Genomic DNA, 117,699 nt, shown 5'->3' with positions numbered 1-117,699 from the left:
CATCGTGTCATAGGGTGTGACTTTTATATTTCAATAAAAGTGTTACAAATATATTTATATGTATTTTGTTAAAATACCCTTATTCTCATTTATTACTCCGCCCCGTAAATTATCAGGTTTGGTAACTTTTACATATAGTGTAGTGTAGTTTGTTAAATATCGAGTTATAGTATATATTAACCTAAAACTAATACATCAGTGTTTTAAATTAACCAATCAACTTATTACTACTTTCACTTTTAAGTCAATAAATCTTCACGTACAACGCCATTTTTATACGGTGCTTTTCTATCCAATTTATGCAGCTACTTATTTAGAATACTGCAGGTAATTCATTTAATCCCGTTATTATAATCTGTTATCTTTGTATTGATTTATAGTGTTATAGGTTTTTGTATGTCGGGATATATTTACATTGTTTCAATGTATTGTTTAATTATCGCGACATTGTTTATCTGAAATTCTGTGTTCGAGTATTTGTACATGTTCTATGTTAGATTACTTTATTATATATGCATTGTTTAGGAGGATGACGATGACGTCGATGGTATAGGTACTATTAAAACGATTGGCACGAATTCACGTTTGTTCTGTTCCCCATCTACCGCCCAGTAGAGGTCAGAGGTGGCCCGGCAACAGTGGCGCCCAAGGAAAAGATCGTTTACGTCGACGCATATGGTATACAGCACGTGCAACTGGTAGTGATTGTCTATGCAAGAACGACCCATCTTCTGATGTGACCAGTGACAGAAGTAGTAAGTGAACTAGTGTAACCCGAGTTTTAAAAGAGTGGTTAGAAATGAGTGGTCAGTGAAAAGTGGTTAGAGAAGAGTGGTTTGAGAAAAGTGATTAGAGTGAATAAGGGGCCCCACCAATATTTGCTTTACTAGTTAACATAAATACGTTTTTATCCCACATTGTAAGCGCTTGGATTCTTCATCAACCATTGAGGACCGTTGAGGAAACTACACCAAAGTGACATTTATAGTGGATATATTAACTTAACTATATACATTAAATTCAATATTGCATTGATTTATGTTGTGTGATTTATGTTTCATTTTGTGTATGTATTGATTATGCATGTGATTTAGAGATACTTCTAATATATACTGTATATTTTTTTGAGATAGTTCCATTACTAGTTTTTTTATTTTTCAATAATCATCAATATATAGGTCAAATTTAGGTCAGCACTTTAACACCTGTTCAACTGTCAAATAATCAGTGACCCTTATAATAACATAACAAGGTGACATACAGTAGAGGTATACAATAGGATTATCAGTATAGCGTAGTCATGTAGATTTAGATCAATACCTGAGGAAGCTTTTGAATTTTTTTTACCTGCTCATTTGGTCCTTATGATTGAAACATTTGATGTTAAACACAAAACCCGTGTGTCAGTCTGCTAGAACACGATAAAGGAATATAGCAATTAAGAAATCCGAGTTTGTTTTCAATAATTTAGGAGTGATCAACCTAACTTATGGAGAACGACATTTGCGCGAACGATATAAACGCGTGTTTTTCCGAGTACGTTATACGCAACGTATACCGCTTACCGTTCTCGTACAAAACCGTTATTTTGGGAGTCAACCTCTGGTTAAGAGACTTTCTGACAAATAGGAGGATGCGAGTGGTAGTTGAAGGTGATTCGTCTGATTCTGTACCAGTAGACTCCGGCGTGCCACAGGGCACTGTCTTAGGCCCCCTAGCCTTCCTCTGCCACATAAACGATCTTCCAGACAGCGTCAGATCCACCGTTCGCCTGTTCGCTGACGATTGTCTCCTATACAGACATATCAAGTCTCAACATGACCACCTTCAACTACAGAAGGACCTACAAGCACTAGAAGTCTGGGCAGAAACGTGGGGTATGCGCTTTAATGCTAAAAAATGTTACATCATGAGCATAAATAATAAGTCATCAAATTTCTACCAACTCGACGGGCACATCTTACAACAAGTCGAGCAAAACCCTTATCTTGGTGTTATGATCACTGAAAACTTGATATTCTCAAACCACATAAACAACATCTGCAACAAGACCAGCTCCACCCTAGGGTTCATTAGACGAAATCTCAAACACTGCCCTCTATCATGCAGAAAGGCAGCATACGTATCCCTAGTTAGGTCTTCTTTGGAATACTGTTCTACTGTATGGGACCCTTTCCTCCAAAAGGATATCGACAAAATTGAACAGATACAGCGCCGATCTGCGAGATTTATAACCGGCGACTACTCTTCCCGAGATCCAGGCTGTGTGACGAACATGCTGAAGACCCTTGAGTTGCCACCACTACAAGATAGAAGACGAACGTCACGTTTGACCTTCCTCTACAAGATGACCGAGGGAAAGGTGCCAGCTATGCCAGCAAATGCCTATCTGACCCCCATTAGTGGCAAACGCCTGATTAAACCCAGAAATCTTAAAGACTTTGTATCAAACAACCTAGTGCAAAAAACACGCAATAAACCACTCAAAGTGTTACAAACATATAAACTGTAAAACTGAACAATTTAGGCAATCGTTCCTACCTAAGACTATCACCGAGTGGAATAACCTGGACCCTTCCAATGTGTGTGCTGATACAGTGAACTGCTTCAGAAGAGCAGTCCAACAGTCTTACTAAGTGTTCTCTCTCCCGCTGCGTACATGCTGAAAGGCTCTGCAGCGTATACATCCAGATCCAGATCCAGATCCAGGGAGTGTTAGTTGTATACCGCACGTGAAATTGGTATACTGATGACATTATCGGATTTGTCCCCGATGAATCGATGACTCTTGTTATATTGGTTATTTTGTCCCTAATGTGACAACTGTCTCAGTAGCTCAGTGGTGTAAGTGTCAGGAGTTAAATTTGTAGTGACCAGGCTGTCCGAGTTCAATTCCAGGTATCGTCAGAATAATTTTCAAAAGGAAATTATAAGTGTCTATGCATATTAGTTAGTGATGTGACTGTTAAAATGGTCTGATAATTGTAATTCGATGTTGAGCAAGAAAAAAATAAAATAAAAATAAATTCAATTCAGGAATAATAAATAAAGAATTTAATAATTGAATTTGTGACGGTACACTTGAATAAAATTGATGTAAAATAAATGTCAAGCCATTTATAAGGTTGAGCAGAGTCAAGGGAAGTTATCGGTACCATATATGTTTGAGGTTACATGTCACCATAATTTACTACTTAAGTTGAATAGATGTGGTGTTGTTTGAGTCTTATGATATAATTGATGACATGTTATATGCATAACATTGTATGTTTGAATAAGATTGTGTTCTTATGTTGTGAACTGTTTTGCCATTAATTTAATTTTGTGGTTTGCTATATCATTGTGTTTATGTGAATCTCATGTATTTGTGAAGTGGTTATGTTTAGTGAAATGTGACTTTGTGTATGGAATGAATTAATTCGTTATATTGTTAAGAGAAGTGCCAAGTAAACTGTTTATCGACATAAAATAAAGTGACTTTAATACAGTGCTGAGTAAGATTAGAGATGGCTCATTACATGTCTGATAGAGAGCTTAGAAAGATGAAGAGGGAAATTCAAAAGGAGGAAAAAGAAATAAAAGAAAGAGAAAGAAAGGAAGTAAGAGAAAATGAGAGACTTGAATTAGTCAGATTAAGAGATGAGAAAATTAAGCTGCAACAGTTGCAAAAGCTGAAGGAAAAAGAAAGAGTTGAGAGTGTAAAGGGGAAAAGAAAACAGTTAGAACAACAGTTGAAGAAGCTGTCATTTATTGATAAGGATTCTGATATTGAACATTTCGGATGAAGAAACTATGTCAGATGAATTTGAAAGTAAATATGTACATACAGAAGGACTGAAAGTGAAAAAGAATTTTAGTGAAGACGAATTAGATTACATTGAGTATGGTGAAGTTGATATTGATCACTTAAGCTCGATCAAAGATCAAGAACAGGGTCAGTTAGAGAAAGAGAAAACAGGAAAGGATACATTTGAAAAGGAAATGAGTTGGTTGCAAAAGAGGTACGATACACTAATGGAACAAAAGTCTGTGATTTCTGAGGACAGAAAGTCTAAGAAGGGGGAGAGTAAGATGGTGTTAAAGAAAGACGTATCAAAGATGAAAGATGAACCAATTAGTGATACATCAGAATCGGAGAGTGAAGAAGAAAGGAATTTAAGAGAAATGGTTGAGAAAATGAAACAAGAGGAGAGGAGATTAGATGATAATATAAAGAAGAGAGAGAGGTTAAGACTTTCAGTAATTAAAAAGCAAGAACGAGAAAAGAAAGATAAAGCTAAACAAGAGCGAGTCAAGAAACTCAAACCTGAGAAAGATAAACTTGAAACAAGTCTGTTTGAACGAGAGAGTAGGCTAAGCTCAATAGAAGATGACATTCAGAGTATAGCATGTACGTATGTAAAAGATAGACAGCGTAAACCTAAAGAACATGAGGAGAAACTTATCATGAAACCCTCTGTTCCCAAGTTTAGTGAAGAGCAATTTACAGAATGGAAAAATGAAATTGAGAGCATGATTGAGTCAAGAATATATCATAAAGATCTATTGAAACAAGCAGTGAGAAATGCAATTACCGGACGAGCAAGGAAAGTTCTAGCTACACTAACACATACAGCAACAATACGAGATATTTTAGACAAACTTGAAAGTAATTTTGGATATGTAAAATCGGAAGAAAGTTTGATTGAAGAGTTTTATACAGCAGTACAGGGAAGAGAAGAAGATGTTGCAAGTTGGGGTACACGATTAGAAAGTATTTTTCGAAGAGCTGTAGAAAAAGGACAAATAGATGAAGATAGAAAAGAGAGCATATTGAAGACAAGATTTTGGAGACATTTGAGAAATACTGAACTAAGAAATGCAACCAGAAATATAACTCTACATCCTAGGGAATCTAGAACAGTTACCGGTTTTCTGCGTAAGTCAAGAAATTTTGAAAGTGCTGTAACTGAACAATTAGATGACAATGGCCATAGCTCTATAGTATGTCCAAGAGTTGTTGAATGCCAGAACAAAGGTGTCAATGCACGTATACCAGTGAGACTCTGCAACATAACAGCAAGACCTATAAAAATAAGAGCAAAATCAGAATTATGCCAGCTGAAGGAAGTAACTGTGTTACGCCAAGAAGATCCTTCGAAACCCATGTCAGCAGCAATATCAGCATCACCTGAAAAAGAAAATAAAACAATAAGTGATCAAGAAGCAAAAACAAAGTATGGAGTTGAGTTAGATGAATCTGAATTGAACGAAATGCAAAAGAACAAGGTTTATAAGCTATTTGAAAAATGGGATTGTATCTTTCCGAAAAGTAAACTAGATCTTGGTCATACTTCAGAAATTAAACACAGCATAACCCTCAGCAACAATGAACCATTTAAAGATCCCGTTCGTAGAATACCACCTGCGGTTTACAATGAAGTGAAAGAGCATTTAAAAGAAATGGTGGAAATAGGCGCAATTAGGGAATCAAAAAGTCCATGGTCTTCAAATGTAGTTATTGTTAGGAAAAAAGACGGAAAGATCAGATTCTGCATAGATTTTAGGAAATTAAACCGACGAACTAAATGAGATAGTTATGCCATCCCAAGGATTGAAGATACATTGCAATTGTTGTCAGGATCCAAATACTTCAGTAAACTTGATTTAAAATCTGGATATTGGCAGGTTGAGTTAGCTGAAGAGGACAAGGAAAAGACAGCGTTTCAAGTTGCAGGATTAGGCTTTTATGAATGCAATCGTATGCCATTCGGTTTGTGCAATGCACCAGCAACATTTCAACGTCTACTCGAGAGATGCATGGGTGATTTGAATCTGAAAGACTGCCTAATATATTTGGACGACATAATCATTTACTCGCAAGACATTGATTCACACCTTGAAAAATTGGACTCTGTTTTCTCTCTACAATCTAAAACTACAACCTTCCAAATGTGAATTTTTCAAAATCAAGACAACTTACCTTGGACATGTTATATCTCGCGATGGAATTGAAACAGACCCGAAAAAATCAGAAGCTGTAAGAAAGTGGCCTGTACCAAAGACGGTCAAAGAGGTCAGACAATTTCTTGGATTTGTCGGCTATTACAGGCGGTTTGTAGAAGGGTTCGCGAATATCGCTCGTCCATTGAACAACTTGCTGATCGGACATCCGACGAAAAACACAAAGAAAACATCAACAGCAAGAAAGAAAGCACCGTTTGTTTGGGAACAGGCTCAGCAGGATGCGTTTGATGAATTAAAGACAAGGCTTGTCAATCCACCAATTCTGGCTTACGCCGATTACTCGAAGCCATTCAAACTGCACACTGATGCGTCCATCAAAGGTCTCGGCGCAGTCCTCTACCAACATCAAGATGGAAAAGACCGTGTAATAGCGTATGCAAGCCGATCCCTGAAACTAGGTGAGAAGAATTACCCGGCACATAAACTGGAATTTCTTGCGCTTAAATGGGCTGTTACGGAGAAATTTCACGACTACCTATACGGCACTGAATTCGAGGTTATCACCGACAATAACCCTCTGACGTACGTGACTACAACGGCAAAGCTCGACGCAACCGGTCAACGTTGGATAGCTGCATTAGCGAACTACAACTTTACTCCACGTTACCGAGCTGGACGTCACAACGCAGATGCCGACGGTTTGAGTAGTGTTCACATTGAAGTTGACACCATCGCAGCAGTTACCATTGCTACAACTTCATCACCAGAAACGACACCTTTTTGTCTTAGTACCGTAAATCCGGAGAGCTTACCGGAAGTTGCAAATGCTGAAAACATTGTGCCTGAAAAAGAACTTGATGCTTACTCATTGAGCACAAAAGATTGGAGGAAGGCTCAGATGAACGACGCTACCCTTTCAGTTGTCCACGAGTATATTCAGCGTGGTACTAGACCTCTTGCTCAGCAAAAGTCTGGAAACGTATCTACAGCTGTGATTAAGTACTCACGAGATTGGGATAACCTTATTCTGAAGGACGGTGTCTTGTATCGTCAAGGCAAGTACTTAGATGTGAAGTACGATCAGCTTGTGTTACCCTCTGCATTACGGGATATTGTGTTCAAGGCACTGCATGACGACTTAGGGCACCAGGGAAGAGACAGGACCACATCACTATTTAGACAGCGGTTCTATTGGCCTGGAATGGACACCTACATCAGAGAGAAGGTCAGCTGCTGTCCTCGGTGCATTTGCCGGAAAACGCCAATTCAGTCAGCGTCACTGGTTAACATTTCTTCGTCAGCGCCGATGGAGTTAGTGTGTATTGACTTCCTTGGTCTGGAAAAGTGTAAAGGTGGTTATGAGAACATCCTTGTCGTAACCGACCACTTTACAAAGTATGCTCAGGCGTTTCCAACAACCAACCAGACAGCTAAGACCACTGTGCGTATACTCTGGGAGAAGGTTTTCGTTCACTATGGATTTCCTGAGCGAATTCATAGCGACCAAGGTCCAAACTTTGTGTCCGATCTCATTGCCGAGTTATGTCGCATAGCAGGAATAGATCAATCAAAGACCACACCATATCATGCCATGGGTAATGGTATGGTTGAACGATACAATCAAACGCTTATCCAGATGTTAGGGACACTTGATGAAGAGAAAAAGTCCGACTGGAAGTCGTACGTTGCACCCTTTTGCCATGCATACAACGTGACGATACACGGCAGTACCGGATTTTCGCCATATTTCCTCATGTTTGGCCGCCAACCAAGGCTTGCATTGGATGCTCTTCTTGGACTGCACCCTGACGATATCAGTGCAAAGTACCAGAAGGAATATTCAAGGAAGCTCCAGGAAAGACTGCAACATGCATACAAGAAGGCGAGGGAAACTGCGATGTCTTCTGCTGCAAAACAAAAGAATCAGTACGATCTGAAAGCACATGCATCGAAACTTCAGCCTGGTGATCTGGTGCTCGTCAGAAACGTCACCCAGAGAGGCAAGAGAAAGATTGCTGATCGTTGGGAGGAACAACCGTTTGTAATACTCTCCAAGCCAAATGAAGACATACCTGTGTTTGATGTCAGGCGAGATGTACCGCACGCAAAGAAGATTCGTCGTCTTCATCGCAACTTATTGCTTCCGTTGCGCTTTTCACGGGACATAACAACTTTGCAAGATGTGTCCGAAGAAACGTCTCTGGAACCACCGCGGTACGTTATACCACAACGTCGACCTGGTTTCAACGACGACATGCTGTCCGACGATGACTTACCTGTTGTTCGACGTTCACAGCGAGTACGACGCCCACCAAGAAGATTAAACATCTGCAGATGATGATGATGATGATGATGATGACGATTATTGATGATGATGATGATGATGATGATGATGATGATGTATGCTCATGAATGCTGATTAAACTTTAGTGTGTTTTCATAATATAAAATCGTGTTTGATTTTGTTATAATTACTACGTTCATATATGACTTTTCTATATTTGTCATATGTCGGGACGACATTTTTTAACAGGGGGGGAATGTGTCATAGGGTGTGACTTTTATATTTCAATAAAAGTGTTACAAATATATTTATATGTATTTTGTTAAAATACCCTTATTCTCATTTATTACTCCGCCCCGTAAATTATCAGGTTTGGTAACTTTTACATATAGTGTAGTGTAGTTTGTTAAATATCGAGTTATAGTATATATTAACCTAAAACTAATACGTCAGTGTTTTAAATTAACCAATCAACTTATTACTACTTTCACTTTTAAGTCAATAAATCTTCACGTACAACGCCATTTTTATACGGTGCTTTTCTATCCAATTTATGCAGCTACTTATTTAGAATACTGCAGGTAATTCATTTAATCCCGTTATTATAATCTGTTATCTTTGTATTGATTTATAGTGTTATAGGTTTTTGTATGTCGGGATATATTTACATTGTTTCAATGTATTGTTTAATGATCGCGCCATTGTTTATCTGAAATTCTGTGTTCGAGTATTTGTACATGTTCTATGTTAGATTACTTTATTATATATGCATTGTTTAGGAGGATGACGATGACGTCGATGGTATAGGTACTATTAAAACGATTGGCACGAATTCACGTTTGTTCTGTTCCCCATCTACCGCCCAGTAGAGGTCAGAGGTGGCCCGGCAACAATCGCAGTGTTGGATATGTTACTTATGTACACATTAGCATTTTAATTTTCACAATAAATGACATATAAAATTCATTCTTTTGAACTGCGAACAACATCCTTAGTTTCATTTTCATTCTCAGTCATTGTGTTTACATAGATCTTCTTCATTGAGCAGGAAAATTGACTGTTTTTGAAATATAACCAAAATAAATGTCCAAAAACATGGTAGGTTATGTCAAGGAATCGACGTTACATAAGGGACTAGTATTGTTACTGCATGGAACTTTGAACAAACAATTTAAGTTTTAAATCTTTTATTTAACTTCATAACATCAGAAGTACAGCGTGAACATTTCAGTTACATCCGAAGAACAAGAAAATAAACTATTGACATAAGTTAACAAAACTTGGGTACATATTTTCCTTATTTCAGCAAATGTATCGTTACATGAAAGAAATAAACTGTTACATCAAAGAAATTTTATTCATGAATGTATGATTGATACTTTCACATTACAAAAGGGATCATACATAATGTTTTGTCAACATCAAAAGTACAGCGTAAACAATTCAGTAACATCCGATGAACAAGAAACATAAACTATTAACATAAGTTAACAAAACTTGGATACATGTTTTTCTTATTTCAATAAATGTATCGTTACATGAAAGAAATAAACTGTTACATCAAACAAATTCTGTACATCATGAATGTTGCATTACAATATGGATCATACAAAATGTTTTGTCAAGTAAAAGATGTTACAGTGTACTATCAGATGGCATTGCTACTGTTGAATGCTGCGACATTTATTCAACAATGAGATGAATACATTTGCCATGATTTTTCATCTAGTTGATACCTGTTTCTCTGTCCAGGAATATCGGAGCATTCAACAATAGCAATAACATCTGTAAGCTGATACCAATTTGTGTCTCTTATTTTTATTGGCCAGCAGAAACTGTTTTTATCTTTTTTACCATTTCGGCGCATACAGTCTACTAATACAGATGACAAGTTTGTCTCTTTCACAATACCAACATGTGCTTTTCCATTGAAATTCACAAGAACATGTTTCTCTTCATACATACATGTGTCAAAATTTGTGTCAATGTCACTGATCTTGTTCCCATGTTTCTCTCCCATACTTACACCTTCATGATCATTTAAATCGGTATTTACATGTTCTGTCTCATGTTGTTCCCGATCATCGTTTGCAACAGCATCTTTACTATAACTTTCTGTCCCACCATTTGAACCGTCTACCTTCGCATCAGCATCTTTACTATCACTATCTGTCCCTTCTTTTGCCCCATCGATCTTTGGATCATCATCTGTTTTATCACTATCTGTCCCACCATTTGAACCATCTACCTTTGCATCATCATCTGTTTTATCACCAGCTGTCCCACCATTTCCCCCATCTAACTTCTCATCAACATCTTTACTATCACAATCTGTCCCTACTTTTGCCCCATCTATCTTTGGATCATCACCTGTTCTATCACTATCTGTCCCACCATTCGAACCATCTACCTTCTCATCAGCATCTTTACTATCACTACCTGTCCCACCCTTTATCTTTGGATCATCATCTGTTTTATCACTGTCTGTAACACCATTTGAACCATTTACCTTCTCTTTAACATCTTTACTTTCACTATCTGTCCCTACTTTTGCACCATCTATCTTTGGATCATCATCTGTTCTATCACTATCTGTCCCACCATTTGAACCATCTACCTTCGCATCAACATCTTTACTATCACTATCTGTCCCACCATTTGACCCATTTACCTTTGAACTGGTATCTTTACTATCACTTTTTGTCCCATTATTTGCCCCGTCTACCTTACCCATTCCTATATTCAATCTATCGACACTGCTTTTCATGAATTCCTTGAATGTGCACTCCGTTCCATCAGCTTTTCTGATTTCATTGGCCGTTCCCATCTCTGCAGTCAAATCACACACATGAACTTTAGTAGCATTTGATATATCATGTGCAGAACTTTCAACTTCAATTGGTAATTCCATACGTGATTGTTTTGTTTGGTAATTGTCAGATACGCCCAAATCATTATTATTTTCATCATCTATTTTATACCATTCCGGAAGTTTCAACAATGGCACAAAGTGATTTGGCACCCAGTGTAACGGAGTCATACCATCCCTGTTTGATGTCCACATTACAAAAACTTGGGGTTCTTTATCGGTTCCTGAAACAGGTTTGATCAGTTTGTGCATGTCTTTCCTCACATTTCTATTGCCTAGCTCAGGGTATACTGATTGAATAGGGGTTTTGAGAATTGATGACAGTGCATGAACTTGCCAAATACCCATAAATGATTTGTCTTTTGTGATACTGAGAATCTCTTTTCTGTAAATTGATTTTATGTTTTCATTTGATTCTGACTCGCATTTCTTCTACATGTTCAGTGTCACTGTAAGCAAAAACACTTCCAGTTGATGGTAAACAGTTTCCGTCAGAATGAACTACACCTGGAAGAAGCTGATTGTCAAGTATATCAAACGGAATATAATCAGCTGCATTGATATCAACTTCTATACCCTCTTTCAGAATATGTACCTCATGTGGGTCAATGGTAAGTTCACCAATTTTATCATCGATCTGCTTGCATTCAGTCTCACAAAATGTTCTACACTTTGCCAGTTTTTGCAGGTATGTTATGAATTCTTTTTTCCTGTCATATGGATTCATTTGTTTATCATCGATCTGTCTTTTCTGTCTCTTTTCTGGTGTCACAGGTGAAGAAGGGGGTGTTAATATTCTTTCTTGTTCAGCCTTTCTTCTTTCTTTCAGTTTCCTTTTCTGCACTCGCCAAATCTTTCTTTGATGCCTTTTTTCTCTTTGTGTCATATCGGTAATCTGTTTTCTTTTCCCCAATGTTTTGTCCTTCTTGTACTTTTCTTTAGAGTCCTTCAAATACTTTCTTCTTCTTGTTTCATCCTCATCCCGTCTGGCACAAAACTTCCTTTGACGCTCTGCGTTTGACATCCCCATTCTAAAATATAATTAAGTGTTACTAGACAATAATGTCGTTACTCTACGCTTATTCCATCATTTAAGTTATTGATCACCATTATTTTGACCAATGACACTTTTGACGAAGGTCATTAAGTGCGACCTTGATCCTGAGTATATCATCCAGTCCAGCCGCTCGCACCACTATATACCAAAATCTTATACAAACTTTTGGAAAACCAATCTAATAAAACCTTTGGAAAACCTGGTTATTTGCATTTAGCACATACTCCATAACAAGTGCATTTTTGTACCGTCAAAGGTGTATCACATGTATAACAACTGTGTAAATATATATTTTTCAATAGATATTTTAAAAGACACTAAAATGCCATCTCAACTTTTATGAAGACAGGTGGGACCTTTTTGCAAGTGTGGAAAACTGAAGTACATCTAAGACTTCAAAACTTAATTACCTGGCCCTTTTGTTTCTTCTTTCTCTATTTATTTATTTCTGATATGCAGGCAGTTACTTGTATGTTTCTAAGCAACTGAAATGTACAAATATATCAAATTAATACCAAATACAGCATGATCACATGATTCAGATAATAAAAATGTTTTAGTTCCCTGCTGTACCACTTTTATTACTTGCTGTAACAGTTTCATCAACTTTATGCCACAACGTGTTAACAATGTTATATCAATCTCGTCCTAATACAGGTAAGCATTTAACAGTAACAGAATATAAATATGTACTGCAATTAGCTGTATGTTAGAAATGCTTTATTGTATTTACTATATTTAGTTCCTTGACATAACAATTTACATTCCTTGCTGTAACATCAAAATTGAAATTACGATATTTTTACTAAAACTAATTAAATTATTGAGCTCGTTGTTTTTCTCAGCATGTTGAAAATGCTTGATGATGTTAATATTTACACATATAAATGTCATAAACCTTTATTTTATCTTTTAAATAGTTGTACACTTGCCATTGTTCTTTGATATAACAAAACTACTCCCTGATATAACGAAATACAGTGTTACATCATAGAATGTTACAGGATGGATATACTCAACCTTTACTTCACTTGCACCATCATAATATGTATGTGGGGTTCTAAACAGACGGTGCAATGTTTTCCTTTCAGTTCAAGAAAATACAAGTGCAATGAATTAACTACTTGTTCATTTGCATAAATGAGACTATAGTGGTTACATCATAGAGAAAATTCAATTATATTTATTTACCTTAGCGCAGTGAAGGCTTAATTTTAATATTTTCATAAATCAGCTTCTTTTAGGCTCCTCCTTGGTCATCTGTATTGTCCTTTCCGATAACTTGGTTACTTCCCCTGATTTCTAAGGGAGGCTACTCCATTTCCTACTTCCGGGGAATACATTTTGCAAGATGGCCGACGTAGACAATGAGATCACTGGGGCGTGTATGAATAACAATGAGTTGACACCATTTAAGGTCGTCGATTTGAAAAGATACCTTGCGAACCGGAAATTGAATGTATCAGGTCTTAAATGCGAATTGATTGAGAGGATAAAAGGCGCATATAGACTTTCTATAACTGACAAACGCGTGCTGGAGGAGAGAGATCGAGAAGAAAGAGAGAGAAGAGCAACCGAACGCTTTATCCTCCCATGTGGCGAGGGTGTTCCACCGCCATCAACACTGAAGGCATGGAAGTCCACTATTGATCTGTTTCCTGCTGTAGAGGAAAAGGATATATACAACTACATTGTACTGAAAAGAGACTCGAAACGTCAATTGAAGGCGAGGACTTATTATGTGGACGGACATGTACAGAAAGTTGAGATATGTCAAATAGTGAGTTTATAATAAGTCTGAGGCTGTTTTTTCTGCCATGTTTACTTCATCTAGTTATATAATTAGCTCAAGGGGACTATTTTGACTTGGACATAAAAATAATTTGGTGTGAAAAATGTACTCAACATTTTTATGTAGGCGGGGCTAGCCACAATTAATGGGGGTGGGGTGGATGCAAGCACATGTATGTGTCGAACCACACTGACTATATACTTATCTTAATTTAAAAAAAAAAAAATGTATTTTGTACAATTTTCATATGTTCTATGATGTATGTTGTTTATTTATTGTCATTTAAATTAAAATATTATTTATAATTTATTCTTCAGGTCCATCTCATAAGCGAAGAGTGCAGCCACTGTTATGTTCAAGCTTCCGTGCTGCCATCATTTCCAACTGCAGACAAAAGAAAGTCACCAGAGTACCAACCCTGGATCCTTCTGTCGAAAGTGACTGGCTGCATACACTCTGCGTTCTGCAACTGTCCAGCTGGGTAAGTTGAATTAATTTGTGATAAATCGAAGTCTCTGATCTGCATTGATGAAAGGTGTCAAACCCACACACGCTAGGCTTTTTTGTCAGTATTATCAAATACTTAAAATTGGGGCATTCTTCAAACTATTTCATATCTTTTTATCAAACTTGGTACACTTGTTACAAGAGACAAAAAAGCACATGTTATAACTGTCATAATTTTGGCTTTCATGGTTAGCTGAGTTTTGCTATTTTTTTCTGAATGAAAGAACAGGCAAGCTTATGTATTGATTCAATGAACTCCCTTCACCGTGTTGGTGTTTACTTCTGGCACTGTTTGTGTTTTGTATGTTCATGGCCTACCAGGAAATACTAAGTGTAAAATACTGTATATTCACCTCCATTTTCAAACTTTAATGTTTTGGGATATACATGTAAGTATAACAAGTAAAAAGGCACACATGTAAATGAATTTTTTTTATTTTCATCTAGTGAAGGTGAATGCTGCAACCATATTGGTGCCCTGCTGTATGGACTTGAAGACCTGACGCGTAAAAAAAAACCTTGCTCCAACATCCAAACCCTGTGCCTGGAACAACTTCAGCATGCTGTCTGCACCACGGAAACGTAAGCTGTCGCCTAGGAAATCTGAAGATCTTATGTTCTCAAAGAAGAAACTGTACAACGTGTCAGTGCGTAAAGTTTCTGTAAACAAAAACCATGAACTGAACTCTATCAATGGATGCACTGTTAACATGGACAGATTTAGGCAGAAACTGGTTGGTTCGAAGTTGAATGTAGGCTGGTTAAAAAACTTTGAAATTGAAACAACTGAAAATGAACCAGATCTCCCTGTGTTACATTCTGTGCCATTCAACTACCATGATAGTGTAAACTTGAGGGACAGTTCTAGTAAGACAGTGTTTTTGGATCATTTTGACTCTTTGAAGCAAAGCGCTGAAGAAATTCAATTAACTGAAATCTTAACAAGGGGCCAAAAAAGTGGGAAATGGCAAGAGGCCAGAAAAGAACGCCTAAGAGCTTCAAACTTTGGCAGCATCTGTCGTAGGAAAGAATCAACTGAACCTGACGGACTCCTGCGGCAGATGTTGTATTCCAATTTCACAAGCAAGTACACAGAATATGGAATTAAACATGAGAAGGCTGCAAAGAGAATGTATGCGAAAGCAATGCAAACTGACCACAAAGGACTAGCAGTTAAAGACAGTGGTCTAGTTGTATGTGCCGACAGACCCTACCTTGGTGCCAGTCCAGATGGGCTTGTGTTCTGTTCACATTGTACAGAAAGTGTTGGTCTGGTTGAGATTAAGTGTCCTGCCTCTAAGAAATGGAGGATGCAAACGCCTGAGGAATGCTGTGAAGACAATGGCTACTCTTCAAAAAGAGGTAATTGTGTATCCATATACAAGGGAAATAACTAATATATTGGCTGACTTTTCCACAATGTTACATCATTGAACTCCAGATGAGGTACACACTTTACACATCAAGAAACATGTAAAATATAGTCATATTTAAGGGTTGTACATATTTAATCACTTAAACTAATGTGGTTTTACAAAATAATTACACAAATGACATTTGTCCTTATTTTATAATTCCTTTCTTTTGAATAATGTTTTAAATATACACTTTTGGGACAAAGAATTTATGGCATTTTTTATCAATTAATTATCGGTTTTACTAGTTTCTTTTCACTGCAGATAATTTCTTTTGTTGGACTATATACAAGGCAATGGTGTGTAATTCTTAAAACTAAATTTGTACTTTTATGCCAAAGTAGGACAATTTATTTTTGAAAGGACAAGAATTGTTGCCAAAAAAAATATTGACTCACCTATATGCAAATTAGCGGAAAAAACTTTCTCACTGAATTCCAGATAACACCTATTTAAAAATTACTGGGATTTGCGTGGTAGACAAACTCAGTAAATTTCGATTGGAAAAATACACAAAAATGTATAATGTTAAATAATGCGTCGTTATCGATGTGATACACAAGTTAGTAATATTGCGTTGTACACAACGATATCAATTTTAGTTTTTGACAATTTTCCCCTCTTTTTCTTGCAATGGTATCATCTGGTGTCTAGTCCCTTTAACACACGACGTTTCTGTGTCGATGTGTTACACAGACACCACAAGTATGTAGGCCATGGACAAAAATAAAGGCCGCGGACAACATACCTATTGCACAATCTATGCAAACCTATACACATCTCTACCTCGAATCCGTGACACGTTCAAAGCAAATCGTACATGAATCTCTCGTATGCATAAATCAATGGTATCTCAACCTCGCACGTCCAGCAGATTTAGAAAAAATGCAAAATTTGTTGCAAAGTGCTTAAAAAAACCCGAGCCAAGTTAATTACTTGGGTTGCGATCTCACTGGGTTTGTCAAAATTCTGCATGTCGGAGTTCTACTGTTTAATATGCAACCCCTCTCTCTCTCAAACCTACACCTCGGTACGTGCATTTTATCTAACCAGATTAGTTGATAATGAAAAAGTTTGTAGTACCGTCTGTGTGTTGTTAAACCCAGAGGTTATTTTTAAACACTTCTTCACTAGTAGAACGGGCCTACAAATCGTATTTGGTCTAGCTACGCCCCTGGCCACATCTGATCTTAAACCTGCCTACATATCAATGGTCCACATTGCATTATGCAGCTTTAAAAATTATTTCAATAAAAGATGTCTCAATGCATTTAACAAAAATATAATTGTAGGGTGTTTCAAATACATTACATATAAACGTCAACTACGCCCTGTCAGGACAGCTCTAACTCTTAATTCAAGTATCACAACAAAACTAAGGTGTTAAAATGCCATTGTATTCAAACAATGCCTTTAGCCCATTGACACGTCAACTTATAGGATTGAGCGATATTTTCTTCTTCTTCTTCTTCTTCTTCTTCTTCTTCTTCTTCTTCTTCTTCTTCTTCTTCTTCTTCTTCTTCTTCTTCCAATAAAATGCATCATCAAGTATTAGACAACAGCTACCTCCAGCCGTCGCGCACCTACTTATGTTACAAGGACGTTATTAATACTGCAGAAATGTTTGTTTCCTGTGCTTTCCTGACATTTTTCTCATACAAATGTATGGTATCGGCCTGATAAACAAGCAATACACTTTCTGTTGTCTAAGTGGGATAGATCACGAGTAGCCGTTTGATATGGAATTATCAACTCGCTACGCTCGCTGATAACCTATACATAGTTATCATTGCACTGTACGACCAGCCATGTACGTTAATTGGTCAGCCCTGCATGTATATTGTTCAATGGAAGGCGGGAGGCGAGACATGGACCTTTCTAAGTGACGCCATCAAACAAACTTACCTTATGCAGGTATGTTTTGTGTGTTTTCCATTCATTAGCCCGGCTGATATTAAAATGAAATGTTTTGTGGGATTATGCCGAAACGTTTCTATTGATTTTGCGTTTTTCTTGCAATGGCTGTGAGTAAATAAACCGTTCACATCGTCAGATCATTCTAAAAGGACATGCGGAGTAGTTAAGTACCGAGTCATCCACAATTATATATACGATCTCTATCAGTTGATTTCACTTATTATTTGCAAAGCTTATTTCTTAAGTTCACTAATGTTGGGGGGGGGGGGGGTGCCCTTGTCACCTGAAGTGACGCTCCACCCGTGGGCTGCCATGGTACGAAATAAACAAAAACAAGAGGAAAATAAACGGAAGGGAAATATCATTTATTGAAATAATTACACTCTTGCTTTAATATAATTGAAAAAACGCGAGAAATTTAAAAAAATAAATATGATTAAAACTTAATGATTAAAATTATAATACTAGTAATGATGATTAGAAATAGATGCTGAATAAGGTTTTGGTGGTGATGATGCAGTTGTTGTTATTTTAAAGGATATTCCCAGGATCACAGCTATCGTATGAGGCCATGGTATAGTCGCTGCTATCTCTTCCCCGACTACCTGACGTACTCCCACGCACCTGTATTTCTTCGCACCAACTGCCGTCGACAAAACAACAACCAAACATAAGTTCCATTTCGCTTACTTCTGTGCAAAAGAACGTATTTTAAGCAAAAATATATATTTTGTATTTTTAGTTTTAACGGATGTTGATGGTTTTGCACTATGAGGATGCACTTTTGTTCGAAAGCCTGTCTGGTTAAAACGATTTTTTTTTCTTTATAAATAAATACTTTAAATTTAAAAAAAAAAACACAAAAAAAAAACAATAACACATTTTAATCTCGTAAAACAGAAGTTTTAATTATCTAAACAATCCGAATTTAAGAAAGACACGAATATCGGCATTTTCTGTTGGTTTTAGAAATTTTACAGTGAGAGTGTAAAAGGTGCCTGCATTTTCCCCAAGATTTCTTTAACCAAACCCGGGTAGCAGAAAATGTTTATCTCATTTTCGTGTGTACTAATATAAAATATAATATATATAATATTGCACATTTGTGCAGACATTTTATGATAACGGTAGGTTGCTTCGTCTGTATTGGGATTAATCATAATATCTAGAATGGAAATAGTAAATTTCTTGACAAGAGGATAGTCTGATGAAATATGTAAGTACACGCATAGTTTACATGTTCCAGCGTCTATGGTACCGGAAGTGTCCCTCCATGCAACCGGAAGTGACTGAAGTGATGCTGCGCCAGTGAGCAGCTATGGTATAAATTTTACAACACATAGCTGGATTCAATAGCTGGAATATCATTGATGCAACAAAGATGTAAGATATAATTAAATTTGAAGTTGATTGATATTATAATTACGATGACGACACCTCACCGATGACGACACCTCACCGATAACGCAAGGGGAGATACCTAACCGATGACGCAATGGGCGACTTCTCACCGATGACGACACTTCACCGATGACGCTATGGGCGACGCCTCATCGATGACGCTATGGAAGATACCTCACCAATGACGCTATGGGTGATACCTCACCGATGATGCAATGGGTTATACCTAACCGATGAAGCTTTGGAAGGCACCTCACCGATGACGCAATGGGTGATATCTCATCGATGACGCAATGGACGACACCTCACTGATTACGCAATGGGCGACTTCTCACCGAGGAAGACACTTCACCGATGACGCTATGGGTGATACATCGCCGTTGACGCTATGGGTGACACCGCACCGTTGACGCTATGGGCGACACATCACCGTTGACGCTATGGGCGACACCTCACCGATGACGCTATGGGTGACACCTCACCGTTGACGCTATGGGCGACACCTCACCGTTGACTCTATGGGTGACACCTCACCGTTAACGCTATGGGCGACACCTCACCGTTGACGCTATGGGCGACACCTCACCGAAGCCGCAATGGGCGACTTCTCACCGAGTGAGACACCTCACCGATGACGCTATGGGTGATACATCCCCGTTGACGCTATGGATGACACCTCACCGTTGACGCTATGGGCGACACCTCACCGAAGACGCAATGCGCGACACTTCATCGATGACGATACCTCACCGATGAGGCTATGGGAGACACCTCGCCGATGACGCTATGGGCGACACATCAACGATGACGCTATGGGTGACACCTCAGCGATGACGCTATGTGTGATACCTCACCGATGACACTATGGGTGATACCTCACCGATGACGCAATAGGCGACACCTCATTGATGACGCTATTGGCGACACCTCAGCAAAACGCTATGGGGGATACATCACCGATGACTCTATGGGCGACACCTCACCGATGACATAATCGGCGACACCCCATTGATGACGCTTTGGGCGACACCTCACCGATGACGCTATGGGCGACACCTCACCGATGACGCTATGGGCGACGCTTCACTGATGACGACACCTCACCGATGACGCTTTTGGCGACCCCTCACCGATGACGCTATGGGTGACGCCTCACTGATGACGACACCTCACCGATGATGCTTTTGGCGACACCTCACCGATGACGCTATGTGCGACGCCTCACTGATGACGACACCTCGACGATGACGCTATGGGCGACACCTCACTGATGACGACACCTCGACGATGACGACACCTCGACGATGACGCTATGGGCGACGCCTCACTGATGACGACACCTCGACGATGACGCTATGGGCGACACCTCACCGATGACGTAATCGGCGACACCCCATTGATGACGCTTTGGGCGACACCTCACCGATGACGCTATGGGCGACGCCTCACTGATGGCGACACCTCGACGATGACGCTATGGGCGACACCTCACCGATGACGTAATCGGCGACACTCCATTGATGACGCTTTGGGCGACGCCTCAATGATGACGATACCTCGACGATGACGCTATGGGCGACGCCTCACTGATGACGACACCTCGACGATGACGCTATGGGCGACGCCTCACTGATGACGACACCTCGACGATGACGCTATGAGCGACGCCTCACTGATGACGACACCTCGACGATGACGCTATGGGCGACGCCTCACTGATGACGACACCTCGACGATGACGCTATGGACGATGACGCCTCACCGATGACGACACCTCGACGATGACGCTATGGGCGACGCCCCACCGATGACGATACCTCACCGATGACGCAATCTTGTTACTAGTAATTAATATTATCCATATATGCATTATCTAAGAAGTCGTTAAAGGTGTATCACTCAAGAATTATGCTTTTTATACACGTGTATGTATTGATATTAAATACGAGTGTCACTTAAATTTGTTTTCAATAAAAAAAAATGGTGAATTGCTATAAGTATACATTTATAGTGAACATGTTGATGTTTCTTATTTATAAAACGGTCAAATTTAAAGAATAAAATGATATGACTAAACTGTTTTATATTAAATGATAATAATTGACATGGAACAGTGTATAAGGTTCTTGAAGAACGTTGGCTGTGTCTGCAATTTGTGTGGTTTGACGCCAGGTCAATCGTAACAACTCGGACATCTCCGGCAAGCTACGAGATAGACCTCGTAAATAGTAGTAAGGTGATAGATATGCCCGCCTTCTGGTAGTAAAATGCTTTGGTAGTAGATGTGTCCGACAGTCACCAAAATATATGTTCATATAAATGCTATCAGATGCATTTCGGAGCCTGCTAAAATCTACAACCGTAAAGTGTGTATTTGTAGACAAAAAACACCTTTACTGACTTTTGCTTAAATTAGAAATACTTTGCCTTGCAGGATTATTTTGATATAACGTACTTCATGAGTGTGTTGTATAATTTTTACGTATCTTACTTCAAGATCAAGTCAACATTTATTATCCAGCCTTAAATTTGATATCTTAGTCATATACTATTAGCTTATCATCATCTTCATCATCATAATCATCATCATCATCATCATCATCATCATCATCATCATCATCATCATCATCATCCCACCACTACCATCACCATCACCAACAACACCACCACCATCATTATCATCGTCGTCGTTGTAATCGCCGTCGTCACCACCACCAGTATCATCATCATCAACACAACCACCACCAGCACCACCATCGCCGTCGTCATCATCATCATCATCATCACTATCACATCATCATCATTATCATCAGCGTCACAACCACCACCATAATCGCCATCATCACTGACGTCTACATCGTTGTCGTCGTCATTATCATCATCATCATCATCATCACCGACATCGTCGCCGTGGTTGTAGTCTTCATTGGCACCACCACCACCACCACCACCACCATTACCATCATCATCATTATCATCATCATACTCATCATTGATTCATTCTAACACATTTTCATCCTCGACATCATATTAAATACAAATCAAACAATTATTTCAACGTTTAATCATATCTTCTTCAATAATACTCCAATTGTGTGACATGTTAAATAATAGGTCATTGCATATTCTATTATTTAGGTAACTAAATGTGTTCATTGTTTGGGTATTTCTTTTGAAGCATTTGTTAATAATGCACCAGTCAATTATAACCACGCCTCTCCTCCAGGTCCGGGGAATAGCGGGGACTTGGACTTTCGTTCCTGTCAAGCCCGGGTAAAATCCCCGTCTTGCGGGGACAACTTGCTGGTAAGATCCCCTTTTACTGCCCTCGCACCCCAGAGACCTTAGGTAAAGCCAATTCCTCGCTATATTTGGCGCGAAGACAAAACCACCGCACTCACACGGCACTGCAGGGCCACCTGGAAGGTAAAAACACGGCCAATTTCCCCGCCTTTCCCCGGTATACCCCCGGACCTGAGGGCCGTGGCTACAATTGACTGGTGCATAAATGATATCATAGTTTTGTAAATAGCATTCTAATAATGTAAAATTTATGTAATAGATCATAAAAATTAAAAAAGTCAACGTGTTATTGATACATTTCTATAATACAGAATATAAAAAACAGCTGAGCTAGAATGCCATTATGAATAAAGAAATAAGTTAAATATTCCATATCAATTAATAATCTCTTAGCGAAGTAAGTACTTTACATTTATCAAATGATATCACATCAAACTAGGAAATTAGTTGATTTATTGAGGGATTCTTTTAAAAAAAATGTCCATCAAGATGAACCTACTATTGCACGTGTTGATTACGGACTGTTGTGTTATAATAAAAAAGAAAGTTGTCATCCAAGTTCGATATATTCAACAACACCAGCCACAACAACATTGCTGTGTCATCTGTCAAGATAAATCTATTTTTGGATGCATGTAAATACACAACATAAATCAAATTAACTTTGAATACACATAGAAAGTGGTTGATAATAATTAGTTCCTGGAAAAGTAACATATATTTCTATAAATAGAATGACACTTCCCCATTGATTGTTTCACTGTTTTTCATCAAATATGAATTCCCATAATCGATGCTAACACTTAACTTATTGTTCACATTTTGGTGAAATTGAAATCAAGCCCTCCCCGCGTATCGTCAAACTTGAGAACCTTGAATGACGGCGAACTGTTCATATGTTCTCGGATGTCTTTCATCTCACTGACAGGTTTCACCTTGCAGCCCCCCATGTCGCATGTAATGGTGTGTGGTATGTTCTTCATCGTCTCTATCAGACTCCGCACCGCCCCCGCTGTCATTGTCACCCACACAAGTGTAATATCGGTGATGGAAGCTGGAGGGAGGAGGTAGAGCTCACCTAGATCTGTCCACCCTATCTCAAGGCTTTGTAACGGAGGGAGACTTGGTAGTGTATCCACAAGTACCTGGACATTCTGAACGAACTCTAACACAACATGTTGTAGTTTACTCCACCTTTGATCGTGTTTAGATAATCTAAATATGTCCATTTCAACATTCGATGATACACTCAGTAAGTTACATCTTGTAATATTTGTTGGATCAACCTGCACACGTGTTGTATTGTCTCCCACTATACGCAGATGTTCCAGCCTGTGACACTGGGACAGGTCATACTGCCCATCACGGTACCACAGTTCCACTGCTTTGAGGGAGTCGGAGGAGGATGTGATCACCTCCTGCAGCTCTTCCCCATTAATTTGATCATTGCATTTATTGATGAATAGTGACTGAATACGTTCCTTGTTTATCATCATCAGCTTTTTTAACACTACGACATCCTCGTCACTATCAATCCAGAAGTGTGCGAGATAGAGCGGTATGTCACCATAGTTGTTCGCCCTGGCTTCACGGAGTCCGGAGAGAATCAGGCGCTGAAGTAGTCTAGCCTCTGTACTGTACATTGTTAGTTGGTATGGTGGTCTAGAATTATACACGTCTGGTACAAAACTATTGATCCATGAAGACACGTCTGGTACAGAACTATTGATCCATGAAGACATTTGTACACCGAGTTCGGGCTTCATTCCACATATGAAAATAAATGTCTGAGAAACATCTCCCAAGATATTTTCCTTATTATCTTGTTCGTACTTGTTTGATAGCTGACTGTAGTCGTTTTCATTCAAACATAAATGAAGAGCCGCTAAAAACTCTTGAAGTGTTTTATGAAAGAATGAAAAGTGAGATGATTCCTCGATTAATGAGTTGGATTTCTTCTCCGTGAGTAAGCCTGACTTCAATGCAAATTCAACCTGCTCCCCTCTTAACAAATCGTCGACTGTTGTGTTGCTGAAGACAACAGACGAATCTCTGCACTCTGAAAACAAAGTTGTGTATGCCAACTTTGCCAGCGCAAGATAAACCATGGGATTTTGCATGAAGCATTTATGTTTCTTTAATACAGATGGCAGTTCAATTTCCGGAATGTTATTCCCGCTTTGCTTACAACTATGTCTACGTGACAGCATGTTTATAACGCCAGCATAAATGTCACATTTTGAATCGGTTAACGATTTGCCCTCGAACCACAGGCACACGAGCTGGGTGATACTGATAGGTGCTGACAATAATCCTTCAAGACCCTTCTCTGACGCCATTTCCATGAAATCCTCTGGTGTTCGTTCATCCTTATTTCCCTCATTAAGAATGTTGATGATATTTTCCACGAGTTGCCTTGTGTCTGCTGCTCCTTCTATTTCAAGATATTTGTCGATCTTTGAATCCTGCACTCTAAACTGTGACATTCGCCAGGGACGCGTTGTCGTGAGGAGTGTGGCCTTGTGGCCGAATTACGGAAAGGGATGACTTTTTCCTCAGTTTTGCAGGTACAGTTTACGTTTTCCGGATGGGTCCATTCGTCGAGGCCGTCAGCTATGATTAAACATGTTTCACTTTCCAGCACCGTCTGTAAGAGCCGGTAGCCATCATCGGCATCCTTCTCGTGGTAGATTTTACGTATAAGTTGATCCTTGATCATTTCTGCTAGATCACACGTTTTACCTGAATCTCGTAGGGTGACATGAAACAAAAATGCAAACTCTTTGAAGAATTCATCATCATTATCATCAGCGTCACAACCACCACCATAATCGCCATCATCACTGACGTCTACATCGTTGTCGTCGTCATTATCATCATCATCATCATCATCACCGACATCGTCGCCGTGGTTGTAGTCTTCATTGGCACCACCACCACCACCACCACCACCACCATTACCATCATCATCATTATCATCATCATACTCATCATTGATTCATTCTAACACATTTTCATCCTCGACATCATATTAAATACAAATCAAACAATAATTTCAACGTTTAATCATATCTTCTTCAATAATACTCCAATTGTGTGACATGTTAAATAATAGGCCATTGTATATTCTATTATTTAGGTAACTAAATGTGTTCATTGTTTGGGTATTTCTTTTGAAGCATTTGTTAATAATGCACCAGTCAATTATAACCACGCCTCTCCTCCAGGTCCGGGGAATAGCGGGGACTTGGACTTTCGTTCCTGTCAAGCCCGGGTAAAATCCCCGTCTTGCGGGGACAAATTGCTGGTAAGATCCCCTTTTACTGCCCTCGCACCCCAGAGACCTTAGGTAAAGCCAATTCCTCGCTATATTTGGCGCGAAGACAAAACCACCGCACTCACACGGCACTGCAGGGCCACCTGGAAGGTAAAAACACGGCCAATTTCCCCGCCTTTCCCCGGTATACCCCCGGACCTGAGGGCCGTGGCTACAATTGACTGGTGCATAAATGATATCATAGTTTTGTAAATAGCATTATAATAATGTAAAATTTATGTAATAGATCATAAAAATTAAAAAAGTCAACGTGTTATTGATACATTTCTATAATACAGAATATAAAAAACAGCTGAGCTAGAATGCCATTGTGAATAAAGAAATAAGTTAAATATTCCATATCAATTAATAATCTCTTAGCGAAGTAAGTACTTTACATTTATCAAATGATATCACATCAAACTAGGAAATTAGTTGATTTATTGAGGGATTCTTTTAAAAAAAAATGTCCATCAAGTTGAACCTACTATTGCACGTGTTGATTACGGACTGTTGTGTTATAATAAAAAAAGAAAGTTGTCATCCAAGTTCGATATATTCAACAACACCAGCCACAACAACATTGCTGTGTCATCTGTCAAGATAAATCTATTTTTGGATGCATGTAAATACACAACATAAATCAAATTAACTTTGAATACACATAGAAAGTGGTTGATAATAATTAGTTCCTGGAAAAGTAACATATATTTCTATAATAGAATGACACTTCCCCATTGATTGTTTCACTGTTTTTCATCAAATATGAATTCCCATAATCGATGCTAACACTTAACTTATTGTTCACATTTTGGTGAATTTGAAATCAAGCCCTCCCCACGTATCGTCAAACTTGAGAACCTTGAATGACGGCGAACTGTTCATATGTTCTCGGATGTCTTTCATCTCACTGGCAGGTTCCACCGTGCAGCCCCGCATGTGGCATGTAATGGTGTGTGGTATGTTCTTCATCGTCTCTATCAGACTCCGCACCGCCCCCGCTGTCATTGTCACCCACACAAGTGTAATATCGGTGATGGAAGCTGGAGGGAGGAGGTAGAGCTCACCTAGATCTGTCCACCCTATCTCAAGGCTTTGTAACGGAGGGAGACTTGGTAGTGTATCCACAAGTACCTGGACATTCTGAACGAACTCTAACACAACATGTTGTAGTTTACTCCACCTTTGATCGTGTTTAGATAATCTAAATATGTCCATTTCAACATTCGATGATACACTCAGTAAGTTACATCTTGTAATATTTGTTGGATCAACCTGCACACGTGTTGTATTGTCTCCCACTATACGCAGATGTTCCAGCCTGTGACACTGGGACAGGTCATACTGCCCATCACGGTACCACAGTTCCACTGCTTTGAGGGAGTCGGAGGAGGATGTGATCACCTCCTGCAGCTCTTCCCCATTAATTTGATCATTGCATTTATTGATGAATAGTGACTGAATACGTTCCTTGTTTATCATCATCAGCTTTTTTAACACTACGACATCCTCGTCACTATCAATCCAGAAGTGTGCGAGATAGAGCGGTATGTCACCATAGTTGTTCGCCCTGGCTTCACGGAGTCCGGAGAGAATCAGGCGCTGAAGTAGTCTAGCCTCTGTACTGTACATTGTTAGTTGGTATGGTGGTCTAGAATTATACACGTCTGGTACAAAACTATTGATCCATGAAGACACGTCTGGTACAGAACTATTGATCCATGAAGACATTTGTACACCGAGTTCGGGCTTCATTCCACATATGAAAATAAATGTCTGAGAAACATCTCCCAAGATATTTTCCTTATTATCTTGTTCGTACTTGTTTGATAGCTGACTGTAGTCGTTTTCATTCAAACATAAATGAAGAGCCGCTAAAAACTCTTGAAGTGTTTTATGAAAGAATGAAAAGTGAGATGATTCCTCGATTAATGAGTTGGATTTCTTCTCCGTGAGTAAGCCTGACTTCAATGCAAATTCAACCTGCCCCCCTCTTAACAAATCGTCGACTGTTGTGTTGCTGAAGACAACAGACGAATCTCTGCACTCTGAAAACAAAGTTGTGTATGCCAACTTTGCCAGCGCAAGATAAACCATGGGATTTTGCATGAAGCATTTATGTTTCTTTAATACGGGTGGCAGATCGATTTCCGGAATGTTATTCCCGCTTTGCTTACAACTATGTCTACGTGACAGCATGTTTATAACGCCAGCATAAATGTCACATTTTGAATCGGTTAACGATTTGCCCTCGAACCACAGGCACACGAGCTGGGTGATACTGATAGGTGCTGACAATAATCCTTCAAGACCCTTCTCTGACGCCATTTCCATGAAATCCTCTGGTGTTCGTTCATCCTTATTTCCCTCATTAAGAATGTTGATGATATTTTCCACGAGTTGCCTTGTGTCTGCTGCTCCTTCTATTTCAAGATATTTGTCGATCTTTGAATCCTGCACTCTAAACTGTGACATTCGCCAGGGACGCGTTGTCGTGAGGAGTGTGGCCCAAACTCCAATTGTGTGACATGTTAAATAATAGGTCATTGCATATTCTATTATTTAGGTAACTAAATGTGTTCATTGTTTGGGTATTTCTTTTGAAGCATTTGTTAATAATGCACCAGTCAATTATAACCACGCCTCTCCTCCAGGTCCGGGGAATAGCGGGGACTTGGACTTTCGTTCCTGTCAAGCCCGGGTAAAATCCCCGTCTTGCGGGGACAAAATGCTGGTAAGATCCCCTTTTACTGCCCTCGCACCCCAGAGACCTTAGGTAAAGCCAATTCCTCGCTATATTTGGCGCGAAGACAAAACCACCGCACTCACACGGCACTGCAGGGCCACCTGGAAGGTAAAAACACGGCCAATTTCCCCGCCTTTCCCCGGTATACCCCCGGACCTGAGGGCCGTGGCTACAATTGACTGGTGCATAAATGATATCATAGTTTTGTAAATAGCATTATAATAATGTAAAATTTATGTAATAGATCGTAAAAATTAAAAAAGTCAACGTGTTATTGATACATTTCTATAATACAGAATATAAAAAACAGCTGAGCTAGAATGCCATTGTGAATAAAGAAATAAGTTAAATATTCCATATCAATTAATAATCTCTTAGCGAAGTAAGTACTTTACATTTATCAAATGATATCACATCAAACTAGGAAATTAGTTGATTTATTGAGGGATTCTTTTAAAAAAAATGTCCATCAAGTTGAACCTACTATTGCACGTGTTGATTACGGACTGTTGTGTTATAATAAAAAAAGAAAGTTGTCATCCAAGTTCGATATATTCAACAACACCAGCCACAACAACATTGCTGTGTCATCTGTCAAGATAAATCTATTTTTGGATGCATGTAAATACACAACATAAATCAAATTAACTTTGAATACACATAGAAAGTGGTTGATAATAATTAGTTCCTGGAAAAGTAACATATATTTCTATAATAGAATGACACTTCCCCATTGATTGTTTCACTGTTTTTCATCAAATATGAATTCCCATAATCGATGCTAACTTTTAACTTATTGTTCACATTTTGGTGAATTTGAAATCAAGCCCTCCCCGCGTATCGTCAAACTTGAGAACCTTGAATGACGGCGAACTGTTCATATGTTCTCGGATGTCTTTCATCTCACTGGCAGGTTCCACCGTGCAGCCCCGCATGTGGCATGTAATGGTGTGTGGTATGTTCTTCATCGTCTCTATCAGACTCCGCACCGCCCCCGCTGTCATTGTCACCCACACAAGTGTAATATCGGTGATGGAAGCTGGAGGGAGGAGGTAGAGCTCACCTAGATCTGTCCACCCTATCTCAAGGCTTTGTAACGGAGGGAGACTTGGTAGTGTATCCACAAGTACCTGGACATTCTGAACGAACTCTAACACAACATGTTGTAGTTTACTCCACCTTTGATCGTGTTTAGATAATCTAAATATGTCCATTTCAACATTCGATGATACACTCAGTAAGTTACATCTTGTAATATTTGTTGGATCAACCTGCACACTGGGACAGGTCATACTGCCCATCACGGTACCACAGTTCCACTGCTTTGAGGGAGTCGGAGGAGGATGTGATCACCTCCTGCAGCTCTTCCCCATTAATTTGATCATTGCATTTATTGATGAATAGTGACTGAATACGTTCCTTGTTTATCATCATCAGCTTTTTTAACACTACGACATCCTCGTCACTATCAATCCAGAAGTGTGCGAGATAGAGCGGTATGTCACCATAGTTGCTCGCCCTGGCTTCACGGAGTCCGGAGAGAATCAGGCGCTGAAGTAGTCTAGCCTCTGTACTGTACATTGTTAGTTGGTATGGTGGTCTAGAATTATACACGTCTGGTACAAAACTATTGATCCATGAAGACACGTCTGGTACAGAACTATTGATCCATGAAGACATTTGTACACCGAGTTCGGGCTTCATTCCACATATGAAAATAAATGTCTGAGAAACATCTCCCAAGATATTTTCCTTATTATCTTGTTCGTACTTGTTTGATAGCTGACTGTAGTCGTTTTCATTCAAACATAAATGAAGAGCCGCTAAAAACTCTTGAAGTGTTTTATGAAAGAATGAAAAGTGAGATGATTCCTCGATTAATGAGTTGGATTTCTTCTCCGTGAGTAAGCCTGACTTCAATGCAAATTCAACCTGCCCCCCTCTTAACAAATCGTCGACTGTTGTGTTGCTGAAGACAACAGACGAATCTCTGCACTCTGAAAACAAAGTTGTGTATGCCAACTTTGCCAGCGCAAGATAAACCATGGGATTTTGCATGAAGCATTTATGTTTCTTTAATACGGGTGGCAGATCGATTTCCGGAATGTTATTCCCGCTTTGCTTACAACTATGTCTACGTGACAGCATGTTTATAACGCCAGCATAAATGTCACATTTTGAATCGGTTAACGATTTGCCCTCGAACCACAGGCACACGAGCTGGGTGATACTGATAGGTGCTGACAATAATCCTTCAAGACCCTTCTCTGACGCCATTTCCATGAAATCCTCTGGTGTTCGTTCATCCTTATTTCCCTCATTAAGAATGTTGATGATATTTTCCACGAGTTGCCTTGTGTCTGCTGCTCCTTCTATTTCAAGATATTTGTCGATCTTTGAATCCTGCACTCTAAACTGTGACATTCGCCAGGGACGCGTTGTCGTGAGGAGTGTGGCCTTGTGGCCGAATTACGGAAAGGGATGACTTTTTCCTCAGTTTTGCAGGTACAGTTTACGTTTTCCGGATGGGTCCATTCGTCGAGGCCGTCAGCTATGATTAAACATGTTTCACTTTCCAGCACCGTCTGTAAGAGCCGGTAGCCATCATCGGCATCCTTCTCGTGGTAGATTTTACGTATAAGTTGATCCTTGATCATTTCTGCTAGATCACACGTTTTACCTGAATCTCGTAGGGTGACATGAAACAAAAATGCAAACTCTTTGAAGAATTCTGGGTCGGCAAAGCTTGTTTTAATACCGACGTTTTCCTCCGCTGGTAAATACTGGTGAGTCCAATCCAGGGCACACATTACGGAGAATGTAGATTTGCCATTGCCCGGTTCTCCAACAAGGAAAACATTTCTGAGCAACTGAATTTCTTTAATGAAAACATCTGAAAATTTTGCAATTTTTGACCGCTTTCTTTGTTGTCAATTTTGCCGATTTTTCGATGATCTTTCTCCACAATTTTCGGTGCCACGTAGAATTTTCTGAGTTTGGCGTTCTTTTCTCCGAGAATGGGAGATATCGGCATGCCGGCCAAAGTGGTTCGGTAATGGTTTGCCAAACGTAGTCGTAATCCTGAAGTAAATGTAAAGATATATCATTAAAAACATAGAAATAAGAACATATACGTTTGCATTATCACAAAACACTTGGTGAGAAAACAGGAATCAGTTTTGTGACAAGACGCTCGGTACAAAGATAAGCAATATCACAAGACCCTTGATGCAGACGATTAGTAATATCAACAGACGCTTGTAAAGAAGATTAGAAGCAGAATTATCAAAAGATGTCTTTTGCAAAAAATAAGTAGCAGCCTTTAACAAGAGGTCCGGGACCAAAGATAAGAAGCAGCATTATCACAAGATGCTTGTTACAGAAGATAAGTAGCAGCCTTTACCAAGACATTTGGTCCAGAAGATAAGTAACAGCATTATTACAAGACGCTTGGTACATAAAGATAAGAGGCAGAATTATTACAAGACGCTTGTTACAGAAGATAAGAAGCAGCATTATCACAAGACGCTTGGTACAGACAATAAAAAGCAGCATTGTCACAAGACGCTCAGTTCAGCAGATAAGTAGCATTATCACAAGACGCTTAGTACAGAATATAAGTAGCAGCAATATCACAAGACGCTTGTTGCAGAATATACGTAGCAGCATTATCATAAGACGATTAGAAGCAACATTATAAGTATATCACAAGTTTCCGGTACGGATAAAAGTCCGACCCGGGGGCACGCGCGTAAACTGGTAACGAGGCTTGCCGAGTCACCGGCCACGCAACGTGCCCGAGGGTCGGATTTTCCTATTCGGACCGGAAAACATGATTGATATTTTTTCTTGCACATCTAAAATTATCAAATTGTGGTAAAATTGATATAGAAAACGCACTTATGTACATTTTACGAACCAGCGCGTGCGACATCGTTTACTGACGTCATAAACCGCAATTATTTTAGTTTAGTTTAAACATATTTATTTTACAACGATTGTGAAACAAATTATTACAACATTATATTAATCACTCTCGTTGGCACGATATTACGCGAGCGTGTGGTCTTGTGTTGGGGTGGAAACCGGAGAACCCGTAGGAAACCCACTTGTCCGGCTTGGTGACCACAAACCAAACTCACATGCGCCCAAGCCGGGAATCGAACCCGGGTCGATTAGGTGAGAAGCGAGCTCCCTAACCACTGCGCTAACCGGACAACCAATTATTTTCAATAACTATTGATGTCAAATAGTTACTCTGAAAATCGCGTTTTTTTATGATTATTTATTTCCAATTTTAATCAAAAGTCTTGCATACTTATATATTTGATTGCGCTTTACTGAAATGGTTAAATATACTTTTCATAAACCAAACAATAAAAGAAATAAAAAGTGATACGTGGATGCGCGTGACTCATCTAGCATACACCATAGGAGGTGTAAGACGGGGTTTTCCAGCACTGGTGACATAACCGGAAACACACGTCCGGTACGCAAAAATATCACAAGAAGCTTGGTACAGGTGATAAGCAACAGAAATATCACAAGACGCTTGGTAAGAAGAAAGGCAGCAATAGTGTAATGGTTGTATAAGTTAAAAGTTGTATGAGTTCTATAAGTATTTATCATGTATTTCCGGTACGGATAGAAAAATCCGACCCTAGGGCACGCGCGTAAGCCGGTAACGAGGCTTTCCGAGTTACCGGTCACGCAGCGTGCACGAGGGTCGGATTTTTCGATCCTGACCGGAAAAACATGATTGATGTTTTTTTCTTGCATACCTAAAATTATGAATTAGTGGGAAAATTGACGTAGAAAAAAAATACATGGAAAAGCGCATGTTTGTACATTTTACCAAAAAGGGCGTGCGATGATGTTTACTCACGGCATGACGCGCAGTAAGTTTTATTCACGGCATACGTCAAGAAGTTTCTGAGTATCACGTCTTTAAAGGGTTACTTTTTGTTTTGAAGGTATATTTTAGTAGAGTTAATATTTATCGCACTCATCTGTTGAAATCTAGTTACATAAAGTGTGTAATAAAAGTAATAGAAAGTATAACGTCACAGCGCGTGACTCATCTGGCATCACGGTAGGGGTGCCAGATGGAATTTTCTTGCATACCGGACGTGTGTTTCCGCTCATGTGACCAGTGGTGGAAAAAACCCGTCTTACACACCCCAGTGACCTACACCCTACTTCTCATAAGCAACCCCAAGCTAGCTCTTTACGTAAGTCACCATACACATAGATTCATCCATATCCATATACGTCAATTTGATCAAAAGCATCTCTTACCTTCCTTCAATATATCCCCTTCGTTCTCAGCACTGATCTTGAAATCGTCTGTTTCCAGCTGTCAACAAAAAAGATCAAGACATTAAGCATCCCATAATTCAAAGGCTCTTTTACAAAAAATATAAATAATAAACTTATATTATAAAGACAATTTGAACGGAAAACAGTTTTACTACATTAGAAAGTGTATGTACGTTGTCATAGAGGTGACATGTGTTAATAAAACTATTTTTTATCTCGTGATCACGACTAAATTACTCGTTCCCACGACTTGCATGTTTTTGCCACGACTTAATAATTTCGAAGCCACCACTTCGTACGTTTAAGACGTGGGAGGGTTCAGACCAGTTGACGATTTGAGTCGTGGGTCTGTCATGGGTCGTGACCAATCGGTACGCAACCTTGGTTTGGCCTCGCTTCTAATAAGGTCAAATAGGGACTCCCACCTCCATTTAAGTCCGGTGATCTAATTAGGTACATGGTCAAATAAATATGGATCCCCACTTACACTAAAGTCCGTTGATCTTATTAAATGCAAGGTCAAACAGGGGCCCCGACCATCACAAAAGTCCAGTGAACTAATCAGGTACATGGTCAAATAGGCACCCTACCTACACTAAAGTCCGTTGATCTAATTAGGTGCAAGTTCAAATAGGGGCCCCACCTACACTAAAGTACGTTGATCTAATTAGGTGCAAGTTCAAATAGGGACCCCACCTACACTAAAGTCCGTTGATCTAATAAGGTGCAAGTTCAAATAGGGGCCCCACCTACACTAAAGTCCGTTGATCTAATTAGGTGCAAGTACAAATAGAGACACCACCTAAACTAAAGTCCGTTGATCTAATTAGGTGCAAGTACAAATAGGGACACCACCTACACTAAAGTCAGGTGATCTAATTAGGTGCAAGTTCAAATAGGGACACCACCTACACTAAAGTCAGGTGATCTAATTAGGTGCAAGTCCAATAGGGACACCACCTACACTAAAGTTCGTTGATCTAATTAGGTGCAAGTATAAATAGGGACCCCACCTACACTAAAGTCCGTTGATGTAATTAGGTGCAAGTTCAAATAGGGACCCCACCTACACTAAAGTCCGTTGTTCTAATTAGGTGCAAGTACAAATAGGGCCCCTCCTACACTAAAGTCCGTTGATCTAATTAGGTGCAAGTTCAAATAAGGACCCTACCTACACTAAAGTCCGGTAATCTAATTAGGTGCAAGTTCAAATAGGGACCCCACCTACACTAAAGTCAGGTAATCTAATTAGGTGCAAGTTCAAATAGGGACCCCACCTACACTAAAGTCCGGTGATCTAATTAGGTGCAAGTACAAATAGGGGCCCAACTTACACTAAAGTCCGTTGATCTAATTAGGTGCAACTACAAATAGGGGCCCCACCTACATTAAAGTCCGGTAATCTAATTAGGTGCAAGTACAAATAGGGGTCCCACCTACACTAAAGTCCGTTGATCTAATAAGGTGCAAGTTCAAATAGGGGTCCCACCTACACTAAAGTCCGGTGATCTAATTAGGTGCACGGTCAAATAGGTACCCCCACCTACACTAAAGTCAGGTGATCTAATTAGGTACAAGGTCAAATAGGTACCCCCACCTACACTTAAGTCAGGTAATCTAATTAGGTGCACGGTCAAATAGGTACCCCCACCTACACTAAAGTCAGGTGATCTAATTAGGTACAAGGTCAAGTAGGTACCCCCACCTACACTAAAGTCAGGTGATCTAATTAGGTACAAGGTCAAGTAGGTAACCCCACCTACACTTAAGTCAGGTGATCTAATTAGGAACAGGTCAAATAGGTACCTCCACCTACACTAAAGTCAGGTGATCTTATCAGATATATGGTCATATAGGTACCTCCACCTACACTAAAGTTAGGTGATCAATTAGGTACATGGTCAAATAGGTACCTCCACCTACACTAAAGTCAGGTGATCTTATTAGGTACATGGTCAAATAGGTACCTCCACCAACACTAAAGTTAGGTGATCAATTAGATACATGGTCAAATATTTACCTCCACCTACACTAAAGTCAGGTGATCTTATTAGGTACATGGTCAAATAGGTACCTCCACCTACACTAAAGTCAGGTGATCTAATTAGGTACAAGGTCAAGTAGGTACCCCCACCTACACTAAAGTCAGGTGATCAAATAAGGTACATGGTCAAATAGGTACCTCCACCTACACTAATGTCCGGTGATCTAATTAGGTACAATGTCAAATAGGGACCCCACCTACACTCAAGTCCGTTGATCTAATTTGGTGCAACTGCAAGTAAAAATAGGGACACCCACCTACACTAAAGTCCGTTGATCTAATTAGGTGCAAGGTCAAATAGGGACCCCACCTACACTAAAGTCCGTTGATCTAATTAGGTGCAAGTACAAATAGGGACTCCACCTACACTTAAGTCCGTTGATCTAATTAGGTGCAAGTACAATTAGAACTGTAAGCCATAGGCTAACGAATACCCCCCACCCCTCCATGTCTAGGTTGTTTGCCCTGGAGTTAGGCCGGACAAAGCTAATTTTGCCTACAAGGGTAGATAACTCCAGTCAGGGTCATGTGAACTGTACCAAATTCACAGAGGCGAAAGTTTACAACATGGCCATTAATTTCTGAAAGTTTGATAAAGATTTGTTGAATAATAACAAAGATGAATCCCGGACAGGGCTTATTTTGCCTACTTTAACACATCAAGGGGAGATAACTCCAGTCAGGGTCATGTGACCTGTACCAAATTCACAGAGGCGAAAGTTTACAACATGGCCATTAATTTCTGAAAGTTTGATAAAGATTTGTTGAATAATAACAAAGATGAATCCCGGAGAGGGCTTATTTTGCCTACTTTAACACATCAAGGGGAGATAACTCCAGTCAGGGTCATGTGACCTGTACCAAATTCACAGAGGCGAAAGTTTACAACATGGCCATTAATTTCTGAAAGTTTGATAAAGATTTGTTGAATAATAACAAAGATGAATCCCGGAGAGGGCTTATTTTGCCTACTTTAACACATCAAGGGGAGATAACTCTTGTCAGGGTCATGTGACCCGTACCAATTTCACAGAGGCGCAAGTTTACATCATGGCCATTAATTTCTGAAAGTTTGATAAAGATTTGTTGAATAATAACAAAGATGAATCCCGGACAGGGCTTATTTTGCCTACTTTAACACATCAAGGGGAGATAACTCTGGTCAGGGTCATGTGACCCGTACCAATTTCACAGAGGCGCAAGTTTACATCATGGCCATTAATATCTGAAAGTTTGAAAAAGATTTGTTCAATAACGACAAAGATGAATCTCGGACAAAAAAAAACGGACGGACAGACAGACGGACAACCCGATTCCAGTATACCCCCCAAACTTTGTTTTGGGGGGTATAAATAGGGACACCAACTACACTAATGTTCGTTGATCTTATTATGTGCAAGTTCAAATAGGGACACCACCTACACTAAAGTCCGTTTATCTAATTAGGTGCAAGTTCAAATAGGGGCCCCACCTACACTAAAGTCCGTTGATCTAATAAGGTGCAAGTTCAAATAGGGACACCACCTACACTTAAGTCCGTTGATCTAATTAGGTGCAAGTACAAATAGGGACCCACCACCTACACTAAAGTCCGTTGATCTAATTAGGTGCAAGTACAAATAGGGACCCCACCTACACTGAAGTCCGTTGATCTAATTAGGTGCAAGTTCAAATAGGGACCCACCACCTACACTAAAGTCCGTTGATCTAATTAGGTGCAAGTACAAATAGGGACACCACCTACACTAAAGTCAGTTGATCTAATTAGGTGCAAGTACAAATAGGGACACCACCTACACTAAAGTCCGTTGATCTAATTAGGTGCAAGTACAAATGGGACCCCACCTACACTAAAGTCAGGTGATCTATTTAGGTACAAGGTCAAATAGGTACCTCCACCTACACTAAAGTCAGGTGATTAATTAGGTACAAGGTCAAATAAGTACCTCCACCTACACTCAAGTCAGGTGATCTAATGAGGTTCATGGTCAAATATGTACCTCCACCTACACTAAAGTCAGGTGATCTAATTAGGTACATGGTCAAATAGGCACCCCCACCTACACTAAATTCAGCTGATCTAACTAGGTACAAGGTCAAGTAGGTACCCCCACCTACACTAAAGTCAGGTTATCAAATTAGGTACAAGGTCAAATAGGTACCCCCACCTACACTAAAGTCAGGTGATCTAATTAGGTGCATGGTCAAAAAGGGCCCCACCAGCACTAAAATCTGGTGATCTAATTAGGTACAAGGTCAAATAGGTACCCCCACCTACACTAAAGTCAGGTGATCTAATTAGGTACAAGGTCAAATAGGTACCTCCACCTACACTAAAGTCAGGTGATCTAATTAGGTACATGGTCAAATAGGTACCCCCACCTACACTAAAGTCAGGTGATCAATTAGGTACAAGGTCAAATAGGTACCCCCACCTACACTAAAGTCAGGTGATCTAATTAGGTACAAGGTCAAGTAGGTACCCCCACCTACACTAAAGTCAGGTGATCAAATTAGGTACATGGTCAAATAGGTACCCCCACCTACACTAAAGTCAGGTGATCAATTAGGTACAAGGTCAAATAGGTACCCCCACCTACACTAAAGTCAGGTGATCTAATTAGGTACAAGGTCAAATAGGTACCCCCACCTACACTAAAGTCAGGTGATCTAATTAGGTACAAGGTCAAATAGGTACCCCCACCTACACTAAAGTCAGGTGATCTAATTAGGTACAAGGTCAAGTAGGTACCCCCACCTACACTAAAGTCAGGTGATCAAATTAGGTACATGGTCAAATAGGTACCTCCACCTACACTAAAGTCAGGTGATCTAATTAGGTGCACGGTCAAAAAAGGGCCCCACCAGCACTAAAATCTGGTGATCTAATTAGGTACAAGGTCAAATAGGAACCCACACCTACACTAAAGTCGGGTGATCTAATTAGGTACATGGTCAAATAGGTACCCCCACCTACACTAAAGTCAGGTGATTTAATTAGGTACATGGTCAAATAGGGACCCCACAACACTAAAGTCCGGTGATCTAATTAAGTGCAAGATCAAATAGGTACACCCGATTACACTAAAGTCCGTTGATCTAATTTGGTGCACGGTCAAAAAGGAGCCCACCTACACTAGAGTCCGGTAATCTAATTAGGTGCAGTTGTCAAATAGGGACCACCACAGACACTAAAGTTCATTGATCTAATTAGGTGCATGGTCAAATAGGGACCCTACAAATACTAAGTCCAGGAATCAATTAGATGCAATGTTAAATAGGGACCCCACCTACACTAAAGTCCGGTGATCTAATTAGATGCAAGGTCAAATAGGGGCCCCCACCTACACTAAAGTCCGTTGATCTAATTAGGTGCAAGTACAAATAGGGGCCCCACTTACACTAAGTCCGTTGATCTAATTAGGTGCAAGGTCAAATAGGGACTTCACCTACACTAAAGTCTGGTGATCTTATTAGGTGCAAGGTCAAATAGGGACCCCACCAATACTAAAGTCCAGTAATCAATTTAGATGCAATGTCAAATACGGACCCCACCTACACTAAAGTCCGGTGATCTAATTAGATGCAAGGTCAAATAGGGGCCCCTCCTACACTTAAGTCTGGTGATCTAATCAGGTACAGGTCAAATAGGGACCCCACCTACACTAAAGTCCGGTGATCTAATTAAGTGCAAGGTCAAATAGGGACCTCACCTACACTAAAGTCCGGTGATCTTATTAAGAGCAGGGTCAAATAGGGACCCCACCAACACCAAAGTCTGGTGATCTAATTAAGTGCAAGGTCAAATAGGGACGCCCACTTACATTAAAGTCTGTTGATCTAATTAAGTGCAAGGTCAAATAGGGACACCCACTTACATTAAAGTCTGTTGATCTAATTGCAAGGTCAAATAAGGACCCTCATCTGCACAAAAGTCCTTTAATCTTATTAGGTGCAAGGTCAAATAGGGACCCCTACCTACACTAAAGTCTGGTGATCCAATTAGGTGGATCAAATAGGGACCCCACCTACACTAAAGTTTGTTGATCTAATTAAGTGGAAGGTCAAATAGGGCCCCGACCTACACTAAAGTCTGTTGAACTAATTAAGTAGAAGGTCAAATAGGGCCCCGACCTACACTAAAGTCTGTTGAACTAATTAAGTGGAAGGTCAAATAGGGACCCCACCTTCACTTAAGTATATTGATCTAATTAAGTGGAAGGTCAAATAGGGCCCCGACCTACACTAAAGTCTGTTGAACTTATTAAGTGGAAGGTCAAATAGGGACCCCACCTTCACTTAAGTATATTGATCTAATTAAGTGGAAGGTCAAATAGGGCCTCGACCTACACTAAAGTCTGTTGAACTTATTAAGTGGAAGGTCAAATAGGGACCCCACCTTCACTTAAGTATATTGATCTAATTAAGTGGAAGGTCAAATAGGGCCCCGACCTACACTACAGTCTGTTGAACTTATTAAGTGGAAGGTCAAATAGGGACCCCACCTTCACATAAGTATATTGATCTAATTAAGTGGAAGGTCAAACAGGGCCCCAACCTACACTTAAGTCTGTTGAACTTATTAAGTGGAAGGTCAAATAGGGACCCCCCCTCACGAAAGTCCGGTGGTTTAATTAAGTACACGGTAAAATAAAGACCCAACCTACACTAAAGTCCGGTGATCTGATAAAGTGGAAGGTCAAGAAGGGACCCCCCTCGCCTACAGTAAAGTCCGTTGATATAATTAATTGCAAGGTTGAATAGGGGCCCCCACCTACACTTAAGTCTGGTGATCTGATTAGGTGCAAGGTCAAACCATACTATGCTAAATTGTGTTCAATAAACTCATACCTGAACCGCATAAAAGGTATTCCACACGATATAATTCGCAGACAAATATCTTTGCACGAGTTTATCGAATCTGATACAAAAAAGTACACGTGCAATCATACCTTCAATCAGTGATTCTCAGGTCGGTATACTAGTTTCCTTATGTCCTCTAACATGATAAGTCATACTCGGGTGCGCACATGCGCAGAAGTTGGCAGTCAAGTTCAAAAGTCGTCTGCGAGGTTTCACCGTACATAATATTTTTTTTATTTTTCTTCTCAATATATTCATACCTGAACTACACAAAAAATAGTGCACACGTTATAATTCAAAAGTGCCCTTCCAACAAGTTAATATGTATTTCTACGCGCGTCGAACGAATTTGATACAAAAAGTAATCTTTTACTCATACCATTTCTCGTTCCTGTTCTGTGGCGTGTTGTGCCTTACATTGGTATGCTAGTTCAGCTGTGTTCTCTATCATGTAAAGTCATACCTCTTTAATCTGTTCCACAGAATGTGGTGCCCTAATTCGGTATGCTAGTTCAGTTGTGTTCTCTATCATGTAAAGTCATACCTGTTTAATCTGTTCCACGGAATGTGGTACTATGTGCCGGTATTCTAGTTCAGTTGTGTCATCTATCATGTAAAGTCATACCTGTTTAATCTGTTCCACGACATGTCATACCTAGGGTTGGTATGCTAGTTCAATTGTGGCCTCTATCATGGAAAGCCATACCTGTTTAATCTGTTTCGCGGCTTGTTGTGCCTTTGGCCAGTATGCTAGTTCAATTTTGCCATCTAAAGTCATACCTGTATAATCTGTTTAGTCCGCTAAAATGTAAATGTGTACCTTCTTAAGCTGTTCCACAGAGTGTTGTGCCTCAGGTCGGTTTGCTAGTTCAGTCTTATCCTCCAGCAGGGTGCGTAGCTTGAACAGGAAGTCCACTAGTTCTGTGTCCTTGACCCTCTGGTCATGGGAATGGCGTATGCGTCGACCAATGTCCCGAACCTTAAATGTAATGTTTGAAATAAGTATTGTCTAAAATAGCTTGTAGTTGTGGTGAAGATGGCACAAATTGAAATGCATATTATCATGCAATATGTAGTAACTATATATTCACTTTAAGACTTCTTGGTTGTTTGGATTAGAGTAACTAATCATTAATGTACAAAATAATCAAAGCAACTTCAAGTGAATACTGAAACATTCTACACTTATTATGAACATTCTTAAAAGCTGAACTCTCACAGATTGACCGTTTAGGCCACGTTTTTATGTTTTGTCTGGGAATAAGCCAATGTTTGCGTTAATGTCTGGAAACCAGTGATATAAGACTGCTGACAAATAATCTGATCTGGGTTTTTTTTCCATATTTTTTTGTTCGAAAATTAATGTTTAATGGCTTAAAATGTTAGTTAACGCTTTTAGAAAAAACGAGGTTTTTTGCTGTTTTTTAGTGAGTTATCTTATATGACCGAACTAAATGTATTGATGCCCAAATAAGCTGATTCTGGGACAAAAAATAAATAAAAGTCAAAACTGTCAATCTGTGAGAGCGCAGCTTTAAAAAGTCATCGAAATCGCATAATATGATTATAGTATGATTCATATGTATACCTCTGTTAACAAATTTGACTGTGTTGCAACGATAAACGACAGCTTGTTCTGGAAATCCTCGCAATTCATCATGACGCTGATCACGCCGTTGAAGTCACTGTCTTTGATGGAGGACACGGTTTTGTAGCCATCAGGAGGAAGGAAACACTTGGCTATCTCCCAGGGAATGGTGCTCCATTTGTCTGCATTCGTGTTCTTCCATGATGGTCCCGAAAACCTGTGATGTTGAACTATTTCATCACGGACGCCTTCACAAATCCTATTTGGACAAGGAACATACTGTTTTGAAGGGCCGTTATGAAATTTGCAGTTTTTTTTACTTGTGCATATCTTAGGAGTGGAGCACTTCAACACGTTCTCGGTGAAACATTGTACACATGTTGCCCCGCCTGGAAGACCCTTGGATGTTCTAACGTTGTTATAGATGTCCTGGTGAACGCATGTCAGCACCTCCTCCACAAAAATTTGTAAACCCTCCTTGGTGATGTTGAGGGCGAGGGCGGCCTTGATCCAGTTCTGGACCTCCTCTTCCCTCAACGAATCCCGATAAGAGGCCATTGTTTTGCCATTAGACTGTATTCAATAACTGGTAAAAGAAAAAAGTCACTGAGTATAACTTACATTATAAAAGTCCCCTTCAGATTCTTATACAATTTAAAATTACTAGCATAAATTAGAGCTGCACTCTCACAAATTTACTGTTTTGGCAACTTATTTATTTCCTTGGAATGAGCAAATTTTTGCGTAAATATCTACAAACTAGTGATATAAGACTGCTGACAAAAGATCAGATCGCAGATGTTCATATTTCCGACAAAAATTGATGTTTTATGGCTAAAGAGTTACTAACGGTTTAAGAAAAACACATTTTTTTAAACTAAACTATGAAAATCTGCGATCTGATTTTTGTAAGCAGTCGTATATCACTAGTTTCCATTCACTTTGATATAAATTGGGTCGTTCCAAGACAATTTTATTTTTTTTAAAGTTGTCAAAACGTTCAATCTGTGAGAGTGCATCTTTAAGAAAATGTTGAAATAGCCACCACATTTTTCACGACGTATTTTTTTTATTGGCCTGCTTAATATCCCTATTGCCCTCTATCTACATATTACATTACATGAACCAAGTTTTAATACTTCATTATACAGGGCAAAGATCCAGTTAAGAGATTGGTGTATTCACTGCTATAGCAGCAAAATGTATCATAGGTGCTATACATAGCAGCTTTTATAATTTTTGGATAACATTTTTGCTGTTATTATAGGACCCTTTTAAAGTGTAGTAAATTGATTCTTTATGTTGGCATGGCAACCAATAAAATAAAATGATGTGCATGATATTCGGACAGACATCCCCTACGGTGGAATCCGTAGGGGGTTAAAATTATTACATATTATACAGCATAAAATTATTTAAGTAATAACCATTGTAATGGTTCACGGTTATTATTTTTTTTACCAAAATAATCAATTTAATGCGATGCAGTTGCATAACTCTTTGTTTTGGTAAATACATACTGACATAACCCTTAAAGCTGCACTCTCACAGATTTACCAATTTTACAACATTTTCTTTTGTCTGGAAACAGCATTTTTTTGCAAACCAATGATATAAGATTGCTGACAAAAAATCGGATCGTAGATTTTTATATTTCCACTCGAAAACCAATGTTTTATGGTTAAAACCATTACTTATGGTTTAAGAAAAATGCATAAAAAATCATTTTTTGAACTTAAATATAAAAATCTATGATCCAATTTTTGTCAGCAGTCTTATATAACTGTTTTTTATGCATTTTCGCAAATATTGGCTCATTCCAAGACAACGAATAAAAAAGTTGACAAAACGTTCAATCTGTGAGAGTGCAGCTTTAAATCAGCTGAGTATTTGACATAATATTTTGTCTACTGGTTCAGCCCCTATAACAGCTGACTGCTAATTTACTTAAGTGGATGTACTGCAGATTTTAAAAATACTGTCATCCCATTGGGCAAAAATATAATTTTGACCTCTAATCGCAGGTTCGATTAGTATATACAAATTTATTTTAGCTCAATTGTGATGAAAGTTAAGCTTATAGAATCACTGCCGGGTCCGTTTCCTTGGCAGAAACCAGTACTGTGTCCATTTTGAGAGGCCATGAGAAAGTACCCCTGGTGGGGATTGAACCCCTTGGGTGAGAGGCAGGCACCTAAACCATTAGACCACTCTCACCCTGATGGGGATCAAACCCAAAACCTCTTGGATGAGAGGCAGACACCTATACCACTAGACAACTCTTACAACTATCGTGATAAATCCAATCTATGGAACCCATAGCATCATCACTCAGGTGAACGAGAATGATTAAATTGATGCTGATCCGTGGTCTAGTGGTACCGCACTTGACTATCAATCTATGGGTAGGAGGTTCGACTCCCATGCAGGCCTACAGCCTATAATATATACATGTAGTAGTATCAGCAGATAAGGTAAATGAAATTATAAAACTATGCTTCATTCACTTTTTTTCAGTACATGTGTAGATGCATTGTTATAATACAGTATTATTCATTGTATTTATAGTTATCCTTCTTACCTGATTTATATGTTTGTTGTATAACATTTACGTAAAGTTTTATTCTATAAGACTGTATGTTTCTTTGTATATGTTCTGATTATCATGTGTCTTCATATCAGAGGAAAAAGAATCTCTCCTTACTTTTCTACATGATATGTTAGAATAATTAATGCGATTGTGTTAAAAATAAGGTACAGTACAGCCTTTTAGCTCACTGTTAATATCTAAATAATCCAGGGCTTTCTCTGGCCATTTTGGGAAAAAGACCCTGGACATTTTGGGAAATTTTGCGTCATGAAAATGCCGAAATTGGGAAATTTTACAGTTAAAAGAAAAAGCTGTGTAGTCTCCTGAGAATTAGGAAATGATTTAATATTAGTTTATTTTCCCTTTAAAGGACCCAAAATGGCTGAAATATCAATCCTTTGGTTGTAAATATCTATTGCAATAAATCATGACAGATAATATTGCATACTGATCTCTGAATGTGATGAAAATCAATGATTTCCGAGATCTATATCAAAAAAACTTTACATGACATGACTTATTAGGAAGTTGCAAATGAACCAATACAGATAAAAAAGACTTTCTAAAAAAAAAAATCTTTTATTGGTATTTTTTTCTGAAGATTGGAAAAAATACCTTACATTTTGCTTTGGGAATGGGTCTGATAGTCGGATCCTTGGGTACTATAGAAAAAGCCATGTAATCATACACCAAATTGATGATTATGTGTTACTATGATTCACAGCCTATAAATAAGTATGCGCTTGGATACCAGGATGATTTTTCACAAAGCTTATGCACCAGTCAATTGTAACCACGCCCCCCCAGGTCCGGGGAATAGCGAGGACTTTGACTTTCGGTCCAGCCACCCCCGGTTAAATCCCCGCTCTGCGAGGACGAACAGATGGTAAATTCTCTGCCAAATGCCCCCGCACCTCAGGGACCCTAGTTAAGGCCCATTCCCCGCTATATTTAAAGCGAAGACAAAACCACCGCATTCACCCGGCACTGCAGGGCCACCTGAAAGGTAAAAACATGGCCCATTTCCCCGGTATACCCCCGGACCTGGGGGGCCGTGGTTACAATTGACTGTAGTCATTCTAAAATGCCGTCCAGGCTTTTTTTTAATGATGGTTAGCCTGGACGACGTTCCAGGCTAACCATCATTAAAAAAAAAAGCCTTGAGGGCATTTTAGAATGACTACAATTGACTGGTGCATTAATAATTGAAAGGCTGGTTTCTTACTATAAAACATAAATTGAACCAAAATGCAATACTTTTGTCATAGAGAATGACAATTCATATATGTATAACTACATGTATGATAAACAAGTCTAATTTCATCTATTCATCATATTTGTGCAACCGTTATGGTAGTTCTGGCTTTCATAACTTTAATGTTGATATTTATTTTTTTGATGTTTACAACACATTAAAGTTATTACGGAACCCCCATATAAAAGTCAACCAGAATCAACTAAGTAAGATGATGACTCTGCAATCACATGACCATGATGACGTCGCTGGATTCTATTTATAGCATCGGATTCACATTGTTCATTTAGTTAAAACCAATTGCAGTAAGGTTGAAAATACCTTTTGATAAGTAAAAACAATTAATTTATTCCAATTTTGTTATAAGTTATTTACTTATTATTCGAAATAGAAAAAATAACAGCAAAATAAACACTACATGTGTGAGGTCAAATGTAAGTCACATTGGTATTTTCTGAAAATCTTGTTATCACGTGATTAAATTTGAACACAACTATGACCTAGTTAAGGAATGCTTATAATCGGATTTATATATATTAAAATGATAAATTAACTATCTATAAAGCGTTTTTTGGTTTTTAAAATGTGTTTGTGAACTACATTTTACTTCATTTACCTGAGGATATAGTTATTTTGTCTGTACAATGCATACAAGTGAAATAACAGCGTGACATAAAAATGTCACGAATTCTGGTAGGGTTTGGATACGGCGTTCTCTTCAGCTAACACGTCCAAAAAGGTAATATATAACGTGTTCGCTGAAGTTCTTTAGCTACCGTTATGGATGAATGAGTACAGTAGAATCTATGCGATATAATCAGAACGTATTTTGTTAATTCTAAGCCTTTTCCTCTTTAATAACTTATCTATTATTTTCACCTCTCTAACCAGTATGTATATACATATGTAATTGTTTATTTGGAGGTCTTAATGGGATAATGACTTTCAAAGTTTGAGCAGTATACATACACGTAAAACGAAAGCAGTAAGAACATGAAAATATACGTGAAATGAAACATGATTTTCAAATATTAAACTCAATTAATATGGTTTTGCATTTCCTCAATGTCTCTGATTACACACATAATGTGATGCTGATCTGAAAAGTTGTTGAATGGTGTTAAAAAAAATCAAAACTCACATTTACGGCCGCCATTAAAGCAAATACGTGACGAACATTTAACATAGCGCATGCGCGAAAACATTTTGGGCGTCAACCGTAACAACTCTAAGTAGGCACATCAGCCGATCAAACTACAAGCCAAAGCACGCCAATGCGCTCAGTAAATAGTTCGCATCATTGTTTTGAATACACAGCTGATTTAAAGTGGCTGTTACATAGTTTTTTTTCTAAAATATCTGGGCGAATAGTGATAGAAGTGGGTCATGTATAATTTATTGACAATTTGTACTCAAATCATTTCGCCTGGAAATAGTTCCACTACATTACTACAAAACTGTTTTACTGTATCGATAAAAATAAATCCGTAAATGTTTCGAACTGAATACTGAAGTACATTGTTGCTATACATAATTAATTCAATACTTTGAACTATCGAAATATTTTAAAATATATATCATACTGTAGACTCTTTAAGTAGAATCATCAAAATATGATGTGTAAACATTCGGAACTCCTCGGCCATTTTATCGAAAACAAAGGTTGTTTTCGATAAAATGGCCGAGGAGTTCCGAATGGATGTGTAAATTGACCCAAAATGACCCGGTTTATCCAAGATGGCGGACGAATCAACACATGTCCATGGAATTTCCGATGTCAAATGGGATTTAAGGCATCACACTAGAGTTTTACAATGGATTGTTAGTGCTAAAAAGGAGAATTAAAAATAATTAATTGAATAACATCATCACCTTGTGGTCATATTGGCTGAATTTAACGCAATACAATTAATGACTGAAATACATCTGGTGAAAGGTCACCCACTACTAAAAGTAAGTTGCATTAAAACACGGAAATACAAACTTAGTGAAAATCCAAATAAAACAATGACGTCGTTTTGCTTCGTGCCATTAGTAGATGTTAATAATTGTTGCAAATATTGATGTGAAAAATAATGATAATATTAAACTCGAAACAACTTGCATCTGCGTCACAGTTGTCATCTTTCTGCATAAAACATATATTACAGTACAGTAGGGTATTTCAGATTTTCTTTAAAATTGTGATCTTAATGCACCAGTCAATTGTAACCACGGCCACCCCAGGTCCGGGGATATACGGGGAATAGCCGGTGAAATGGGTCGTGTTTATGCTTTTCAGGTGGCCCCGCATGAATGTAGGACGAAGTGAACCACTTCCTAAGTGAACCAGGACTAAGTGAACCACTTGGTGAGACAAAGTGAACCATCTATATGTTATATAGGGAATATTCTCTTAATGAAATATTATGTTTTAGAGTTTATTTTCCTGAGTATAAATGATTTAATAGATGATATGGATAAATTGTTAATCATATCAAAGTGTTTATTTATTAGAATTATGTATTTTGATATAACAATGTTTTGAAAAAAGGAAAAGAAAAATGAAAAACAAAATACCTTTTTATTTAATCCTTATAATGAATATATTATCAATACATCCTACTTTGTTGAATTTTATTCCATATATGTTCAAAAATTCTCTATGTTTGTTATTTACACCTCAGTCATGTAACAAAAACAAATAAGTATGGGTGTTTCATGACATTTCGGCTGGATCCATCTGCATTTTGCTAGCATTTTAAAGATAATCTGAGCCTATGATATAATAATAACAACAAAATACTGAATTTTTAAACACCTTAGTAATAGCCAATAATGTTGAATGCATCAAGTAATAAATATCATAATGTTTATGCATCTCTTGTATTTATGTTACTATCATAAAATAGCTACTATACTAATTGTCATGAAGCTTAAAAGTCAATTTCTAACAGCTAAATAAACATCTTTAACAGTGTAGCAAATGTGTGAAGTCTTGTATTCAAATGGCGATAATTACTAGTTATTATCACCTTTCAGGCAGTGTGCCATCACAAAATAGCCACTATATAATACATATGTGGTTCACTTGGTCCTGAAATGGTACACTAAGGAACTGGTTCACTTGTGAAATGGTTCACTTCGTCCTGCACCCGCCCCGCATTGCCGGGTGAATGCGGTGGTTTTGTCTTGTTTTAAATATAGCGGGTAATTGGCCTTACCTAGAGTCCCCGGGGTGCAGGGACTTCGGTGGGGATTTTACCAACGGTTTGTCTCCGCATGTCATGGAATTTAGCCGGTGTTGGCTGTACTGAAAGTCCAAGTCCCCGCTATTCCCAAGATCTTGGGGGGTGGGCATGGTTACAATTGACTGACCAGTGCATAGTTTGGTTCCCTTTATGCCATGTTGATCTGATTCATACCATAGTAAAATATTTTCTTCAACTGTAACAACACTTCAATATTAAACACTGCATTGCAAAATAGAAACACCAACGTTTCACATAATTTATCTTGAGCCAATATCATTGTTTAATCACACAAGTGTGTATAATTACACAAGTGTTTCATTAAACACTTAAATTCCGATCAGCTTCTGTCAACATAGCATTGCCATTTTGGACCTATCTAGCTGATGCGTGTCATCTTGAAGCTCAATATACATCAAGTCGAAAATTATAGATGTGTTCACTACGTGACGTGCCATATCAAAAATGGTAAAAAATCATTCAATGTACAATTATTTGAACTAAATAAACTTAGTGCTTGAAATGTCATTCTTGGCTAGGAGAAAAAGTTGGATGTGGACATGAAGACTCGCCAAAACAAAACTTGTCAAAGACTCTGAAGTTGCTGTTTATTTGGACTAGTCAAGTATTAAACTTTTCAACAAGATAAAGTTACTATTATAAATGATCCTGGCATTAGGACACGGAGCTAGCCTGTCTGTATTATCTGGATGGTGCTAAGCCCCTGGTGAGCCTTAAATGCCTTGATTTAAAATCTGCCACTTATTATTCTCTATCATTGACTACACATTTTTCAGGTAAAGTGTAAATTACAGTATTTTTTGTATGTTAAAATTAACAATGGTAAAAGTTAATGCATAACTTAATTGTGCATGCTGGGGATATCAATATTGTATATATGTAAATAGCTTTACGAATATTTACAGTGTTAAAATAGCCCAAAAGGGTCTTACTCAATGAAAAAATAAAAAAATAAAAATACTTGAATGTAGACAGGATTTTGACATTTTTTGGCAATTAATTAAATTCAAGGGCATAGCCAGGCTGTACTAAATGTGAGAGGCTATGGGATGGGGAATCCCTGTAACCGTAGCAGGTTAAGGGGGGGGGGGGCTGCTCCCCACGGAAAAATGGAACTAACATGTTTAGCATTGATTTGTATTTGTCGGGATTTATAGGTTCGAGACCGACGACTGAAGTTACCAAGGCTGTGTTAGCTATCTAGCACAGAGAACCAATGCTTTCTATAGCTGATCTTCCCTTTAAGGTTTTATTCTGATGTCAAAACATAGCGTAACCCTCGACTTTGGTGCCATGTTTGGCCATTTTTTTCATTTTTTTAAATTGATGTTACGCATGTGCATAAGTGTGTAATGCTGGCTACGCCCCTGAAATTGTTCTGTTGCAATTTTGGGCAAATCATTCTCATTGGTATGCCTATCAAGCATCAAACATGTATGTCTAAAAAAGATCAATAAAAACAAGCCATATTACTGAAATGTTCAAGGCCAACAGATCCCTTCAGAGAAAATCATGCATAACCCTTTTATATACATATATTCTCCCTCCAAACAGAGACCTGGTATGTTAATTTGCATATTTAATCCAGGACATCCACATACTATGAATGCACTTCCCCCTTTGGCAGAATGTTACATTAGCCTTATTCGTTATTTCAATTTATTTCTGAAGACAGCATGAACTTTTATAGAAAAGGAGTGTCAGTTATCTAGTCTGACAGCCTGTGATTTTTTTTTTCAATCAGAAGGAAATTTTGCAATTTTAACATGGCCATGTTTTGACATGCTTGCACAGTGTGTGAATTGTGATCAAAATTGTGCTTGGTTAATTTTGTGCCAATGCGTATATCTTGGACTTGACATATTTCTTAGTTACCATATGGCCTGTTCCAAAGGGTAAAGCATTTGGAAATGTCAGTTCAAACCTGACAAATATGAAATTCTTTTCCTTAATTCAATTTTGATAGTTTCAAAACACCCTCTTTTTTAAAAACATGTTTTAATAGATGTTTATGGATAAAAAGACTCTTAATTTGAACATCAACTTGTTAAGACTAAGAAATAATGAGCCCTTAAAGCTGCACTCCCACAGATTGACTATTTTAACATCTTCTTTATTTTTTGTTTTGGAAAGAGCAAATTATTGTGTAAATATGTGCAAAGGCCTAAAAAAAAAATACATTTGGTTCGGGTTACCCGACCCTACCTACGGAATAGGCGCCGACCCTACCGTTTTTATAGTCAGTTTGAAAAAAAAAAATTAAAAAAAAAAAAAAAAAAAAAAAAAAATTAAAAAATATTTCGTTTTTTTTTTAATTGCTTTTTAATATTAAGTTTAAACCTTAAATGCTTGTACAGAAGATAGCATTAACACCATTCTCCAATGATGAAAATTATATTCTTATATAAAACCTAATAAAATAAAAAAAAATAAAAAGCCTACCTACCCTACCTATTTTTTTTAAGGATGTAACCCTAACCAAACAATTATTTTTTTTAGGCCAAACCAATAATAAGATATATATCTGACAAAATATCAGATCTTAGATTTTCATATTTATGTTCAAAAATTGATGCTTAATGGCTTGAACTGATACTACCCGTGCCAAAAATAAGCACAGCTTCCTGAAAAGCGCAGCTTTAGCTAAGCTAAAGCTTTGCTTTTCAAAAAGCTGCGCTTTTTTAGCTACGCTTTTTTTTAAAGCTTAGCAAAAGCTGCGCTTTTTAAGAAAGGTTAGCAAAAGCTGCGCTTTTTTAGAAAAGCTTCACTAAAGCTATGTCTTTTTCTCTAAAAAGCTGCGCTTTCTGTTTATGAAGGTGCCTTTTTTTTAATGAAAGCTTCGCTAAAGCTGCGTTTGTTTTAAAGCTTAGCTAAAGCTGTGTCTTTTGTATATGGTAAAAGATTGCCTCTAAAAAAACCTGCGTCTTTTTCATCAAAGCTGCATCTTTTGCATCAAAGCTTTGTCTTTTTCATCAAATGCTTTGTCTTTTCAAAAATTTCTTCAAAGACAGCTTTTCAAACAAAATATTAAGCTTTTGGAGAAAAGACAAACGTTTTTTTTTGTGAAAAAAAATAATTCACTAATCCAGTTTTTGATTATTAATAACTCACTCAGCTTAATTGAAAATAAACATTAGATATGTATTTTTTTCAGAAAAGCATGTGTCTAAAATATATGCTTGTTCGATTAAATAATTGTTTTCCTTTTAAATTTCTTTAAAAATGTGTTCCATTTCTCATTATTTAAATTTGGTCTTTTTATTCTTATCCAAAGAATGACTTCAGTGAGATCAATCAATCAATCAATCAATCAACCAACCAACCAGCCAGCCAGCCAGCCAGCGAGTCAATCAATCAATCAATTAATAGACAATAATAATATTAAAAATAATAATAATAATTTATGAATCAACCAGTCAATTAAATCATAATTTCATTTTTATAATATTATACAATCCAAATAATACATTTTCCTTAAAATAATAATCAATTGCATGGTAAACTGCTTACTTAACAGAATTGATTTAACTTTGATTCCTTTTAATCAACAGAAAACTGAATTCTTTTTTAATGAGGCAGATTGTTATCAGAGATTAACCAATCAAATTTCAGCACCAAAATTCAAACAACATTAGGTCGGCCATCTTGTTTTTTGATAAAAAGATTAAACAATGTTGATGTATTTTAATGAAGTAATGCCTTTACACAAATAAAAACCATTGATAATTAAAGGGTTTTTATGAAATAAATCCATGATTTTACCATCATTAGAGCAGGTGAACATAAACTATGATGGGCTATTTAAAAAAAATGGTTAGAAAAGTTGAAAAATAGTCTAAATTTAAATCATCATTAAATACAAGGCTGTATGCCTAATTTTGATGAACAATCTTTGTAGTGTACAAAATTGGTTTTGTATAGAGAAAACAACTCATATTTACATTTTTGTCAAACTATTATCTAACTTAACATGGACTAAAAACACACAATACATGAACACTTTCAATGTCAATTTTTCTTGAAATAACCTGAGTTAACATGTTTCCCAATTATTATTTTAGTAGCTATTATGTCAGCATACATTAATTGAATGTTGAATTTACTCTGTCGCTCAAAATTTCTGAAAAATTTGATTTTTTGTACATTTTTTACCGATGAAATGTAATATTCAAAGGTATTTTTTTCATTTTCTATTTAAATTGTGCAATTAAATTTAAAAAAAAAATACATTTTCATAGAATTCAAACAATAACAAGTAACATTAACAAATACATCATAGGAGGCATTATGATTTCACTTCACACAGCAAAATTAAAAACAGTGACAATATTTTAAGAAATTGTTACACTCCTGACATATGTAGATTACAATCGTTAAATAGATTTTACTTAAAAAATTTCAGTATAAATCAAAAGACATGCAATTACAAAGTAATTGATAGCCAGTAGAACATTATAAAACAAATTTAGCATTGACACATTGCGATTTTACATAATTTGAGAAAGGTTTTTCAAAACCATACAAAAAGTCTACTGCTTCTTAATTCTTGCTCAATTTGTAAATAAATGCAAAACTCAATTGAAATAACAGTAAAGCACTACAACAGTAACACTTTTATTTCATTTAACTAATGGTATTCAGTGTAAGTTACTAAATACAACTGTTTCGAATTGTTACACTCCTGACGAAATATTTCGATTTCAAGTTACTATGTATCAAATTTCAATTTTAACCCAAAACTGAGACATAAGTGTTGGCATTGATAGTTTTCTTAGTATATCATGCTTGGAATGGCTATGATATATCATCTGCATTTGATCAGGTGTACATCCCATTGAAGGTAGCTCACTGCATTAATCTAATCGAAATATCTGAGCCATCCACTTTTAAGACATGTTCATTAGAAAGTCATATTTCACAACATGTTCATAAAATATCTGTCCTTCTATCATATATGATGATTAATATACCCGGTAATAATATAAATCTATTGCATATCAGATCTACTGTTGAATATTTATTTTACCTTTGCTACTTAAAGTCAGACTTACACTAATACAGTGGCACCGACATGACATTGGCAACACTTTATATATATTGTGGCCACAACTTAGTCAATTGTGTCACCAACTTTGTAACTTGAGGCCACAACTTAGTAACTTAATTGAGGCTGCAACTTATTAAAATGTGGCAACAATTTAGTTACTTGTGACCACAACCAAGTAACTACTATTAATTACTATGTTGTGGCCACGATTCAATAAGTCATGGCCACACGCTAGTAAACTGTGCGCTCAAGTAACTAAGTTGTGACCACAATATAAATAAAGTGATGTCACCTAGAGCTGTGTCACTGTAGAGACTTCTTCTTTCTGCATACTGTTGAATTATCAGCCACAAAATGATCCGGTACAAAAAGTAATGGCTCATACAGATTATGAATATAGTCCATACCCCAATTCTCACAGTCCCAGGTAAAGTGTCAAAAGGACATTATCATATTGATATGTCAGACAGCTCTCTGTGCTCTGTAAATTTGCCTGGGCTGCCTTTTTCGACACATTTATCTGCTGTTCTAGACATCAGTTTTGAACTTAGCAAATGGCTATTAGATACTCGTAACTGACTTCCATTTATATGCATGGTGTCTTTTTTGTTGGGCATGATTCTTGAATTGCTTTCAAGGTGTACAGCTTATCTTCCCGAGCTGCTGGTTTTGACAGTGAATGTGAGAGAGTTTAAAGCTATTTCTTATTTTCCTGTGTAATATATTGATGTTTGAAAATATTTGCTCGCAGCCCGCCTCAAAGTTGCACTTCGTTCAGTATTTGAAAGCTTTCGGATACACTTTTTTGTTAATTTGAGATCTTAATGAGGCTATTTCTAAGTAAATAGATGCTCAAAGTAACTAGATGCTCTGGGTGTTCATTGGATGATAAAGGCTACCCAGTATTGGTTGTTTATTTTTTCTGAAAATATGTTTCTAGTAAATTGCCCAGTTGCAGTGGTTTTGACGCCACAGAACCAGCATAGCTCCATGACAGATATATATGTTTTCGTCATTGTTGTCAGTACTGCTGTATTGGAGGCCTCACAATTCCTGTGTGGAAATGTCATCTGATACACTCATAACAGGGTATTTCTAGCATAGCTTTCATAAGTGCATGGCCATTCTCTGTCATTTTCAGATACACTGTGTTGTGTGTGGATAAGAAATGCAGAGTGGTACCACCAATCACCTAAGCCACCATTTCCCTAACAGACAAAAGGCTCATGGGGACAGTTCCTGCAATTTACAGCAAAGCTCTCAATTGTAGCCCTACGAACGTCAGGTAAGCGATAAATCTGGACTTCAAGATATCTCTGTACTCACTTTAAGTTTATACTTCATTTGAACAAAACTAACAATTTCAGCATCAAAATCCAGCTTTAGACCCCAGACCGAACTTTGTCTCCTTCATTAAACTTAATTTCAGATGTTCTATAAGCCACATACATGTTCACTTCTTATGACGGATTATAAATGCGTTTTCCCAGATTTACACCCTCCTCTTGCAGATACTGCCGATGGTGAAGCTTGGGTGCACCGGGCCGGTTTCCCAGCTGTGTGGAATCAACATCTCAAGCTGAACTGGGGCCGGGAATTATATAAGACTCCTTAGCAGCATAGTGAGCTTTTGCGTATTTATTTCAAGGCTCGTATACACGGCCAGACTTCTGCGCTTAAACTTTCCTTTCGTCATTTTTTAAATACTTATCTCAAGTCTTTCAATGAAATCACAACTGTGACACCTTTGGAGACTTGATTTAAATTAAGGGACCATTATGTGTAGAAAGCCTTTTGGGTGATTTGAAATCAAATTAGTAAACAGGAATCTCATGGTTCATGGTTTATAAGTGGCCTTGTGGACCTTTCATTCTTTACTTTGGTAAGAGCTGCTTAAGTATGTAAGAAGTGGGGGGGGGGTAACAGATGTGATAGTAAACAGTGTTTTATTAGGTATATTTGTTTTTATTTTATCACCATTTTGAAGGTAATGATTGTGTTAAATCAGGGATAAGTAACAAGTTTAACACAAACACTGTAACATGTTCTTTATTTCAAATAAATCTATAAATTATCCCTGGAGAATTTAGTCTCCATTTCTCAGAAAATGTAGCTGTCTAAGTGCCTATTCCATCAATGAGTATCACTGTCTTGAAATTGCTGTTGCGGTACAGTTTAAATAGCAAAAGTTTTATGGCCCTGCTTGTTTGCAACTCCTCATTTATTTTTGTACAGCGAGAAAAGTAAGGGAGTTCTAGAAATTTACGAGAAATATGGATTGTTTTTCTTGAGTTACACAGTACATAAGGAGGAAATAGTGTGACAACTCCTCATTTATTTTTGTACAGCGAGAAAAGTAAGGGAGTTCTAGAAATTTACGAGAAATATGGATTGTTTTTCATGAGTTACATAGTACATAAGGAGGAAATAGTGTGACAACTCCTCATTTTTTTCATATGTTAATTGCAGACTTTATGAACAGAAAATTCCTGTTTATTATATATTCATGTGTATAAGACTTACTTTAGAAACATGACATAAAAGAGCTCACTTTGATTAATTTTCTCAAAAAAAGATATCTTTTCTGTTAAAGTAAGAACTTTTACTGCATAGCAAGTGAATTTTTGTCTTCTGCTCATCTTTATGACATCATTATATGGAACTTCCCAAGACATATTTCCACATGGCGCAGCTCATTTATATATTTTGTTGATGGATTGTTTAGAATGGGGCAGTTTTAATTGGACATAATGTTTTAATCGCCATTTTACAGAGTGCCAGCCAGTCATTGCTGTTCTTTACATTGCTGAGGAGGACAGTCCTGCCAACATAACAGCTCGTTCAATAACAGGTAAAAAACTTGTCTCGTTTGCATTTTTGATTGCAAACAAAATTTTGTGTGCACACATTGAGATAATTAAAATTATTATACCTGATATTTATTCATCATATAGTAAAAACTCCAGGACAATATTTCCAACGATCACTTTACATTTTCAACTACTGCCAGATTTTGTTTGCTCTTTTAAGCAAACATTACATTAATTGCAAATTCTATAAGCAATTAAACAAAACTTACTACACATATGATGCAGAATGATGTTTTATTTAGTGTGCATATGATTTTCAGCTTATGGACAAGAAAACATCTAATTCAACAATCACAACAACACAATGAGATCCCTATTTTAAAGAAATAATGCCACCTTTCATTAATTCATTCTATCAATCATTCATATATATTCATTAATTCATTCATTTATTCAGTTGATACATTGAAAAACTTGACATTTCTCAAGACAAAAGAAATAAAAAGTGAGCCGCTTTCATAAAGATTTGAGCCTTTTCCCTTCATGCATTAAAAAAAACAACCTTAATACATTATAAATGTCTTAAAAACCCTAATTTATTGTTTATTTCAATAGCCAGCCTGGTTGCTGTAGCAACAGAGGAATTTTCAAGGAAAAGAACCAGGGCTGTTCAAAATGTGGTCTCGTGTGGTTTTCCATACCGGCTCTCGGCAAGGATTTCCGAGAAAGGAATATCGTCTCCAAGTAAGAAGAAATTCTAAGCATGTCTAGTTTTAATGCTTTCAAAATGCATCTGGGTACTCAATAAGATGAAATTAACCTTTGAATTGTTTAAAACTGATTGCAAAATGTCCAATAGACATATATATATATATTTCATAAAATTTGTCCTGAAAATCTTTGAATTCATGAACTTTTCTGCACATAAAAGATTGTGTATGCCTCAAATGAGTGTTTACAGGCCTTTTTCAAACTTTAACAGTAGTGGCAGACAGTTTTATTAGTGTATAACATTGCTTTTGTGTCTTGCTTGCAGATCCTGATGTGTCCATAAGCTCCAGTTAGCTGCGGCTTTTTCACCTGGCGGTAGTCCTGCAATCTGAATCCAGGAGATGTAGCTCTGAATCCAATATTTCAGAAGAATGAAGATGTTTGTCAACTCTGTAGTACTTGTTTGTGTGTAAATTATTCCAAGGGTGAGATCTATAGCATTCCAGGTGTAAATAAGCATCTTATAGACAATGGTGAAGTGCTGTACTCTGAATTTAATGCCAAATCTAGCCTTCAAAACGGATACTTAAAATAAAAAATAAATAAAATGGGCATAATAATGCTATCTCTGCATTTTCTACATCATGAAAACACTAGCAGTTGTCATGAATCTTTCAGTTTTGGTGTTTTTTTGCCATTTCCTTTGTTGCGCAATTTACCCCGGAAGCAAACAATTTGGCATATAGTGGTGTTTAGACTGTCTATAAACACATGATCACTAAATTTCTTTTGTAAAACTGAACAGTTCTGTTTTTTTCTTTGTATATAAGTGGACCAGAAAATCAAAATTTTGACAAGTTGAAGCATTTCAGTTTGGCTCTATGTCATTTTTTACATAAAACACTAAGCCGATGAAGTGGAAAAACCTTATTTTGCTTAGAAAAAAATCTTATAAGAGTAGGCAGGCCATTTTGAGGTGCTTTTCTATAGACATTATTGAAAGCTACAAGGAAAACTTTACTTGGTCAAATTATTCCAATGCATAAAGAAATAATGGCTCTTCAAAGGTTTGTGGCTTACCATTTGAGGGAAATGGCTGTTTCTGCTTTTTTTGAAAATACCACAGGTGCTAATACTTGTCTCATTCATTTAGTGTTTAAGATCCGGATGTGAATACAGAAAAAAGAGTGCTTGTGTTCAAGTATCAATACTATATTAAAGTTGAATAAAAGAGAAGAAACAGGTGGCCTTTTTGCATAGAGCTTAACATAATTTTAAACTTTATTGCAAAAACTGATAGTTTTCAGTGTAAAAATTGGAAAAATCATTGCCTGTGGAACTTTGTAAATTGGTTGTTTGTAGCCTGATACCGTCTTGACCTTAGGGTCATGTATAACTTCTCAATGTTGTAAGACAACGCAATGGTCAACCCTATGTTTTCTTGTGATTAAATTTTGTGTCTTGGACTGTTCTACAGCAGCCAGTTACTTGTTTTTCAATTGGGACTGTTTTAAAGTGAAAAGCCAGATTAGTGTCTATATGAAAAATATAGTTAAAATAACTGTGGTCTCACACCAGGTGGGGGAAAAAGCATCTACCATAGCTGCTCATGTAAGATAGGTTCTTCCCGAACCTCGCGCAGGGCGTTTTGCGGAAACTCTGTAAACCTCGTTTCTGCAAAACACCCTACGCTCGGGTCGGGATGACCCTATCTTGCACTCTTGGCCATTGAAGATACTTATAGTGTAATAAATGATATTTTACTGTTTCAAATCCATGAAATATCCTTGGGTTTTGGGTTGAAAAGAGATATGATAATCCTGTAAGTAGTATAATATGTTTCCACAATTAATATTTTTAGGGAATTTTTCTCAACCTAATGAATGATATTAAATTGTACAGCGTTATATGAGCTTAATTTGTCTTTTCTGTTTCTTTAAAATTGTTGAAAAAATTGTCAGAAGATAATTAGACAAGTATCCATTACTGCAATCATACAATCAAATATACAGGGACACTGGGCATATAATATAATTAAACCCTGTTTAGGGGCACGAGGCAAACAGAGTTACTTTCAAACGTTAAAGCTGCACTCTCACACTTTGGACGTTTTGACAACTTTTTTCATTTTATGTCTTGGATTGGAACCATCCAATTTTTGCGAAAAATTAAATCGCAGATTTTTCAATTAAGTTAAAACATTGATGTTTTATGCACTTTTCTTAAACCGTTAGTAACATTAATTTTTGAACTGAAATATGAAATCTGATCTTTTGTCAGCAATCTTTTATCATTGGTTTGAAGATAATTATGCAAAAACTTGCTCATTCCAAGACAACAAAAAAAGTTGTGAAAACGGTATATCTGTGAGAGTGCAGCTCTAAATGTTTAATTGCTTGATTTAACTACTGTATTAGAAATTACAGGGGTTGGGGCATATTTTTAGTGTTTTTATTTCTTTTTTGTGATTCATCAGTCACACTTTATTCCTCAGGGCACAATTTACAAATAGACAAAACTGGAAAATGGTCATATCAAAAGGTCAAAGATAATGCAAGTTGAACAATCATTTTGTTCATGGCTTGTATTTTTGGTATATTTTGTTGCATATGCTATAGAAAAGTTGAAAGTTAAAAATAAATTCATAGTTGAAATGATGACTTTGAATGGTATTGTCAGATGAGAAACGGCACTATTAAGAAATAGATATAATGGTACTTTATTTAGTTTAATCAATTTTAGATATTGTATGAAAATTATTATCTTGTTTAGTACATGAGACATTTTAAACAGTTATTGACAATATAACACTGTGTATATGAAGCTTTAGATCAGCACTTAAAGCTGCACTCTTACAGATTGTCAGCTTAGACACAAAATTGTCTCAAAATCGGCTGATTTAGTTATCCTTTAATTCAGTCATATTAGATAATTCACAATAGAACCAATCAAAAATGTTTGGTAAAACTGCCGAAAAGTTAATTTACATTAAATTGTTCGTTATGCTTATAGCCATAAAACATCGTGTTTTTTTTTAACATAAATATGATAAACTGCAATCTGATCTTTTTTCAGCAGTCTTATATCACTTAAAATTGGGTCTAGACATTTCTGCAAAAAATACTCCATTTATAGACAAACAATAAAAGAGTACCGGTAGTCAAAACGATCAATCGGTGAGATTGCAGCTTTAAATACACCTTTTAGGTTACACACCACCATTGTTATTCCCTATATAATTCAATGTAAACTTATAATTTTAAAACAACATTTAAAGGCATTTCGAGCGAATGCAGGCTATGATAACCATATATATTTTTAAAGTACAAGCTTTAAATTACCTTTTAAGCCAATAAAAAGGGGGGTCAAGTTTTTCCTAAGAAAAATCACTCCACTTGAAAATCAAACTCTAAAAATTGCACCATCCGCCATGACGGTTCTTCCAAAATGACCTTCCAACTATAGGGCAGCGGTTTATGCTTTAATCTCTACTCTAAATGATAAAGCAAGCAAGAATAGATGCTAAAGGTATAAAAGTTTCAGGAATAATGATAGTTTTGATTTACAGTGTATTGAGCATGTGAATACATGTCTATCAATCATAAGAACTTTTTTTTTATTGAGAATTTTCCACACAACGGAAGTACATATGACGTAATGGTGACGTCATTCCTTTTAAGACCGCTGTAAAATTCCAATGGTTTGCCTAAATCTTTAAAGCTAGCATACTGTTTTATTGACAACCATACTTATTGTTTAAAAGTGTCATGATATCTTTGTACAATGTTTTTATATAATTCATTAAAGAAGTCAAAACAAATTTGTTTATCTTGTAATTTGTTTTCTATTATTTAAATGACCAAGACAAAAATGGGAACGTTAGTGCTAGTTCTTTTACTATTAACATCCCATGAAGTTTCTATTGGTTTAGCAGCAAGGAGGTGTCATTTAAACCAAATAATACATTCATATGCACATTATACAGGCGTGTAGCCGCCTATACGTGAATGCGGCTGAATCCACATGATTCTGACAAAAAAATCAACCAAAGTTGCAGTATGCGAACTTGACTACATGAATCTAAAACTGGTTACTGCCAGTACTAAATAATGCACATCGGAACGCCCAGAATGCACTAGATTGCACCATGGTTTTCAAATTTTTCTGAGGGGGCATGCCCCTGAACCCCCCCCCCCGCACATTTTTATGAATCCACATGAATAGAGGGGTAGCTACGCCCCTGACATAATTGAAACCACAGTGTGGCTAAACAACACTTGTATGTTTATCTTGCGCAGTGATCTCCCATGGAAATGCAATCGTCAAAGAATCTGAAGGGGCTGTTTATATGGACTAGATTTGAAATGCACCAAGTGTTTAAAAAAGTTGATTTCAGTCACGAAGAGAATCAACCATACCCCACACTTGTTGGAGTAAGATGAAATGTCTACTTTCCGCGAGAAAGAAAGTACATTGAAAATATTCATTTGATTCAATTGACTTTATCTTTTTATAAATATGTTGAAATACATAAAATACGTTATTTGTTATAATTGTTTACCCATGTTGAATTTTATTTGGCAAATTTATAAGAGATTTATATATAAAGAAACTCAGCCGCTAAAGAGGATATGATTATGACATACTTTTTTAAATCTTTCGAACATAAGTTTTTGAATGAATAAAAGCGAAGCGTTAAGGGTTTTGAAAATGCATCTTTTACTTGGATTTTATAGATTGTTATTACGAAATAAAGTATGGCGAATCAAACGAAGTGTTAAAGCTAAGCTATTGATGGCTGAAACCCTTCAATAAATGTTGATATGTGCTAAAATATAGTCTTTGAAGTCCAAAATTTTGAAATGCGTTACTTACCCGATTCAACAAAAGGCTGTTGCACAATCAGTTGATTGACCTAATCACGTGATAAACCAATAACTTCCATTAAGATTAAAATATTCAACACTTTAGTATGAGTCCCTGTGGGCGAGTGGATAAGCGATCCGTTTTTTATTCTATGTGTTATCTGCACCCCCATGTGCTTGCTCCCAACTTTAACAAGATTAATTTTTAATACTTTAATCATTTTTTAAAAATGCAATTGAAGTATAAAAGAAAATCAACCTGGTTACTATTGTTTCTGCAATTTCAGTACCAAGGAGTAAAATAAATATACATGTAAGTGTTTTCAGATGCATTACGAGAAAAAATATGCTTCAAGCATATTTTATGCTGCTAAAACATGAGAGAGTCTCTTTAAACGGAAAAGTGTAGGCAGTTACTCAGTCAGTCAGATGATGATAAATATAATGCATAGCATCATCGCTCTGGAGTACGAGAACGTTGTATACAGAGTATGTTTTTACGGAGCATGCGTCTGTTTATTTCGATGTCATAAAAGGTTTAAACTGTTTAAAGGAACTACAACATTATGAAACAACAAATCTGATTACAGATATCAGTGGCAGATCCAGGAATTGACTTAGGAAGGGGTACGTTAAACTCATGGGCTTTATATTTCCACATCTGCCCCTCCCTCAGAACAGAAATTGAATGGCTTAAAATGTTGGACCGGGGTGGGGGTTAGACTCCCCTAATTTATAGTCCGAAATAGTGCATTTTTATCTTAATATTGTATTTTTTCCATATATTGACTGAGAACGTATTATAAACGGACGATTCAAAGGGGTGGGGGGCGCGCGCGCTGGGACCGACCCCCCCCCCTGAATCTGCAATTGAGTACATGCATTAAAACCGTCTCCGTAGCCTATTGGTTAAGGCGTTCTATACCCTTCATTAAATTGACTTAATACTTCACACAATTGTTCAGGACCATCAGCCAATGAGGTTACATAACTCCATATCCTTAATACAAGTTATGGCCCCTGATTGACTGGTTTTAGGCAAGAAAAATTTAAGCGGAAGTTGGGATTTTAATAAAAAAACTTCCATGGGTCACAATGAACCCAATGAACAATGTTCTTTAATCATGATCTAACTGTTCAAGCGTTAGCAGACACATTCGTGTGCAGACGAAACTTTTATTGTTTTTACAAGCACAGAACTTGTATTTAGCATTTACAGTTTCTATATAATTCAACTGAAAGTTCTATTTAACCATAATATATCAAATATTAAGTCACCATTCACTAGCGGATTGAGAAGGGGGCGCAGTCGCTCCCTTTAAAATCGTCCAAGTTTACTTTTTGTTTCAATATATGAGAAAAAAATAATAAAATGCGCACATAATGCATCATTTTCGACTACAAATTGTTAAAAATTTCTTGATTGAGTAACCCTCAATCCTCCTGCAAACGCCCCTAAGTAACGCCCCCTTCTAACGACAGTTCCTGGATCCGCCCCTGGCCATTATATATTTTGTTTATCAAACGGTACACATACCAAGTGACTGAAGCTGAATATCATGAGCCTTCACTGTCAAAAGTAAGATATATATAATTTGTCCCCCTAATGCCATTAAATATGGATGGTCCCCTTAATGCCTCAAAAATAATATAATATATACACTGGTCTCCATAAACCCTTCGACATATATACCTGTCCCCTTAAAACCTGCAACATACTTACAAATTATTAAGGAGACCGCAAATTACGTATATTTTTTGTTAATTAATTTAAGAAGCCTAAATCTTGTACACATAATAAATGATCATTTCAATACTAAATTATCAACAACAAAAAAACAAAATAAAGTATAAAACAAAAAATATACAAATTGTCTCCTTAATGCCGTAAAATATATACGGTCTCCTTAATGATATATATATATATATATATATATATATATATATATATATATATATATATATATATATATTTGTATATATATATATATGCACGCTCCAGAGTACCCTGGCGTACCTTTCGCGATTTTGCGTTGTCTATGTATCAGCCAATGTGGTTGTTTTCTAATTCAGTTAGATGGCGCTCACTCCGCCCATTCTTATTCATTAAGAATTTACTTCATTTTATCTAACTAATACTTAGAGCTTTGTGCTTAATTAACGACTGCTTCATTTCTTTCTCACGATCACGTAGATTAAACGCAATACTGCGATTTTTCAATTCCGTGAATCGCGTTAGAAAACTGTCAACATAGTCTAAATTACCTAAAAAAATCCTGGGTTAGTTTTTGTAAAAATAATGTTCGTTATCTGAAAATTTCTCAAAAGCAGTACCGTTCGCGTACATGTCTGCAAGAAGACTTGAGTTATTTTGTTTTCGAGTTTATCGCTTTCATTGAAAGACCACAAAAGAAACTATAAACTTACTTTATTATGCAGTTTTCCGCTTATTCCAACAGTCAACTCATTTAAGCACCGTTTGTCTAACGTACCAGCCAGCTATGGTAGCCTCCGCAGATAGATCAGAGACAAATATACCCGGGCAAGTTAAATAGTAAGCGGTAGATTGCATGGCTCGTTGAACAACCTCGTTTCGAAAGACGATATAAAGGATGTTCACGCCACCTTATATGCAAACAGCCCACGTTCGTCCTTGACACAGATGCAGATCACGTTCTGTTATAATGTTAGTAACATTGCAAACTTAAATTTCTAAATAAACTCTTATACAGCAAAATTACAAAATCGTTGACATCGACCTATTTCCACAGTTTCCATAAGGTAGACGATATTCTTTACGAAAGTCAGCAAAAAACGGCGTCTGTTTAGATCCATTGTCAAAACTCAATGGATTTCGCTGTTTTTCTTCCTTTCTCCATTAAGATTCACCTGTTTTATACAAGTGTAATGAATATAATTATTGATATTACTACCTTAATGCTTCTCTCAATAAATTAATGTCCGTATTAAATGAAATGCAAAACTGTTCTAACAAGCGGCAAAGAAGTTCGAAACGACCTTAGTCATTATAAATGAACAGGTTTTTACTTTGATTTGCGTCATTTACAAAGATGATCTTGTTTTATCTATAATACACGAATATACTTTTTGTGACCTTTAGTTTCATGATGTCAGCTTTTTTATCAAATATAATAAAACATGTAACTCGAATCAACTCGGTTGTCTTTTTCACTACTATGTCCAAACAAGCTTAAAAGCAAATGTATATGCTTCGGATTTAAAACTTTATGCACAAGAAGGAGACACATTTAAAAATAAAAATAAATCGCAAGATATAGTGAATATTATTCAGTAATAATCATTATGATATTTCTTGTTTTATGACTAACGGAAAATATAAGTATACTATGTACGGTTACATTTGGAGGGTTGAAATAGTCTACCAAAAGGTCCCTTGTTATCTAACAATTGCAAAACAATTAATAATTTGAGCAGCATGAAGGGAAAATGTCAGTATTTTGGATTTCTTTAATTGTCTTTATAATCTCCCAGTTATGAGAAACATAATTGGTGTGAAATATATAGAAAACAGCGTTATTACACTACTGTCGATATGTGCAGATTGTCGGAGGTCATGGCGGATAGCAACGGCGACTCGTAAGCCCCGCCTTATCTGGACGCTGATTGATCAGTCGGACATCGACCAGTTAGTTTGCCTCACAGGCTGCGTCATGTTAATTTGTTGATACGATTTACTTTGATATTTTATGAAACTCATAATGTAAACTTCATGAATATGATGTTTCTGATGTCACAGGTTTTATAATTAGCATAGAAATCAAAAACATATCGTCGTAAATCTGCAGGTATCGGGGTTTATTATCGACAATATTGCCACAAAATCAGATATGTTTTGTGGATAAAATCTCAGTTTAAAAATGACAATGGTCGAAGTAGTTTTGTCTATCTATACTTCCCCAGAATCGTCAATATTTTATTAACCATGAGGAATTGTTGACTTTTGAAATTTACCCTGATGCGAAACAATTATGATCAATTGATTTTGGCCGGAGAATGCATTAGCCACATCTCGAACTTAAACGTATTATTGTAGATCCCAGTGTTTTTGATTGGATGATGATTCAATAAATACAGTTTATCATGAGCAAACAAACTTAAATATCAGTAGAGTATCACAAGACAAAGGCGTCCATCTCATTGACCGAAATATATAAGATATTTGTAAAAAAAATGTTATGCATATTTACGCATGAACACATTACAGAACATTACAGATAACCACGCCCCTACCAAAACATATTGGCAGTTGTAATAGAAAAAAGCAACGTTTATCACTTATCGAATGGACTCAGTCTCTCTCAAAACATAACACTAATGACTTACACATCTTAAATGGAAGATATTCTTCCGACAAAAGCATAGGTCAATTCACATTTCGGGACACCTCGGTTATAGACTATATAACTTTTCTCTTGAGACATGCTAAAATATCTTAATACGTTCGATTATTTGTGATGTTGACAGACCATTTCTGACGGGGGCAAAATAATACACATAACATGTTAATTTTAGCTGCCGATCTCATCCAAAATGGCAAAATAGTAAAAAGGCAATTGGAGTTCCTAACTATTATTGATACAAACAGTCTGCAAGATATAAATAGTTTGGTCTCAATCGTTCATTTGCATAAAATCCCTGATTTAACAGACAATGATGCAATATTAAACTCCCCTTTTACCGAAAGTAAAATAAAATATGATAATGAATTGCAATGATGGTAAAGCATCTAGCGAAATATGTAATGAATACATTCAACACTTACTCTTACCTAAATATACTAAACTTTTCAACCTGATATTTGATTCTGGAGTGGTATTCGAACATTGGACAACTGGCTACTAGATCCCGCAAGCTACCGACTATTCACTATATTAAGTTATCTTTAGTTATTCAACGCAATCCTAAACGTGCGACTCACAAAGTTTAGTGTTCAGCACCAAGTCATCAATAACAGCTGGATTCACTACTACCGATCATGTATTTCCGTTGAATTATTTGATAACCTTATTCGTTGAGTACGGGATTGTTAAAATTCAGTATAAACAAATCAGCCCTCTACATCTTGTTCGAGCCAACGAGGAATTCGAGCCAAGCGAGTTCGAGCCAAGGGGGTTTGTCTGTATTGACTTCATAATCAAAGAAACACCAGCGAACGTTCAAATACTGGTACTGCTCTTTGCAGATTTTACTAAAGTACTGGCCGAACACATTTTGACTTTCAAATACTTTGAAATACTTTTTTTTGAAAGTGAGTGTGCATTATAGAAACTTTAAGTTAATACCGCAAAAACCAAAGTTATTGTTTTGGAATCGTATCATAAAGGTCGAGCATATGCAGTTTGAGCCTTACTTTAAATTGATCCCCTCAAGAAAAGCCATATCCTTTTGTAGATTAAGAAATATGAACATAAAATTTCCCATTGAAAGAGGTCGCTTGAATAATACTTATTAGGAAGAAAAATATTGTACTTTATGTGACTAAAGAGATTTGGGAGATCGTTTCCACTACCTCCTTGTATGTAGCTACTTTAATGAACAACACTAAAAGTACATTAATGAATAATTTCGTACGCATCCAGATATACACTTTGACGAATTTCTAATTGGCCACCATATAAACTATGATGCAATGCGACATATTTAATTAAAAAATCTAAATTTTGGTCATTTTTGTATTCTTCACACCAATGTATCAATTTACACAAAGAAAATACGTATTCATATACAAAATCATCCATACGGAACGGTAGATACGAAAATAGCCTATGTGCCCGAGTTCCTCGTGCACGGCATGGTAGTTGTCGTATATGGTAAGAATGTATTCTTCGTCGATTGTCTTTTATGAAAAATGTTAAATATGGCGTGAATGAGCATTGCAGAACGCGCTCAAGCCGTCGGAATTATTCGTTATAAAAGTTGAAATATGTGTTATTAATTGTTGTTAAGTGCAAAGTATTGACAGAAACATGTTTTTTTTAAATTAATTTGTAGGTGATTCTTATTTCGTGAAACAGTCGTAAACAATTACAATGATGGTCAACCATTTAATACCTGTGTCATATCGGACTGACCAATCATACTATAAAATCCACTGTATTTTATTAACTTTCATCTTTGAATCAACTTTAAGTTGATTTTATTACTGTTCATGTTGCACGGCTTTTTAATAGGCGACATTTCAGTATTGAAACTCTTTGGGCAAAATTCGTACAAACCGGAAGTGTTGCAGATCTCCGACGACGCCCCAAAAGAAGAGTGGCGACTCCCCAACAGGACATTCAAATTTTCAATGATCACCTTCAGGATCGTTTTACCACGGCAGCGACGATGGCACGTAATATAGTAGGCAGACACAACCGGGCAATCCATCCACAGACAGTGCGCAATCGCCTTGCGGTGCCGTCGCCTCGCGGTGCCGTCGCCCCCCTGCGGGTACTGATTTTTACCGCAAGGCACAGACAGGCAAGCTTATCGTGGGCCAGGTGACATATGCGATTTACAAGGGCGGACAGGGCCAATGTTTTATTTGTTGATGAGAAACGCATCACACTACGTGGGAATGACAGACGTGCTCGCGCATATCGCCGTCGGGATGAACGGTACAATGAGAACTGTCTGGTAGAATTGGGGTGGGTCCATTATGCTGTAGGCTGGAGTTTCCATGCACACGAAAACTCCAATAGTACCCATTCATGAAAAACATGAGCGCGATGAGGTATCAAAATGACGTCATTCGGCCGGTTCTTCTACCTCATATCTGTTCCAATCGCGGTATGATGTTGGCACAGTATTACGCACCATGTCACGCGGCTAGAAGCACACAAGTAATACAGTGTGTGTATACCACGTGATAAATTGCGTCATAAATACGACGTCGTAAGGCAATATTTTTATTTGAAAAAAAGACTTTAGATAAGGATAATTTCACTATTTCTTCACCATTTTAAATGAAACATAGCGCAGTCTACGCCGCTAACAGAGCCCTACCTTCGGTCTTTTCGCAGAGTTTGATTGAGAGTTTAGTTTCTTTAAAGTGTTTGATGAAACTAATCACCTTATCAAACTCCGGTAATAAAACGAAGGCGGGGCTCTTTAAGCGGCATAGACTGCCATTTGTTTCATTTAAAATGGTGTTGTAAAAGAAAAGTATCTTTGATTTAAAACTTCATTTTAAGCAAAAAGTTGCCTTCCGACGTAGCATATATGACGTAATATATCACGTGGTATACACACACTGTCACAGCAAACAACATACGAACACTCCAATGGCCTGCAAAAAGTCCGGATTTAAATCCGATCGAGCACGTGTGGGACCTTTTGAAGCGCAAGGTGCGTGCCCAGCCGCTACAACCAGACCCCAGGGTGATCACTCGTGTTATTTATCAAATTTGGGCAGCCATTCCCCAACAGTATTTTTACAGATACATTATATCAATGATGACAAGGTACCTTGCTGTAATTGCTACAGCAGGTGGACATACAAACTATTAAAACAAAATCAAATACGACATGATTTGATATTGCATTTTTTGTTTTGAAGCTGCACCTTCACAGATTTACCGCTTTTAAAATTTGTTTTATTTTTGTCTTCGAATCAGCAAATTTTTGCGTAAATATCTGCAAACCAATGATGAAAGATTGATGACAAAAGATCAGAGCGCAGATTTGCATATTTCCGTTTGAATTTTTTTTTATGGGTTAAACCGTTACTAAGGGTTTAAGAAAAATGATTAAAACATGATTTTTTGAACTTAATTATAAAACCTGCGATCTGAACTTTTGTCAGCAGTCTTATATAACTGGTTTCTGTGGATATTCGCAAAAATTGGCTCGTCCAAAGACAAAAAATAAACAAAAATTGTCAAAACGTTCAATCTGTGAGAGTGCAACTTTAAGGGTGTCAATGTGAATCATCTCTGTTTGTTTTAAGTTTGTTCTCGTGATCAAATTTCAATGATTTTTTGTTGTACGTAATAGGAATAAATCCTATTAAACTTTTATTTGGTTATTTGTATCTTTCCCCGAATACTTTCCCAAAAACATGATAAAAACTAGGTCGCCAATTAGACATTCGTCGTAGTGTATTGAAATATCGGAATCTATTGCAATAATAACTTAGTCTAGGTCCTCGCACTGGCACCGGATTTTCAAACTTAATCATTTTTTAAAAAAAATCAAAAAAAAATCTTATAATTCCTTACTAAAAAATATAATACCGAATATGTGAAAAAATATATTATTTTTTTTAAATATGCACTTTGTACTGTATATTAGCATTTTGGCACAACAGTAGAGCATTGTGTCACTACACTAGAGCATTGTGTCACTACACTAGAGCATTGTGGCATTACACTAGAGCATTGTGGCATTACACTAGAGCATTTTGGCACTACAGTAGAGCATTGTATCACTACACTAGAGCATTGTGGCATTACACTAGAGCATTGTTGCACTATAGTAGAGCATTGTGTCACTACATTAGAGCATTGTGGCATTACACTAGAACATTTTGGCACTACAGTAGAGCATTTTGTCACTACACTAGAGCACTTATGCATTACACTTGAGCATTGTGGCATTACACTATAGCATTTTGGCGCAACCGTAGAGCATTGTGTCACTACACTAGAGCATTGTGGCATTATACTAGAGCATTGTGGAATTACACTAGAGCATTTTGGCACAACAGTAGAGCATTGTGGCACTACACTAAAACATTGTTGCATAATACTAGAACATTGTGGCATTACACTAGAGCATTGTGGCATGAAACTAGAGCATTGTTGCACTACATTAGAGCATTGTGGCACTACACTAAAACATTGTGGCATTACACTAAAACATTGTGGCATTACACTAGAGCATTGTGGCACTACACTTAAACATTGTGTCAATACACTAGAGCATTGTGGCACTACACTTAAACATTGTGTCAATACACTAGAGCATCGTGGCATAACACTAGAGCATCGTGGCACTACACTAGAGCTCTGTGGAATTACACTAGAGCATTGTGGCTCACATTAGAGCATTGTGGCACTACACTAAAACATTGTGGAATTGCACTAGATCATTGTGCAATTACACTAAAACATTTTGGCATTATACTAGAGCATTGAAGCACTACACTTAAACATTTTCATTACACCAGAGCATTGTGGCACTACACTAAAACATTGTGGAATTACACTAGAGCATTGTGGCAATACACTAGAGCATTGTGGCATTACATTTGAACATTGTGGCATTTCACTCGAGCATTGTGGCACTACACTCGAGCATTGTGGCACAACACTAGAGCATTGTGGTTCTACACAAGAGCATTTTGGCATTACACTTGAGCATTGTGGCACAACAGTAGAGCATCGTGGCACTACACTAGAGCATTGTGGCAATACAGTAGAGCATTGTGGCAATACATTAGAGCATTGTGGAATTACATTTGAACATTGTGGCATTTCACTCGATCATTGTTGCACTACACTCGAGCATTTTGGCACAACACTAGAGCATTGTGGTTCTACACTAGAGCATTGTGGCATTACACTTGAGCATTGTGGCACAGCACTAGAGCATCGTGACACTACACTAGAGCATTGTGGCATTACACTGCATCATCGTTTCACTACACTGAAGCATTGTGGCACAACACTAGAGCATTGTGGCATAACACTAGAGCATTATAGCATTACACTAGAGCATTGTATCATTACACTAGAACATTGTGGTTCTACACTAGAGCATTGTGGCATTACACTTGAGCATTGTGGAACAACACTAGAGCATCGGGGCACTACACTAGAACATTGTGGCACAACACTAGGGCATCGTGGCACTACACTAGAGCATTGTATCATTACACTAGAGCATTGTGGCATTACACTTGAGCATTGTGGCACAACACTAGGGCATCGTGGCACTACACTGGATCATTGTGGCACTACACTAGAGCATTGTGGCATAACACTAGAGCATTGTTGCATTACACTAGAGCATTGTATCATTACACTAGAACATGGTGGCATTACACTTAGCATTATGGCAGTACACTAGATCATCGTTGCATTAAATAAAATCACATTAGCACTACACTACATCATCGTGGCACTAAACAATATCACAGTGACACTACACTAGAGGATTGTGGCATTACAATAGATCATTATGGCACTAAACAAGATCTCATTAGCACTACACTACATCATCGCGGCACTATATTAGATCCCAGTAGCATTAAACTATAACATGGGTGCAATAAACTAGTTGATGGTGGCACTAAACTACATCAGCTTGGCACTAAACAAGATCACAGTGACACTTCACTTGATAATTTACCACAACACTAGATCACAGAAGCACTAAACAGGATCGGAGTAGCACTATTCCAGCTTGTCGTAGCATGAATTGAAATCACTTTGGCACTACGATACATCATCTTCGCTCTAAACAAGATGGCAGTAGTACTAAACAAGATCGCAGTTACAGGACACTACATCATCGTACCTCAACACGAGGTCACGGTAATACTAAACAAGATCGCAGTAGCACTACACTAGATCATCGTAGCATGAATCTAAAACAGAGTGACACTACACTACATCGCCGTGGTACTAATCAAGATCATCGTGGTACTAAACAAGACATAAGACACTAAATCATCGTAGTACGAAAATAATATCAGAGTTGCAATACACTTCATCATCGTGGCACTAAACACAATATTAGCACTACAGTATATCATCATGACACAAAATTAGATCAAAGAGGCATTCTATGAGACCTTATTATCACTAAACAAGATCACTGTAGCACTCAACACTATCATAGTGGCACTTGCTAAGATAAAAAACAACAACACTACACTTTTTCACCGTTGCACTAAACAATATCATTGTCGCACTCAAGCAGATCAAGCAGATCATGTTGTCCCTAACAAAGTTCACAATCATAATGGCACTTTACTCTATCATAGTGGCACTAACGAATATTACATTTGCACTTCACACCATCAAAGTCGAACTACAACGGATAAAGCGTTGGTACATTTTCCTCATTATTGGCACTATAGCCGATGAAGCGTTGGGACATTTCCCCATCATTGGCACTACAACGGATGACGCGTTGAAACATTTTCCCAATTATCGACACTACAATGGTAGAGGCTTTGGAACTTGTATTTTCTCATCATTGGGACTACAGCGGTGAAGCGTTGGGTCATTTTCCCCGCCATTGGCACTACAACGGATGACGCATTTGTATATTTTCCCCATCATTTGCTCTACAGCGGATAAAGCGTTGGGGCATTTTCCCCCATCATTGGCACTAGAACGGATAACGTGTTGGGGCATTTTCCCAATCATTTGCACTACAACCGATGAAGCGTTCGAACATTTTCCTCATCATTGGCACTACAGCCGATGAAGCGTTGGAACATGTTCCCCCATCATTGGCACTACCAAGGACGACACGTTGGTACATTTTCCCATCATTGCAGTACATTGGATGACGCGTTGGAACATTTTCCCTATCAATGGCACTACAACGGATGACGTGTTGGGACATTTTCCTCATCATTGGCACCACAACGGATGCCGCGTTGGAACATTTTTTCCATCATAGGCACTATAACGGGTGACGCATTTGGGCATTTTCTCAATTAAACAACGGATGACGTGTTGGAACATTTTCGCTATCAATGGCACTACAACGGATGACGCGTTGGGGAATTTCCCCCATCATTGGCACTACAGCTGATGAAGCGTTGGGTCATTTTCCCCATATTTGGCACTACAGCTGATGAAGCGTTGGGTCATTTTCCCCATATTTGGCACTACTGCTGATGAAGCGTTGGGTCATTTTCCCCATATTTGGCACTACATCTGATGAAGCGTTGGGTCATTTTCCCCATATTTGGCACTACAGCTGATGAAGCGTTGGGTCATTTTCCCCATATTTGGCACTACAGCTGATGAAGCGTTGGGTCATTTTCCCCATATTTGGCACTACAGCTGATGAAGCGTTGGGTCATTTTCCCCATATTTGGCACTACAGCTGATAAAGCGTTGGGTCATTTTCCCCATATTTGGCACTACAGCTGATGAAGCGTTGGGTCATTTCCCCATATTTGGCACTACAGCTGATGAAGCGTTGGGTCATTTTCCCCATATTTGGCACTACAACGGATTAAGCGTTGGTACAATATTCTCCATCATTGGTACTATAGCCGATGAAGCGTATGGGCATTTCACCATCATTTGCACTACCAAGGACGACACGTTGGACCATTTTTCCGATCATTGACACTACAACAGTAGACGCTTTGGAATATTTTCTTATCATTGGCACTTCAGATGATGAAGCGTTGGGTCATTTTCCCCATCATTGGCACTACAACAGATGACGCGTTTGGACATTTGGCTCGGGGGAGGAGCCACTGTGTTTACGGACTGATAAGGGTATTTGGTTGCTGGTGGGAAGGGCAACGCTGTTTACGAGAACCGATAAGGGTACTTGGTTGCTGGTGGGAAGAGCAACGCTGTTTACACGGGCAGGTGAGGGTACTTGGTTGCTGGTGGGAAGAGCAACGCTGTTTACACGGACCGATAAGGGTATTTGGTTGCTGGTGGGAAGAGCAACGCTGTTTACACGGACCGATAAGGGTATTTGGTTGTTGGTGGGAGAAGTAACGCGGCTGTTAACATGGGAAGGTGATGGTACTTGGTTGCTGCTGGGAAGAGCTACACAGTAAACAAGGGCAGACGAGGGTACTTGGCTACTAATGGGAAGAGCAGCGCTGTTTACACGGACCGATAAGGGTATTTGGTTGCTGGTGGGAAGAGCAACGCTGTTTACACGGGCAGGTGAGGGTACTTGGTTGCTGGTCAGAAGAGCATCGCTGTTAAGGTGGGCAGGTTAGGGTAATGTGTTGATAGTGAGAAGAGCAACGCTATTAACATGGGCATGTGACGGTTCTTGTTTGCTCCTGAGAAGCAACTACTTGGTTGCTGGCTCAGTAACATGGGCAGGTGAGGGTGCATTGCTGCTTATGGGATGGAAAGGTGAGGGAACTTGGTTGCTGGTGGGTAACATGTTCTGGTGAGGTTACCTTGTTGCTACACTGCTGGGAAGCCAATGTTGCGGGATTATCAGTGCACTCGCTTCCACAGTCGTTGTACATTTATTGATGTTTAGACTAATGTCGCTGGGGCGGTTCCATTGCTGCTCGGTAAGATAATGAAAGCGAAATACTGATGGACTTGTGGCTTTATTTGACAGCAGGACTGAAATTTATTTGCCATGTTACGGCATTCCTTTACTTAAGTCATTGTCCGAAGCTTTGTATATCTGGTCCTTTGATTTTACAACTAGATAATGTTTGAAATATTTTAATGTCACTATTATTGTTGATAAAACATGTTTTATTTTAAAATCACCTGTACTTATAATTTAATTTTTAATTTGACTAAGAATATTTTAAGAAAGCGAATAATGTTAAGAAAATTTAGAAATAGTGGCCAAGGTGCGGATTTACTTAAATAGATCAGCAATTGAATGGCAAGTAGGATGTTTTTAATCCACCGATGCTTTCAATACTGCTTTCAGTAAGAGAATTTAAACGATTTGCTTATGTACCTAACATTCGAAACTCCTCGGCCATTTTCCATCGAAAACAACCTCGGATGTATGCCGGTACATCAGTAGAAGTAGTTCGTATTTTTTTAATAATATGATTATTTGAAGTGTTTTAACATGTATTTAGAATATTTATGTTTAAATTGATTGCCAATGAAGAGTTTGCATAAATCATTAAAGATGCACTCGTACTCCGAAATAAGATTTATCACAATTAATAGATTTGTTTAATTATACCTAAAAGGATGAAAAAAGTCACAAATAATAGTTTTTATAAAGGATACCGAGTTTAATTGGAAATAAAGCTGCAACACGGCAAATCTATAAAATGACACGATAGTAAATCACAGTAAATCTTTTAGCAATCACCAATCATGTAATATTTTTGCGTTGTCAGCTATTAAATAGACGGTGTCGATCTTGTTATCAGTAATCAATATTTTCCATAAATGCACTATTTAGTAAGTAGTTAAAGGTTTATCACCAAAATTTGTGTTTGTTATACATGAGTATGTACTGATTTTGAATAAGAGTGTCACTTTTAGATTCCCGAGGGTATAATGCACCAGTCAATTGTAACCACGGCCCCCAGGTCCGGGGAATAGCGGGGACTTTGACTTTCGGTCCAGCCAACCCCGGGTAAAAACCCCGCCCTGCAAGGACGAACTGATGGTAAAATCCCCGCCAAATGCCCCCGCACCCCAGGGACCCTAAGTAAGGCACATTCCCCGCTATATTTGGCGCGACTACAAAACCACCGCATTCACCCGGCACTGCGGGGCCACGTGGAAGGTAAACACACGGCCCATTTCCCCGGCTATCCCCGGTATACCCTCGCACCTGGGGGGGGGGGAGGGTGTAGGGGGGGACGTGGTTACAATTGACTGGTGCATAAAGCTTATGCCGTTAGCAGAGAAAGTATTTCGTGAACATTTTAATAGCAGTATTAATAAATGGTAGTGTTTTAATGTGTATTTTTATTACTAAGGTTAAATTGATTGCCGGTTAAGTGTTTAATTGTATAAGCAATTAAAAATTTCCAAGAGTAAAGTCATTAAGGTTAACTGCTAAAATGAAAATACTACGCGATCTACTAGCAGCGTAGTTAAATGTACGATATCTGACATTGTAAACCGCCCATATTCATCCGAGATAGTTTTTGATGGAAAATGGCCGAGGAGTTCCGAATGGTAGAGCAAGACGGAGCAAGCCAATGACGTCAAAGGATAATGTTTTCTTAGTACAAAAACAGCTCTATTCAGCTTTAAAAAATTGTTGCTGTTTTCGTTATTTTTAGGAATTACTAATATCCGTAATAAATACTCATAAAAACGTTACTTTTAAAAATATGATGTGACTGATTACTTGAAAAAGCACTTTAAGTACTAAGTATTCGAGTATGAATGGATTAACATGTATGCATGATCGATATGAGAGTTAAACATAACAGAGGATGCAAATTTAGGGAGTGAAAATGTCAATAGGGCCATGTACAGTCGAACCCCGTTGGCTCGAACTCCCAGGGACCGGCGAAAATACCTCGAGCCACGGAAAATTCTAGCTAAGCAGGAATGCTTACCTTCAGTATAAAGAAATCGGGCCTTTACATCCAGTTCGAGTCAACGGGGAATTCGAGCCAAGCGAGTTCGAGCCAACGGGGTTCGACTGTATTATAATAGAATTTATCGTCGATTAAAAACGAAAGTAAACGTACCGTGTTTGTTTGTGTAAAAGCGTGGTGTAATTTTACAGTCACAAACTAAAATAACGTTTCAATTATATCGTAGCAAAACCCAGACGTTAAGAAGCCTTTAAACAAATTTTAATGGCCCATATATCAGAAACTTGAGAGAAACAGCCAATGAACAAATAAATCATGTACTTTTCATGAACGGCATATACGGATTTGCCGATAACTGCAATATAAATGTAAATAATTGTTTATTAAAAGTGGTTATTAATAATGTCATCATTATTATTTTTTTTATTTCATAATCCACCATCGTCCACAACGAAATTTATGATAATATGTAAACACTTTGATGTACTTAAGATAAACTTCCTTTCCACATTTGATATTCAGGATGTTTGCTTTCTGGTTATATTTATACATGCTCTCACTTTACGTTTTAATTAAATAAAGTATGCACTTAATGATAAAGCAGTTTCAGAAATGAATTTATTTGAAGGACAGGTCGAATTCATATGTGGATAACTAATTTAGATATTTATGAAATATCACGAGTAATTGTGCAAAATGTTTGCCACTATAATGGACAACTCCAACAATACGAACACTACTAGAAGGCAATCAGAACATACAGCAGCATCTACCCATCTACCAACAACAACAGACAACCAACGAATAACATCAGCTAGGTCTTCAACCGCAGGTGCAACAATTACATCAACAGATAAAGTATCTGAGCAAAATACGACAACATCCACAACTTTTGTCAAGGAGACAAATGCTGCTTCGACCATCGGGCGATCTTTTAGCAACGCAACAGCCAGTGCCACTACAACAAGGACCAACACATTGACACCGTCGCCAGAGACAAATACAGACATTAAAACTTCCACTTCTACTCGGACTAAATCTGAACCATCAAGCAGACATTCATCAACGCTTGGTGTGAGCTCTTCTTCGTCAACGATTGCGTCAACAGGCACATCAGTAATAGGTATTCCAGTTGCTATATTACATAATTATTTAAATTGGCAAAATGTTCAGTTTTAAACAAAGTAAAAAAAGTTGATTCTTTTTTTTCCTTTTTGAGATCTCGAGGACCCCTTTTATTTGCCTCGTAATAGGGACCTAGGGGTCGGGGCCATCCCCATGGGCCATTACAACATTCAAAAACAGTAACATTCCATACAGAATGCATGCAGTTATCAAGTTACAAAATAACAATTTTAACAAAAACGTTGAATTTTGTGTTACAATGACTGGATAACAATTTCAAAGATAAGACAAAGTTTCCGAATAATACTGTGTTGTGATTAATGCGAACAGTAGTTACCGTAATACTTATTTAACTGCAGATAGCCATTCACAGACCGGAAACTGCAGTATATACATCGGTAAGTACAGTTATGGAAGCGTATATCGTATATAATAAGGATATGAGGCTGTGTCGTCTTGTTGTCTTGTCGTGTTATTACATTATATGTTGTTAAATTATGTCGATTTGTTCAATTCCTCAACTGAATAATTATGTTGCTTCGATTGACAGTCGACAAAAAAGGTTCAACACGTTTTGTCGACATTGTTTTCGTCAAGACAACTTGTTTTGTCAACAGAAAGCATATAAACCTTGACGTGAATAAGTGAAAGAGTCGACATAATTTTGACAACGCGTCGTGATAGAACTCGCCATACTGGCATAAAAAAAACCCGACAAGATTACTTGATAAGATCATCAGTATAAACGGTATACGCTTCCATAGCTTAAGTCTTGTGACAAGATGACGATTGCACCACGGTTTTGGGTTTCCTCTTTTGGTATATTTTTAGAAATCGTTATGGCTACCTTGCTTATAAATTATTTTTCAATATTAAACAGACGTTATAGGTATAATATATTATATATTACAAAAAAGCATACTGGGATGTAAAAACCTAGTTAACAAACTCAGTTAATAAGTGAACAAGTCGACATTATTGTTGAAAAAAATATATCGCTATATCACACCTCCAGCATGAATGACGCAACGCCATTGGTCCAACACTGGTCACGCGGTGACCCCATATTTTTCCATATATCACCAAATTTATATCGTACCAAAATGGCGTCTATTTTCCGATTCCGATGAATATTCCGATAAATAAATGAAACATTTAAACATGTAAACAGGTTGTAGACGTGATACATACGTTACGGGGTAAGTAGGTGACCCGACACGGGATATACCCCGTTACTTATAATAACTTATCAAGTCTCCTTTAACCAAGTCGACAAGATTACAATACCACATTATCAGTATATACGATATGCGCTTCCATAGGTAACACCGTTGCGTGATATCTTTCAGGCATCACTGTCGGAGTTAGTGTGGTCGTCGTAGTGGCCGTTATCCTGGTGTCTATAGTTTGTTTTCTACTGAAGAGACGAAAATGGTATGTAATACGGGAATTTATCATTGTACATCGTGTCATATTATGAAACATTCGGAACTCCTCGGCCATTTTCTATCGAAAACAACCTCGGATGTATGCCGGTACATCAGTAGAAGTAGTTCGTAATATTTTGAATAATTTCATTTATAAAATGTATTGTTTTAGCTTGTATTTGTAGATCTAAGTCTAAATTGATTGCCAGTGAAGTGCTATGCAAGCATAATAAAGATTACAAAGAGTTAAGTCATTAAGTTTAACTGCTAAAATGAGATTACTACGCGATCTACTTGCAGCGTAGTTAAAGTGTACCGATTTTTGACATTGTAAACCGTCCATATACATCCGAGGTTGTTTCGATAGAAAATGGCCGAGGAGTTCCGAATGGTTATGGACCCGGATACATTTAGAATGTGATAAGTATTCATTATGCTAAAACATAATATTCGCGCAGGAATACCACCGGTTGTAGCGACAGTTGGTGTTCGGTAGTTATATTATAGTATGTCTTCAAAGTTATAAGTTATATTATAAATTTGGCTTTAAATTTGTATTTCGCTTTCACTAATTAAAGTGACACTCTTATTCAAAATCAATACATACAAATGTATAACAAACATAAATTTTGACTGAAAAACCTTTAACAACTTACTATATGATACATTTATGGAAAATATTACTTACTGATAACAAGATTGTAACCGTGTATTGAATATCAGAAAGCGCAAAATTATTAAATGATTGGTGAATGCTAAAAGATTTACTGTGTTCTACTATAGTCTCATAAGGTATAATACTATAGTCTCATAAGGTATAATACTATAGTCTCATAAGGTATAATACTATAGTCTCATAAGGTATAATACTATAGTCTCATAAGGTATAATACTATAGTCTCATAAGGTATAATACTATAGTCTCATAAGGTATAAATACCCTGTTTTATGCTCATTTCTTTCAAATTAAACTCGGTATCTTTCACAAGAACAAATTTTGTTGACATTTATTCACCCTTTTTGGAATATTAAAACAATATTCTTAATTGTGGTAAATCTTATTAGTAAGTAAGAGTGCATCTTTAAGCTAACATTTGAGCTAACATTATTCATAACATTGACAATGCACCATTGTTGTTTGTAAACTAAGTCTTGTAGCCTCGCCGAGTTGAGAGAGGATGCGTAGGAAGCTTTAAAGTGACACTCTTATTCCAAATCAATACATACACATGTATAACAAACATAAATTTTGAGTGATGAACCTTCAACTACTTACTAAATAATGCATTTATGGAAAATAATAATAACTGATAATAAGGTTGTAACCGTGTATTTAATAGCTGAAAACGCAAAAATATTAAATGATTGGTGAGTGCTAAAAAAATTACTGTGATCTACTATCGTCTCATAAGGTAGAAGTACAGTGTTTTCTGCACCTTTCTTTCATAATAAACTTGGTATCCTTCATAAGAACCATTGTTTTCAACATTTATTAATATTGGGTATAATAAAACAATTGTATTATTTGTGGTAAATCTTATTTGGGAGTAAGAGTACATCTCTAAGCTACGCCAAATGTACATGTAATAGTTGCAGTCGTTCGTGGAATCTCTCTATTATCTTGTATTTAAAGGTGAACTGATATTCTCATTAATTTCTGTCCTCGTGTTTAACATGCCATTTTAGACTTATAATATGAACACAGACCTGGATAACGTAAAAAATAGTCCTAATGTAGACGTACACGTGTCGTTTCACATAAATTACTGTACATATTCGGTATCAATCGGAGCACTTTGGCCCTTTTCCATCGAGCCTAGGATGTTCGTCGGTGCATGAGTAAAAGTAGTTCGTAAAATAATGATTATAATTTTAATTAATTGTTATGTTTAAGCGTGAAATGTATATGATTAAATTCAAATTGATTCCCAGTGAAGTGTTTTATTGCATAAATGATAAATATTCATTAGAGTAAATTGCTTAAAAGCCTTAACTGCTAAATTGAAATTACAACGCGATCTACTTGCAGCGGAGTTAAATGTAAAGAATTCCGACATCCATATAGAGCCGAAGTTGTTTTTTATGGAAAATGGCCGAGATATTCCGAATGATTCGATATAAACGCAATTACTAGCACTAGCAAACAAGATTTTTGTTATCTAATTTCATAAAAATTGCTGTTCATTTTTTATTGAATTTAAAGCTGCACTCTTACAGATTGAACGTTTTAACAACTTTTTTTATTTTATTTTTGTCATGGAACGAGCCATTTTTTGCGAAAATGCATGGAAACCAGTTATATAAGACTGCTGACAAAAAATTAGATCGCAGATTTTTAAATTTAAGTTGAAAAAATAAAGTTTTAATGCATTTTTCTTAAACCGTTAGTAACGGTTTAAGTCATAAAACATTAATTTTCGAACGGAAAAATAAAAATCTGCGATCTGATCTTTTGTCAGCAATCTTTTATCATTGGTTTGCAGATATTTACGCAATAAAATGCTCTCTCCAAGACAAAAAATAAAAAAAGTTGTTAAATCGGTAAATCTGTGAGAGTGCAGCTTTAAGGCCGGTGTATACACCTCAGACAAGAGCCAAGCGGAGCAAAAACGCTATAAAACGCTTTTTGTGTTTTTTTTTTTTTTCAATTTTAGAAAAAGGGGCCTAACGGAGCAATGATTAAAGTAAGAGTTATGGGATTTGCTATACAGGTGCGTACTTTCTCCCACCTCAGATAAGTAGATCCAATCATTTAACCATGCTAGATATTCTTTTCTTGCCCACGGGCGAAGATAAAATGCCCGTATGGAACTCCTTTTACCACATTGTAATTACCTCCCTTGTTGAAGACTGTCGTCAGTAGCATCAAGGAAATCTTGTCTTATGGTAATATTTAGAACACTAATTAATTATTTCTCGTTTCAAATGTCACCATAAAACAGTTTTCATGCACCATTCAAGAAATAATGCTTCATTCTCCTTAGAACTATTTAAAAAGACCGATTTGACTATTAATATTAACTGGATCACTGCGCGTTTATCCATGACAACCACGTGCTAGCGCATATCCATACGCAATTATTTTCACTAAGCAAAAAAGAGTTCCAGCAAAAAATACATTTTTACTTAATTTTGTTTAACTGAGGTGGAAGAAAAAGCATCTACCATAGCCGCTCGTATAAGATAGGTTCATCCCGACCCTCGCGCAGGGTGTTTTGCGGAAACTCGGTAAACCTCGTTTCCGCAAAACACCCTACGCTCGGGTCGGAATGAACCTATCTTACACTCTCGGCCATGGAAGATACTTATAGTCTCTGGGAACAAGTGTACCAAGTTTCATCTGAATATCTTGAACGGTGTTTCGGTTATACACCAAGTCTATCACAATACTAAAACAAAATCAAAGACGTAAGAGCTGATGTTGAAAAGTTTTTAATTATACGGAAATTTATAAATACAAACAATCTGAAAATAATTGTTTAAGGATTAATAAAAAAAACTATTCAACTACAAATGCAAACATCGAAGATTTGCGCCTACATTATTCTTCCTTCTGTTCATACTTAAAACTTCCTTTTCATGTATAAACATGTACAGTTTTATATTGAATAACGAACAGAATATCAAAGAATAGAACATATTTTAGTTACAGTTTACATTTTAGGCGCGTAGTTACATTTCAGGCGCGTAGCTGACTGTACGCAAATACGCAGTTGCGTATTGAAATTTTGACAGGTCGAAGTTTTTGTCATACCAAAACCCCCGAAAAAAAAAACGAATTTGAAATTAAATCCGAAGGGGGGGGGGGGGGGGCTAAGGGATGAATAGGTTAATATTTTGTCTGTCATCGTTCTGCGTAATCCCAATTTGGCCCTAGCTACGCGCCTGCATTTACATACAGATAACAACATTACAACTTCACAGTGCTGTGTGCGACATTAAGAAATAGCATAATTGTCATATAACTAACTCTTATTAATTACAGGATAGAAAAGATAAAAGACGAGCAGAGAATTACAGATCTGTGGTCGGCTACAGCCTACAGCAACACGATCATTAACGACAACTTCATGGATTACCAACTTGCCTCTCCCGCCAATATTAGAAACAGTCGATTACGTACCAGGCGGAAGTCGTCCAAAATTTCTGACCAATCAAATCAAATTAGCCAAGGGGAACAATTCGAACAAGGTGCTTACCCCGATAATTTTGAATTTGACAGCGGAACACTGAGAAGGAATACCTATAGTGCTCCTGATGGTCTTGCGAGGTTAGATATGGCAACGCTGTCAGAAAATACTAGTAATAAAGGTATGACTATGTCCGCAGAGCATGCGAGAACGCTAGAATACCGAGCACGTGCGTCAACTTTCACGGGGAAGAGGAATAAGCTTGATCGCCACGTGTTATTGAGTCATGAGGAGTTAATAGAAGAAACTATCGATGCAGAAATACTCCGAGAACAGGTCGACAGTAGTATTGTTACTGAGCTTTAGCGTAATTAGAGATCATATGTATAAATAATTCAAACATACGTAGTGTCATAACTTAAGGGGTCGCTTCAAAACAATAAGGGTTTGAAGGACTTAAAAATAATCCGGAGATAAGTCGAGAATTGTTTGACAGTAGTATAGTAACTGAGATTTAGTGTAAGGGATATCTTAAGTATACATATTTCAAACATATGTAGTTTCATAACTTAAGGGATCGCCTCAAAACAAAGGGGGCTTGAATGACTACACAGTAAACCGGATATACGTCGAGAATAGTTTGACAGAAGCGTTGTTATTGAGCTGTAGTGTAATAGAAATCTTAATAATAAATATAATAAATAAATAATTCAAACGTACTTAATCTAATTATAGCTTAAGGGGTCGCCTCAGTACAATGATGGTTTAAATGGCTTAATTATAACCCGGAGATACGTCGAGAATAGTTTGACAGTAGTGTTTTACTGAGCTCTAGTGTAATAGAAATACTACACGTATAAATAAATCAAACATACTTGATGCAATAATAGCTTAAGGGGTTGCCTCAGTACAAATATGATTTGAAGGACTTAATTATTAATCGGAGACACGTCGAGAATAGTTTTATAGTAGTGTTATTATTGAGCTATAGTGTAATAGGAATCATAATATTAAATATAATATAAAAGTAATTCAAACGTCCTTAATGTAATACTAGCTTAAGGGGTCGCCTCAGTACAAAGAGGGTTTGAAGGGCTTAATTATAAACCGGAGCCATGTGGAGAATAGTTTGACATTAGCGATGTATCTGAGCTTTAGTGTAATTAAAATCTAAGTTTAAATAGTTCAAACATACATAATGTAATACTAGCTTAAGGGATCCCCTCAGTACAAAGATGATTTGAAGGACTTAATTATAAACCGGAGCCATGTCGAGAATAGTTTGACAGTAGTGTTGTTACTGAGCTGTAGTGATATAGAAATCTTAAGTATAAACAATTCAAACATACTTAATGTAATAGCATAAAGGATCGCCTCAGTACAAAGATAGTTTGAAGGGCTTAATTATAAACCGGACAGACGTCGAGAATAGTTTGACAGTAGTGATGAAACTGAGCTGTAGTGTAATAGAAATACTACAAGTATAAATAATTCTAACATAATTAATGTAATACTAACTTACGAGATCCCCTCAGTACAAAGATGGTTTGAAGCGCTTAATTATAAACTGTGTATCAAAGTATTTATCATGTATTATGTTTTACCTAAAAAAGTGTAACTCAAGACGCTTTCAACTGTTGGAATGATGACCTTCCCGAACAACTTTTTGTATTGTGAAATACCCTTAAATGTATAAGAAAATTAAACTATAGTTTGTAATGGATATGTTACTACAGTCGAACCCCGTTGTCTCGAATTCGCTTGGCTCGATTTTCTTGTTGGCTCGATCTGGATATAAAGGACCGATTTCTTTCTACTAAATGTAAGCATTCCTGCTTGGCTCGTATTTCCCGAGGATTAAGGAATTTCTTGTCGGTCCCTGGGAGCTCGATCCATCGAGGTTTGACTTTTTGTTGAAATTGCTAATGAATTCAATTAAAAAAAAAAAAGGCTGGTTTGCATAAAACCCCTATCTTTGAAACAAGCACAAATATACACAAAATTGTTTCCAAACTAATTTATAATCATTGAAAGGTGAATCCTTCTGTTATGCACCAGCCAATTGTAACCACGGCCCCCTCCTCAGGTCCGGGGGTATTACCGGGGATAGCCGGGGAAATGGGCCGTGTTTTTACCTTCCAGGTGTCCCCGCAGTGCCGGGTGAATGCGGTGGTTTTGTCTTCACGCCAAAAATAGCGGAGAATGGGCCTTACCTAGAGTCCCTGGGGGTGGGGGCATTTGGCGGGGATTTTACTAGGTAGTTGTCTCCGCAGGGTGGAATTTTACCTGGGAGTGGCTGAACCGAAAGTCAAGGTCCCCGCTATTCCCCGGACCTTGGGGGCGTGGTTACAATTGACTGGTGCATTAGGGACACGGGTCGTGCATGCGACTTTTCGTCTTGGTATGTCCTTTCACACGACGCTTTATCTTGATATGTCGAACCCTTGTGGCAAGTAATTTTGGAATCTGTCCATACAGCAGAATGTTATATCCCAAACACGACCACCTTTACTCTTATGCCTTTATATGCAGCATTCAATCGTTAACGAACAGTAAGTATGAACTGGACTTTGAGGTAGGAACACGGTTTGTGCAAGCGACACATCATCTTGATGTGTCGAACATTATATTATAATCTGCCCATACAAGAGAAAGTTACAGCCTTGACACGAGCATCTATACTCATTTTTCTTTATATGCAGCATTAAATTGTGACAAACAGTAACGATGACCTTGACCTTAGAGGTAAGGACACAGGTCTTGCACGCGACACGTCATCTTGATATTTCAAACACTTTTGGCAAAGTATATTAAAATATCTCCATAAAAGAAAAAGGTTACAGCCAAAACATGACCACTTCTACTCTATGTCTATACTGTATGCAGCATTCCATAGTAAACAAACCGCATGTGTGACCTTTGACTTAGAGGAAGGAACATTTTATTTTTGTAAATACTAACATAATGAAACTGATGAGATCCAGGAGAATGGTCTATGTTGTAATAAAAAAGTTTCAAATAAGTAGGTCTCTCAATGAGATCTATTTGAACCAAGTTATATGGTACTCCAACTATGAGAAAAGTAAGTTATAGCGCGGACATGAGCGTGTGAACTCTGACCTAAAATGGCTCGTGGCGCTTGACCTTTGAGGTATGGACCCGGTTCAAGGTCACTTCACATTGTCTCAATCTAGATAACATTTGTTGTAAGTTAAATAGTAATCAATCAATGCATAATTAAGTTATAGCGCGGACACGAGCATGTGAACTCTGACCTTTAAATGTCTCGTGTTAGCTTGACCTTTGAGGTATGGACCCGGGTCAAGGTCACTGTACATCGTCTCAATGAGGACAACATTTGTACCAAGTTATACGGTAATCAATCAATGCATAAGTAAGTTATAGGGCGGACACGAGCATTTTCACTGTGACCTTTGAATGTATGGGGTGACCTTTGAGGTATAGACCTGGGTCGAGGTCACTGTACATCATCTCAATTAGGACAACGTGTGTACCAAGTTATATTGTAATCCATCAATGCATAAGTAAATTATGGCGCAGACACGAAAATGTGTTCTCTGACCTTTAAATTTCTCGCGTGACCATGACCGTGACATCGTCTCTATGAGGACAGACAGACAGACAGACAGGCAGACTGACGGACGGACAGACTGACGAACGGACGGGCGGACGAAGTGTATTCCTATGATCCCCTCCCCACTCTGTGGAGGGGGATTAATAAACTTTATTTTTATGTTTGAAGGTTTGAATTCAACTGCACATAAATTCAACATGTTAATATTGTTTCCGATCCCTATCATAGCTGTTTTGTTCTTGCAATGAGAGTTTAAAATGCATGTTTTGTACTTTATATGTTATATTCATTAATTTGATTACTTACAACTAGTTTAGCCATTTTTAAGGGCTTTGTGACAAAATTTTGCAGGGGACCTTCCGTTGTTCATTGAGATAAATTAAGACGCCTTAACCAGAAATGATATTTCTTTTCGTGTTGTTTTCCTTAAGTTTAAGGGGAAATCAGTCAATAACATCATAAACTACATGTTGTTTTTTCTTTATTCTTTTGTCCTAAGTACATTTATTATAAATAAAAAACTTGTTTCAAATAACAAACATGGATAACAGACTGTAAAGAGATAAAACACATGTACACTAGATATCAAACAGCCCCGTATTCAGTAACTTTTGGAGCCTAATTTCGATGTTTTGTAGCTAAAAGCTTACTTACACAATTGCCAATGCTCTGCTTTTGTTTTCATAAGGCATAGCTTTATATAAGGAATGAATTGCGGGATTGGTGTCATTATCGGGGTATGAACGCAGTTGGGCTGGTTAATGCGTGTGGAGTCAAGGCCTCCACCGTACTTTAACCACACCCAACTGCCTTCATTTCCCATATAATGACATCAATCCACAATTCGTAACTTGTATTTACACCAATATTTCATTCAAGAATTGTTAAAAGAATATTTATTTCATTTAAAAGCTTACAGTATTTTTTTTCACCTATTCTGTAAATAGAGCAACATGACTTTAACCGGAAACAGTTTATCATATGATGTCACAATAATGCTTGAAAAAAATCACTACAAAACACTTTTTAACTTCAAATTGAAATGCTAATAACAACAGTACAGCTTCTGACTCCACACAGTTTAAACAGACCAACTGTGTTCATACCCAAATAAAGACACCAACCCCACAATTCATTCCTTTAATGTTTGAAGTATATTTTCAGCCCGAGATTCCGCCCGATTCCCCTCCTGAACAAGAGTGACACTCACAAAATACGCCCATCAATAATTTCTTGGATTCTAAGACAACTTACTGTCACATTGGCCCTTTGAGAAGCAAGCTTTTCAAGAAGCAAATGATTTCCCAAAGACGATCAACGTGTTCGGGATTTGAAAAACAACATTCATGTAAAAATCGTCTCCAAGAGATGATTCATCCTTAATCGTACCCAAGAGACAATCAGTGTGTACTTGGCAAAGCATTTATACCGGCAAACAACATTCTTGGTAAAGATTTTATAGCTACAAACATTTTCAGCAAGTTTGGTGAAGGTCAGATGAGAATTGTTCAAGTTAGAGAGTAGACAAAGCTTAAATGGCAAGGGCAGTAATCCTGAAGTGCTTCGGGGCATTTGGCTGATTATCATACTTGACCGATTTATTTTACCAACAAATATTTTCAGCAAGTTTGGTGAAGATCAGATGATAACTGTTCAAATTAGACAGTGGACAAAGCAAAAATGGCAAATTTTGACCAATTCAAGGGCCATAATCCTGAAGAGCCTGGCTGGTTATAGAACTTTGCCAAGAATATATACCAACAAACATTTATAGTAGCAAGTTTGGTGAAATTCGGATAAAAACTGTTCAAAAAAAAAAAGTTTGAGAGTAGACAAAGCTAAAATGGCCAATTTTGATAAATTCAGGGGGCCATAACTCTGGAGTGCCTAAAGCGATTAGGCTGGTTATCGAACTTGACCTAGATATTTCACCAACAAACACTTTCATGAAGTTTGGTGGAAATTAGATGAGAGATGTTCAAGTTAGAGAGCGGACAAAGCTAAAATGGACAGTTTTGACAAATTCAGGGGGCCATAACTCTGGAGTGCCTAAAGCGATTTGGCTGGTTATTGAACTTGACCGAGATATTTCACCAACAAACACTTTCATGATGTTTGGTGGAAATTGGATGAGAAATGATCAAGTTAGAGAGCGGACAAAGCTAAAATGGCCAATTTTGACAAATTCAGGGGGCCATAACTCTGGAGTGCCTAAAGCGATTTGGCTGGTTATCGAACTTGACCTAGATATTTCACCAACAAACACTTTCATGAAGTTTGGTGGAAATTGGATGAGAAATATTCAAGTAAGAGAGCGGACAAAGCTAAAATGGACAATTTTGACAAATTCAGGGGGCCATAACTCTGGAGTGCCTAAAGCGATTTGGCTGGTTATTGAACTTGACCGAGATATTTCACCAACAAACACTTTCATGACGTTTGGTGGAAATTGGATGAGAAATGATCAAGTTAGAGAGCGGACAAAGCTAAAATGGCCAATTTTGACAAATTCAGGGGGCCATAACTCTGGAGTGCCTAAAGCGATTTGGCTGGTTATTGAACTTGACCTAGATATTTCACCAACAAACACTTTCATGAAGTTTGGTGGAAATTGGATGAGAAATGTTCAAGTTAGAGAGCGGACAACATTGTGGAGCCGCCATGAGTGTTCCCATAATACGGCCATCGTAAGATGGGCGTATAAAAAGTATATATTTTCCCAAGCCAAAGTAAAAAGAACATTATATGAATCAAGTTAGTATTTTTCCCCTTTTTGACAAAAAGACACTATTTTTCTTCTATCAAATGGCACTGCCAACATTCCCTTAAAAAGTGGAAAAAACTGTGCATAATTTTATATTTGTACTGTTTCTAGCAACATGTGTACTAACTTTCATTGTAATATATTGACCGTTTTTTATGCGTAAGGTCAAAGTTTGTGTACAATGGCGATAACAACACCAAAGCAACAACAACACCAAGGCTCTGACAGATGAACCTCTCTCTTCAAATAAACAATGAACTAAATATCTATCTCATTGGATTATTCTTGGCATTGATAATATACATACAAAGTGATGGCTATAACAAAGGTATCATTCTAAATATAATATGCTTTTTTAAACATAAAAAAATTAATTTAATTTTAACACGCTTATGATATGATAATTATGAAAATACCTTTTAAATACTAATACATGTATAATGGAATAAAAACAAAAAAACTCCCATCAATAGCATACAATGTCCTGTTACATATATATATATATGTTTTTATACATGTGTATATACATTTGAATATGGCAATGTTATGATAGCTCATATACTCCATCTATGATATCATTTATAACACATCATTTATAACCAGAGAAAACAGATTTTCAGTGTCAATAATTCCCGGCAAACATGGATTTAATGAGCTTAGTTGAAATAGCAGTAAGAAAATGTTTACAAACTTGAATCTAGACATTAAGAACACATCTACTTAATAAACAAAAAATCATTGAAATTAATATATATAATGATTCCATAAACAAACTAATTAATATTATTGTGAACTGATTTATTAAAAGTTATTATTACACAAAGCACTGATTGTTCAGACCTTCTTTAAGTTAATAACTAGATTAACCATGTCGTTGGACATTTTTAAACGTGAATCATTTCAGGATTTGCTCACACATTTAAATATAAACATCAACTGCTGAAACAGTTGTCTCAAATACAATGTATTGTTAGAAATACAGCGGATCAAAAGTGTAGCAATTAAACTTCTGGAGCAGTAACAACTTTAAAGTTAACAATGCTGTTAACTTTAACAAAATTCTGAACAAATGGCTCATTATAACAGAACATGACATTATGCCCATACACATTCTGACCCAATTTGATGATCATTTCTCAAAAGCTTAATTCTCAAGTTTTTTTATCATACAAGACTGATATAAGGCAATTTCTATAATCAAAGGGTGATAACTCTCAATTGACTAGGACATTATACAGGTAGCTTGCTATTGAACTTGTCTGAGATATTATGCCCATACATATTGTGCCAAAAATTGGTGATTATTGGATTAAGATGTCTATAGTTATTAATCAGACAACATTGATTTTAGGTATTTTCTACAATTAAAGGGCGATAACTCTCGAATGACCAAGAAATATGGCTGGTTATCAAGATTGTTTGAGATATTACATTCATACACATTTTGTACCAAAGTAAGCGATGATTTGACAAGGGCTAAAGTTATTGATCTGACAAGACCAATTTAAGGTACTTTCAATAATGAAAGGGCAATAACTCTTGAGTTACAGAAGCAATTGGCTAGTTATCAAATTTGTCCAATAGTTACGCCCATACACATTCTGATTCATATAAAGGTAGTTTCTATCATAAAAGGGTGATTACTCTCAAGTGACCAGGGTGATATTTAATGGCTGGTTATCGAACTTGTCCAAGATTTTATGCCTTGATTATTTCATTATATATACGGGCATATAAAAAGCGAGTTTTTGTCAAGCTGTACAATTTTACTGAAAAAAGTATCATATAGTATTGCATTAAATGGCAACAAATGTAACATTCTTTAGATCACATCACCAATGAAAATTTTACTCATTTTTGGTAAATATTTTGACACTAAATTAGTAGGGCGAAATGTCAATAATACAAAGAAAATATTTAATGGTTGAATTACACACAAAACCAGTTATGTAATGAGATAAATGAAAATACAGTCAATCCTCGTTGGCTCGAAATCACTTGGCTCGAACTCCTTATTGGCTTGATATGAAGGACCAATTTCTTTATACTCAACGTAAGCACTCACGTCTGGCTCGAACTTTGCGAGGCTCGAGGTATTTTCGCCAGTCCCTGTGAGTTCGAGCCAAAGGGGTTCGACTGTATTGTATTATGCTAGAGTGACATAAAATAGGAAAATCCATCTACTAGATACATGTTTTACTCCATTGAATAAAAAAAGGTTTGATCTAAGCTCAATCGGCATCAAAAGTACATAAAATATATACAGTCTTTAATATTAAAACACAAATAAAATAGTCTCTTTTTATGCTCTGAATCAGTGATTCATTTTTAACACCACTTGAATACATACCCTTGAATACAAGGGTATTTGTTTTCTTTTCATAACCATGGGTTTTGAGGGAATAACTATCAGTCCTTAAGGTATGAAATTTTGGATATATATTCATTTTAAAATAATTCATCCTGCAAATGCACATACATCAATGAAAATGGTCATCTTTTAAAGGGTCAGACATAAAAAAAATCTGCATAAAAAATAATACCCCATATCAGGTCACTCTCCAACCCCATAACTTATAATATTAGTTACAACTCACAAAACTTGTTTAAATAATTTATGTTTTATAATAAATTATTGCAAACTATAATTTATACACCATTTTTTGCCATTGTTAAAATCACTAACAGTAAAAATGACACATTTTTTGCAATAAAAGAGGCCCCAGCCTCAGTTCTAAAATGGCGAGAAAAATACTGTTCTCTTATGAATATGCCTCGCCACTACACTCTTTATACATGGAAAAAGTATGAAAAAATTTAAATAAATGTAATATTTGATAATTGTGAATTAAGCCACAAAGTCCGAAGTTAAAAAAGCGCCAAAATATTGCTTTATTTTTATATCAGTCAATCCCCTGCTTTTTTTATTTGATTAATACATTCAAATGAAGAAAACAAAATAATGCATTAAAATCCAAAAAGACAATTTTGGCATCACCCAAAATTTTCTGACAGCCTTTAAAGCTGCACTCTCACATATTGAACGTTTTGACAACTTTTTTATTTTTTGTCTTGGAATGAGCCAATTTTGTGTAAATATCTAAAAACCAGTGAAATAAGACTATAAGACTGCTGACAAAAGATTAGATCACATTTTTTTCATATGTTTGTTCAAAAAGAAATTATTTATGGCTAAAAGCCTTACTAAGTAAGTACTAAACGCTTCAAGAAAAATGCATAAAACCTCTATTTTTTATTATAAATATGAGAACCTGTGATCTAAATTTTTGTCAGTAGTCTTAGATGACTGGTTTCCATGCATTTTTCGCAAAAATTGGCTCATTCCAAGACACAAAATAAAAAGTTGTCAAAAGGTTCAATCTGTGAAAGTGCTGCTTTAATGTGTTTCTCTTTCAAATCATAATAAGTTAAGCGAGCCAAATAAAACTCATAGCTCAGAGTTGATACATACATGTACAAACTTTATACAGTTTAAATTAAAATTGAACTTAATTCAAACAGATATTTAAGATATGGTTTGAGCATCATCCTCTTTTGTCACCATTATAGACGAAGTCACAGATTTGTTGGTGCTTTCCACCCCGAATATTTCTTCATTAGCGATATAAGGTGTCTCCACAAAGCTAAACTCTTTCCCTAAGATCAAATTAAGCGCGGACTGTTCGTAATGATGGCATCCCGAATACAAATACCTTGGTCGTTTTTCGCTACAATATCCACCAGAGTTTTGCGAACCGGTAGGACTAATACACTCCTCTACTAACGCACATTTTATCCATGGCAGCATTATTTTCGTCCGAACCTTTTCGGTATTAAACACAACTAGATGGCTAGTTTTCACCGCCCTGTGGAAATAATACTGCTCCTTTTTGACATCAAAAAATGTGTACATCTTGAAATAAGTTATACTAGATGTTGTATCTTTGATTGACCACGCGACTATTCCAATCTCCCTGGCCTTTGAAATCACACCGGCGATACTTTGCATTCCATTGATGAAGTATTCCTGTGGGTTGGACCATATAACAGCGTGGTAAGAGTTTAGACTCTCCTGGAAAGAAAACAAGGTCAGTATTCAACCGTAGAATGCGAAATCATTTGTCTGATTTATATCAGGTCTTAAAAGCTGCACTTTCACAATTTGCATGTTTTGACAACTTTTTTTATGCTACAACGCATGGGAACAAATGATATAAGACTGCTGGCAAAAAAACAGATTGCAGATTTTCATATTTAAGTTCAAAATTTGATGTTTTATGCATTTTTCTTAAACCGTTAGTAACGCTTTAAGCCATAAAACATTCATTTTCGAAAGGAAATGAAAATTTGCGATCTGATCTTTTGTCAGCAGCCTTATATCACTGGTTTGCAGATATTTACACAAAAATTGGCTCATTACAAGACAAAAATTGAAAAAGTTGTCAAGACGGTAAATCTGTGAGAGATCAGCTTTTAATAAGTTTAATTACTGATTCAGACTCCTAAGCTCTGGAAAGGGCTTAATTTAATTAATTATTTCATAAACACATTGTATTCTGCTCTTGAAAATATAAGAATTTGAAATATTCAAAAAAATAAGTATTTACCTTCATGCCAATAAAAAAAACATTAAACTCTTAAAACACAAAATGTCAATAGATGCATGTGTACCCTGTATAATATTTAATTTGATACAAGCAGCATCCACACTAAATGACTCGATCCTGTCGAAATTTTACTATACAACGGTGGTGTGAACGCCAATGCTAGTCTGCTTTTTTCCTAAACAAGGTGCACAACTCTATAATTATTAAAGTGAGCCTTGCGATAAATGTACATCTTGTAACTGGCAACATGTGAGTTTCATCACAATATCTTGAACATTATCTAAGTTATGGCCAAGGTTAATTTTTATTCATAAATAGGTTACCCTCTTATTTGGCATGCAAAAGAAATACAATTTGTTCAGGCAGTAATTGACATCATTTGATTTTTTACCTGTAAAAGGAGAGGTACATACGCCCCCAGACTGTTCGAGCGTACATGTGAAGGGTATCTGTTGAAGACAAACGTCTTCACTTCACAGTTGTATACGCTACCATTGCACGCTTTTGATAGCTGTAAATAAAGGTCATACACATGTAAAAAGTAACCACTGAAATATTATCTGGAAGGAAAACAGATCGACTTTGAAAACATGGAGAATCCTTTACAAACAATGAGATGCTAACAACAAACAGAGAGGTGTACCACAAACATGAAGATTTTCCACAAACAGGGAGTTTTTTCCATAAACAGTAAGAAGTGTTCCAACCACAAACAGGGAGAAGTTTTCCACCAATGGAGAAGTTTATTACAGAAGTTTTCAATAAACAGGGAGAATTGTTCACAAACAGGGAGAAGTTTTTCACTAACAGTGAGAGGTCTTAAAATTACAAACTGGGAGAATATTTCCACAAAGAGGAAGAAGTTTGTCACAAACTGGGAAAGGATTTTGGCAAACATGGAGAAGTTCTCCACAAAGAGGGAAAACTTTTCCACAAATAGGCTACATGTAGGTGTTAGAACAAAATTTTACCATGATTATATAGTTATTTTACCATTATTATTTAGTAATTTTACCATGATTACAGTGATTTTTTGGTGCTATTTACTGCCTTCTAAAGGCTGTTTCCCCTTGCAAAAATCTGTCCATTTTTCCCAAAATTTATAATATTTTCCCTATTTGATCTAATTTTTTCCCAATTTATCAATGCAAATTTTCGTTAATGAATAAAAAAGCAATGAATTTCACAGCATAATGTAATTGTATACATAAAAAAGTTAAAAACATGCTTATTTGCCATTATTTGTTTTGGCCTCATTTTGTATTTTTCCCAAAGTGACTGGTTTTCCCAATTTGCAAGGCACAGGCAGTAAAAATAATTCCAAAAAAATCACTGGATTATATAGTTATTTTAATTTACCATGATTATATAGTAATTTCATTAATTTGTTCCTTAAATAACAAGATCTATGGAATAATTCAAATTTATCAAACATAACATATTGTAACATTAAAATAAAACTTAACCAATATTTTTAGTATTAATGATGGATGGATTTCCTTAAAGTGACACTCTTATTCAAAATCAATACTTACACATGTAAATTACAAACATAAATTTTGACTAATAAACCTTAAACTACTAACTAAATTATGCATTTATGGAAAATATTTACTACTGGTAACAAAATTGTAACTGTGAATAATAGCAGAGAGTGCAAAAAATATTAAATGACTGGTGAATGCTAAAAGATTTGCTGTAGTCTACTATAGTCTCATAAGGTCGAATAGAAATAGCTTGTTTTATTCTAATTTCTTTCAAATTAAACTTGATATCTTTTATAAGAACCATTGTTTCTGACATTGATTCTTCCTTTTTTGGAATATCAAAAAAAAAAATTAATTGTGGTAAACTTTATTTAGGAGAAAGGGTGCATCTTTAAGCTACACAGCCTTACCATAGTATTTTCCTTGCCACTGATCCCAAGATCGTAGAACACAACCAGCTTCTTCGGAACATACTTCTTTACGGAATTAAGGAACCTGACTGCCTCGTCATAACAGCCAGATAACAATGGAACGACAATCACGGGATCTTTCGCTAGAACTTCGGCATCCAGAAGTCTTTTAGCTCTAACAGCCCTTGTGACATTTTTTGGCACAACTGTTAAAGGGGGTTTAATCGTTGAATATGGAAAATCCAAAATGTCGAGATATTTTTTGTCAACTTCAAGCAGTTCTTTCTTGGTTTGACGTATGTTTGTTGGAATATGGATGTTCGATATTTGACGATGTGTTTCTGTGACGATGGTGTGGAGGTTGGGTGACGGGTCGACAAGGATGTATAATGTTGTTAATGTTGCGAGGATAAACAACACCAAAACATAGAAGTTCTTTGTCTTCATCTGTTCCCTGAATGACTTTCCTGAAAGCAAAAACCAAAGGCTTTATGTAACAATGATATTGTCATCTTTTGGGAATGTTGTTAAAGTGATCTTTTAACCCCAATTTCTCGAAACTTCTCCAGTCTCCCATAACAGGATTAAGTTAAGCTCACTAATTTTGTTTTTGTAAAATTTGCGTTATATTTCCATTCTTTAAGATTTTTTAGACTTTAAATAGGAATTATCTTTATGATAATTACAATTTTATTTTTTTAATTAATCCAAATCAAGTTTAAGTACATGTATGTCTTTTGGCCTATTGAAATTAAAGCTACATTGTACTTAAGCCTGTTAACCATAAGAAGTTTCAAGAAATTGGGGTCAGAAGCTTAAAAGGTTTTCAACAACAAATTGAAACACACACTAAAAAAGTTTTTGTTTTTTTTCCACCTGACTACAAAAACGGAGTAGAGTTGACGCCTATTTTGTAGGTAAGGTCAGGTAACCTCAACCAAATGTATATGTTAAGGCTGAAAGGATAGTGAAACTAATTAGTAATGGCATCATACCTGCGAAATCATGGTTTCCTCGTGCACATGTTACAGGTAAAGCATACAATTAATAACATTATATATTTTACAACAATTTTGAAGAAAATTATGATAACTTATACAAAGTCACTCTTGTTGGCACGATGTTGCGCAAGAATGTAGTCTTGTGTTGTGGGGGAAACCATATTTGCAATTAATGAGTTAAAGGGGCATAAGAAATTAAAATAGATCCAAACATTTTTAACAATGTGTATGGAAAAGGGCTCCTCCTTACGGTTCTGTTGCAAGCTGGGTAAGAAGAGATGAACCTTGACCCATCCACCCAATTACAGAAGGCTTTGACAAAGAAACTGATAATGTAAAATCCATAGTACCGTAGAGTAAGTTTCCCAATTGATATACAGGGATGGAGATATTAGGGATAAATTCGTCAGCAATTTCATTTGAAAAACAAGAGCTGTCACAGTATGTGACGAATGCCCCCGAATGTGACATTGACCTACGAACAAGGTCAGTACATGAAAAGTTGATCTTGCCTTTACGTGTCAAATACATATGGCAAGTTATTTTAAATTGCCTCTGAACATAAAAAATACCACCCATACTTGACAACCTACACTGTTATGTCCTTATATTCAGAATTCCCTTGTGAATAAACACTAAGTGTATCTTTCACCTTAGAGGTAGGGACATGGGTCTTGCACACGACACGTCGTCTTCGTATGTGGAACACATGTAGCAAGTGATTTTAAAATCTGTCCATACAAGGGAAAGTAACAGCCCTGACACGACAACCTATACTCTATGTCGTTATATGCAGCACTCCATTGTGAATAAACACTAAGTGTGACCTTGACCTTTGAGGTAGGGACACGGGTCTTGCACGCGACACGTCGTCTTGGTATGTGGAACACATGTGTCAAGTTTTTTTTTTAAATCTGTCTATACAAGGGAAAGTTACAGCCCGGACACGACAACCTATACTCTATGTCCTTATATGCAGCACTCCATTGTAAATAAACTCTAAGTGTGACCTTGACCTTTGAGGCAGGGACACAGGTCTTGCACACGACACGTCGTCTTGGTATGTGGAACACATGTGGCAAGTTATTTTAAAATCTGTCCATACAAGGGAAAGTTACAGCCCGGACACGACAACCTATACTCTATGTCCTTATATGCAGCACTCCATTGTAAATAAACTCTAAGTGTGACCTTGACCTTTGAGGAAGGGACACGGGTTTTGCACGCGACACGTCGTCTTGGTATGTGGAACACATTTGGCAAGTTATTTTAAAATCTGTCCATACAAGGGAAAGTTACAGCCCGGACACAACAACCTATACTCTATGTCCTTATATGCAGCACTCCATTGTGAATAAACACTAAGTGTGACCTTGACCTTTGAGGTAGGGACACGGGTTTTGCACGCGACACGTAGTCTTGGTATGTGGAACACATTTGGCAAGTTATTTTAAAATCTGTCCATACAAGGGAAAGTTACAGCCCGGACACGACAACCTGTACTCTATGTCCTTATATGCAGCACTCCATTGTGAATAAACACTAAATGTGACCTTGACCTTTGAGGTAGGGACACGGGTCTTGCACGCGACACGTAGTCTTGGTATGTGGTACACATGTGGCAAGTTATTTTAAAATCTGTCCATACAAGAGAAAGTTACAGCCCGGACACAACAACCTATACTCTATGTCCTTATATGCAGCACTCCATTGTGAATAAACACTAAGTGTGACCTTCACCTTTGAGGTAGGGACACAAGTCTTGCACGCCACACGTTGTCTTGGTATGTGGAACACATATGGCAAGTTATTTTAAAATCTGTCCATACAAGGGAAAGTTACAGAGCTGGACGGACGGACGGTGCGATTTTAATATGCCCACCTTCAGGGGCATAAAAAGGTTTGTGCACACTTTATACTGTGATTGCTGACCCTACAAGTGAAATTGTTATGGTTAAAAAACATGGCTTTATTTTTTTAGACTGCCAGCAAAGAAAATAAAAAAGTGTGTTGGTGAATATAATGGAAGCGTAAGTGTCAGGCTTGCCATGCATCTATTTTTTATGGCTACGGTATTAGTCCAAGAGCACATGAGTGCCACAGGCATAATGATATTTTATAGAGATCAATGTTCTGGACCACAATAATAACAAGACCCAGGGTGCCAACATTCCAGGGTGGCTGGGGTCAACTTGTTGCATCCACACATTACTCTGCACTATTGTAGTTATGGAATATTTGCAACAGTAACAGTGGTCAAAATTAGCACAAGTCTGCAAATTCAAATTCAAACTCTGGGTTTTATACAGCTGGGCTTGTTCAAAAATGTGATGCCAAGCAGAAATATATATATATGAATTCGGGCTTATATTCATCCAAAAAGACTAATGCCGATGACTGCAGTACAGTCTTGAAGTTTTACAACATCCACAATACAACCCAGACCTCTCACCAAGTGACTTCTAGTAGAATCCCCACATCAAGCCATGTCTACCCGGACTTTGTTTTCAGAAACAAAGTGCTGTTGGGAGAGCCTTTACCAGTTTATCAATTGTACACCTAAATATATAAACAAGAGGGCCAAATGGCCCTGAATCGCTCACCTGTCATATATTGCACATTGGTTTGATAAGAAATCTGGATGGTTCAAAGTAGTTAAGGTTTTTTAGAAGTCTGGGTCATTTTTTACCCCAATGCCAAAGTTTGGACAATAAAGGTAGAGGTCCACTTAATGATGTATTATGCCAAATAGCTCTAATCCTTGTGACTTCGGAGAGAATTTTTTTTTTATGCTTCTATTATATACAAATATTGAAAACCTAAGCCTATGAACACGGGGCGTGGCCAATTTTGACCCCAGGGCTAAAGTTTGAACAATCTTAATAGTGGTCCAATAAACGATGCTTCATACCAAATATCTAAGGCCTTCGCCTTTTGGTTTCGGAGAAGAAGATTTTTTAAGTTTTCATCATATACATATATAAGGAAACCCATGACCGCCCGGGTGGGGCCATTTTTTGACCCCAGGGCCAAAGATTGAACAATATTGGTACAAGTCAACTAGATGATATATCATGCCAAATATCTAAGCTCTTGTCACTACTTGATTTTACGTGTGTATCTATATATGTTTATTTGTTATTAATTGTTGTATGTGGCCCATATTGAAAATTGGTATGTGTACTAAATATGTTATCCAGTTTAGATTAAGACGTTACTTGTCTTTGTGAGTTCGGAGAAGATTTTTTAAGTTATCACTATAACACATATAGAGAAAACCCATCAGCCCCGGGGTGTGGCCAATTTTGACCCCAGGGCCATAATTTGAACAAATTTTGTAGAGGTCCACTAGACGATGAATCATGCCAAATATCTAAGCTCTAAGCCACGTAAGTTCAGAGGAGATGATTTTTAAAGTTTTCACTATAAACATATAGAGAAAACCCATGACACCCCAAGGGGGCGGGGCCAATTTTGACCCCAAGGCCATAATTTAAATAATCTTTGTAGAAGTCCACTAGACGATGAATCATGCCAAATATCTAAGCTCTAGTCCAAGTAAGTTCAAAGGAGAAGATTTTTGAAGTTTTAACTATAAACATATAGAGAATACCCTAACCCCCCGGGGCGGGGCCATTTTTGACCCCAAGGCCATAATTTGAACAATCTTTGTAAAGGTCCACTAGACGATGAATCATGCCAAATATCTAAGCTCTAGTCCATGTAAGTTCAGAGGAGAAGATTTTTGAAGTTTTAACACTAAACATATAGAGAATACCCATGACCCCCCCCCCACCCCCGGGGCGGGGCCAATTTTGACCCCAGGGCCATAATTTAAACAAACTTTGTAGAGGTCCACTAGACGATGAATCATGCCAAATATCTAAGCTCTAGGCCAAGTAAGTTCAGAGGAGAAGATTTTTGAAGTTTTAACTATAAACATATAGAGAAAACCCATGACCCCCCGGGGCGGGGCCAATTTTGACCCCAAGGCCATAATTTGAACAATCTTTGTAAAGGTCCACTAGACGATGAATCATGCCAAATATCTAAGCTCTAGTCCAAGTAAGTTAAGAGGAGAAGATTTTTGAAGTTTTAACTATAAACATATCAAGTATACCCATGACCCCCGGGGCGGGGCCAATTTAGACCCCAAGGCCATAATTTGAACAATCTTTGTAGAGGTCCACTAGACGATGAATCATGCCAAATATCTAAGCTCTAGGCCAAGTAAGTTCAAAGGAGAAGATTTTTGAAGTTCACTATAAACATATAGAGAAAACCCATGACCCCCCGGGGCGGGGCCAATTTTGACCCCAAGGCCATAATTTGAACAATCTTTGTAAAGGTCCACTAGACGATGAATCATGCCAAATATATAAGCTCTAGGCCAAGTAAGTTCAGAGGAGAAGATTTTTTTAAGTTCTCACTATAAACATATACAGAAAACCCATGACCCCCCGGGGCGGGGCCAATTTTGACCCCAGGGCCATAATTTGAACAAACTTTGTAGAGGTCCACTAGACGATGAATCATGCCAAATATCTAAGCTCTAGGCCAAGTAAGTTCAGAGGAGAAGATTTTTTAAGTTTTCACTATAAACATATAGAGAAAACCCATGACCCCCCGGGGCGGGGCCAATTTTGACCCAAGGGCCATAATTTGAACAATCTTGGTAGAGGACCATTTGGTGATCCTACCTACCATATATCAACGGCCTAAGCCTTGTGGTTTGGGAGAAGAAGATTTTTAAAGTTTTTCCTTTTGGTTGCCATGGCAATCAGAGTTCTGCATGGAATTGAATTCTTTGAACAACTTTGATAGAAGACCACCCAAGGAACATCCCTATGAAGTTTTATTAATATTGGCCCAGCGGTTAAGGAGGAGATGTCTTTTAAGTAAATTGTTGACGCACGACGCACGACGGACGCCGGACAAAAGGCGATCACAAAAGCTCACCTTGTCACAAAGTGACAGGTGAGCTAAAAAGATATGTTCACCTCTGAACGATCCAAAAAACACCTTTGCCTGCCTCAACATGAATTCTCCAACTCTCTGCACCGAACCCTTCTGCTCACTGGGTCGCTGTGTGTCCTCCAACATGCATTCTCTTTAGCCAGTGTGATAGGAAGAACCACTGCATTGATTGCAATAAAACTACTGGGAAGTTAGGCAACCTGAAAGAAAAACATTTGAAATAAAAATCCATCTTAGTCAGTCTTTGCCAATCTCGTACACCAGAGTGATAAATCGAGAAATGCTTTATGCTTTAGATTTATCATTTATTTATCAAACCTCTGATGAATGAGAATGGTCTTTGCAAAAGTTGTAAACTTTTACAGGATATAAGCGCTCTGGCTCGGTCTAAATAGCAGGATGAGGGACCCCCGCTGCCCTTTTGCAGCACTCTGCTGCCTTTTTACTACACCCTGCTATGCCCTTTTGTTTGACAGAGTAAGTTTTCAGAAATCGGTATAAACAAATAAATGTACATAATTTTGACACTGAAGTAAGAAAACAGCTAAGATATTCATAACAAACTATTTAGTATTTAAAGTAGATACAGCACATTTTAAATAAAAATTGAACATTGGCCCATGCAAGTGCTGCAATTTAAGGCTCATTCAATGTGCATCTAAAGTGCCCTTTCTGATGTATCACCTTGCCCTTTTCAAAACCTGGCTGGAGCACTGGATAAGATGAGTCATTATGACCTTATACATGGTCAATCATACAGGAATGACGCTTCAACGTTATGTTGACCTACATTCAACATTTTTATAATAAGAAATCTCACTTCACTTCTTTTGTGAATTTTGTGTTTGAAAAACAGCATTGAACTTTTGAGAAACAAACTTTAACTCCATAGGTAATTGTTAAATTGAATTATTATTGGTATTAATCATGATTTCATATACATGTGATTTCGAGGGGCAAGTATTAACAGGTTGTGTAAGCAATATCAGACACTTCCGGAGGTTGTTTTTCTGTATATCTGTTTGTTTGCACAATATCTCAATTAAAATTGGATGAAATTTCCTGACAAAACTCTTTAAGACAATACGGTAGTCTTAAAAATGTTCAGATTCTGGCATTCAACGAGTTAGCCTATGCCTGTTACTACCAATACCGATACTTTTTGACATTTCATGCAAGGCTTGCTCAACTGATAAAGGCTTTCTTAGCAGAGGTCTGGTTTAGTCTGAAATAATAGACTTGTTATACGGAATTCTTCCAATCCCATAAGTCTTAACGGGTTTGTGCAAAATCCAGGGGGTTTGAAAAATATTGAAATTGTATTTAGTGAAGTATTTTATGTTTGAACTGGATAATAAAGGTTTATATCTATATTAAGTGCAAAGCTTTCCAATAAAACAAATCTTGACTGACACAGACAACAATTATGCCAAGCAGAACAAATCGACACTATCATAATAACTCGGCCACCTGTGACAAGCTTCGAGATAGACCACATAAATACATGCACCATGGCCAAAGTGTTCCGATTGATGTAAAATTGTGAACTGCAGCCTTGCATGTATATATCATTATGTTTTGACAGAATGAAACGAAGAAAAACCCATCAAACTCATAGTACTCATTGGATATTTATGTTTTTGTGTACGGAACTAATATAAAATAACATTATCTGGTAATATTTCTTGTTTTTATGATATTTTATAGACTCAGTATGCTTTAACCCGGAATCCCGATCGGAATTACTACCCACTTTTGGTACAAAACAATTTGTATGTGAAGGATTTGCCATATCAAAAATCGTAAAAAAAGTATTGTCAACATACAATTATTTGGACTACAACTTAGTCCACCTAAATGGCCGTCAACCAGTCTTTTGACAATTTTTAGACTATGGCAGACTGGTGACACATGAAATGTCAAAATAATAAAAAAGTATCCCTGATCGCTCATTATTGTAGCTAGACTACAACTCAGCCATGGTCGAATTGTTCCAATTGTTTTAAAACTGTTAACTGCAGCCTTGCAGGTGCCTTTTAAGTATATTTCATAATTTATGACAGAATGAAATGAAGAAAACCCATCAAACTCATTATTATTTGTTGAATATTATTTTTTTTATTTACGGAACTAATGTTAAATAACATTATCTCGTAATTTTTCTTGTTTATATAATATTTTATAGATTCAATACGCTTTAACCCGGAATCCTGATCGGAATAACTAGCCGCTTTTGGTACAAAACAATTTATATGTGAAGGAATTGCCATATCAAAAATCGTAAAAAAAAGGCAGTCAACATACAATTATTTGGACTAATGTCTGGTTGTCACAGGTATTACTGAAAAATTGTTATGTGGGTTTTCCCTGTTACAGTCCACCAATAGCAAATAGTGTCTTTTATATTTACTTACCAATTTTAACATCAAGAAATCAAGTGTTATCCGAATTGCTCCGTGTCCGAAACAAATTAGAAATACGATTGCATTTAAATCACAGTTATGGACACGTGCATTGGTAATCAAAATACTCAAACATGTTCTTAAGATACTCGTGGCCATACCTCGCAAATTTAATCCTCTATAGAAGCAAAGTAGGGAAGAAAATACAGAAAAAATAATGTCTCGATTTATCAGGGGAAGTAACTCTGATGATCAATGTGACTGGTAGCGCTCGTTACAAAAATTCGACCCCCTACGCAGTGTTCTTACCTTGAAATAGCCGACGAAATAATATGGTTACTGAATTATAAGATGGTGGTAATATCGATCTACACCAAGTTTTATAATAATTTACTTACTTTCTTTTTTTCATGCATAACTTGTTTGTTTTCTTCTATTACACGGAAGTAAACTTACCTTAACCATACTGAAAACTATTTCGAAAACAAACGGCTAGGTGCTGTTAATTTTACCATATATATATATATAAGTATCTATCATGTGTGTTCGGTACGGATAGAAAATCCGACCCGAGTGCACGCGCGTAAGCCGGTAAAGAGGTTTACCGAGTTACCGGCCACGTAGCGTGACCGAAGGACCGATTTTTCTTTCCGTACCGGAAAAACATGATTGATATTTTTTCTTGCATATCTAAAGTTATCAACTTGTGGAAGAATTGAGGTAAAAAACGCACTTTTATACATTTTACCAAAAAGCGCGTGAAACGTTGTTTACTGACGTCATAAAGCGCAGTAATTTTAAATCACTATTGATGTCAAATAGTAACTATTTAAATCGCGTTATTACGATTATTCATTATCTATTTAAATTGATTGCATACTTATAATTGATTGCGCTTTATTGAAATGAAATAATGTACTTTTCATAAACCATACATTAAAAGAAATAAGAAGTAGCGCTTTGTTGCGCATAACTCATCTTACATGGTGGTGTAAGATGCGTTTTTACAGCACTGGTCAAATGACCGGGAACACACGTCCGGTATGCAAGAATACCTCTCTCATAACCGGACCCACATGATAGATACTTATAGTTATATGGTAAAATTAACAGCACCTAGCCATTTATTTTCGAAATAGTTTTCAGGAAGGTTAAGGTAGTTCGCGTAGAGTAGTTCGCGTAGAGTTTTGTTTCCGCAAGTAGTATGCATAACCAGCATAATGTTCAATGAATAATAAACATAGCAACTTTTGTATTCATTCCAAAAGCGTTTACATTTTATATTACTTCAAGCGCAAAACATACTCGATAGCGCCACCACTAGGGCAACAGCGCCACCACTTTTATAAATATGTGCATTTTTCTTTTTTAAGAAGTGCTTATCAGTTTTGTTGTGTTCCGGCATAAGTACTATACATAACAGTTATGTTTGCATGCGTGAGAATGTTCTTACGAGGTGTGTTAGCATCGAAATGTACTTGCTATGCAATCAGATCACAAAATATGCACCAGTTCGATTCGGGAGAAAAGCTCCTGACACCACAGTTTGCACAATATTGCAACGAAATAGTAATCAGCCTACAGTAGTTCTAAGTGTTCTTACACGGTACCACATTCTCCGATTTTCGAAATATGTCCGCTAAATGAAATTATCAAATAAAATATAAATCATACTCACGTTTGTTTATGTAAATATAGGGCACAGCTCCACCACGGAAGTGTCGACAGCTCTTTTTCTTTGCATCACCGTAAAGTGGTGGAGCTGGCGTTTAGAGGTCGTGTAGTAGGAAACCAGCCTTTCTATTATTAAGCTTTGTGAAAAACCATCTTGGTATCCCAGCGTATACCTATTTATAGGCTGTGAATCATATTTACACATAATCATCAATTTGATGTATGATTATTTATATATTACAACACTGACTCTGAGAGCTAAAAAGGCTGTAGGCATGACAAGGGTAATTTGACTTTTTTAGATCACTTGAGCACAACATGCCAAGAAATACCAGCAAATTTTTCCACTTTTCATTTCTACACGAGAGTCAATTTCAGCTACACGTTAACCCCTAATTGACCGAGAATCTGACCATGTGTTTAATCATGTTATCATATCTAGGGAGTTGCTGTAGTTTGGGTCAAGATTTGGAAGAATGTATTTAATTTTGCCCATAAAGACGGGAAGAAATATCAAGTGTTAGACGTAATTACAGAGTACTTAATTTAGTAAAACTTATTATTTACTTATTCTTAAACAAAAATAATCATGTTGTTTTTAATGAGTAACATTATTTTTTTAGACATATGACAGATGTTAATGAAAATTGTAAATGAAAAACCAACTGTTTGGAATGAAAATGTAACCTATATTACATTATATATGAATCTGACCGTCTCATAGGTCGAATTATATGCTTTACTAAGCGTATGGATATTGATTTTAAAATGTCAGATTTATTGGGTTTGCATTTGAACAAAACACACACTCTTATTATTCATTTTTAAAGCTTTGTTGTTTTTTCACAGTAAAAAATATTGTGTTCGTAAGTATACGTATACCCCATGCAAAACTTGAAAAAATACATCAACTGAATCTCCGAATGTTAAATTTACTTCAAATTTGTTCATATCATCATGAACTCATTCTGAGGCGTTTAAAATGCATTTACGTATAACTGATTGCGATTTGTTTTTGCAATGTTTCAATCTAGAATATTGCTTAGTTTTGTGTTCATCTGGCATTGTCTTCATACCGTGACCGGTGAAAGAACATATTTTGATCCCCATAAAATCACGACAATGGTCGCTGTCCTTGAGTGACTCCTTTTCTGTAAAATATTGACCCCCCCCCCCACACACACACACCCCAAATAATAACATGACTCCCAACGATCGTTACTGTAAATAGGTATTTAACCCCACCGAACAAAACCGACTACGTTGGTCATTTAATACGTGTGATCTTAAGTCTGAGTAATACAGGTGGTAATGCTGCAGCTATTGCTGTTGATAATAACACTACTGCTTCTGCTATTGCCACTGTCAACACCACCGCCACCACCACCACAACCACCACCGATGATGATGATGATGATGATGATGATGATGATGATGATGATGATGATGATGATGATACCCCTAAAACTACTGCCGCTCCTGCTGAATTGTTGTTGTTGTTGTTGCCACTTCTACAATAACAACAGCTAATAATATTCCTTCTACTAACTATCATATAACTTCTACTGATGCTGCTTATCTCGCGTTAATCAACTCTATGTTGCTGTGAATGATGGAACTAAGCTTTTTGTATCAATGCGAAGACCCTTCATTCATCTATTTATAATGAGCGCAAAGTACAATGAACCCTTAAAGGGACTGTACACCAGATTCGCACCAAAAAATGTTTTTTTCTGTAGCGAATCTCAGGACAATTTTCTAATGGAATGTGTTACGCTTTGATATCATAATTGTAAAAAAGTACCAAAATGTAAAAACAAAAATGTGTCGGAGACCGAGTTCAAACCTGTGTCGCCAAAATTGCAGTCCAGCGTCGTATCCACTGAGCTACGACGGCTTCCTCTATTAATTTCATAATTAAGCTATACATGTACCTCGGTTATATCACGCAATAACACCGACTAGCCAATCACGCATAAGGAATGAATTCTACCTGGTAGACATACCCAGTAATCTTTTTAATGGAAAAATACGAAATAACTGCTGAACTTAAATAAATTGTGAATTATGTGGTACTTCAGTTAGTAAGTTTCAATGCATAGTACACATCGATGCCAAGTTTATGTCAGTTTTCGACAATTTTCTCTTTTTTCGCTATTTTATCATACGGAGTAGAGCCCGTTTAAGCAGATTTTCGACATCCACAGATAAACAACTCCCCGGTATCATTTTATTAAATATACATGAGTCATAACATTTTGAGCCAGTAATCGATAAGTTTGACTGGGGTTCGTGATTCTATTTGGGTCAAAATACATCCTCACGCTGGCCAAATCCTAATAGCCTCTTATGGAACAATCCCTTAATCAAGTTATTAAATTAAACGACTTGATTACGGTATTGTTCTATAAGAGGCTATTAGGATTTGGCTGGCGTGTGGAAAATATTTAGCTGTTGGGGAACTAAGAAATATAGTTAGTATATTTGTACTTGATGTTTTCAATCTTTAAACATAATTCAAGAGTGTGGTTTAGATAGTTAAATATTGTTATTAAGGAGATTGTTCATGAACAATATCAAAGATGTAATGCTTAGCTTAGTTAATTAATAATTATACTTTTTATAGTTAAGAAAATCATGTCAATACTTAATAATAAACTATTTTTGAAATTTTTGTTTTATTTTTGACAAGTGTCGTAATAAACAAAATGAGATGAAGCGTTAAACCTAAGAAACATGCACTATAGAAAGATTTTTCCGAAAAATGACCAAACTCCTGAATTTCATGCTGGTCGTAATGGCCATTAAATAAAATCAATTAGCTGTTACAGCAGATAACTGATAAAAATTACATAGAGAACCAAGTCAGCCCTTTAACCCTTAGCACAAAACCACTGAATGGAACATAATGCATATGCTGCTAAAATCCAGGTATATGCTGGCACAGGGGTTTCCTTCTTAATCGAAAATTGGATAGGATTTCTTGGCATGGATTAAAATTGTACAGAAAGGAATTATTTCAATATCAGAGAGTTAAAGAACGCAATATAAAAAGCAGAATCTGCAAATAGTTTCAAAATGAACGCGTACTGAATCAAATAAATACATGTAAGGCCGAGGACCGATAATATCTAATAATATCTACATGTACTTTGTAGTTAAGAATAGAATCTGGTTCATCGCATTCAGAGAGGTTTATTTCCCGGAAATAAACTCTGAGAACTCGGGAATATATGGATCGTATTATGATGCAATTAAAAGCTAAGTATGCGTAAGATATCAAACCATAATGTTTTAAATTAAATTTTAATGCTTTATTTTATCCAACAATCAATTTATTTTGGTGATTGAAGTTCATCCATAAGAATATTTCCTATGTTTTTAATAGCTTAAATCGCTCTTACTTTTTATTTTCATTGAAATTGTTAGTTTGTCCTTGTGTTTGTAAAACGTGTGTCGACATAAGACCATTCTCTTGGGTAAGTACATACTAACAACATTTAACCAGTACTAAATGCAGATAAGTATACACTTTTACCATTCAAATCAAATCGCCTAAAGCTATCGATCTACTACAATTTGTGTCATTGTCATGTAATGCCGAATGAAACGGAAAGTGTGTGAATATTTCTCACTTTGTCTCAGTAATTTCAGACCAAAGTCTTGAGCATGTAACATATGCATATTTAAAACCACTGATATAGATGAGTACTCTGTTCATTTTGTGGCATTGGTTGATGGCATTATTAAGATACATGTACATCAAACATACAGGGATTAAATAATATTCGGGTGATTCGATCCAGATGTATTTGTCGTTGTAGAAGTAGGCCTTACACATAAACCTAATTAACATGTTCAATGCATTTATTTGGGATGCATTTGGTTAAGCTGGCATACCCTGGAAGTAAATTAAATAAGCCTTAGTCAAGTTTGAATTGAAGTGTAGATATTACTAAAATTCATTAATGATTTATCCGTGGCAGTGCATTGTTTATAAAAACCAAAGCTCCAGATAAGGTTTAATGTGATATTTAGAATTACTCCATACCTTATACGTAACTATTTGGCGTATTCCACATTTCAAGTGACTTATACTACATGATCTAATTGAGAATCAACATAAAACTCTTAAAGTTGAGCTACTCATATACTTACTTATATACTATCTTTAGATTTTTATGTTATAATTTAATTTAATAATTATTTTTTTACAATTACATGACTATACTCACATAACATTGCAGGCCAAAGGCCATTCAACGCTTCTAGCGTTTTGATTTTAATACAATACTTATCCTTACTACGAGGTCTATCTCGAAGCTTGCCGGTCCACTATCTTGAACCTTACCGGAGAAAGCCGAGTTGTTACGGTTGACGCCCAAATGTTTTCGCGCATGCGCTATGTAAAATGTTCGTCACGTATTTGCTTTAATGGCGGCCGTAAATGTGAGTTTTGATTTTTTTAACACAATTCAACAACTTTTCAGATCAGCATCACATTATGTGTGTAATCAGAGACATTTAGGAAATGCAAAACCATATTAATTGAGTTTAATATTTGAAAATCATGTTTCATTTCCCGTATAATTTCATGATCCTGTTAGACCTGTTTATTACGCTTCTAACTGCTTTCGTTTTACGTGTATGTATACTGCTCAAACTTTGAAAGTCATTATCCCATTAAGACCTCCAAATAAACAATTACATATGTATATACATACTGGTTAGAGAGGTGAAAATAATAGATAAGTTATTAAATGGAAAAAGGCTTAGAATTAACAAAATACGTTCTGATTATATCGCATAGATTCTACTGTACTCATTCACGGTAGTCATTCTAAAATGCCGTCCAGGCTTTTTTTTTTAATAACGGTAGTCATTCTAAAACTCGTGAAAATATGTTTTTCTATGACACACGTGAAATAAAATACAATCTTACACTGAAATAAACAAATATCGTCTATCTCTTAACTGGATCTTTGCCCTGTATAATGAAGTATTAAAACTTGGTTCATGTAATTGTAATGTAATATGTGGATAGAGGGCAATAGGGATATTATGCAGGCCAATAAAAAATAAATAATTTACGTCGTGAAAAAATGTGGTGGCTATTTCAACATTTTCTTAAAGATGCACTCTCACAGATTGAACGTTTTGACAACTTTAAAAAAATTTTTTTTGTCTTGGAACGACCCAATTTATATCAAAATATATGGAAACCAATGATATACGACTGCTGACAAAAATCAGATTGCAGATTTAGTTTAGTTAAAAAAATGTGTTTTTCTTAAACCGTTAGTAACTCTTTTAGCCATAAAAGATAAATTTTCGATGGAAATATGAAAATCTGCGATCTAATCTTTTGTCAGCAGTCTAATACCACTAGTTTGCAGATGTTTATGCAAAAACATGGCTCATTCCTAGACAATAATAAATAAGTTGGCAAACAGTAAATTTGTGATAGTGCAGCTCTTATTTTAATGCTAGTAATTTCAATTTGTTTAAGATCCGAAGGGGACTTTTGTAATGTAAGTAATACTCAGTGACTTGTTTCTTTTACCAGGTATTGAATAAGATCTAATGGCAAAATAATGGCCTCTTATAGAGAATCATTAAAGGAGAAGGAAGCCCAGAACTGGGTAAAGGCCGCCCTCGCCCTCAACATCACCAAGGACGGATTACAAGATTTTCTGGAGGACGTACTGACATGCGTTCACCAGGACATCTATAGCACCGTTAGAACATCCAAGGGTCTTCCATCCGGGGCAGCATGTGCACATTGTTTCACAGAAAACGTGTTGATGTGCCCAACTCGTGGGATATGCACCAGTACTAGAAACTGTAGATTTCATATCTTTCCTCAAAAACTGTATGCTCCTTGTCCAAATGGGATTTGTGAAGGCGTCCGTGATGAAATAATCAAACATCACAGCTTTTCGGGACCATCATGGAAGAATACAAATGCCGACAAATGGAGCACCATTCCCTGGGAGATAGGCAAGTGTTTCCTGCCTCCTGATGGCTACAAGACCGTGTCCTCCATCAAAGACAGTGACTTTAACGGAGTGATCAGCGTCATGATAAATTGCGAGGATTTCAAAACCAAACTGTCGTTTAACGTTGCAACACAGCAAAATTTATTAACAGAGGTAAACATATTAATCACACTATGATCATATTATACGATTCCGTTGACTTTTTAAAGCTGCACTCTCACAGATTGACAGTTTTGACATTTATTATATTTTTATCTCAAATTCAGCTGATTTCGCACATTAATACATTTAATTTAGTCATAAGACAACTTACTTAAGAACTGCCGGGAAACTAATTTTTTACTAACGCTTTTTTCCATACAACATCTCACTGTATTATCATTATATCACTGGTTTCCAGACATTAACGCAAACATTGGCTCACTCCCAGACAAAACATAAAATCGTGGCCTAAACGGTCAATCTGTGAGAGTTCAGCTTTTAAGAATGTTCATAATAAGTGTAGAATGTTTCAGTATTCACTTAAAGTTGCTCTGATTATTTTGTACATTCGTTACTCTAATCCAAACAACCAAGAAGTCTTAAAGTGCATATATAGTTTAGTTACTACATATTGCATGATAGTATGCATTTCAATTTGTGCCATGTTCACCACAACTACAAGCTATGTTAGTCAAAACTTATTTCAAACATTACATTTAAGGTTCGGGACATTGGTCGACGCGTACGCCATTCCCATGACCAGAGGGTCAAGGACACAGAACTAGTGGACTTCCTGTTCAAGCTACGCACCCTGCTGGAGGATAAGACTGAACTAGCAAACCGACCCGTGGCACAACATGCTGTGGAACAGCTTAAGAAGGTACAAATTTACATGATAGCGGACTAAACAGATTATACAGGTATGACTTTACAAGAGAGATGGCAAAATTGAACTAGCATACTGGCCCAAGGCACAACAAGCCGCGAAACAGATTAAGCAGGTATGGCTTTCCATGATAGAGGCCCTAGGTACGAAATGCCGTGGAACAGAACAAAAAGGTATGGCTTTCCATGATAGATGACACAACTGAACTAGTATTCCTACTCAAGGCACAACATCCCATGAAACAGATTAAATAGGTATGCTTGTACATGATAAAAACCACAACTGAACTAGCATACCGGCCCATAGCACCACACTCCGTGGAATAGTTTAACAGGTGACTTTACAAGATAGATGACACAACTTACCGGCATACCGGCCCTAGGCACGACATGCCGTGGAACAGATTAAACAGGTTTGACTGTATGCGATAGATGACACAGCTGAACCAGCATACCGATGTAAGGCACAACACGCCACAGAACAGGTATGAGAAAGGGTATGAGTTAACATTTACTTTTTTGCATTAAATTTGGTCGACGCGTGTAGAAATACATAGTAACTTGCTGGAAGAGTACTTTTAAATGATAACGTGTGAACTATTTTTAGTGTAGTTCAGGCATGAGTATTAAAAATAATTTTATTATGCATGGTGAAACTTCGCAGACGACTTGACTGCCAACTTCTGCACATGTGTGCACCCGGAATTGACTTATTATGTTATGGGACACAATTAAACTCAAAAAACGAACAGATATGAACTCATATCCTAGAGGACATAATGAAACTATCATACCGACTCGAGGGTGCGAGGCCGTGAAACAGCTGAAAAAAGGTATGATTGCAAGTGTCCTTTTTAGCTCGACTATTTGAAGAATAAGGAGAGCTATACTACTCACCCAAGCGTCGGCGTCACCCCTTGGTTAAGGTTTTGCGTGCAAGCACACATAGGTTAATATCTCAGCAACTACTTCAGGTTTTGCATTGAGACTTGATACAATAGTACTCAACCATCCAACCTACTCAATTAACCAAGTTAGATAACTCTAGTTTGCATTTAATGCAAATAATAGGCCTTTATTTTTTACTAAGAAATTCTGGATAAGGTGTTGCGTGCAAGCACACATAGGTTAATATCTCAGCAACTACTTCAGGTATTGCATTGAGACTTGATACAATGGTACTCAACCATCCAACTTACTTAATTTATGAAGTTAGATAACTCTAGTTTGCATTTAATGCAAATAATAGGCCTTTATTATTTGACTTAGAAATTCTGGTTAAGGTTTTGCTGCAAGCACACATAGGTTAACATCTCAGCAACTGCTTGAGGTATTGCATTGAGACTTGATACAATGGTACTCAACCATCCAACCTACTTGATTTATGAAATTAGATAACTCTAGTTTGCATTTAATGCAAATAATTGCCCTTTATTATTCGACTCAGAAAATACTTGTTAAGGTTTTGCATGTAAGCACACATAGGTTAATATCTCAGCAACTACGGATGAATTGCATTGAGACTTTATAAAATGGTACTCAACCAATCTACTTAAATAACCAAGTAAGATAACTCTAGTTTGCATTAAATTCAAATAATGGCCCCTTTTTATTCAACATAGAAATTCTGGTTAAGGTTTTGCATGTAACCACTTTTAAGTCAATGCTTCAGCAAATACATCATGTATCGCATTGAAACTTTACACACAGGCTCCCAACCATTTATCCTTCTTATTTAATCAAGTAAGATAACTCTATCTTTCATATTATATAATTTTTGCCCCTTTATTATGCTTCTTAGAAATTCTGGTTAAGGTCTTGTTAGGCCTAAAAAAAATATATTGGTTCGGGTTACCCGACCCTACCTACGGAATAGGCGCCGACCCTACCGTTTTTATAGTCAGTTGGAAAAAAAAATAAAAATAAAAATTCTTTCTTTTGGTGCTTTTCAATATGTAGTTTAAAACCTTAAATGCTTATATAGACAATAACTTTAACACCATTCTCCAATGATGAAAATGGCATTCTTATATAAAGTCTAATAAAAAAAAAAAAAAAAATAAATAAAAAGCCTACCTACCCTACCTATTTTTGAAGAGGATGTAACCCTAACCAAACATTTTTTTAAGCCTTAGCACACATAGTACTGTAGTTGCTGAGATATTATCCTATGTGACATAGGATAATATCTCAGCAACTACTTAATGTATTGCATTGAGACTTTATACAAAATGGTATTCAACCACCCAACCTAATTGAATAATCAAGTTAGATAACTGTGTTTTGCAAATAATGGCCCTTTATTATTACACTTAAAAATTCTGGTTAAAATTTTGCATGTAACCACATTTATGTTAACATCTCCGCACATCATGTATTGCATTGAAATCTAATCTAACAGTGATTCATGCATGTTTCGCCAAAACTTTTCAATCCTTACACTGAAAAGCGGCGGAATAGTCGAGCGCGCTGTCTCTGTGACAGCTCTTGTTTTATAACAGATTCGATAAACTCTTGCAAAGATATTTCTGTACTCTTGTGTAAGAGGAGCGATTGGGAATTATATCGAGTGGACTACCTTTTGTGCGGATCAGGTATGCGTTTATTGAATACAATTTAGAATAGTATGGTTTGACCTCGTCACCGGACTTAAGACCCTACTTGACCTTGCACCTAATCAGATCAACGGACTTTAGTGTAGGTGGGGGCCTCTATTCGACCTTGCACTTAATTATATCAACGGACTTTACTGTAGGCGGGGGGGGGGGTCCTATTTGACCTTTCACTTAATCAGATCACCGGACTTTAGTATGGGTGGGGGCCCCTATTTGACCTTCCACTTAATTAGATCACTGGACTTTAGTGAAGGTGGGGTCCCTATTTGACCTTCCACTTAATTAGATCACCGGACTTTAGTGAAGGTGCGGGTCCCTATTTGACCTTCCACCTAATTAGATATCACCGGACTTTAGTGAAGGTGCGGGTCCCTATTTGACCTTCCACTTAATTAGATCAACAAACTTTAGTGTAGGTCAGGGCCCTATTTCATCCACCTACAGACAAAGCGAAAACATTTTTTCCTTCACAGGACATTGCGACAGGT

The 117,699-nt window shown here is 37.0% G+C and overlaps 4 protein-coding genes and 1 long non-coding RNA gene across 8 annotated transcripts in view; 2 read left to right on the top strand and 3 right to left on the bottom strand.

The window, feature by feature from the left end:
- Window positions 1-12,103: 12,103 nt before the first annotated feature.
- LOC128202730 (uncharacterized) lies at window positions 12,104-13,421 on the bottom strand. The gene is made up of 3 exons (XR_008255809.1): window positions 13,348-13,421; window positions 12,567-12,641; window positions 12,104-12,130 (listed from the first exon to the last, which is right to left on the bottom strand). It is a non-coding gene; the product is annotated as an uncharacterized LOC128202730 (long non-coding RNA).
- Window positions 13,422-31,347: 17,926 nt separating this feature from the next.
- On the bottom strand, window positions 31,348-65,425 carry LOC128202715 (uncharacterized protein CXorf38 homolog). Of its 3 annotated transcripts, XM_052903788.1 has the most exons (6): window positions 65,324-65,357; window positions 64,434-64,466; window positions 42,368-42,953; window positions 41,600-41,758; window positions 33,852-33,909; window positions 31,348-31,634 (listed from the first exon to the last, which is right to left on the bottom strand). In XM_052903788.1, exons 3-6 carry the CDS (start codon window positions 42,923-42,925, stop codon window positions 31,363-31,365), a joined length of 1,047 nt encoding a protein of 348 aa, XP_052759748.1. In that variant the 5' UTR covers window positions 42,926-42,953; window positions 64,434-64,466; window positions 65,324-65,357; the 3' UTR covers window positions 31,348-31,362. The 3 variants fall into 3 exon arrangements, with proteins under 3 accessions (XP_052759748.1, XP_052759750.1, XP_052759749.1); XM_052903790.1 differs by lacking the exon at window positions 64,434-64,466 and having other exon boundaries at window positions 65,324-65,425; XM_052903789.1 differs by lacking the exons at window positions 64,434-64,466; window positions 65,324-65,357 and adding an exon at window positions 47,354-47,441.
- A 13,242-nt stretch (window positions 65,426-78,667) lies between these two features.
- On the top strand, window positions 78,668-86,532 carry LOC128202714 (uncharacterized). Its single transcript, XM_052903787.1, has 4 exons — window positions 78,668-79,254; window positions 79,616-79,654; window positions 80,606-80,690; window positions 84,669-86,532. The coding sequence occupies exons 1-4, from the start codon at window positions 78,828-78,830 to the stop codon at window positions 85,177-85,179; spliced, it is 1,062 nt and encodes a 353-aa protein (XP_052759747.1). The 5' UTR covers window positions 78,668-78,827; the 3' UTR covers window positions 85,180-86,532.
- A 2,344-nt stretch (window positions 86,533-88,876) lies between these two features.
- Window positions 88,877-106,306, bottom strand: LOC128202713 (uncharacterized). Of its 2 annotated transcripts, none has more exons than XM_052903786.1 (5): window positions 106,218-106,306; window positions 103,678-103,854; window positions 97,677-98,143; window positions 96,171-96,290; window positions 88,877-95,244 (listed from the first exon to the last, which is right to left on the bottom strand). In XM_052903786.1, the coding sequence occupies exons 2-5, from the start codon at window positions 103,778-103,780 to the stop codon at window positions 94,699-94,701; spliced, it is 1,236 nt and encodes a 411-aa protein (XP_052759746.1). In that variant the 5' UTR covers window positions 103,781-103,854; window positions 106,218-106,306; the 3' UTR covers window positions 88,877-94,698. The 2 variants fall into 2 exon arrangements, with proteins under 2 accessions (XP_052759746.1, XP_052759745.1); XM_052903785.1 differs by having other exon boundaries at window positions 106,069-106,294.
- A 5,816-nt stretch (window positions 106,307-112,122) lies between these two features.
- Window positions 112,123-117,699, top strand: part of LOC128202711 (uncharacterized) — a 13,936-nt gene continuing 8,359 nt past the window's right edge. Inside the window, exons 1-3 of the mRNA XM_052903783.1 lie at window positions 112,123-112,179; window positions 113,297-113,882; window positions 114,433-114,591. Of these exons, the coding sequence (XP_052759743.1) occupies window positions 113,325-113,882; window positions 114,433-114,591 (717 nt within the window). The 5' untranslated portion in view covers window positions 112,123-112,179; window positions 113,297-113,324. The remainder of the gene's footprint in view (window positions 112,180-113,296; window positions 113,883-114,432; window positions 114,592-117,699) is intronic.

Source organism: Mya arenaria, chromosome 9, assembly GCF_026914265.1.
Source record: "Mya arenaria isolate MELC-2E11 chromosome 9, ASM2691426v1".
Classification (NCBI taxonomy): domain Eukaryota; kingdom Metazoa; phylum Mollusca; class Bivalvia; order Myida; family Myidae; genus Mya; species Mya arenaria.
Note: the sequence above shows the minus strand (reverse complement) of the source record. Positions and strands in the feature narration are given on the sequence as shown.

Excerpts from the sequence above, each read along its gene's own strand:
- LOC128202715 (XM_052903790.1), bottom strand. The coding sequence starts at position 42,925 with ATGGCCTCTTATCGGGATTCGTTGAGGGAAGAGGAGGTCCAGAACTGG. Across the intron at positions 33,910-41,599 it reads CTGTGGAACAGCTTAAGAAG|CTGGAAACAGACGATTTCAA; the intron begins GTACACATTTAC and ends TTTTGTTGACAG. Across the intron at positions 31,635-33,851 it reads AGGGGATATATTGAAGGAAG|GATTACGACTACGTTTGGCA; the intron begins GTAAGAGATGCT and ends CATTTACTTCAG.
- LOC128202714 (XM_052903787.1), top strand. The coding sequence starts at position 78,828 with ATGTTTGCCACTATAATGGACAACTCCAACAATACGAACACTACTAGA. Across the intron at positions 79,255-79,615 it reads AACAGGCACATCAGTAATAG|ATAGCCATTCACAGACCGGA; the intron begins GTATTCCAGTTG and ends ATTTAACTGCAG. Across the intron at positions 80,691-84,668 it reads CTACTGAAGAGACGAAAATG|GATAGAAAAGATAAAAGACG; the intron begins GTATGTAATACG and ends TATTAATTACAG.
- LOC128202713 (XM_052903786.1), bottom strand. The coding sequence starts at position 103,780 with ATGTTGGAGGACACACAGCGACCCAGTGAGCAGAAGGGTTCGGTGCAG. Across the intron at positions 98,144-103,677 it reads GTTTTTTGGATCGTTCAGAG|GAAAGTCATTCAGGGAACAG; the intron begins GTGAACATATCT and ends TTTTGCTTTCAG. Across the intron at positions 96,291-97,676 it reads GTGGCAAGGAAAATACTATG|CTATCAAAAGCGTGCAATGG; the intron begins GTAAGGCTGTGT and ends CTTTATTTACAG.